The 106,968-nt window shown below is 42.9% G+C and overlaps 2 protein-coding genes across 2 annotated transcripts; both read left to right on the plus strand.

Annotated features, from left to right (window-relative positions):
- Nucleotides 1–35,272: 35,272 nt before the first annotated feature.
- Nucleotides 35,273–48,739, plus strand: LOC115205724 (solute carrier family 25 member 48). Its single transcript, XM_029771993.1, has 7 exons — nucleotides 35,273–36,266; nucleotides 40,093–40,136; nucleotides 40,850–40,921; nucleotides 41,631–41,883; nucleotides 43,059–43,343; nucleotides 47,140–47,273; nucleotides 47,987–48,739. The coding sequence occupies exons 1-7, from the start codon at nucleotides 36,221–36,223 to the stop codon at nucleotides 48,089–48,091; spliced, it is 939 nt and encodes a 312-aa protein (XP_029627853.1). The 5' UTR covers nucleotides 35,273–36,220; the 3' UTR covers nucleotides 48,092–48,739.
- A 16,315-nt stretch (nucleotides 48,740–65,054) lies between these two features.
- LOC115205727 (complexin-2) lies at nucleotides 65,055–106,656 on the plus strand. Its single transcript, XM_029771997.1, has 4 exons — nucleotides 65,055–65,126; nucleotides 92,933–93,083; nucleotides 103,789–103,976; nucleotides 106,427–106,656. The coding sequence occupies exons 2-4, from the start codon at nucleotides 93,053–93,055 to the stop codon at nucleotides 106,622–106,624; spliced, it is 417 nt and encodes a 138-aa protein (XP_029627857.1). The 5' UTR covers nucleotides 65,055–65,126; nucleotides 92,933–93,052; the 3' UTR covers nucleotides 106,625–106,656.
- Nucleotides 106,657–106,968: the final 312 nt, after the last annotated feature.

The following is a 106,968-nucleotide window of genomic DNA, read 5'->3' on the forward strand; positions in this document are numbered from 1 at the left end:
GTTATTAGGAGGGTGGGGGTATAGACTATGTAATAACATTATAGAGGGTGGGGTTATATATGTAATAACATTATTAGAGGGTGGGGGTATATACTATGTAATACAATTATTAGGAGAAAAGGGGGTATATACTATAATATAACATTGTTAGGAGACTAGGGGTTATATACTATGTAATAACATTATTAGGAGGGGAGGGTAGGGGGTATATACTATGTAATACAATTATTGGAAAAAAGGGGTATATACTATGTAATAACATTATTAGGAGGGGAAGGTGTGGGTATATACTATGTAATAACATTATTAGGAGGGGAGGGTGGGGGTGTGTACTATGTAATAACATTATTAGGAGAGTGGGGGGTATATACTATGTAATAACATTATTAGGAGGGTGGAGGGTATATACTATGTAATAACATTACTTGGAGGGTGGGGGGTATATACTATGTAATAACATTATTAGGAGGATGGTGGTATATACTATGTAATAACATTATTAGGAGGGTTGGGGTATATACTATGTAATAACATTATTAGGAGGGTGGGGGTATATACTATGTAATAACATTATTAGGAGGGTGGAGGGTATATACTATGTAATAACATTATTAGGAGACTAGGGGGTATATACTATGTAATAACATTATTAGGAGGGTGGGGGGAATATACTATGTAATACAATTATTAGGAGAAAAGGGGGTATATACTATAATATAACATTGTTAGGAGACTACGGGGTATATACTATGTAATAACATTATTAGGAGGGTGGGGGTATATACTATGTAATAACATCATTAGGAGACTGGGGTTATATACTATGTAATAACATTATTAGGAGGATGGGGTTATATACTATTTAATAACATCATTAGGAGACTGGGGGTATATACTATGTAATAACATTATTAGGAGGGTGGAGGTACATACTATGTAATAATATTATTAGGAGGGTGGAGGGTATATACTATGTAATAACATTATTAGGAAGTGGGGGTATATACTATGTAATAACATTATTAGGAGACTAGGGGGTATATACTATGTAACAACATTATTAGGAGGGTTGGGGGTATATACTATGTAATAACATTATTAGGAGACTAGGGGGTATATACTATGTAATAACATTATTAGGAGGGTGGGGGGTATATACTATGTAATAACATTATTAGGAGGTTGGGGGTATATACTATGTAATAACATTATTAGGAGGGTGGGGGGTATATACTATGTAATAACATTATTAGGAGGGTGTGGTGTATATACACTATGTAATAACATTATTAGGAGACTAGCGGGTATATACTATGTAATAACAATATTAGTAGGGTAGGGGGTATATACTATGTAATAACATTATTAGGAGACTGGGGGGTATATACTATGTAATAACATTATAAGGAGGGGAGGGTGTGGGTATATACTATGTAATAACATTATTAGGAGGGGAGGGTGTGGGTATATACTATGTAATAACATTATTAGGAGGGTGGGGGGTATATACTATATAATAACATTATTAGGAGGGTGGGGGGTATATACTATGTAATAACATTATAAGGAGGGGAGGGTGTGGGTATATACTATGTAATAACATTATTAGGAGGGGAGGGTGTGGGTATATACTATGTAATAACATTATTAGGAGGGTGGGGGTATATACTATGTAATAATATTATTAGGAGGGTGGGGGGTATATACTATGTAATAACATTATTAGGAGGGTGTGGGTATATACTATGTAATAACATTATTAGGAGGGGAGGCTGTGGGTATATACTATGTAATAACATTATTAGGAGGGTTGGGGGTATATACTATGTAATAACATTATTAGGAGGGTGGGGGGTATATACTATGTAATAACATTATTAGGAGGGTGGGGGTATATACTATGTAATAACATTATTAGGAGGGTGGGGGGTATATACTATGTAATAACATTATTAGGAGGGTGGGGGTATATACTATGTAATAACATTATTAGGAGGGTGGCGGGTATATACTATGTAATAACATTATTAGGAGGGTAGGGGGATATATACTATGTAATAACATTATTAAAAGGGTTGGGGGTATATACTATGTAATAACATTATTAGGAGGGTAGGGTGTATATACTATGTAATAACATTATTAAAAGGGTTGGGGTATATACTATGTAATAACATTATTAGGAGGGGAGGGTTGGGGGTATATACTATGTAATAACATTATTAGGAGGGTTGGGGGTATATACTATGTAATAACATTATTAGGAGGGTTGGGGTATATACTATGTAATAACACTATTAGGAGGGTTGGGGTTATATACTATGTAATAACATTATTAGGAGGGGAGGGTTGGGGGTATATACTATGTAATAACATTATTAGGAGGGTTGGGGGTATATACTATGTAATAGCATTATTAGTAGGGTGGAGGGAATATACTATGTAATAACATCATTAGGAGACTGGGGTTATATACTATGTAATAACATTATTAGGAGGATGGGGTTATATACTATTTAATAACATCATTAGGAGACTGGGGGTATATACTATGTAATAACATTATTAGGAGGGTGGAGGTACATACTATGTAATAATATTATTAGGAGGGTGGAGGGTATATACTATGTAATAACATTATTAGGAAGTGGGGGTATATACTATGTAATAACATTATTAGGAGACTAGGGGGTATATACTATGTAACAACATTATTAGGAGGGTTGGGGTATATACTATGTAATAACATTATTAGGAGACTAGGGGGTATATACTATGTAATAACATTATTAGGAGGGTGGGGGGTATATACTATGTAATAACATTATTAGGAGGTTGGGGGGTATATACTATGTAATAACATATTAGGAGGGTGGGGGGTATATACTATGTAATAACATTATTAGGAGGGTGTGGTGTATATACACTATGTAATAACATTATTAGGAGACTAGGGGGTATATACTATGTAATAACATTATTAGTAGGGTAGGGGGTATATACTATGTAATAACATTATTAGGAGACTGGGGGGTATATACTATGTAATAACAATTATAAGGAGGGGAGGGTGTGGGTATATACTATGTAATAACATTATTAGGAGGGGAGGGTGTGGGTATATACTATGTAATAACATTATTAGGAGGGTGGGGGTATATACTATATAATAACATTATTAGGAGGGTGGGGCGGTATATACTATGGTAATAACATATAAGGAGGGGAGGGTGGGGGTATATACTATGTAATAACATTATTAGGAGGGGAGGGTGTGGGTATATACTATGTAATAACATTATTAGGGGGTGGGGGTATATACTATGTAATAATATTATTAGGAGGGTGGGGGGTATATACTATGTAATAACATCATTAGGAGGGTGTGGGTATATACTATGTAATAACATTATTAGGAGGGGAGGCTGGGGTATATACTATGTAATAACATTATTAGGAGGGTGGGGGGTATATCCTAGTAATAACATATTAGGAGGGGGGGGGATCTACTATGTAATAACATTATTAGGAGGGGGGGGGTATATATCTATGTAATAACATATTAGGAGGGTGGGGTGGTATATACTATGTAATAACATATTAGGAGGGTGGGGGGTATTACTATGTAATAACATTATTAGGAGGGTGGGGGTATATACTATGTAATAACATTATTAGGAGGGTGGCGGGTATATACTATGTAATAACATTATTAGGAGGGTAGGGGGATATATACTATGTAATAACATTATTAAAAGGGTTGGGGGTATATACTATGTAATAACATTATTAGGAGGGTAGGGGGTATATACTATGTAATAACATTATTAAAAGGGTTGGGGTATATACTATGTAATAACATTATTAGGAGGGGAGGGTTGGGGGTATATACTATGTAATAACATTATTAGGAGGGTTGGGGGTATATACTATGTAATAACATTATTAGGAGGGTTGGGGTATATACTATGTAATAACACTATTAGGAGGGTTGGGGTTATATACTATGTAATAACATTATTAGGAGGGGAGGGTTGGGGGTATATACTATGTAATAACATTATTAGGAGGGTTGGGGGTATATACTATGTAATAGCATTATTAGTAGGGTGGAGGGAATATACTATGTAATAACATTATTAGGAGGTTGGGGGTATATACTATGTAATAACATTATTAGGAGGGTGGGGGTATATACTATGTAATAACATTATTAGGAGGGTGGAGGGTATATACTATGTAATAACATTATTAGGAGGGTGGGGATATATACTATGTAATAACATTATTAGGAGGGTTGGGGGTATATACTATGTAATAACATTATTAGGAGGGTGGGGGGTATATACTATGTAATAACATTATTAGGAGGGTGGGGGTATATACTATGTAATAACATCATTAGGAGACTGGGGGGTATATACTATGTAATAACATTATTAGGAGGGTGGGGTTATATACTATTTAATAACATCATTAGGAGACTGGGGGGTATATACTATGTAATAACATTATTAGGAGGGTTGGGGGTATATACTATGTAATAACATTATTAGGAGGGTAGGGGGTATATACTATGTAAAAACATTATTAAAAGGGTTGGGGGTATATACTATGTAATAACATTATTAGGAGGGGAGGGTTGGGGGAATATACTATGTAATAACATTATTAGGAGGGTGGAGGGTATATATTATGCAATAACATTATTAGGAGGGTGGGGGTATATACTATGTAATAACATTATTAGGAGGGTAGGGGGGTATATACTATGTAATAACATTATTAAAGGGTTGGGGGGTATATACTATGTAATAACATTATTAGGAGGGTAGGGGGTATATACTATGTAATAACATTATTAAAAGGGTTGGGGGTATATACTATGTAATAACATTATTAGGAGGGGAGGGTTGGGGGTATATACTATGTAATAACATTATTAGGAGGGGAGGGTTGGGGGTATATACTATGTAATAACATTATTAGGAGGGTTGGGGGTATATACTATGTATTAACATTATCAGGAGGGTTGGGGTATATACTATGTAATAACACTATTAGGAGGGTTGGGGTTATATACTATGTAATAACATTATTAGGACGGGAGGGTTGGGGGTATATACTATTTAATAACATTATTAGGAGGGTTGGGGGTATATACTATGTAATATCATTATTAGTAGGGTGGAGGGTATATACTATGTAATAACATTATTAGGAGGGTGGGGGTATATACTATGTAATAACATTATTAGGAGGGTGGGGGTATATACTATGTAATAACATTATTAGGAGGGTGGGGGGTATATACTATGTAATAACATTATTAGGAGGGTGGGGGTATATACTATGTAATAACATTATTAGGAGGGTTGGGGGTATATACTATGTAATAACATTATTAGGAGGGTGGGGGGTATATATTATGTAATAACATTATTAGGAGGGTTGGGGTATATACTATGTATTAACATTATTAGGAGACTAAGGGGTATATACTATGTAATAACATTATTAGGACGGTGGGGGTATATACTATGTAATAACATTATTAGGAGACTAGGGGGTATATACTATGTAATAACATTATTAGGAGGGTGGGGGTATATACTTTGTAATAACATTATTAGGAGGGTAGGGGGTATATACTTTGTAAAACATTATTAGGAGGGTGTGAAGTATATACTTTGTAATAACATTATTAGGAGACTAGGGGGTATATACTATGTAATAACATTATAAGGAGACAAGGGGGTATATACTATGTAAAAACATTATTAGGAGGGGAGGGTTGGGGGTATATACTATGTAATAACATTATTAGGAGGGGAGGGTTGGGGGTATATACTATGTAATAACATTATTAGGAGGGTTGGGGGTATATACTATGTATTAACATTATCAGGAGGGTTGGGGTATATACTATGTAATAACACTATTAGGAGGGTTGGGGTTATATACTATGTAATAACATTATTAGGACGGGAGGGTTGGGGGTATATACTATTTAATAACATTATTAGGAGGGTTGGGGGTATATACTATGTAATAGCATTATTAGTAGGGTGGAGGGTATATACTATGTAATAACATTATTAGGAGGGTGGGGGTATATACTATGTAATAACATTATTAGGAGGGTGGGGGTATATACTATGTAATAACATTATTAGGAGGGTGGGGGGTATATACTATGTAATAACATTATTAGGAGGGTGGGGGTATATACTATGTAATAACATTATTAGGAGGGTTGGGGGTATATACTATGTAATAACATTATTAGGAGGGTGGGGGGTATATATTATGTAATAACATTATTAGGAGGGTGGGGGTATATACTATGTATTAACATTATTAGGAGACTAAGGGGTATATACTATGTAATAACATTATTAGGACGGTGGGGGTATATACTATGTAATAACATTATTAGGAGACTAGGGGGTATATACTATGTAATAACATTATTAGGAGGGTGGGGGTATATACTTTGTAATAACATTATTAGGAGACTAAGGGGTATATACTATGTAATAACATTATTAGGACGGTGGGGGTATATACTATGTAATAACATTATTAGGAGGGTAGGGGGTATATACTTTGTAAAACATTATTAGGAGGGTGTGAAGTATATACTTTGTAATAACATTATTAGGAGACTAGGGGGTATATACTATGTAATAACATTATAAGGAGACAAGGGGGTATATACTATGTAATAACATTATTAGGAGGATGTGGGTATATATTATGTAATAACATTATTAGGAGGGTGGGGGGTATATACTATGTAATAACATTATTAGGAGGTTGGAGGGTATATACTATGAAATATCATTATTAGGAGGGTGGGGGTATATACTATGTAATAACATTATTAGGAGGGTGGGGGTATATACTATGTAATAACATTATTAGGAGGGTGGGGGTATATACTATGTAATAACATTATTAGGAGGGTGGGGGTATATATTATGTAATAACATTATTAGGAGGGTGGGGGGTATATACTATGGAATAACATTATTAGGAGGGTGTGGGGTATATACACTATGTAATAACATTATTAGAATGGTGGGGGTATATACTATGTAATAACATTATTAGGAGGGTGGGGGGTATATACTATGTAATAACATTATTAGGAGGGTGGGGGGTATATACTATGTAATAACATTATTAGGAGGGTGGGGTGTGGGTATATACTATGTAATAACATTATTAGGAGGGTGGGGGTATATGCTATGTAATAACATTATTAGGAGGTTGGGGGTATATACTATGACATATCATTATTAGGAGGGTGGGGGTATATACTATTATTATTAGGAGTGAGTTGAGAATGATAATACATAATAAATAGTGTTGTTTTTATCCATTGTGGATGGAGAGACTGTATGATACACACTATTCAATATCATTATCAAGTATGAGTGAGATGATGTGAAGAAAAGGCCTATTCTGTTTGTTTGTTGGAGAAACAGGAATAGATATTTAACGGTGTGGATGGATGGTTGGTCTGATTAAGGAGTGAAGCGTATTAACTCACAGGCAAAACAGCCCCCTGACATTATTTGTAAGATATGTCACTACCATCACATCACAACGCTCCCTGACCTTTGTGACAAAGTCCTAACAGACTCCTAACAGACTCCTAACAGACTCTTAACAGACTCCTAACAGACTCCTAACAGACTCAGACCAGACTCCTAACAGACTCCTGACAGACTCCTGACAGACTCAGAACAGACTCTTGACAGACTCCTGACAGACTCCTGACAGACTCCTAACAGACTCCTGACAGACTCCTAACAGACTCCTAACAGACCCCTAACAGACCCCTAACAGATCCCTAACAGACTCCTGACAGACTCCTAACAGACTCCTGACAGACTCCTGACAGACTCTTAACAGACTCTTGACAGACTCCTGACAGACTCCTAACAGACTCCTAACAGACCCCTAACAGACTCCGAACAGACTCATAACAGACTCAGAACAGACTCAGAACAGACTCAGAACAGACTCCTGACAGACTCCTGACAGACTCCTAAGAGACTCCTGACAGACTCCTGACAGACTCCTGACAGACTCCTAACAGACGGTGGCTTTTGATAGATAGAAGTCTAATCTGGTCACATGTTGCTCACACTGCCTCCGGTTTATGATATAAAAAATAATCTATTTCCTTTTTATAAATTCCCTCTTTCTGTCTCTCTTGCCTCCTTTTGGTCGTTCAGTGTGTGTTATTTTTTCCAATTTCCCTTCAGTGACATTAGGTAATAATAATAATTTGGTAGGTGCTATATTTGTCCTATTTCACATGTACAAGCCTGTTTTACACACGTGTGAGTTGGAAATTCATATCCAAACTCACACGTGTGAGTTTTTTTGCATACCCAAACTCCCACGGCGACACCCTCGGAGACACCCTCGGAGAGTGGGGTCATGTCCAGGGCCGGCCATTATCAACGGCAACCCTGGAGTAATTTAACTTCTCTAGGGTAAGGGGCAGTATTTTGACGTCCGGATGAAAGGTGTGCCCGTAGTAAACTGCCTGCTACTCAGGCTCAGAAGGTAGGATATGCATATTATTAGTCGATTTGGATAGAAACCACTATGAAGTTTCTAAAACTGTTTGAATTATGTCTGTAAGTATAACAGAACTCATATGGCAGGCAAAAACCTGGAGAAAAATCCAACCAGGAAGTGTGGAAATCTGAGGTTTGTAGTTTTTCAAGTGATTGCCTACACAGTATACAGTGACTTAGGGTTCATTTTGCACTTCCTAAGGATTCCACTAGATGTAAACAGTCTTTAGAACGTTGTTTCATGCTTCTACTGTTACTGGGGAGAGAATAAGAGCTGACTCAACAAGTGGACTGCCTGAGGCCAATGAGTTGTTTACTGTGCCGTCACGCAGGCGCACCGTTCCTTCTTTTTCTTCTGTAATGAATACGCTATTGTCCGGTTGGAATATTATCGAAGATTTATGAAAAAAAGACCCGAAGGTTTGATTGTAAACATCGTTTGACTTGTTTCTACGAACGGTAATGGAACTTTTTGACTTTTCGTCTAGGGTTTTGTGCTCGCGCATTGTGCCTTTGTAATAGTAATCTGAAAGCACGAACAAAACAGAGGTATTTGGACATAAATATGGAGTTTATCGAACAAAACAAACATTTCTTGTGGAAGTGGGAGTCCTGGGAGTGCATTCCGACGAAGATCAGCAAAGGTAAGTGAAGATTTATAATACTATTTCTGAGTTTTGTTGACTCCAGATCTTGGCGGGTAACTGTATAGCTTGCTTTGATGGCTGAGCTCTGTACTCAGAATATTGAACAATGTGCTTTCGCCGTAAAGCTATGTTGAAATCTGACACAGCGGTTGCATTAAGGAGAAGTGTATCTATAACTCTTTCAATAACTGTTGTAAATTTTATTAACGTTTATGATGAGTATTTTTGTAAATTGATGTGCTCATTCACCGAAAGTTTTGGAGGCAAAACATTTTCTGAAGATCACGCGCCAATGTAAAATGTTTTTTTTTATTATAAATATAAACTTTATCGAACAAAACATACATGTATTGTGTAACATTGAGTCCTGGGAGTGTCATCTGATGAAGATCGTCAAAGGTTAGTGATTAATTTTAGCTGTATTTCTGTTTTTTGTGACACCTCTCCTTGCTTGGAAAATGGCTGTGTGGTCTTTCTTGTCTCAGCGCTATCCTAACATAATCTAATGCTATGCCTTTTTGAAATCGGACAATGTGGTTGGATTAACGAGAAGTGTATTTTTAAAATGGGATATAATAGTTGTATGTTTGAGAAATTTGAATTATGAGATTTTTGTTGTACCCCAGAGAGGTTAAGCGCCTTGCTCAAGGGCACACCGACAGATTTTTCACTTCCTTTTCAAGACACATATTACATGTTAACACATGTTACATGTCAATCTCATACACTCCAGGCTGCTAACACATATTACAGATGAATCTCATACAATCCAGCATGTTAACACAAGTTATCACATCAATCTCATACAATACAGCATGCTGAAATGAATGCTGAAATGAATGAGCCCTGTGACCTTTACTCCATTACAAAAGCCCTCTCACATACTGGTAGTGTGTTTACGTACAAGCCGATTCTGATTGTCCTCCTGTCATCCTGTCCTAACCATCTGTTCCTGGTAAACCAAGTGGATTCTTCTCATGTCCTCCTGTCCTCCTGTCCTAACCATCTGTTCCTGGTAAACCAAGTGGATTCTTCTCATGTCCTCCTGTCCTCCTGTCCTAACCATCTGTTCCTGGTAAACCAAGTGGATTCTTCTCATGTCCTCCTGTCCTCCTGTCCTAACCATCTGTTCCTGGTAAACCAAGTGGATTCTTCTCATGTCCTCCTGTCCTCCTGTCCTAACCATCTGTTCCTGGTAAACCAAGTGGATTCTTCTCATGTCCTCCTGTCCTCCTGTCCTAACCATCTGTTCCTGGTAAACCAAGTGGATGTGCCCTTCCCAAATGGAACCATAATCCTTATAAACTCAGTATATACCCTATGGGCCCCTGGTCGAAAGGACTGCACTATATAGGGAATAGAGTGCCATCTGTGGCGAACACAGGCCGCTTTCATTCCTCAAATCTGTTTACAACACCTGCTTTACAGCAGTACAGAGAGGAGAGTGAACCTGTTCTGTTTGAAGGTTGTAAAAGAGGTTCAGAAATTCAGCTGATGGAGAGAAAATCTGAAATATATACTTTTTTACTTTGCCATCTACGAGATAACTAATTGGGCTTCAATATTTGCATCATAAATGTCCTTATGAAAGTGATTGAGGACACCATAATAGGATATATTAATATATAGACAAAATTAAGTCATTAGGAAATGAGACCTTGGAGGACAGGGTAGTGGTAGGAGTGGTACTTGGTATTCAGAGGGATACAGGTAGCTAATGCTGACCTTTAAAATCAGAAACACTGAAAACCTTTAATCATGCACTACTCTGTTCTTTGTTCAGCACAATGACATCGATAGATTTCTCTTTGAAGTATGTGTCACGGATTCCCCCGGTGCTGCTGCTCATTCCGTGCACAAGTTCCGGAGGTCTACGTCACCGGCCTCTAGGCATCACTGAACTGTCTCATTATGCACGCCTGGTTCCCATTCCCCCTGATTAGTAATTGTATATATGTGCCCTCTGTTCCCCATTGTCTTGTGTGTTGGTCTGTGAGTACCTTTCCTTTGTTATCTCGGCTTTCGTGCTGCGTGTATTGTGCAATTGTTTTTACGGGTCTCGTCCCGTGTAGTGTATGTGGGTCTTGTATTTAACCTCGCTCTTTTGTTTGGATTACATCCCTGTGTTTTTGTATTTGTTTTGGGCTTCTTCCTCGTGAAGTGTATTTATTAGAGGTTAAACCTCTTTTGTTTGGGTTACATCCCTGTGTTTTTGTATTTGTTTTGGGCTTCTTCCCCGTGTAGTGTATTTATTAGAGGTTTAAGCTCTTTTGTTTGGATTACATCCCTGTGTTTTTGTATTTGTTTTGGGCTTCTTCCCCGTGAAGTGTATTTATTAGAGGTTTAAGCTCTTTTGTTTGGATTACATCCCTGTGTTTTTGTATTTGTTTTGGGCTTCTTCCCCGTGAAGTGTATTTATTAGAGGTTTAAGCTCTTTTGTTTGGGTTACATCCCTGTGTTTTTGTATTTGTTTTGGGCTTCTTCCCCGTGAAGTGTATTTATTAGAGGCTTAAGCTCTTTTGTTTGGGTTACATCCCTGTGTTTTTGTATTTGTTTTGGGCTTCTTCCCCGTGTAGTGTATTTATTAAAGGTGCCTTTTCATGACATGTTGTATATTTTGGGTGGAGTATTGCACCCCCCCCCATTACGAATTCCTGCGCCTGTCTCCAATCATTTATACAACATGACAGTATGAGTTGAAATCTAATAGTATCTGACAAAACAATATGTACTGTGGAGGTAAACAAACAATAATAAAGGTTAACACTTTGTATGCACTGCTGCACTATGGAGTATTTAATCAAGGTCAATTCTTGTCATGGTCAGTTCTTGTCATGGTCAGTTCTTGTCATGGTCAGTTATTGTTCTTGTCATGGTCAGTTCTTGTCATGGTCAGTTCTTGTCATGGTCAGTTGTGTTTTTTTCCCCCCAAGAAATGTCTACTAAGTGCATCCAATGTGAAATGGCTAGCTAGGGTTGGGGCATGGAGAGGGATGGAAGCAACCCTGTTAAATCAAGGTTGGCTTTGCTTACATCCTGACGTAATAAACATTTCCGTGTCCCTGCGTGCACACAGGATAAATTTGTATAATGAAGGTTTTTAATGTTTTCTCGCCTCGAGTCTTTTCCTAATAAACATTGGTGATGTAATGGTCCAACATTGTTTTAAGGCTCTAGCAAATTGTCTCTGAACAGGTCAAGACTAGGGTGCATCCCAAATAGCTCCCTATTACCTATATAGTGCATTACTTTTGACCAGGGCTATATTGGGATCTGATCAAAAGTAATGCATTATGTATGTAATAGGGTGAGGTTTGGGACGCAGTCTAAGTAATGGATAGGACATGGAGGATGCTGTGGCCAGATGCCAAACTGGGGATTCACTCCTACTTACAGCAACGATAGGACATTATCATGTCAAGTCTAGGAGGGGAGGGACTGTGACTTTGTTCATGAGACAGGGAACAACAAGGTGTTTTTATGGCTGATTTACAGAGAACAGTGATATTGCCAAAAATATTAAGAACTGACTGTAATTAACCAGTATTGACAGAGTACTAATTACCTGATGGAGCCAGACACAGACCAAACACTAGCAGACCTACAGTAGCAATTAGGGTTAAGTGCCCGTGCTCAAGGACACATCAACAGACTGTTCACAAATAGTCAGCTCGAGGATTTGAACAAGCAATCTTTCAATTACTGGCCCAACGCTCTTAACTGCTAGGTTACCCTGCCACCCCCTGAAGATATCCACCCCATTAAACTATGGGCCAACTGTCTTAGCGGGACTGTGCCACCAATCTGCCAGAGGCTTTGCTAGCCTGAGATCCAGACCATCAGGTTCAACAGCAGCTTCGATACCCAACATTAATGGTATTTAACAGGGTTGGGGTCTATTTCAATTCCAGTAAATTCAGGGAGTACACTGACATTGCAAATTCCAATTCTCTTCAATGCTTTTCAATGTTGAATTTTAATTAGGTTTACTTTCTGATTTGAAATGGTATTGATCCCAACCCTGATATGGAGAGAATCTGGTAATGGTCAGGTAGAGGCTTTGAGGCTCATTTCAAATACATCACACTGCATGTGAACATGGACAGCTGCAGGGGGAGACATAACACCATAGATATTAGCTACATTCTCAGGTAAATTAGGTAAATTAGCAGGCAAAATATTTGATCTCTTTTGACAGACCCTTGTACTAGGGAGGGGAACACTATTTTGCAGTCCAGATATTATCAAACAGAATGACCCATATTCCAGGTGGCAGATTCTGATATGAGGCAGCTGTAAAAACAAGCTTAATGTTTGTCTGTTTCAGTATTCACACTAGCTAGCACATGCTGTACTGTGGAACAACACCCTGGGCATGCATTCTAACTATTACGGACATTGGAACACTTCACATCTAATGGAACTCACGAATGGAACCATTGGAACCCCATGTGAACAGCGCAGGCAAAGGTGGCTGTTCGGATAAGATTCCATGTGGGAAATAAATGCATCCTTAATATGAAAACACTTTGCAGTTTGTTTGTATCAAATTATTAATAATCATGTAGCCAAATGAGAGAAATTACATTGATTCAACAGACCATCTAGAATAATCTGCTGCTGTCGTAAGTGTGGTTATAGTGTATAAATGAGTAAAATATTTGTCATGAGACTACAGTATGTTACTAACAGTCAAGTACGTCAAAAGATTAACATGGTGGTGGAGTCATCCTCATCCTGCAGATATATTTAAGATGATTGAGAAGTTCTGACAGCTCAGACACAACCAATGACTGTTCCCTTTCAGGATTCTCAGCAACCGCTTGGCAACACTGCAAAGACCTAACCAGTAATGAATTAGCCCTAAAGACAGCCAGACTGGAACATCACCTCAGAGGAAACAGAACAGTCTAGAAGCTCTAAAGACAGCCAGACTGGAACATCACCTCAGAGGAAACAGAGTACAGTCTAGAAGCCCTATAGACAGCCAGACTGGAACATCCCCTCAGAGGAAACAGAGAACAATCTAGAAGCCCTATAGACAGCCAGACTGGAGAATCACCTCAGAGGAAACAGAGAACAGTCTAGAAGCCCTATAGACAGGCCAGACTGGAACATCCCCTCAGAGGAAACAGAGAACAGTCTAGAAGCCCTATAGACAGCCAGACTGGAACATCACCTCAGAGGAAACAGAACAGTCTAGAAGCCCTAAAGACAACCAGACTGGAACATCACCTCAGAGGAAACAGAGAACAGTCTAGAAGCCCTATAGACAACCAGACTGGAACATCACCTCAGAGGAAACAGAACAGTCTAGAAGCCCTAAAGACAACCAGACTGGAACATCACCTCAGAGGAAACAGAGAACAGTCTAGAAGCCCTATAGACAACCAGACTGGAACATCACCTCAGAGGAAACAGAACAGTCTAGAAGCCCTATATGTAACAGTGTAGGTTCCGTCCCAACCCGGGCTCGAACCAGGGACCCTTGCACACATCAACAACTGACACCCCACGAAGCATCGTTACCCATCGCGCCACAAAAGCCGCGGCCCTTGCAACGCAAGGGGAAACCCTACTTCAAGTCTCAGAGCGAGTGACGTCACTGATTGAAATGCTATTAGCGCGCACCACCGCTAACTAACTAGCCATTTCACATCGGTTACATATAGACAGCCAAACTGGAACATCACCTCAGAGGAAACAGAACAGTCTAGAAGCCCTATAGACAACCAGACTGGAGAATCACCTCAGAGGAAACAGAGAACAGTCTGTTTCATTCTCTGAAGTTCAATACATCATCTGCTAATGTAAGTATTAATCGTGGTCTAGGCCATACTGCTCTGTTCTCCTATTTGGCATTTCGACTTTGATATTTGGTATTTGAACACCGTGGCCTTGTCTATGAAGGCCGGTCTCTGTCTGGAGAGAATAGGGTTTAATTTGAGATGCAGACAGCCTCCCTGGTTGTGTTCTCTGTCTGGAGAGAATAGGGTTTGATTAGAGAAGCAGACAGCCTCCCTGGCTGTGTTCTCTGTTTGGAGAGAAAAGGGTTTGATTAGAGATGCAGACAGCCTCCCTGGCTGTGTTCTCTGTCTGGAGAGAAAAGGGTTTGATTAGAGAAGCAGACAGCCTCCCTGGCTGTGTTCTCTGTCTGAAGAGAATAGGGTTTGATTAGAGATGCAGACAGCCTCCCTGGCTGTGTTCTCTGTCTGAAGAGAATGGGGTTTGATTAGAGATGCAGACAGCCTCCCTGGCTGTGTTCTCTGTCTGGAGAGAATAGGGTTTGATTAGAGATGCAGACAGCCTCCCTGGCTGTGTTCTCTGTCTGAAGAGAATGGGGTTTGATTAGAGATGCAGACAGCCTCCCTGGCTGTGTTCTCTGTCTGGAGAGAATAGGGTTTGATTAGAGATGCAGACAGCCTCCCTGGCTGTGGTCTCTGTCTGGAGAGAATAGGGTTTGATTAGAGATGCAGACAGCCTCCCTGGCTGTGTTCTCTGTCTGAAGAGAATAGGGTTTGATTTGAGATGCAGACAGCCTCGCTGGCTTTGGTCTCTGTCTGGAGAGAATAGGGTTTGATTTGAGATGCAGACAGCCTCGCTGGCTGTGGTCTCTGTCTGGAGAGAATAGGGTTTGATTTGAGATGCAGACAGCCTCCCTGGCTGTGTTCTCTGTCTGAAGAGAATAGGGTTTGATTTGAGATGCAGACAGCCTCCCTGGCTGTGTTCTCTGTCTGGAGAGAGCAACTGAGAGTTAAACACACACACACACACTCCTGCTGCCTGGAGAGAGCAGATGAAATCACAGGGAGGTAGAACACATGAAAGACAGCTAGTAGAACAACGCATCCCACAGTAGTTGAGATTGTTGATTTATTTCTCCTGGGCGGTTTCTCGGGGTGAGAGAAGAGGAGGGAGAAGAGGAAGAGCTGAAGGACAGCCTCTAGAGAGCAAGCACAGGGCCAGGCGGCTTGTTGTCAGGGGAATGTGGAATCTTACCACCATGTAGCAACAGAAAGAGAAAAATAGTTTTATTCAGGGGCCTCATTCTAGAAACTAGTTTATAATATAGAGAAACATTTTAATAAAGCCATATGGAATCGTATTAATACAGAGCAGAATAAATAAACAGTATCATTCCATAAGTCCAGAAACTAGAAAAAAGACACCATATGGAATCACAAGAATTCCACACATGCCTCTTTCAATTCATGACTTCTGTTGGGGAAGTAAGCTCTTGAAAAACGTCCTTTCCTCCTTCTACTTTCTTGTTTTACATCTTTCAGAAGAATCCTTAAGTTTTCGAACCTGCGGCCAGGACGGGCCAGTCAGAGCCAGCACGGCCAGGCCTCCCTTCTCCTCTCCCCCACGCTATGCCACACTCACAACTAGACAAGCAGCCCATTCTGTTTCAGAACTGTCACTCCGCATTAAACTGCCTCACCCTCAACTTGCAGCTGTAGGGTCAAATACAACCTTGCTTTACATAAGCACCTAATTCTTGTTTAGACCTTAGCCAAGCACATCTCCCTCGCCGTGCTCGTAGTGACTCACATGTCTTCTGAAGGCAACGAGTGTGACTCAGTGACAGCTTTAACCTTTCACTGGAGACAAGGAAGAAGAGGAAGAGGAGGAGGGTTTGGCCCTTTGTGACTGTCCTGGTCTCTGTTCAGTACGGTGAAGCTCCATACCTGGTGTCTGTTGTCTGAACAGTATGGTGAAGCTCCATACCTGGTCTGTGTGGTCTGTACAGTATGGTGAAGCTCCATACCTGGTCTGTGTGGTCTGTACAGTATGGTGAAGCTCCATACCTGGTCTCTGTGGTCTGAACAGTATGGTGAAGCTCCATACCTGGTGTCTGTGGTCTGAACAGTATGGTGAAGCTCCATACCTGGTCTGTGTGGTCTGAACAGTGCGGTGAAGCTCCATACCTGGTCTGTGTGGTCTGTACAGTATGGTGAAGCTCCATACCTGGTGTCTGTGGTCTGAACAGTACGGTGAAGCTCCATACCTGGTCTGTGTGGTCTGAACAGTATGGTGAAGCTCCATACCTGGTCTGTGTGGTCTGTACAGTATGGTGAAGCTCCATACCTGTTCTGTGTGGTCTGTACAGTACGGTGAAGCTCCATACCTGGTCTGTGTGGTCTGTACAGTATGGTGAAGCTCCATACCTGGTGTCTGTGTGGTCTGAACAGTATGGTGAAGCTCCATACCTGGTGTCTGTGGTCTGAACAGTATGGTGAAGCTCCATACCTGGTGTCTGTGGTCTGAACAGTATGGTGAAGCTCCATACCTGGTGTCTGTGGTCTGAACAGTATGGTGAAGCTCCATACCTGGTGTCTGTGTGGTCTGTACAGTATGGTGAAGCTCTATACCTGGTGTCTGTGTTCTGTACAGTACGGTGATGCTCCATACCTGGTCTGTGTGGTCTGAACAGTATGGTGAAGCTCCATACCTGGTGTCTGTGGTCTGTACAGTATGGTGAAGCTCCATACCTGGTCTGTGTGGTCTGAACAGTACGGTGAAGCTCCATACCTGGTGTCTGTGGTCTGAACAGTATGGTGAAGCTCCATACCTGGTGTCTGTGGTCTGAACAGTACGGTGATGCTCCATACCTGGTCTATGTGGTCTGAACAGTATGGTGAAGCTCCATACCTGGTGTCTGTGGTCTGTACAGTATGGTGAAGCTCCATACCTGGTCTGTGTGGTCTGAACAGTATGGTGAAGATCCATACCTGGTGTCTGTGGTCTGAACAGTATGGTGAAGCTCCATACCTGGTCTGTGTGGTCTGAACAGTACGGGGTAGCTCCATACCTGGTCTGTGTGGTCTGAATAGTATGGTGAAGCTCCATACCTGGTCTGTGTGGTCTGTACAGTATGGTGAAGCTCCATACCTGGTCTGTGTGGTCTGTACAGTACGGTGAAGCTCCATACCTGGTCTGTGTGGTCTGTACAGTATGGTGAAGCTCCATACCTGGTGTCTGTGTGGTCTGAACAGTATGGTGAAGCTCCATACCTGGTGTCTGTGGTCTGAACAGTATGGTGAAGCTCCATACCTGGTGTCTGTGGTCTGAACAGTATGGTGAAGCTCCATACCTGGTGTCTGTGGTCTGAACAGTATGGTGAAGCTCCATACCTGGTGTCTGTGTGGTCTGTACAGTATGGTGAAGCTCTATACCTGGTGTCTGTGTTCTGTACAGTACGGTGATGCTCCATACCTGGTCTGTGTGGTCTGAACAGTATGGTGAAGCTCCATACCTGGTGTCTGTGGTCTGTACAGTATGGTGAAGCTCCATACCTGGTCTGTGTGGTCTGAACAGTACGGTGAAGCTCCATACCTGGTGTCTGTGGTCTGAACAGTATGGTGAAGCTCCATACCTGGTGTCTGTGGTCTGAACAGTACGGTGATGCTCCATACCTGGTCTATGTGGTCTGAACAGTATGGTGAAGCTCCATACCTGGTGTCTGTGGTCTGTACAGTATGGTGAAGCTCCATACCTGGTCTGTGTGGTCTGAACAGTATGGTGAAGATCCATACCTGGTGTCTGTGGTCTGAACAGTATGGTGAAGCTCCATACCTGGTCTGTGTGGTCTGAACAGTACGGGGAAGCTCCATACCTGGTCTGTGTGGTCTGAATAGTATGGTGAAGCTCCATACCTGGTCTGTGTGGTCTGTATAGTACGGTGAAGCTCCATACCTGGTCTGTGCGGTTTTAACAGTACGGTGAAGCTTCATACCTGGTGTCTGTGTGGTCTGAACAGTATGGTGAAGCTCCATACCTGGTCTGTGTGGTCTGTACAGTACGGTGAAGCTCCATACCTGGTCTGTGTGGTCTGAACAGTATGGTGAAGCTCCATACCTGGTCTGTGTGGTCTGAACAGTATGGTGAAGATCCATACCTGGTGTCTGTGGTCTGTACAGTACGGTGAAAATCCATACCTGGTCTGTGTGGTCTGAACAGTATGGTGAAGCTCCATACCTGGTCTGTGTGGTCTGTACAGTACGGTGAAGCTCCATACCTGGTCTGTGTGGTCTGAACAGTATGGTGAAGCTCCATACCTGGTCTGTGTGGTCTGTACAGTATGGTGAAGCTCCATACCTGGTCTGTGTGGTCTGTACAGTATGGTGAAGCTCCATACCTGGTCTGTGTGGTCTGAACAGTACAGTGAAGCTCCATGCCTGGTCTGTGTGGTCTGTACAGTATGGTGAAGCTCTATACCTGGTCTGTGTGGTCTGAACAGTATGGTGAAGCTCCATACCTGGTGTCTGAACAGTATGGTGAAGCTCCATACCTGGTCTGTGTGGTCTGTACAGTACGGTGAAGCTCCATACCTGGTCTGTGCGGTTTTAACAGTACGGTGAAGCTTCATACCTTTTTCATGTTCAGTTGTTTTGGACATTGTTTTTGAGGAGAAAAAGTACAATCTATTTTTTACAGTAAACAGTATCAATGTCTCCACAATCACTATAGAGGTTGGCTTGTCACAGCCTGAAATGAGTCCTTTGCCATACCTGTGCAGTACGACCAATCAATATGACCGTGTCTGATCGTCTGTTACCATAACAATGTAGGCACATACTTTCGTCATGGTATAGTAGTAGTTGTCTGTTCCATCCAATAATATAATATGCACAGTGGAGTTATTATCCAGCTACCGTAGGCTACTTCCTATATGTGGTGGCATATCGCAGTTTTCTCCCAGTTTTATACACTACACTACAAAAGTATGTGGACACCCCTTCAAATTAGTGGATTCAGCCATTTCAATCAGACCTGTGGCTGACAGGTGTATAACATCGAGCACACAGCTATGCAATCTCCACAGACAAACATTGGCAGTAGACTATAGACTGGCCCATACTGAAGAGCTGCAGTGACTTTCCACGAGGCACCATCATAGGATGCCACCTTTCCAAAAAGTCAGTTCATCAAATTTCTGCCCTTCTAGAGCTGCCCCGGTCAACTGTAAGTGCTGTTATTGTGAAGTTGAAAGTCTAGGAGCAACAACAGCTCAAGCTCACAGAACGGGACCGTTTTGTGAGGTTGCAACACTCACTACCAAGTTCCAAACTGCGTCTGGAAGCAACATCAGCACAAGAACTGTTTGTCGGGAGCTTCATGGAATGGGTTTCCATGGCTGAGCTGCCGCACACAAGCCTAAGATCACCATGCGCAATGCCAAGCGTCGGCTGGACTTGTGTTAAGCTCTCCGCCATTGGATTCTGGAGCAGTGGAAATGTGTTGTCTGGAGTGATGAATCACGCTTCACCATCTGGCAGTCTGACGTATGAATCTGGGTTTGGCGGACGCCAAGTGAACGCTACCTGCCCCAATGCATAGTGCCAACTGTAAAGTTTGGAGGAGGAATAATGGGCTGGGGGGGTTTTTCATGGTTCGGGCTAGGCCCCTTAGTTCCAGTGAAGGGAAATCTTAACGCTACAGCATACAATGACATTCTAGATGATTCTGTGCTTCCAACTTTGTGGCAACAGTTTGGGGAAGGCCCTTTCCTGTTTCAGCATGACAATGCCCCCGTGCACAAAGCGAGGTCCATACAGAAATGGTCTGTTGAGATCGGTGTGGAAGAACTTCACTGGCCTGCACAGAACCCTGACCTCAAACACCTTTGGGATGAATTGGAACGCCGACTGCGAGCCAGGCCTAATCGCCCAACCTCAGTGTCTGACCTCACTAATGCTCTTGTAGCTGAATGAAAGCAAGTCCCTGCAGCAATGTTCCAACATCTATTGGAAAGCCTTCCCAGGAGAGTGGAGGCTGTTATAGCAGTAAAGGGGGGGGGGGACCAACTCCTTATTAATGCCCATGATTTTGGAATGAGATTTTCAACGAGCAGGTGTCCACATATTTTAATGACGCAATTTTACACATTTTTCCATGAGGCTGAGAGAACATTTTGCTGTTTTTGAGATACTTCCCTGCTATTCTACACATTTTGTCATGAGGCTGTGGATAGAAAACTTTTTTTTTAAGCTGGACCATCTGATATAAAAATAAAAGGGGACAGTTTGATGAAAAAGCTTTAAATAAAGGTTAAAATCCAGGTCATGTGACATGGTTAACCAAAACACAGGGCCCTAGTCTAGTTTATTACCATGTGAGCTCTACAACCTCCTCATAGGTGGTATGATACTGTGGGGGGTATTCCCTGGCTCATGATGTGTTAATATACTATCTGGAGTACCTGACCTGCAGGGGGACTCCAACTTGCGACATTGAGAAGTCTTTAACCAAGAACAAAGATTAAATTAATGGCAAGAGGTCCTCTATATCCAGACATTGACCTCTCCTGCCCCCTAGTGGATGGAAGTGACACCTAAAAGATTTCAAGAAGACTTTCCATAGAACAGAGTGAGTTATGAGTCAAGACCTGAAAGAACTTGCAAAAAATACAACAGGAAACATTTAGTATTTCATGATGTTCTGCCTATATGTCTACCACTTAGTATAGCTGTTAGCGATGCTAATGATACCGGAGCGCCAAGTCTAGGCCCAAAATACTTCTTAACAGCTTCTACCCCCAAGCCATAGGAATGCTGAACATCTAATCAAATGGCTACACGGACTATTTGCTTTTTTTTACGCTGCTGCTACTCTCTGTTTATTATCAATGCATAGTTACTTTACCTCTACCTACATGTACATATTACCTCAATTACCTTGAGTAACCTGTACTCCCGCACATTGAATCTGTACCGTTACCCCCTGTATATACTGTAGCCTCGTTATTGTTATTTATTTTTTACTTTCGTTTATTTAGTAAATATTATTTTTAAAACTTAATTGTTGGTTAAGGGCTTGTAAGTAAGCATTTCACGGCAAGGTCTACACCTGTTCTATTCGGCGCAGGTAACAAATTATTTGATTTGATTTGATAGCCTAACCATCTTGGGGTAGATGAAAAAGCAATTCAAAAGTAACTACAAAGTTGCAGAATCATGACTATTTACATCAATCCAGTGGCCATTTATTTTTGAAAACTCCATCACAAGCGCACTACAGAAACACCAAGCCAGCACAACTGTCTGGCTGATGCCAATTGAATTAAGGGTAACTACATAAAAAAACAAATCTACATTTCTCAGATTTTTCGCAGACTTCAGAATGGTCCCCAGACGTGGTTTTTGTTCATGCCTTATAACATCCAATGTTGTAGGTTTTTTAGTTAAACAAAAGTGTGATTGTGAGCGAAACCCCCCCCCCCCCCAAAAAAAAATTAACTGGAGTAAATCAGTTTTGCTGCACTCTTTCTTTTTTTTGCAGTGGTATCGTTTTGGTATCAAGCATCATTTTTAAATTCCGCCCTGTAGAGGATTTTGCAGAAAAGAACACATGCCACTTTGAAATCTGCAATAAATACGTTTTGCACTTTTATTTGAAGTGTGTTTTGTTTGCTGTTACACTAAACCAAATCACTGTGAGAACACTAGGGCGTGTTCATTTAGAAGATGGCTAGTCATTATTAGCTTGGTTCTGTATGGAATGCAGGCACATTATGGAACACAGGCCTGGTCATTATCAATACAAATTAGCCTGGTTCTGTATGGAATGAAGGCACATTATGGAACACAGGCCTGGTCATTATCAATACAAATTAGCCTGGTTCTGTATGGAATGAAGGCACATTATGGAACACAGGCCTGGTCATTATCAATACAAATTAGCCTGGTTCTGTATGGAATGAAGGCACATTATGGAACACAGGCCTGGTCATTATCAATACAAATTAGCCTGGTTCTGTATGGAATGCAGGCACATTATGGAACACAGGCCTGGTCATTATCAATACAAATTAGCCTGGTTCTGTATGGAATGAAGGCACATTATGGAACACAGGCCTGGTCATTATCAATACAAATTAGCCTGGTTCTGTATGGAATGCAGGCACATTATGGAACACAGGCCTGGTCATTATCAATACAAATTAGCCTGGTTCTGTATGGAATGCAGGCACATTATGGAACACAGGCCTGGTCATTATCAATACAAATTAGCCTGGTTCTGTATGGAATGAAGGCACATTATGGAACACAGGCCTGGTCATTATCAATACAAATTAGCCTGGTTCTGTATGGATTGCAGGCACATTATGGAACACAGGCCTGGTCATTATCAATACAAATTAGCCTGGTTCTGTATGGAATGAAGGCACAATATGGAACACAGGCCTGGTCATTATCAATACAAATTAGCCTGGTTCTGTATGGAATGCAGGCACATTATGGAACACAGGCCTGGTCATTATCAATACAAATTAGCCTGGTTCTGTATGGAATGAAGGCACATTATGGAACACAGGCCTGGTCATTATCAATACAAATTAGCCTGGTTCTGTATGGAATGCAGGCACATTATGGAACACAGGCCTGGTCATTATCAATACAAATTAGCCTGGTTCTGTATGGAATGAAGGCACATTATGGAACACAGGCCTGGTCATTATCAATACAAATTAGCCTGGTTCTGTATGGAATGAAGGCACATTATGGAACACAGGCCTGGTCATTATCAATACAAATTAGCCTGGTTCTGTATGGAATGCAGGCACATTATGGAACACAGGCCTGGTCATTATCAATACAAATTAGCCTGGTTCTGTATGGAATGCAGGCACATTATGGAACACAGGCCTGGTCATTATCAATACAAATTAGCCTGGTTCTGTATGGAATGAAGGCACATTATGGAACACAGGCCTGGTCATTATCAATACAAATTAGCCTGGTTCTGTATGGAATGCAGGCACATTATGGAACACAGGCCTGGTCATTATCAATACAAATTAGCCTGGTTCTGTATGGAATGAAGGCACATTATGGAACACAGGCCTGGTCATTATCAATACAAATTAGCCTGGTTCTGTATGGAATGCAGGCACATTATGGAACACAGGCCTGGTCATTATCAATACAAATTAGCCTGGTTCTGTATGGAATGCAGGCACATTATGGAACACAGGCCTGGTCATTATCAATACAAATAATAAGAAATTGGTGCGACCAAATCGTGCTGAAAAAGTGGAAAACTTTAGTGTAGAACCCTGCCTGACCCTGCCTGACCCTGCCTGACCCTGCCTGACCCTGCCTGACCCTGTTGATGAAATAGGGAAAGGACCAGCCCTTTCCTGTGCAGTATGGACAGCTCTGTAAGGACAGGCCAGTATGGACAGGTCACTAAGGACAGGTCAGTATGAACAGGTCACTAAGGACAGGCCAGTAAGGACAGGTCACTAAGGACAGGTCAGTATGAACAGGTCACTAAGGACAGGTCAGTATGAACAGGTCACTAAGGATAGGTCAGTATGAACAGGTCACTAAGGACAGGTCAGTATGAACAGGTCACTAAGGACAGGCCAGTAAGGACAGGTCAGTTAGCTCTATCTACAGTATAACACCTAGAACAGGAACACAAGTTACTGCATTGGGTACGCTGTGGATTCAAATGGCACCCTATTCCCTACGGGGTGGCAGGTAGCCTAGTGGTTAGAGCGTTGGGCCAGTAACCAAGAGGTTGCCAGATTGAATCCCTGAGCTGACAAGGTAAAACATCTGTTGTTCTGCCCCTGAACAAGGCAGTTAACACACTGTTCCTAGGCTGTCATTGTAAATAAAATTGTGTTCTTAACTGACTTGCCCAGTTAAATAAAGGTTACTTATAAAATATATAAACATAGTCTGCTACTTTCAACCAGGGTCCACAGAAGTAATGCATTACATAGGGTATGGGTGCCATGTGGGATGCATCCACATTGTGGATCTGATCTTCAGTGTGAATGTGCACAATAAGCATCTTTGACTAAGGAATAACCCCCCAGTATCATACTACCTACCAAGAGGTTGTAGAGCTCACATGGTAATAAACTAGTCTAGGAGGAGCATTGTGGAATAACTAGGGCCTTGTGTTTTGGTTTAATCATGTCACATGTCCTGGATTTTAACCTTTATTTAAAGCTTTTTTTTTATTGGTCCAGCACCATCCTCAGATTATTGCTTTTATTTTTCGGTCTAATTCTCATTTCTGGAAAAGGTTTCAAATGTAAATAAAGGTTAAAATCCAGGTCATGTGAAATGATTAACCAAAACACAGGGCCCTAGTTATAGCACAATTCTCCTCTGGGAAATTCTTCCTGTTAATTGTTTAAGTTTACAAACTAGCTAGGTTGCAATCACAAATCTTTTTAGCCAATAGGTCATGCTAATTCCTAATGTATGGCTTTTGCTTCTTACATTATGATAATGTATAAGAAACAATACCAATACATAAGGAAATATCATACTGTAGCCTATTGGCTAAACTGATTTTCTTTCTAAGAATGAAATATTTATTTATTCCTCATAGCATAGGCTATTTGACCTCTGGTCTAATCTATCCGGCTCAAGGAGTTCTATTGGAATCACATGGTCCGTGACATAAATCCATAGCTAGCGGGTAAAGGCTGGCCGTAATTTAAGCTGTGACATTGAGAAATCTTTAACCAAGAACAAAGGGTTGAGTTAATGCCAAGAGGTCTGGCTATCGACAAACATTGACCTCTACTGCACCCTAGTGGAAGGAAGTGAACCATAAAAGATTTCTCCAATACTTTCCATAGAACAGAATGAGTTATGAGCAAAGACCTAACAAATTACAAAAAATACAACAGGAAAAGATATAGTCTTTCATGATGTTTATGATATTTATGCTGCTGAGAGAACTAGTGATGAGAGAGCAACGTTTTGTTTGTCTTTGATTCTTTTCTGAGATTTGCTTACAGATGTAGGATCTTAATTTGAGCCAGTTTGCTACAGTATGAAAATAATCCTGCAGCAACAGGAAATGTGAATTATTATGTGGATTATAATTTATGAATCTTTTTTATAGGGATTGATACATTTTTCATTTGAACAAATCTAGTCTGTGGAAATTGGAAACTTTAGAAGCCTTTTTAACCTTGAATACACCACAAGTTTGCATTTCCTGCAGTCCAGGAAAATTCTCAACAACAAAAGTGTGATCAAATTAAGATCCTACATCTGTATGTTTATTTAATGTAAAACAACACTGCTTTCAACGCTCCTTTGTCTCCAATTGCCTTATTTCATACAGAAAAGGCAGTCAGACCAACCCTGTTCATAGAAAAGTCCAAATGTTTCAAGGCTGATCACATTTCACTGTGCCTATCTGGTATACGTGACAATAAAACATTTATTATGTGTCTTTAAACTGCCTTTTAGTCAGTCAGCTAGTTTAGGCTACAGAAGGGGTCATGTGTCCTTAAGCTGCCTTTTAGACAGTCAGCTAGTTTAGGCTACAGAAGGGGTCATGTGTACTTACATTAAACTGCCTTTTATTGACAGTCAGATAGTTTAGGCTACAGAATAAGTATTATGGATTTAAAAGCACATTCATTTATTCAATCATTGTAAGATATTTTGGTAAAATAACCATACACTATCCCTAAGAAAAGCTAGTGATAGATTTCCTATTCACTATTTTTAAGTATTTAGATAGACCGGCATTAGAAACATGCCCAAAATACACATGATGCCTGGGCACAACTTGTGCGTCAGCTATGCTATCTTATACCCACAATGTGCTTTTAGCTGAGGTCTGTAAACATCTGTAAAAAGTGACCTCAGCCCACTGAGCACAAACTGGTTAAATCAACATTGTTTCAACATAATTTGTCAATGTATTGTGAAAGTCATCAACTGTTGTTTTGAGGGTCAAATTTAAACCACATCCTGATAAGCAATTTTCTACATAGACAAACCTTGTATAAAATATATTGAATTTATACCTTAAAACAACATCAGATCTTCAACATTATATTGACTATCAGTCTGGGCAGCACCTCCTTCGGTCTCCCATCCAGGGTTTTAACCAAGCCCAGCTTTGATATGTTCCTCTGACTATTAGCCAGTGTGCTATAGTGAAAATGACTGAGAAATCTCCACTTATTGAAATTCACTGTTGCTGTCAAAGTCATTCCAAAGTAGTAGGTTCAACAGAGCAAATGAACAAGTGTGACCATACTTAATCACTATATCATCAATGATAATATGTATGTATTTATATAGCATTAGGGAAGTTATCAAGAGCTAGTGTTTCAGTTCAACCCAGGATTCAATTAAAAAACAGACAATACATATAGTATTATAATGTATAGTATACCTATGCTTTCAAGCTTTGGTTGATTTCAAATGGAATCTACAAGTTATATTTAATATGGTAATGTTGGATTCATGCCGTTATCTCAACTAAAAATGCATAAAATGCATTTTATGTTTGATTTGATTTCATCCTATTCTTTAAATTACATTTTTGGTTGACATGGACACATGAATTCAACATATCAATTATTAATATGTAGACAAACTGGAATTAAAGCCAGACTGTCAGTGGCACAGATGGTCCTATCCAAGCAGAAGATGCATCTCCTTCAAAAGTTGAAATTTGGTTGCATTGACAACCAAACACAATTCAGTATCAGTTTTGCAATGGGGTAAATGGCCTATCAACCCTCTATAGGTTATTTACAGTACTGAGTCTGGCTTTAATTCCAGTTTGTTAACAAATGATATGTTGGATTCACGTCTCCTCATTCAAACATGAAAGTTAAAGAACAGGATTAAGCCAGTGTCTCAGATGGAACTATCCAAGCAGTAGATATGCAAGCAGATTAACCAAACACAATTCAATATTACTTTTCTAAGACAGCCTTACTTCAGGCTATATATACTATCTTACAAACTAATGTAACAGTTTTCATATAACGTTAAAATGAGTGACGCAACCATGGAAACATTGAGGTTACTGTAACAACAAACGTCCTCTTATGTAATCATAGAAAGCATTCATGTTGAGTTCAGGGTCTCAGGTCTATGTAAATCATCACAATTGCTATAATAATTGTTGCTATAATAACTTTCACAGAATGTCATTTTTTTTCACCTTTTAGTCATTTAGCTGACACTCTTACCCAGAGCAACTTGGCTCAACGTCAACATATTTTTTTTAACCTATTCGGCTCGTGATTCAATCCAGCGACTTTTTGGTTTCTGGTCCAGCGATCTTAACTGTTAGGCTACCTGCTCCCTCAAATGGCATTGATCACTTGTACTTTAATGTAATCTCAACTAACTGCAACCCAGGTCATTTGGTTCTGCTATTAGATGAAGCACAGTGTTAACACATTAAGTGGTTCAAATCAAATGTTATTTGTCACATACACATGGTTAGCAGATGTTAATGCGAGTGTAGTGAAATGCTTGTGCTTCTAGTTCCAACACTGCAGTAATATCTAACAAGTAATCTAACAATTCCACAACAACTACCTAATACACACAAATGTAAAGGGATGGAATAAGAATATGTACATAGAAATATATGGATGAGCGATGGCATTGCCATAGGCAAGATGCAATAGATGGTATAAAGTACAGTATATACATATGAGATAAATAATGTAAGACATGTAAACATTATTAAAGTGCCATTTTTTAAAGTGACTAGTGATCCATTTATTAAAGTGGCCAATGATTTCAATTCTGTATGTAGGCTGTAGCCTCTCTGTGTTAGTGATGGCTGTTTAACAGTCTGATGGCCTTGAGATAGAAGCTGTTTTTCAGTCTCTCGGTCCCAGCTTTGATGCACCTGTACTGACCTCGCCTTCTGGATGGTAGTGGGGTGAACAGGCAGTGGCTCGGGTGGTTGTTGTCCTTGATGATCTTTTTGGCCTTCCTGTGACATCGGGTGCTGTAGGTTGTCTTGGAGGGCAGGTAGTTTGCCACCGGTGATGCGTTGTGCAGACCGCACCACCCTCTGGAGAGCCTTGCGGTTGAGGGTGGTGCAGTTGCCATACCAGGTGATCATACAGCCCAACAGGATGCTCTCAATTGTGCATCTGTAAAAGTTTGTGAGGGTTTTAGGTGACAAGCCAAATTTCTTCAGCCTCCTGAGGTTGAAGAGGCGCTGTTGCACCTTATTCACCACACTGTCTGTGTGGGTGGACCACTTCAGTTTAATCAATATCTACCAAATATTACCCAATTATCCACGTTGAAATTATGTTGTGTTCCCAGTGGAACCCGTCTCATCCCTTGAACTCCTGAAATTCAAGTTCAAGTTATTAACACATGCACAAGTACAGTGAAATGATTAACTTGCTAGCCCCTACCCAACCGTGCAGTATTCAATATCCCAATAGTATAACTAATATATACACTACTGTTCAAAAGTTTGGGGTCACTTAGAAATGTCCTTGTTTTTGAAAGAAAAGCGCATTTTTTGTCCATTTAAAATAACAGTGTAGACATTGTTAATGTTGTAAATGACTATTGTAGCTGGAAACGGCTGATTTTTAATGGAATATCTACGGAGGTGTACAGAGGCCCATTATCAGCAACCATCACTCCTGTAATTCAAATGAAACGTTGCGTTAGCTAATCCAAGTTTATCATTTTAAAAGGCTAATTGATTATTAGAAAACCTTTTGCAATTATGTTAGCACGACTGAAAACTGTTGTGCTGATTTAAAGAAGCAATAAAACTGGCCTTATTTAAACAAGTTGAGTATCTGGAGCATCAGCATTTGTGGGTTCAATTACAGGCTCAAAATGGCCAGAAACAAAGAACTTTCTTCTGAAACTCGTCAGTCTATTCTTGTTCTGAGAAATGAAGGCTATTCCATGCGAGAAATTGCCAAGAAACTGAAGATCTCGTACAACGCTGTGTATTACTCCTTTCACAGAACAGAGCAAACTGGCCCTAACCAGAACAAAAAGAGGAGTGGGAGGCCCCGGTGCACAACTGAGCAAGAGGGGACGTACATTAGAGTGTCTAGTTTGAGAAACAGACGCCTCACAAGTCATCAACTGGCAGCTTCATTAAATAGTACCCGCAAAACACCAGTCTCAACATCAACAGTGAAGAGGCGACTCCGGGATGCTGACCTTCTAAACAGAGTTGCAAAGAAAAAGCCATATCTCAGACTGGCCAATAAAAAGAAAAGATGAAGATGGGCAAAAGAACACAGACACTGGACAGAGGAAGATTGGAAAAAAGTGTTATGGACAGACGAATCTAAGTTTGAGGTATTCGGATCACAAAGAAGAACATTTGTGAGACGCAGAAAAAATTAAAACATGCTGGAGGAGTGCTTGACACCATCTGTCAAGCATAGTGGAGGCAATGTGATGGTCTGGGGTGCTTTGGTGCTGGTAAAGTGGGAGATTTGTACAGGGTAAAAGGGATCATGAAGAAGGAAGGCTATCACTCCATTTTGCAACACCATGCCATACCCTGTGGACGGCGCTTAATTGGAGCCAATTTCCTCCTACAGCAGGACAATGACCCAAGGCACAGCTCCAAACTATGCAAAAACTATTTAGGGAAGAAGCAGTCAGCTGGTATTCTGTCTATAATGAAGTGGCCAGCACAGTCACAGGATCTGAACCATATTGAGCTGTTGTGGGAGCAGCTTGACCGTATGGTACGTAAGAAGTGCCCATCAAGCCAACCCAACTTGTGGGAGGTGCTTCGGGAAGCATGGGGTGAAATCTCTTCAGATTGCCTCAACAAATTGACAACTAGAATGCCAAAGGTCTGCAAGGCTGTAATTGCTGCAAATGGACCATTCTTTGACGAAAGCAAAGTTTGAAGGACACAATTATTATTTCATTCAAAATCATTATTTATAACCTTGTCAGTCTTGACTGTATTTCCTATTCATTTTGCAACTCATTTTTTGTATGTTTTCATGGAAAACAAGGACATATCTACGTGACTGTCACAACGTCCACAGGTGGCGCCTCTCCCCGTTCGGGCGGCGCTCGGCGGTCGTCGTCGCCGGCCTACTAGCTGCCACCGATTTCTTTTTCTGTTTCGTTTGGTAATGTCTGGTTAGGGTAGCACCTGTCTTGTGTTTAGTAATTAGTGGGGTATTTAGTATGTCTGTTTTGTGTGTGGGGTTGTTTCGTGTCTGTTGTTGTAGGATAATTTTTTCTTGTCCTTAAGAATACGTTACGCGTTTTGCATTAGGGTTGCTGGGCTGCGTCCCGCTACATTCCTAGACTGTGTTTGTCTTTGGAGTTATTTTTTACCCTGCCTTGTCGGTTCGGTTCTTTGGAATTGCATTCTTCATTAAACGTGTTTCACGTACCTAAGTCTCCTGCGCCTGACTTCACCCCACCTGCAGAACTACTTTTGACAGTGACCCCAAACTTTTGAACGGTAGTGTATTAATTAATAATAACGAAAACAAGAAATAAGACAGGAAGCTATATACAGGGTCAAATTAACGTTAGATTAATATTAACATTACACTACATTCTCGAGAGTTAAAAATAAAATGAATACCTGCGGCTGAACCTGTTGACAGGTACAGAGCCTTCAGAAAGTATTCACACCCCTTGACTTTTTCTACATTTTGTTGTTATAGCCTGAATTTAAAATTGATTACATTGAGATGTGTCGCTGGCCTACACACAACACCCCATAATGTCAAAGTGGAATTATGTTTTTAGAAATGTTTACAAATGAATAAAAAATGAATCTGAAATGTATTGTGTCAAGTATTCAACCCCTTTGTTATGGCAAGCCTAAATAAATTCAGGAGTAAAGACGTGCTTAACAAGTCATAATAAGTTGCATGGACTCACTCTGTGTGCAATAATAGTGATTAACTTGATTTTTGAATGACTATCTTGCCTCTGTACCCCAAACACAGTTATCTGTAAAGTCCCTCAGTAGAGCAGTGAATTTCAAACACAGATTCAGCCACAAAGACCAGGGTGGTTTTCCAATGCCTCACAAAGGGCACCTATTGGTAGATGGGTAAAAAAAAAAAAAAAGTTGAATATCCCTTTGAGCATGGTGAAATAATTAATTACAATATGGATGGTGTATCAATACACCCAGTCACTACAAAGATACAGGCATCCTTCCTAACTTAGTTGCCGGAGAGGAAGAAAACCACTCAGTGTCACGTCCTGACAAGTATAAGGGGTTATTGGTTATTGTAATTTGGTCAGGACATGGCAGGGGCTATTTGTTTTGTGGTTCGGGGTTTAATGGGATATGTATTTATGTAAGAGGGGTGTTTGATTTATGTGTTCTGGGGTTTTTGGGTAATGTTCTTTTTTGTATTTCTATGGTTTTCTATGTTGTGTATTTCTTTGTTGGCCTGGTATGGCTCTCAATCAGGAACAGCTGTAAATCGTTGTTTCTGATTGGGAGTCATACTTAGGTAGCCTGTTTTCACCTGTCCCTTTGTGGGAAGTTGTTGTTGTACTGCTGTGTGTTAACCTGCAACACTGTTGATCGTTTTCTTGTTTTGTTTGTTACGTGTTCAAATAAAGTTAAGATCAGCACTCAACCCGCTGCGCCTTGGTCCATTACGTATGATGATTGTTACACTCAGGAATTTCACCATAAGGCCAATGGTGATTTTAAAACAGTTACATCGTCTAATAGCTGTGATAGGAGAAACCAGAGGATGGGTCAACAACACTGTAGTTACTCCACAATACTAGCCTAAATGACAGAGTGGGAAAAGGAAGCCTGTACAAAATTAAAAAACATGCATCCTGTTTGCAATAAGGCACTAAAATAATATGGCAAAAAAAATGGGCCAATGCAATTCACTTTTGTCCTGAATACAAAGTTTTATGTTTGGGGCAAATCCAACAACACATTACTGAGTACCACTCTTCTTATTTTCAAGCATAGTGGTGGCTGCATCATGTTATGGGTATGCTTGTAATCGACAAGGACTAGGGAGTTTTTTTTTTAATAAAATAAATGTAATAGAGCTGAGCACAGGCAAAATCCTAGATTAAAATCTGGTTCAGTCTGCTTTCCACCAGACACTGGGAGATCAACAACCTAAAACACAAGGCCAAATGCACTCACCGGCAAGTTCATTAGGTACACCACCACGTTCATAAAAATTGATCGCTCCTACAGACAGTGAGTCATGTGGCAGTGGCTTGTTATATAAAGCAGGGGAACAGGCTGCTTTATCGAGGCATTCAGTTACTGCTGAACGTTAGAATGGGCAAAACGAGTGACCTAAGCGACTTTGAGCGTGGTATGATCATCGGTGCCAGGCGCGCCAGATCTAGTATCTCAGAAAAGGCTGCCCTCCTGGGCTTTTCAAGCACGACAGTGTCTAGGGTTTACCGAGAATGGTGCGACAAACAGAAAACATTCAGTCAGAAGCAGTCCTGTGGGCAAAAATAGCTTGTTGATGAGAGATTTCGAATGATAATGGCAAGAAACCTGCAAGCTAACAGGCGGCCCAAAAACAGACAAATAACAATAGTGGATGCAGAATGGCATTTCGGAAAGCACAACTCGTCGATACTTGTCACGGTTGGGCTATTGCAGCAAATGACAAAACCTGATTTCACTCCTATCAGCTAAAAACAAGCAGTACAACTGAATGCATTCAAATCAGAGAGGTGTGGGGGGCTGCCATAATCGACATCCACTTCTTCGGCACCTGGGGAACAGTGGGTTAACTGCCTTACTCAGGACAGAATTACAGATTTTTACCTTGTCAGCTCGGGATTTTCTCTAGCACCCTTTCGGTTACTGGCCCAACGCTCTAACCACTAGGCTACCTGCTGCCCCAAGAAGAAGCAGCTCCAGTGGGCACGTGATCACCAACACTGGACAACTGAGGAGTGGAAAAACATTGCCTGGAACATGACAGCGAGTTCAGTTGACTTGAACGGCCTGTGCAGTCCCCAGACCTCAACCCATTAGAGCATCTTTGAGATGAGATGAAACAGGCTGTTCACAGCATGAATGTACCGACATCTGCAGAAGCTACGTGATGCCATCGCGTCAGCATGGAACAACATCCTTTTGGAACGTTTCTGACACCTTGTAGAATGCCCCAAATAATTCAGGCTGTTCTGGAGGCAAAGGGGGGTCCGACCTGGTACTAGATGGGTGTAACTAATAAACTGACCGGTGAATGTATACACTGAAGTTGCTTACCAAGATGACATTGAATGTTCCTGAGTTGCCAGGTTACAGTTCTGTCTTAAATTGGCTCAGAAATCTATTGCCAGACTTGAAAATGGCTGCCTAGCAATGATCAACAACCAACTTGACAGAGCTTAAAGACTTTTTTAAAGTATTGTATTGTACAACCTAGGTGTGCAAAGACTTGATTTAGGGGTGTGAATATTCATGTAAATTTGATATTTTTGTATTTTATTTTCAATACATTTGCAAAAATGTCTAAAACATGTTTTCACGTTGTCATTATGGGGTATTGAGTGTAGATAGGTGAAAATAATAGATATTTAATAAATGTTTAATTCAGGTTGTAACACATTTTTGGGAACAAGTTAAGGGGTATGAATACTTTCACTAAATGCACATGCTAATAAAAGTGTAGGTTTTTATCCTCTGCAGGATCGGTGGGTGCCCCGCGGGACAGTTGAGCTAACGTAGGCTAATGCGATTAGCATGAGGTTGTAAGTAACAAGAACATTTCCCAGGACATAGATATATCTGATATTGGCAGAAAGCTTAAATCCTTTATAATCTAACTGCACTGTCCAATTTACAATAGCTATTAAAGTGAAAGAATACCATGCTATTGTTTGAGAAGAGTGCACAGTTATGAACTTGAAAAGTTAGAAATAAACCAATTAGGCACATTTGAGCAGTCTTGATATAACATATTGAACATAAATGCAATGGTTCATTGGATCAGTCTAAAACGTTGCACATACACTGCTGCCATCTGGTGGCCAAAATCTAAATTGTGTTTGGGCTGGAATAATACATTATGGCCTTTCTCTTGCGTTTCGAAGATGATGGTACAAAAAAATATACGAAAAATGCATAGTTTTTTCTTTGTATTATCTTTTACCAGATCTAATGTGTTATATTCTCCTACATTCCTTTCACATTTCCACAAACTTCAAAGTGTTTCCTTTCAAATGGTATCAAGAATATGCACATCCTTGCTCCAGGTCCTGAGCTACAGGCAGTTAGATTTGGGTATGTCATTTTAGGCGAATATTTAAAAAAAGGGGCGGATCCTTAAGAGAATAGTAATTGGGGTTTTCTGAATGAGTCTTGAGGTCCAGAGGTGCAAGCAAACAGAAAATATGTCTGTCCCACTTCTGGCACCATATTTTGCTTGTAATTTTCCATCCTGCAGTGCAATGGTTTCTTATCTTTGAGTGCTATATGTGTGGTTTTCTAGGCAATATGTCTGGGTGTGTCTTCAACCCTGTTCTGTTATCTCCTCTTTCACAATATATATGGTTAGTTTGCTATATAGCCTATTAAATAGGAAAATAACTTATTATCAACTAAAAACAAGAAAAAAGCTATGTTGCACAACGTTTATGGAGTTTATTTGTGTTGCCCAAATAAGTTGATAAATGTTTTGTGATATGATATAGCCTTCAATCTCCTCCCACGTGGCTAATTATGTACGTGACCAATGAAGATAATATTTTGTTTACATCCACATTCCTCTTGGTTTACAGTATTTATGACGTTATTTTATTCCCAACTGCACAAACAATTTAGGACGGCTTGAAGGTCATCAGAGCAAAGTAACTGGGCAAGTTTGTTTTGTATGGCCTGGGTCCAGTTTTAGTCGATTCCACTTGTCACTTGTCTACATACCGGGGCACCGGACAATGCAAAACGAGCATGCCCATTGTTTTGAGACGGCGAGTGCTACACAGAAATCCTAGATGCTGATTGGTTTAGAGACGCCCAATCCTTCCCAACGGTTTTATGTTTACTGACCCTCCTACACCTATCTAGAGGTTTACATAGATGCTAGGAAAGTACATTTGTTTTACTTTGTTTCTTAAATAGCCTACCCCGCGTGTCTGTATCGACTTTCAATTCCAGGCAATTAAGATTTCTGCTCACAAGTGACTTGACTGGTGACAGTTACAAAAGAAAAGGTATTAAGAGCATCCTAAAATGAGTTGTTTTCATCTAGATGACTTCCTTGCAGGGTGGATTGGAGGTGAGTGTCCGTTATTTTTTTAACTAGTCAATTAACTGTAGAATTAGAGATGAGTTTGGGATAGAGCACATGTTGGACAATTGTATGTCGATTTTGTTGTTTGTTTATTATCATGTGTGTTAAACAAACTTTTGTTTTTTATTTTTAATACATTTGCTATCTTTGTTATTTAGGCCTACGTTTAATCTATGTTCCATTATACATTTTAAAAATGAATAATTGGAACAAAGTTTAAACAATGGGAAGCATACACAGAGTTTCCTAATCTAATTGCCCACATAGCGCTTGACATTTGATCATTTTGATCAAACACTTAACGGGAGTTAATAATTAAATAAACAGTTCCAACACATTTTACTATTTAGTTTGAGAAAAAGTATTCCTTATCTGTATTCTACTTCTGCAAGGCGCGCTACCCGAAACGGCCAGTAGGGGCATAGTAGTTGCACATTACATAATGCTATCTGTGGAATGCTGTAACTTGTTCTCACTCTTCATCGCCTGTTATTCGCCTATAGGCAGACTACTGTAGTTATGAACATTATCGGCCTACTTTAGTTTTTTTTTGCAAATGTTGAGTCAATGATCCCGAAGCAGAGGTAGAGCTGTGGTAGTGTTCTAAAATGCTGTTGAGACTGTCTGGCGGGACATGATTCTCCCAGTTCTCTCTGTATTTCCCTGAAATCTGTGGTACTATAGTTGTATTGTCCGAGGAGGGTTGGATGTTCTAGGCCGTGTGCCATTGAAACAACATTATGTTGTTATTATCGCTCACCCTCTATCTCACTCGCTTTCAATTTGCTTTATTGGCATGACATAACAATGGGCATCTTGCCAAAGCGTACTTTGGCGATTAAGTGATACATTTACGATATTAACATAATAATAATAATATTCAATACTGTCAACGGGACAATCAGTAACAACATAATTCAAGGGTCAAAATAACCATACAATGGACAATAACAATGGCATAAAGAACATGTGCAGGTTGGTTGGTCTGTCAGACACTGTCCCTCGTTTTATGGCAGGCAGCAATGTAGTGCGCTGCCAACCTACATCTCTCTGCGTCCTCTCGCGACAGGACGGGTAGCCTATTGTCATCAGAGCGGTCTTTGAAACCGTGAATAAAGGTTTAACATTTGGGGAAATGACACTCATTGTTTTATATTTTTGACATTTTGTCAGGAAATGCAGCTCTGTCACAGGATCAGCCGTGGTGCATGGCTGTGCTCGCTGAGCCTGTACTTTGTCAAGGTTTTTCTAAGGTTTTGATCAGTATCCTTGGTCAAATAGTTTGCCACGGTGTACTGTCGATATAGGGCCAGATAGCACTGCATTTTGCTTTGCGCTTGTATTTCCCAATAGGTAATATTGTTTTGACTGTTGTATTTTATTCTGATTGATTGGATGTTCTGGTCCTGAGGCTTCAGTGTGTTAGTAGAACAGATTTGTAAACTCAGGACCAGCTGGATGAGGGGACTCTTTTCTTTGCTCAGTTCTTGGCATTGCAGGGCTTGGTAATGATATGAGAGGGGGTCACTGTATTTGAGATGTTTCCAAAACTTAATTGCTCTATTTTGAGTTTTTCTTATTATCAAATCAAATTGTATTGGTCACATACACATGGTTAGCAGATGTTATTGCGAGTGTAGCGAAATTCTTGTGCTTCTAGTTCTGACAGTGCAGTAATATCTAACATGTAATCTAACAATTCCACAACAAATACCTAATACACACAAATCTAAGTAAAGGACTGAAGTAAGAATATATAAATATATGGATGAGCAACAAACATTAGTGGATATTGGCTTAATTCTGTGCTGCATGTATTATTTATAGTTGTCCTCTGGACATGTAGGAGACTCTTATAGAACTCTGCATGCAGGGTTTCAATGGGGTGTTTGTCCCATTGGGTGAAATCTTGTTCTGCAAGTGGACCCCACACCTCTCTGCCATGAAGTGCAATTGGTTCAATGACACATTTAAATTAGATTTAGGCAATTTGAATAAGTATTTTGATTTTAATTTGCTTTTTAATTCCGTAGAATTCCCTGCATGCTTTCTTTCAATTCAATTTCAATTTAAGGGCTTTATTGGCATGGGAAACATATGTTAACTTTGCCAAAGCAAGTGAAGTAGATAATAAAACAATGCAAATTAATAATAAACATTACACTCACAGAAGTTCCAAAAGAATAAAGACATTTCAAATGTCATATTATGTGCAAATAGTTAAAGTAAAAAAGGGAAAATAAATCAACATAAATATGGGTTGTATTTACAATGGTGTTTGTTCTTCACTGGTTGCCCTTTTCTTGTGGCAACAGGTCACACATCTTGCTGCTGTGATGGGACTCTGTGGTATTTCACCCAATAGATATGGGAGTTTATCAAAATTGGGTTCATTTTCAAATTCTTTGTGGATCTGTGTAATCTGAGGGAAATATGTGTCTCTAATATGGTCATACATTTGGCAGGAGGTTAGGAAGTGCAGCTTAGTTTCCACCTCATTTTGTGGGCAGTGTGCACATAGCCTGTCTTCTCTTGAGAGCCAGGTCTGCTTACGGCGGCCTTTCTCAATAGCAAGGCTATGCTCACGGAGTCTGTATGTAGTCGAAGCGTTCCTTAATTTTGGGTCAGTCACAGTGGTCAAGTATTCTGCCACTGTGTACTCTGGTAAGGGCCAAATAGCATTCTAGTTTGCTCAGTTTTTTTGTTAATTCTTTCAAATGTGTCAAGTAATTATCTTTTTGTTTTCTCATGATTTGATTGCGTCTAATTGTGTTGCTGTCCTGGGGTGTTTGTGTTTGTGAACAGAGCTCCAGGACCAGCTTGCTTAGGGGACTTTTCCAGGTTAATCTTTCTCTGGGTGATGGCTTTGTTATGGAACATTTGGGAATTGCTTCCTTTTAGGTGGTTGTAGAATTTAACAACTTTTTTCTGGATTTTGATCATTAGCGGGTATCGGCCTAATTCTGCTCTGCATGCATTATTTGGTGTTTTTGCCAATTTTAACCACACACTTGTTGTTTGTGTACATGGATTTTATAATGTTGTATGTTTTTCCCCCAACACCACTTTTCATCAATTTGTATAGCAGACCCTCATGCCAAATTGATTTAAGCTTTTTTGAAATCAACAAAGAAGGAGAAGACTTTGCCTTTGTTTTGGTTTGTTTGTTTGTTAATTAGGGTGTGCAGGGTGAATACGTGGTCTGTCGTATTGTAATTTAGTAAAAAGCCAATTTCACATTTGCTTAGTACAATGTTTTCACTGAGGAAATGTACGAGTCTGCTGTTTTTGGTTGGATAGGTTTCTCAATTTCTTTCTTAGGTTTTTGCATTCTTCATCAAACCATTTGTCAATGTTGTTCATTTTCTTCGGTTCTCTCTCTCTGTGTGTGTTTCTCTCTTTCACTCTCTCTCTCTCTTTCACCCTCAATCTCTCTCCCCCCTCTCTCTTTCACTCTCTCTCCCCCCTCTATCTTTCTCTCTCTCTCCCTCTTTCTCTCTCTCTCCCCCTCTCTCTTTCTCTCTCTCTCCCCCTCTCTCTTTCTCTCTCTCCCCCCTCTCTCTCTTTCACGCTCCCCCCCCTCTCTCTTTCTCTCTCTCTCCCCCTCTCTCTTTCTCTCCCCCTCTCTCTCTTTCACTCTCTCTCTCCCCCCTCTCTCTTTCTTTCTCTCTCCCCCTCTCTCTTTCTTTCTCTCTCTCTCCCCCTCTCTCTCTTTCACTCTCTCTCCCCCCTCTCTCTTTCACTCTCTCTCCCACCCCTATCTATCCCTTCTCACTCCTCTAAATGTGGTTTCCATCTGTTTTTCCAATAGGAGCTTCCAGTGTTATTGTGGGTCATCCGCTGGACACAGTCAAGGTACATGAGGACACAGTTCAACACATAAAGGACTGGTTTCCCAGACACTGATCAAGCCTAGTCCTGAACTGAAAGGATATTCTCTGTTTATCTTGAGTTTAAGTCCAGGTTTAGGTTTAATCTGTGTACAGGAAACTGTCTGAGGTTTAAACAGTGAAGGCTGCTGAGGTGAAGAAGGCCCATAATAATGGCTGGAACAGCACAAATGGAATGGCATCAAACACATGGAAATCATGGAAACCATGTGTTTGATACCATTCCACTCCAGCCATTACCATGAGCCCATCTTCCCCAATTAAGGTGCCACCACCAACCTGGGTCTGAAAGGCCCACAAAAATGCCATAAATTGTCTCTTTCATTTAAACAATGGAGGTGAACCAGGCAGATCAATGCTTGCAGTTTCGTTGCTGTCAGTAAAAAAAAAAGAAAAGGCCCAATGGGGGTAACCTCCGAGCTCAACTTGCCTAGCTGTTCAGTTCACTTGCTCTAGGCAATAGATCAACCCTTAATGTCAAACCTTGGGTTTTTATCAAACATGCAATATTACTGTATCTGTACATACACAGTTACCATTTAGAGGGCTATAGGCCTGCAGTAATGCAGTAACATTAAAACCAGTTAGCACACATCACCTAGCCTACATGTTGTAGATTGTGTAGTAGGAATGTTGAGGTTCTTATCATTTACCATTTTCTATGATTCTACCCAACAGACTCGTTTACAAGCTGGGAAAGGATACAAGAACACCCTTCACTGTGTCCTCCAAATCTACAGAAAGGAAACTGTTAGTGATTAACTAGTTGTTGCTTTTATTTCTTATTCATATTTTTTAAACTACATTGTTGGTTAAGGGGCTTGTAAGTAAGCATTTCACTGTAAGGTCTACACCTGTTTGTATTCGGCACATGTGACTAATACAATTTGATTTGATATGTCACTGCTCTTGTAGTCTAACGGTAATATAGGCCGTTTAGCAGACACTTTTATTCAACGCAATTTACAGTCATGCGTACATGGACATGTTGTGGGGAACCCAATGGGAATGGATCCCACAGTAATACATGAAGTAATATTTGGCATAATAAACCATTTGTCGCCATGGTATTGGTATGGTTTCCTTTAGAACTGTAGAGGGCTTGGACATAAGTGTCAGCCGCGACAACTACTGTAAAAGTTCATTCTAATATCCTATATTCAACTCACACTCTCATCTGTAGATTATACTGTAGGCCTTGCTGTGACAGTTCTGGAATGAAAAATGTGACTTTTGAAGCAACTGTGCTTTTGTTTTATAAAATATTATTGAGCCTTGCTGTGAATACTCCCTCTGTATCCTCTCTCTGGCTGGGAGGGAGAAAAACCTGGAAAGAAGTGGAGGGCGCTCTGGGAGAAGGAGAATGCTTAAAGCTGCCAAAGGTCACGTGGTATACTGGGACCCAGGCCTTCTGCAAAACAAATTGTTCCATAAAACCTCTCATTTTTCTTCCACCTAGGTTGCTGGCTTCTTCAAGGGTCTCTCCTTCCCGCTGGCCAGCATCACTGTGTATAACTCAGTGGTGTTTGGGTTTTTCAACAACACACAGAGGGTTATAAGCAAGTTCCGCCATGGTGACGAGAGGCAGTCGTGTGGTATGCTGGACATGACCCTGGCCAGCATGTTGACAGGGCTAATGTCAGTGGGACTCGGAGCTCCGGTCGACCTGGTTAAGATCAGATTGCAGATGCAGACTCTGCCCTGTCTAGCAGGTATTTCCTTTACTATAACTATCTTTCAGACCATTCTAAAAGGTATTTCCTTTAGTACAACTATCCTTCAGACCATTCTGAAAGGTATTTCCTTTAGTACAACTATCCTTCAGACCATTCTAAAAGGTATTTCCTTTAGTACAACTATCCTTTAGACCATTCTAAAAGGTATTTCCTTTAGTACAACTATCCTTCAGACCATTCTAAAAGGTATTTCCTTTAGTACAACTATCCTTCAGACCATTCTAAAAGGTATTTCCTTTAGTACAACTATCATTCAGACCATTCTAAAAGGTATTTCCTTTAGTACAACTATCCTTCAGACCATTCTAAAAGGTATTTCCTTTAGTACAACTATCCTTCAGACCATTCTAAAAGGTATTTCCTTTAGTACAACTATCCTTCAGACCATTCTAAAAGGTATTTCCTTTAGTACAACTATCCTTCAGACCATTCTAAAAGGTATTTCCTTTAGTACAACTATCCTTCAGACCATTCTGAAAGGTATTTCCTTTAGTACAACTATCCTTCAGACCATTCTAAAAGGTATTTCCTTTAGTACAACTATCCTTTAGACCATTCTAAAAGGTATTTCCTTTAGTACAACTATCCTTCAGACCATTCTAGCAGGTACAGTGCCTATAGTTCCCATGGGTTTAGACAGCTCATTTTAGTGGGACTTTACTCAGAGGTCTAGATTAGAACAGAACAGAATAAATTGACAATTCAACGAACCAGGGACAACGATTCATTTGCCTATTCAGATTCAGCGCCCCATTAGTTTTCCAACAGCCATTCATATTTCACAACAGCAACTCAGACGAGCTAGCTTGAGATGATAAATCCCGTGGATTGTAACCAGCTCACTTAAAGGTTGATAAACTAAGGCGTTGTAATCACCTGTCAGTGATGAGTCACCAGTCACCGTTTTGAAGACGGAAACTGCTTTTTTATATGGCGATGTACCACACGTCCTTGTGTGTTGCCCCATGGATCTTTATGGTGCCTACAGTATAGGGCATAATACATGGGTTAAATGTTGACCATCGCCTGTTGTTCTGGTATATAGCTAAAGCCTCCTTCCCCTTAATCCAAACGATCTTCTTTCTGCATGAGTGGTCAATAAAGTAAAGTAGAATCTAATCATTATTGTTTTGTATCCTTGTGTATTTTAGAGAACCTGACCCTTGCCGGGACGACTGGGAAAGGTAATATCGCTGTGCGCTCAGTGACTCTCCAGGGCCAGCCGACCTACAGAGGGCCCATCCACTGCATCAGTTCCATACTGCAGACTGAGGGGATCCAGGGACTCTACAGAGGAGCCGGGGCCATGGTCCTGAGAGACGTCCCTGGGTACACGCTGTACTTCATCCCTTACGCGTTGTTCTGTAGCTGGCTATCCCCTGAAGGGAGGTCATCACCTCATCCCTGTTCTGTATGGGTGTCTGGAGGACTGGCAGGTAACTGGAAGGTGTTTACGGATGGATGGTAATGTTACTGTTGCTAGTTGTGCTTGGTGGAAGCAAATTTGAAAGTAGCCTTTAGGTCAGATGAAGGAGCATTCTGTTGAAACCGTGGCCTCGTTTTGGTTTCCACTAGGCCAGAGAATGTACTGGTGGAGGGTTATTAGGCCCATACATAAATCATACCCACAATCCTGACATTGCTAGCAGGGCCGTAACCAGGGTTTGAGTTTTAGTCTACCGCCTTCCGGACCTCACTGTCTCATCGTTGTCGGTGATCAGGCCTACCACTGTTGTGTCGTCAGCAAACTTAATGATGGTGTTGGAGTCATGCTTGGCCATGCAGTCATGGGTGAACAGGGAGTACAGGAGGGTAGATTATACCACTGTTGTGTCGTCAGCAAACTTAATGATGGTGTTGGAGTCATGCTTGGCCATGCAGTCATGGGTGAACAGGGAGTACAGGAGGGGACTAAGCACGCACCCCTGAGGGGCCCCCGTGTTGAGGATCAGCGTGGCAGATGTGTTGTTGCCTACCCTTATCACCTGGGGCCGGCCCGTCAGGAAGTCCAGGATCCAGTTGCATAGGGAGGTGTTTAGACTCAGGGTCCTTAGCTTAGTGATGAGCTTTGTGGGCACTATGGTGTTGAACGCTGAGCTGTAGTCAATGAATAGCATTCTCACATAGGTGTTCCTTTTATCCGGGTGGGAAAAGGAAGTGTTGAGTGCGATTTGAGATTGCGTCATCTGTGGATCTATTGGCGCGATATGCGAATTGGAGTGGGTCTAGGGCAGGGCGGCCCAACCCTCTTCCTGGAGATCTACTGTCCTGTAGGTTTTCAATCCAACCCTAATTTAGCATATCTGATTCAGCTAGTTAAGGTCTTGTTGCGCAGCTAATTAGTAGAATCAGGTGTGTTAAATTACGTTTGGACTGAAACCCCACAGGACGGTAGATCTCCAGGAAGAGGGTTGGGCAGCTCTGGTCTAGGGTTTCTGGGATGAACACCTAGCCTATTAGCTATACAGTTTTAATGTTATACCTCTGAAATATGATAAATAATTCACACTGTCACGTAGCATCAGCGACTGTTCAGTCAGTTGTAATGATGAATTGCATAAAATGATCAACTCTTTACATCAATACTGTATCTCTCTTGTCAAAATACATAGCATTCACATTTTGTATTCCTAGGCATTACTAATCAAGCTCTGCACCGTATTATCAGTGATGTAGTGGTTAAAAAAAGTTGGGTAATGGGTGAACTATGACCTTCCATCGAGCGAGATGATAAGACGAACAACCACAGATAGAAAGGAAATTGTAGGACATTTTTAGAACTGTTTGCGTGTTGATAGAATTTTAATACTGAATTCAAAAGTACAATGCTTGTCTTTCATAATTTGGTCAGATATACTTGGATGTGTAGTGTCAGCATTTGTTGCTGGCATGTCATGCCTAAGTTTTCTCATCTTGCCAATGAAAAAATCATTAAAGTAGTTGGCAATATCAGTGGGTTTTGTGATGAATGAGCCATCTGATTCAATGAATGATGGAGATGAGTTTGCCTTTTTTTCCAAAAATGTAATTGAAGGTGCTCAAAAGCTTTTTACTATCATTCTTTATGTCAGTTATCTTTGTTTCATAGTGTAGTTATTTATTTGTATTCAGTTTAGTCACATGATTTCTACATTTGCAGTACGTTTGCCAATCGGTTGTACAGCCAGACTTATTTGCCATTCCTTTTGCCTCACCCCTCTCAACCATTCAATTTTTCAATTCCTCAATAGGGATTTCAGTTTTTTGTCATTTTCTTAATGGATGCGTGCTTATTAGTAACTGGGATAAGCAATTTCATGAATGTGTCAAGTGCAGCGTCTGTTTGCTCCTCATTACACACCATAGACCAACAAATATTCTTTACATCAACAACATAGGAATCACTACGAAACTTCTTCTATGACCTCTTATACACTATATTAGGCTCAGCCTTTGGATCTTTGGTTTTCCTCGATATGGCTACTATATATTGTGATCACTACATCTGATGGATCTGGATACTGCTTTCAAGCACATTTCTGCAGCATTAGCAAAGATGTGAACAATACATGTTGATGATTTTATTCCTATGCTGTTTGTAACTACCCTGGTAGGTTGAAGCATTTTCCTGAGTGGGCAGCTTGATAAGTCAGTCAGTATTTAAATCACCCAGAAAATATACCTCACTGTTGATATCACATACATGATCAAGCATTTCACACATGTTATCCAGATACTGACTGTTAGCACTTGGTGGTCTATAGCAGCTTCCCACCAGAATGGGCTTAAGAAGTGACAACAATTAATTATGACTACTTCCTTCCATTTGAATGTTCGAGAAAGGTGTTGTTGATTTAATTAGACCATATGGTTCAAGTCTAATTAATGAAAAAAGCATCAAATCAACAATGGCATTAATTTCAATTAACTCTGCATCTCTTCCTACTGTTGACTTGTTTCATAACTGCCATCAGTTTGGCCCCAAAACATCGACAACAACACATAGTGACATAGTAAAATAAATACAAGAGTGTGAAAAAATATGGCAACGATATTTCATGCTGAAACTCTCATATTAAACAAACATTGTATTAAAAAAAAAAAAAATAGTATATCTACAATGACGGCCTACACCGACCAAACCCGGACGACTCTGGGCCAATTGTGCACCGCCCTACAGGGATCTCAATCACGGCCAGTTGTGATACAGCCTGGATTCGAACCAAGGTGTCTATAGTGACGTCTCTAGCACTGAGATGCAGTGCCTTAGATCGCTGCGCCACTCGGGAGCCTTCACTAAGTAGATGGTTTATATTTAGACGTTTTACAGCTTTGTCGTTCTGTTTTCTATTTTAAATCATCTTATTTAATTATATTGTGATACGGCCACACAGAGGGCAAGACATAATTACAGACATCTGTGATAAGTACTCAAATGGCCACTAGATGTCTTGTGATATATTTCAAGGATTTTATGTATTCTAAAACAATTCTGCTAGTTTACCCTCTCTTTGCAACTGTAGTTCTCAATAAGTGAGGGTCTGATGTTTTTGGTAAAATAAAAATGTTTGTATGGAAAGCAACAACGAGAGGACATTTGGGATTTTTAATAGATTAGAACAGAAGGAAAAAGCTTCCATTCCCACTGAAAGGTGACTTCCTAGCAGTGTGTCTCAGCACAGTTTTCAAAAAACCTACCAGTTCAGTGTGTTTGAAGAAACATCTTGAAGTTTTACAAAATGTAATTGGCTGTTTTTTAAGAATGTAACTGTAATCCATACATTTTTTAAAAGTAATCTGGGTTGATGTAATCTGATTACGTAATCCCTGTTACATGTAATCTGTCAGTACCCAAAACTGGTTGTACCGCTATGATAGCTATACTCTAACTGAACTGTAGTGACGAGTGCTATAGTCTTCTCCACCACCAAATGATTTATTATTATTATTATTTGTATTACATATAAAGCTTTGCCGACTGGAACATGCCCTGATTGTAGCCAAAGCCTGTTACAAGGACTTTCTAAAACATTATAGATCAACTCTGTTGCTACATGCTAATGTACATCACTGTAGCCAAAGCCTGTTACAAGGACTTTCAAAAACATTATAGTTCAACTCTGTTGCTACATGCTAAAGTACATCACTGTAGCCAAAGCCTGTTTTACAAGGACCTTCTAAAACATTATAGATCAACTCTGTTGCTACATGCTAAAGTACATCTCCTGACCTCTGACATGTTTCTGTCTACAGGTTCTATCTCGTGGGTCACGGCTACTCCAGCTGACGTGGTGAAGAGCAGACTACAGGCTGACGCTCTCCACACAAGGAAATACAGAGGGATTGTACACTGCATCGTTCAGAGCTACAAGACCGAGGGGATACATGTAAGCAAACAGACACACAGTACACACTGGGCCTGTTTCCCGTACTCCCATTAAGTCTGTAGCCCTGGACAAAGCAGCACTTTCAGTGAAGATCATTGAACATGCTTCTTTGTCCATGTGTAGGTCTAATCTTTGTACAGGAAACCAGCCCACTGTGTAGTAATTTAACATGGATCCATCACTACATTTCATTTGTAAAGTAATACGGTAGCCTGTGGTTTTGGTGTAGATTTGTGGCAACATAGATCATTGCTGACACTTCTAGTAGCTGCAAGTATTAGTCCCTTCAGCTTTTAAAGGTTCTACTCAGGTGAACCCAACTCAACATGTCCTGTAAAAGTCACAAGGGCGAGACAAGATCTGTTCCAAAGAAAAGTTATTAACTAACTACCAAGGTCGTTCCTAGGTTAAGAGGGAGTTCAAACAGGTTTTGGTCAATTTGTGATGTAACAAAATAGTAAAAAGCCAATAGTGATATGTCATAAACCCCCCCAAGTGACCAGACAGACACTGATCACAGACATTTGATCAATACCTGACAATCATTTAACAAGAGAGGCACTTGGCCTGAATAAGCTTGAATAGGTGTTAACCATGTGGTTTCAGCTAGATATTTGTTTGGTTGACTGTTATGAACATAGGATGTTAAGTTTTAATTGAATTCCTTTTTTTTTATTATACATTATGTCATTATTTTCTATTGCTCTCTTCAGGTCTTTTTCCGCGGAGCCTCCGTGAACGCTCTCCGAGGCTTCCCAATGAGTGCCACCATGTTTCTGGGTTATGAACTCTCTCTGCAGTTCTTCAGGGGCCTCTAGTGTTTACACAAGGAATATGATACAGTACAGTATGTCCACTGAATGACACATTATCTTGACAGCTATCCTCTTGTCCTAGGACACCCCAAATGTTTTCCCCAGGAAGATCATTTGAATCCTTGCAGAATGAAAGTAGGGAGCGACTTGACTTGAGAATTGTTCTAGTTGAGAATTATCTGCGCTATTGCCATAATACAATATATTTATGAAGTGTAAATACTCGTTTCTTATATTAAGAAAAAATATCTTAATTAAAGTGCCTTACATTAATTGACAAATGTATACATTTAAATATGTTGTGCTATAATATACAGTAACAGTATGCTTAATATTTTAATATATAGCTGTATTGCATAAATGATCTAGTTATTAGTACCCAACAGTTAACTAGTTCTAACCTCCATAATGATACGCACATGAATCATTATATTTTGTTGGTGCCAGGCTTTTAATTCAATTGTTTAATCTTTGTGATTTGTAAATAAGTATGAGAGAAATTAAATGTCATTCCACAAGGAGGCATAGTTTTGTACATCATTTTTTCTTAAAAGTTATTTTAATGTGGGTTTTTGGTGGGAATTCTTGTTAGAGACTGTTTCTGTACACTTTTACTTGGAAAACCTAATAAACATATTTTTTTAATTTAAATGGTATTCTTTCTTTAAATCCTCTCCAAAAGTCAGTGCTTTCTAAATGACTGCAGTAACCTTACAGATACCAGGCTACTGATGTGTAACAGTAATCGGGTAAACAGAGTAAAAAAAAACATCAGGGACCCACAATGTTGGCCACTTGTTACTGAGCACATGTAGGGGGGCAATGAAGAATCCTTCTGAAGAACCTTATCTCAGGGCTGTGGGTGGCTGATAAAGTCAGGTGGCAGGGTGCTTCTGTACAGCTGTCTTTACACTATACAGTATCCTGATGCAGTGTTTCCCAAACTCTGTACTGGGCCCCCATGCCCCAACCCCCCCCACACACACACACACACACACACATGTTTTGAATGAACTGTTGACTACAAACAACCTCCCCTAGAAGGCACTGTTCTCTAAAAAACTTTACCAGATGATATCCTAGAGCAGGGGTTTTCAACCTCTGGGACCCCAAGCCATTCCATATATTTGAACTATTCTAGAGCTAGTATACCTGATTCAACTGAATACCAAGCCCTTGATTAGGTTAAATAGAGTTAGTATACCTGATTCAACTGAATACCAAGCCCTTGATTAGGTTAAATAGAGTTAGTATACCTGATTCAACTGAATACCAAGCCCTTGATTAGGTTAAATAGAGTTAGTATACCTGATTCAACTGAATACCAAGCCCTTGATTAGGTTAAATAGAGTTAGTATACCTGATTCAACTGAATACCAAGCCCTTGATTAGGTTAGATAGAGTTAGTATACCTGATTCAACTGAATACCAAGCCCTTGATTAGGTTAAATAGAGTTAGTATACCGGATTCAACTGAATACCAAGCCCTTGATTAGGTTAAATAGAGTTAGTATACCTGGTTCAACTGAATACCAAGCCCTTGATTAGGTTAGATAGAGTTAGTATACCTGATTCAACTGAATACCAAGCCCTTGATTAGGTTAAATAGAGTTAGTATACCGGATTCAACTGAATACCAAGCCCTTGATTAGGTTAAATAGAGTTAGTATACCGGATTCAACTGAATACCAAGCCCTTGATTAGGTTAGATAGAGTTAGTATACCTGATTCAACTGAATACCAAGCCCTTGGTTAGGTTAAATAGAGCTAGTATACCTGATTCAACTGAATACCAAGCCCTTGGTTAGGTTAAATAGAGCTAGCACAGGGCTACAACTAAATTGTGAAATGTCTGGTGGTCCCTGAAGAGAGGTTTGAAAACCAATGTCCTAGAGGACAATAATTATATGAAATATTGCTCTCTGTATACACTACCTGACCAAAAGTATGTGGACACCTGCTCGTCGAACATCTCATTCCAAAGTCATGGGCATTAATATGGAGTTGGTCCCCCCTTTACTGCTATAACAGCCTCCACTGTTCTGGGAAGGCTTTCCACTAGATGTTGGTTCATTGCTGCGGGGACTTGCTTCCATTCAGCCACAAGAGCATTAGTGAGGTCAGGCACTAATGTTGGGCGATTAGGCCTGGCTCACAGTCGGCGATCCAATTCATCCCAAAGGTGTTCGATGGGGTTGAGGTCAGGGCTTTGTGAAGGCTAGTCAAGTTCCTCCACACCGATCTCGACAAGCCATTTCTGTATGGACCTTGCTTTGTGTACGGGGCATTGTCATGCTGAAACAGGAAATGGCCTTCCCCAAACTGTTGCCACAAAGTTGGAAGCACAGAATCGTCTAGAATGCCATTGTCTGCTGTAGTGTTAAGATTTCCCTTCACTGGAACTAAGGGGTCAAGCCCAAACCATTATTCTTCCTCCACCAAACTTTACAGTTGGCACTATGAATTCAGGCAGGTAGTGTTCTCCTGGCATCCGCCAAACCCAGATTTGTCCGTTGTACTGCCAGATGGTGAAGCTTGATTCATCACTCCAGAGAACGCATTTCCACTGCTCCAGAGTCCAATGTCGGCGAGCTTTACACCACTCCAGCCGATGCTTGTTATAGTGCATGGTGATCTTAGGCTTGTGTGCGGTTGCTCTGCCATGGAAACTTATTTCATGAAGCTCCTGACCAACAGTTATTGTGCCGACGTTGCTTCCAGAGGCAGTTTGGAACTCTGTAGTGAGTGTTGCAACTGAAGACAGAGAATTTTTACGTGCTACACGCTTGGCGGTCCTGTTCTGTGAGCTTTTGTGGCCTACCACTTCACTACTTAGCGGTTGTTGCTCCTAGATGTTTCCACTTCACAGTAACAGCACTTACAGTTGACCGGGGCAGCTCTAGCTGGGCAGAAATTTGACGAACTGACTTGTTGGAAAGGTGGCATCCTATGACGGTGCCACATTGAAAGTCACTAAGCTTTTCAGTACGGCCATTCTCCTGCCAATGTTTGTCTATGGAGATTGCATGGCTGTGTGCTCAATTTTATACACCTGTCAGCAACGGATGTAGCTAAAATAACCGAATCAACTAATTTGAAGGGGTGCCCACATACTGTTGTGTATATAACGTGTATTTTTTCAGACTTCCTCAACATTTTTTTCTGTTTTTCACACATTATTTAAATCCAATGTTCCTCCCTCAGACCTCCTCCAATGAGCTTTGACAAGAATTGTGGAAACGGGGATGGAGGAAGCAATAATCTGACCGCTAGTAACATTTGCAGAGAGCCCCTGCGTGGTGTTGTTGGCTCTAGCCCAGTGCAGCTGAATGAATGGCCTAGTACCATGCTACCCTCTGCTAACTTAACCCAGCACCATCACTAGTCTCTACTCTGCCATGCTCTCTCTCTCTCTCTCTCTCTCTCTCTCTCTCTCTCTCTCTCTCTCTCTCTCTCTCTCTCTCTCTCTCTCTCTCTAGCCCAGTGACTGACTAATGTATGGATGGATAGTCTTAGGACACAGTAAGGATAGGATGAGGGAAGTGACATAACTTAAGATATCTGCCTTTTAAAGAGCACAGTGATCACATAAAAACTGTGATCCATCTAAAGTTTTGGGAACATGTTGTTTTGAAAAGGACAGAAAGTCCCTCACACTGAACATGCTCCCAATGTAACACCTTTATTGATGACGTTAAGATCCAACGCGGATCTTCATCAGGTCCCCTGGTTGGATGGAAATGTTGTCAGCAATAGTGGTTATTGGGAGCTAATGAGTGAGCCTTTCTGTCCTTTTCAATGTTACTTTATTAGCCCAGCACCTATGTCTTTAAGGATGTGCGTACTGTGTGTCCTTTCCTAAGGTTACATTGTCCTTTCCTAAGGTTATATTGTCCTTTCCTAAGGTTATATTGTCCTTTCCTAAGGTTATTTTGTCCTTTCCTAAGGTTACGTTGTCCTTTCCTAAGGTTATATTGTCCTTTCCTAAGGTTATATTGTCCTTTCCTAAGGTTACGTTGTCCTTTCCTAAGGTTATATTGTCCTTTCCTAAGGTTACGTTGTCCTTTCCTAAGATTACATTGTCCTTTCCTAAGGTTATATTGTCCTTTCCTAAGGTTACGTTGTCCTTTCCTAAGGTTACGTTGTCCTTTCCTAAGGTTATATTGTCCTTTCCTAAGGTTATATTGTCCTTTCCTAAGATTACATTGTCAATTCCTAAGGTTACGTTGTCCTTTCCTAAGGTTATATTGTCCTTTCCTAAGGTTATGTTGTCCTTTCCTAAGGTTATGTTGTCCTTTCCTAAGGTTATATTGTCCTTTCCTAAGGTTACGTTGTCCTTTCCTAAGGTTACATTGTCCTTTCCTAAGGTTACATTGTCCTTTCCTAAGGTTACGTTGTCCTTTCCTAAGGTTACGTTGTCCTTTTCTAAGGTTACATTGTCCTTTCCTAAGGTTACATTGTCCTTTCCTAAGGTTACGTTGTCCTTTCCTAAGGTTATATTGTCCTTTCCTAAGATTACATTGTCCTTTCCTAAGGTTACGTTGTCCTTTCCTAAGATTACATTGTCCTTTCCTAAGGTTATATTGTCCTTTCCTAAGATTACATTGTCCTTTCCTAAGGTTACGTTGTCCTTTCCTAAGATTACATTGTCCTTTCCTAAGGTTATATTGTCCTTTCCTAAGATTACATTGTCCTTTCCTAAGGTTATATTGTCCTTTCCAGCACAGTTCCAGCAATTATGATGGATGTGTAACCAGGTTGTACAGATGGGCTCAACTCAGTTTGGCTAAGGAGTGGAAAGCAGGGGCGCAACTTTCACTGGGGACGGGTGAAAGTTGAGTCCCCCCCGTTCCCCGTCCCCCGTTCCCCGTCCCCCCCACACACACGGTTTTATCATTGGAATGTGATACAAAACGAGGCAACGGTGTGCTTTAGGTCCATGCGGACGCCTCCAAGCTGTTTGGTTTGTTTATCCGACTGGGAAAAAAATTATACAAAAAAACACTGTTCCACCCATGGTTTGGGAAACACCCTGTTTGATCTAATGATTTCTATTGTGCAAGGCTACCATGTTGTATTTGTGTTGCTTTAGAAAATACACAATGAATTGCCTAGATATACATTGTGATGATAACGTTTCCCTGACAGCCAGGTGTAGGCCCTATCTAGGATCAGTTTAATATCTGAAAGAACGTTTCCCTGACAATCAGGTGTAGGCCCTATCTAGGATCAGTTTAATATCTGAAAGAACGTTTCCCTGACAACCAGGTGTAGGCCCTATCTAGGATCAGTTTAATATCTGAAAGAACGTTTCCCTGACAGCCAGGTGTAGGCCCTATCTAGGATCAGTTTAATATCTGAAAGAACGTTTCCCTGACAACCAGGTGTAGGCCCTATCTAGGATCAGTTTAATATCTGAAAGAACGTTTCCCTGACAACCAGGTGTAGGCCCTATCTAGGATCAGTTTAATATCTGAAAGAACGTTTCCCTGACAACCAGGTGTAGGCCCTATCTAGGATCAGTTTAATATCTGAAAGAACGTTTCCCTGACAACCAGGTGTAGGCCCTATCTAGGATCAGTTTAATATCTGAAAGAACGTTTCCCTGACAACCAGGTGTAGGCCCTATCTAGGATCAGTTTAATATCTGAAAGAACGTTTCCCTGACAACCAGGTGTAGGCCCTATCTAGGATCAGTTTAATATCTGAAAGAACGTTTCCCTGACAACCAGGTGTAGGCCCTATCTAGGATCAGTTTAATATCTGAAAGAACGTTTCCCTGACAACCAGGTGTAGGTTCCTATCTAGGATCAGTTTAATATCTGAAAGAACGTTTCCCTGACAACCAGGTGTAGGCCCTATCTAGGATCAGTTTAATATCTGAAAGAACGTTTCCCTGACAACCAGGTGTAGGCCCTATCTAGGATCAGTTTAATATCTGAAAGAACGTTTCCCTGACAACCAGGTGTAGGCCCTATCTAGGATCAGTTTAATATCTGAAAGAACGTTTCCCTGACAACCAGGTGTAGGACCTATCTAGGATCAGTTTAATATCTGAAAGAACGTTTCCCTGACAGCCAGGTGTAGGCCCTATCTAGGATCAGTTTAATATCTGAAAGAACGTTTCCCTGACAACCAGGTGTAGACGCTGAAAGAAGAAACATCTGATAAAACATCAGAGTAATATAAGATCACAGTGGTTTCAGTTTCTACAACGGCTGTAGTTATGGTTACAGTATCTGTTTATTATGGTAACGTTGTGAACTGGACAAAGACACAAAGAGGACAGTCATAAAACAAAATGATAGGCAATGAAATGGGAATAAAAGGTGAAAGATTAATTTTGTCATCTGTGTGTCAACAGAATCCATGATGACTGGTCTAGACAGAGAGATGGTGCCTGCCAGGGCCGCCATCCGTCCTCCATTGTGTGTATGTGTGTGTGTGTGTGTGTGTGTGTGTGTGTGTGTGTGTGTGTGTGTGTGTGTGTGTGTGTGTGTGTGTGTGTGTGTGTGTGTGTCACCATCCCTCCTCCACTGTCATTAAAATTTGCTGCAGTCCTGCAGGTACTGACCCATCAACCCACTGTATTAAGGCTACCAGAGAAGACCAAGATTTTAGTCTGTTTCTGAAATGGAACCCTATTTCCTACATTGAGCACTACTTTAGACCAAAAGCACTATATATGGAATAGGGTGCTATTTCCAACTCATCCTTAGATTCAACAGCTTGCCTGAATACATCAAATATTTAAACATCTATATTAGTTTCCATCTCTGGAGGAAATACAGCTGTAGATGGATGGATCTACTAACTACTGTGGCCTGACATAACCTTGTATCTCTGCTGCTCCAGTACAGTACACCCACGGTCCTAACTACTGTGACCTGATATAAACCTGTATCTCTGCTTCTCCGCTCCAGTACAGTACACCCACGGTCCTAACTACTGTGACCTGATATAACCCTGTATCTCTGCTGCTCCAGTACAGTACACCCACGGTCCTAACTACTGTGACCTGATATAAACCTGTATCTCTGCTGCTCCAGTACAGTACACCCACGGTCCTAACTACTGTGACCTGATATAAACCTGTATCTCTGCTGCTCCAGTACAGTACACCCACGGTCCTAACTACTGTGACCTGATATAAACCTGTATCTCTGCTGCTCCAGTACAGTACACCCATGGACCTAACTACTGTGACCTGATATAACCCTGTATCTCTGCTGCTCCAGTACAGTACACCCATTGTCCTCTATTCTCCACTACACCCACACAAGCCTCAGTGTGCAAATGTAACTAGCACAAAGCAGGAGATGTAACAAACACACAGCTAGCACAAAGCAGGAGATGTAACAAACACACAGCTAGCACAAAGCAGGAGATGTAACAAACACACAGCTAGCACAAAGCAGGAGATGTAACAAACACACAGCTAGCACAAAGCAGGAGATGTAACAAACACACAGCTAGCACAAAGCAGGAGATGTAACAAACACACAGCTAGCACAAAGGCAGGAGAGAACTGACATGCTCTTCAGCAAGTTTATTAGTTGTTGTCGACCTGTTGTGTATTTTTTGGAACACATCATGAATTCTGCAACATTGTTACCTCTCTGCAGTACCCGAGCTGACAGAGTGGAAAATCTATCGCTATGCCCTTGAGCAAGGCACTTAACCCTAATTTGCTCCAGGGGTGCCGTACTACTATAGCTGACCCTGTAAAACAATACATTTCACTGCACCTATCCGGTTTTTGTAACAATAAAACATCAATTTTATTTGTAATTTATTACAAGAAGATATTTTTGTGATGGGTCCCACCTGATTGTAAACTGTAGTATAATAATAAAATAAAAAACTTAATTTGAACCGTACTATATAATGTATCAATAAAGTTATGTCTCAACCATTAGCCTCTCACCAAGGAATTCAGTCAACACCGCATTATGAAAGTGTCACGCCCTGACCTTAGAGAGACGTTTTATTTCTCTATGTGGTTAGGTCAGGGTGTGATGTGGGGTGGGCATTCTATGTTGTCTATTTCTTTGTTTTGGCCGAGTGTGGTTCCCAATCAGAGGCAGCTGTCTATCATTGTCTCTGATTGGGAATCATACTTAGGCAGCCTTTTTCCACCTGTGTTTTGTGGTTAGTTGTTTTTTGTTTTGTATCTGTACCTGACAGAACTGTGCGCTTTCGTTTCATTTTTGTTTTAGTGTTTTTGGTGAAAATGAACACTTTCCACGCTGCGCTTTGGTCTCATTCCGACGACAGCCGTTACAGAAAGTCTATTCTGAGACATGGTTCCCTTTTCCCACCCGTTGTAGCACGCGTAAGACTTCATGGCTGTTTTTATTAGGAGGAGAGAGGGAGGTTCAGTCAGGGCCAGCCAGATGGTGTATTGTATTGAGTAAGGCAGTAAATCTATCACGGGACCAGGGGCTCCAACAGCTAAACAGAGAATAAGACACTGTTTAATTACACCCCGTGGAAGACTTTCAACAAATATGGTTTAAAACTTTTTAAGTGTTTTGATGAAGACACATATGGGATGGAGTAGATATATGATAATTGTCTCTGCTGGCTCTGGTGGGGACTGCTGCTATTGCATAGTGTTGATGTTCATGATAAAATACAATTGTTGATGGGCGGTATTTGTTTTGCATTTCAATAACAGCCCAAACTCACAACCGTGTTGTCACGGCTGTCTGAAGGATCGGGCCAAAACGCAGCGTGTTCGTAGTTCCACATCTTTATTTACCGTGAAACTGAATGCTATACACTAAACACTAGACAACAATCGTAACGCAGAGCAGGCAACAAACACTACTCAAAAATTAACAACCCACACATGGAAAACAGGCTACCTAAGTATGGCTTCCAATCAGAGACAACGATAGACAGCTGCCTCTGATTGGAAACCATACCTGGCCAACGCATAGAAAAGGAAAACATAGAAATAGAAATCTAGAAACCCCACAATGAAACAGAAACCCAAAACACACCCAAAACACCCCCCTGTCACGCCCTGACCACTCTACTATGGAAAATGACCTCTTACAAGGGTCAGGACGTGACACGTGTTTGTATCCCCAACATGAATGAGTTAACAAAAACTGTTGGGCCAGTGGACCCAAAACATATTGTAGTTTCAACTGTCAAAACAACGACTGTTGGACCAGTGGACCCCAAACATACTGTAGTTTCAACTGTCAAAACAACAACTGTTGGACCAGTGGACCCCAAACATACTGTAGTTTCAACTGTCAAAACAACAAACAACAAACAAATCCACACTCTGTACACTGACGTGTCCAAATCACATATTTAGCCTTTTTGGTGCAGGATATTTTTGCTATTTAAAGGCACTCTGATGGACAAATGTAATCACATCAAGATGCTGTTGTGACATGTAACAGAGGGTCTGGGCTGCTTGTAATGTTCTCCTCCACATTAGATCTGCTGCAGTCCACTGTACTGTCCCCTCTCCCCTCCCGCAGTGACAGTGTGTACATCCCAAATGGCACCCTATTCCCAAAATAGTGCACTACTTTTGACTAGAGCATTATGGGAAAATGGTCCCATTTGGGATGAGTCCAGTGTCTTCAGTGGGAAGGAATTAACTTTTCTTCAGGCTCTAGAAATGTCCGCAATTATTTTTACTTCTTCAGTTTCTCTCTCTCTTTCTCGCTCGTTCTCTCTCTCTCCTCACTAAAATCCATTAATATTTTGATGTAAATTTGCTCTGTGTGTAATTAATTAAAATATTACTACATTTGAATATTCTGTCCTGCTGGAATACATCTCAACAAGATATTAACAGATATTTGGATTGCACTGGATAACTTGGCAAAGATGAGAAAATGTGCTCAAATTACCCTTGTATTGCTGTAGCAATTTCTCATCAGATATCAGGTTATAGTTAGAATTACACATTAACTACACTGTATTATTTATTACAATATGTTAATATCATATTGATTAAGATTGATATAGGTTCTTCAACTCATTACAGGAAAAAGTAACCAAGTGGGAGGTAGTGGTAACCCCAGAGGGCTTTTGAGAAGTCATTCATTATGAGTTCAATAGTAAAGAGCTGAAATCCACTTTTGGTCAACATTATGTCTTCATACTTATATGAAATGATGTCCATAAATTGTAAAAGTATACCCCTTTAATGGGATTCATTAATTGAAGTACATTTCTAGATTTAAAGTGAGCAGATATTTACATATTAATCCCTGAATGTGATGTGTTAGCAGTGAAATGACTGGGATGACGTGTGTCCATAATAAATAAGTGTGTAAACAGGGGAATAGGAGAGATTTAGAGACCATCCAAAGGGAAGGACCATTCCTTGACACTTCGTCTCTGAGCTCTGAATACGGTTGATGGTTGGTTCACTGGTTACGACAACACCATTTAACCCCCTCTACACTAGGTTCATCATTTACATTAGCTACGTTCATGATTTCAACTAGCCTCTAAAGAGGCATGATGTCATGAGGTTTCTATCTCTCCACTGACCCTTTACTCTGTTGGCTCCATTTCATACTGAGATACAACACATCATGTGAAATAGGAGACCCCCCCCAGACTGAGATACAACACATCATGTGAAATAGGAGACCCCCCCCCTCCCCAGACTGAGATACAACACATCATGTGAAATAGGAGACCCCCCCCTCCCCAGACTGAGATACAACACATCATGTGAAATAGGAGACCCCCCCCCTCCCCAGACTGAGATACAACACATCATGTGAAATAGGAGACCCCCCCCAGACTGAGATACAACACATCATGTGAAATAGGAGACCCCCCCCCTCCCCAGACTGAGATACAACACATCATGTGAAATAGGAGACCCCCCCCTCCCCAGACTGAGATACAACACATCATGTGAAATAGGAGACCCCCCCCAGACTGAGATACAACACATCATGTGAAATAGGAGACCCCCCCCCTCCCCAGACTGAGATACAACACATCATGTGAAATAGGAGACCCCCCCCTCCCCAGACTGAGATACAACACATCATGTGAAATAGGAGACCCCCCCCCCCAGACTGAGATACAACACATCATGTGAAATAGGAGACCCCCCCCCAGACTGAGATACAACACATCATGTGAAATAGGAGACCCCCCCCCCCCAGACTGAGATACAACACATCATGTGAAATTGGAGACCCCCCCCCAGACTGAGATACAATACATCATGTGAAATAGGAGACCCCCCCCCCCAGACTGAGATACAACACATCATGTGAAATAGGAGACCCCCCAGACTGAGATACAACACATCATGTGAAATAGGAGACCCCCCCCAGACTGAGATACAACACATCATGTGAAATAGGAGACCCCCCCCTCCCCAGACTGAGATACAACACATCATGTGAAATAGGAGACCCCCCAGACTGAGATACAACACATCATGTGAAATAGGAGACCCCCCCGAGACTGAGATACAACACATCATGTGAAATAGGAGACCCCCCCAGACTGAGATACAATACATCATGTGAAATAGGAGACCCCCCCCAGACTGAGATACAATACATCATGTGAAATAGGAGACCCCCCCCAGACGGAGATACAACACATCATGTGAAATAGGAGACCCCCCCAGACTGAGATACAACACATCATGTGAAATAGGAGACCCCCCCCCAGACTGAGATACAACACATCATGTGAAATAGGAGACCCCCCCCCCAGACTGAGATACAACACATCATGTGAAATAGGAGACCCCCCCAGACTGAGATTCAACATATCATTTGAAATAGGAGATTCCCCCATACTGAGATACAATACATCATGTGAAATAGGAGACCCCCCCAGACTGAGATACAACACATCATGTGAAATAGGAGACCCCCCCAGACTGAGATACAACACATCATGTGAAATAGGAGACCCCCCCCAGACTGAGATACAACACATCATGTGAAATAGGAGACCCCCCCCCCAGACTGAGATACAACACATCATGTGAAATAGGAGACCCCCCCCCAGACTGAGATACAACACATCATGTGAAATAGGAGACCCCCCCCCCAGACTGAGATACAACACATCATGTGAAATAGGAGACCCCCCCCCCCAGACTGAGATACAACATATCATGTGAAATAGGAGACCCCCCCAGACTGAGATACAACACATCATGTGAAATAGGAGACCCCCCCCTCCCCAGACTGAGATACAACACATCATGTGAAATAGGAGACCCCCCCCTCCCCAGACTGAGATACAACACATCATGTGAAATAGGAGACCCCCCCCCCCAGACTGAGATACAACACATCATGTGAAATAGGAGACCCCCCCCAGACTGAGATACAACACATCATGTGAAATAGGAGACCCCCCCCTCCCCAGACTGAGATACAACACATCATGTGAAATAGGAGACCCCCCCAGACTGAGATACAACACATCATGTGAAATAGGAGACTCCCCCAGACTGAGATACAACACATCATGTGAAATAGGAGACCCCCCCCCAGACTGAGATACAACACATCATGTGAAATAGGAGACCGCCCCCAGACTGAGATACAACACATCATGTGAAATAGGAGACCCCCCCTCCCCAGACTGAGATACAACACATCATGTGAAATAGGAGACCCCCCCCCCCAGACTGAGATACAACACATCATGTGAAATAGGAGACCCCCCCCCCCCAGACTGAGATACAACACATCATGTGAAATAGGAGACCTCATGGCTATGTGTGTTTGACGTGTTTAATCTCCCCCACTAATGTTCTCTCTTGTTGTATGTGAGTGTTGTATTACGTCAGCAGAACACCTGCTATGGGCTTGATGTATGAGTTCTGCAATAACAGACCGACAATGGATTCCTTGGTTCCACATGCCCTGCAGCCTCACACGCCCTGCAGCCTCACACGCCCTGCAGCCTCACACGCCCTGCAGCCTCACACGCCCTGCAGCTTCACACGCCCTGCAGCCTCACAACAGAGGCTTGGTTACACACTGTCACACCCTGATTTGTTTCACCTGTCTTCGTGATTGTCTCCACCCCCCTCCAGGTGTCACTCATCTTCCCCATCATCCCCTGTGTATTTATACCTGTGTTCTCTGTCTCTCTGTTGCCAGTTCGTCTTGTTTGTTCAAGCCTACCAGCGGTTTTTCTATCAGCTCCTGCTTTTCCCCATCTCTCTTTTCTCGTCCTCCTGGTTTTGACCCCTGCCTGTCCTGAGCCCGCCCAACTGACCACACTGCCTGCCTACCATCCTGTACCTTTGCCCCGTCTCTGGATTATCGACCTCTGCCTGACCCTGACCCTGTACCTGACCACTCTGCCTGTCCTGACCCTGTACCTGACCACTCTACCTGTCCTGACCCTGACCCTGTACCTGACCACTCTGCCTGTCCTGACCCTGTACCTGACCACTCTACCTGTCCTGACCCTGACCCTGTACCTGACCACTCTGCCTGTCCTGACCCTGACCCTGTAACTGACCACTCTGCCTGTCCTGACCCTGACCCTGGACCTGACCACTCTACCTGTCCTGACCCTGACCCTGTACCTGACCACTCTACCTGTCCTGACCCTGACCCTGTACCTGACCACTCTGCCTGTCCTGACCCTGACCCTGTACCTGTACCTGACCACTCTGCCTGTCCTGACCCTGACCCTGTACCTGACCACTCTACCTGTCCTGACCCTGACCCTGTACTTGACCACTCTGCCTGTCCTGACCCTGACCCTGTAACTGACCACTCTACCTGTCCTGACCCTGACCCTGTACCTGACCACTCTGCCTGTCCTGACCCTGACCCTGTAACTGACCACTCTACCTGTCCTGACCCTGACCCTGTAACTGACCACTCTACCTGTCCTGACCCTGACCCTGTACCTGACCACTCTGCCTGTCCTGACCCTGACCCTGTACATGACCACTCTACCTGTCCTGACCCTGACCCTGTACCTGACCACTCTACCTGTCCTGAGCCTGACCCTGTACCTGACCACTCTGCCTGTCCTGACCCTGACCCTGTACCTGACCACTCTACCTGTCCTGACCCTGTACCTGACCACTCTGCCTGTCCTGACCCTGACCCTGACCCTGTACTTGACCACTCTGCCTGTCCTGACCCTGACCCTGACCCTGACCACTCTACCTGTCCTGACCCTGACCCTGTACCTGACCATTCTGCCTGTCCTGACCCTGACCCTGTACCTGACCACTCTGCCTGTCCTGACCCTGACCCTGTACCTGACCACTCTACCTGTCCTGACCCTGACCCTGTACCTGACCACTCTGCCTGTCCTGACCCTGACCCTGTACCTGACCACTCTGCCTGTCCTGACCCTGACCCTGTACCTGACCCCTCTGCCTGTCCTGACCCTGACCCTGTACCTGACCACTCTGCCTGACCCTGACCCTGTACCTGACCACTCTGCCTGCCCCTGACCCTGACCCTGTACCTGACCACTCTACCTGTCCTGACCCTGACCCTGTACCTGACCACTCTGCCTGCCCCTGACCCTGACCCTGTACCTGACCACTCTGCCTGCCCCTGACCCTGACCACTCTGCCTGACCACTCTGCCTGCCCCTGACCCTGACCCTGTACCTGACCACTCTGCCTGCCCCTGACCCTGACCCTGTACCTGACCACTCTGCCTGCCCCTGACCCTGACCCTGTACCTGACCACTCTGCCTGCCCCTGACCCTGTACCTGACCACTCTGCCTGCCCCTGACCCTGACCCTGAGCCTGCCATCCTGTACCTGTGCCTCTGTTGCTGTAATAAACACTGTTACTTCAACACGGTCTGCATCTGGGTCTTACCTTGATTCCTGATACACAGCTCCTGCTGTCAGAGGCTTGGTTACACAGGCCCTGCTGTCAGAGGCTTGGTTACACAGGTCCTGCTGTCAGAGGCTTGGGTACACAGGTCCTGCAGCCTGGCACAACATCAGTGCTCCTACCTTGGCATCAATCTGATCAGTTCTCCTACCCTTGGCATCAATCTGATCAGTGCTCCTACCCTTGGCATCAATCTGATCAGTGCCCCTACCCTTGGAATCAATCCGATCAGTGCTCCTACCCTTGGCATCAATCTGATCAGTGCCCCTACCCTTGGAATCAATTTGATCAGTGCTCCTACCCTTGGCATCAATCTGATCAGTGCTCCTACAGTACCCTTGGCATCAATCTGATCAGTGCTCCTATCATTGGCATCAATCTGATCAGTGGTCCTACAGTACTATTGGCATCAATCTGATCAGTGCTACTACCCTTGGCATCAATCTGATCAGTGCTCCTACAGTACCCTTGGCATCAATCTGATCAGTGATCCTACCATTGGCATCAATTTGATCAGTGCTCCTACAGTACTATTGGCATCAATCTGATCAGTGCTCCTACCCTTGGCATCTACAATATCAATTTAATGCATGTATCTATGTGTCACCGAAATCAATAATTAATTATATTGAATATCTCTTAATACCTCTTTGTTGGCAAATGTTTTCTGTAGGCCTATAAGTTCTCTACTGAAGTCTGCCTGTTCTGTAGAACCTATAGGTTCTCTACTGAAGTCTGCCTGTTCTGTAGAACCTATAGGTTCTCTACTGAAGTCTGCCTGTTCTGTAGAACCTATAGGTTCTCTACTGAAGTCTGCCTGTTCTGTAGGCCTATAGGTTCTCTACTGAAGTCTGCCTGTTCTGTAGAACCTATAGGTTCTCTACTGAAGTCTGCCTGTTCTGTAGAACCTATAGGTTTTCTACTGAAGTCTGCCTGTTCTGTAGAACCTATAGGTTCTCTACTGAAGTCTGCCTGTTCTGTAGAACCTATAGGTTCTCTACTGAAGTCTGCCTGTTCTGTAGGCCTATAAGTTCTCTACTGAAGTCTGCCTGTTCTGTAGGCCTATAAGTTCTCTACTGAAGTCTGCCTGTTCTGTAGAACCTATAGGTTCTCTACTGAAGTCTGCCTGTTCTGTAGAACCTATAGGTTCTCTACTGAAGTCTGCCTGTTCTGTAGAACCTATAGGTTCTCTACTGAAGTCTGCCTGTTCTGTAGGCCTATAAGTTCTCTACTGAAGTCTGCCTGTTCTGTAGAACCTATAGGTTCTCCACTGAAGTCTGCCTGTTCTGTAGAACCTATAGGTTCTCTACTGAAGTCTGGCTGTTCTGTAGAACCTATAGGTTCTCTACTGAAGTCTGCCTGTTCTGTAGAACCCATAGGTTCTCTACTGAAGTCTGCCTGTTCTGTAGAACCTATAGGTTCTCTACTGAAGTCTGCCTGTTCTGTAGAACCCATAGGTTCTCTACTGAAGTCTGCTTGTTCTGTAGAACCTATAGGTTCTCTACTGAAGTCTGCCTGTTCTGTAGAACCTATAGGTTCTCTACTGAAGTCTGCCTGTACTGTAGAACCCATAGGTTCTCTACTGAAGTCTGCCTGTTCTGTAGAACCTATAGGTTCTCTACTGAAGTCTGCCTGTTCTGTAGAACCCATAGGTTCTCTACTGAAGTCTGCCTGTTCTGTAGAACCCATAGGTTCTCTACTGAAGTCTGCCTGTTCTGTAGAACCTATAGGTTCTCTACTGAATTCTGCCTGTTCTGTAGGCCTATAGGTTCTGTAGGCCTAATAGCATAATGGGTTCTAAATAACGATATAACAACACATTGTAGACAATCTTTATCAATGAAAAGTATTTTACAATAAGTAATATACATAACCAGAAATAACCATTCGGTGTCCTTGAAATCTACTAAATCCGGACTATTTGCAGTTGACTTGGACTATTGTAGGAGGAAACAAAAATGCGAACTGTGTATGTTGTGATATTTTCAGTATCTTTCTTTGGAGAAGCTTGAAGTGGTAGTATGAATAGTGAAGGGGGCGGTAGGGAGAGGAAAATAGACGAGAGAGGGGGTAGACTGAGGGCGGACGATACTACTGGAGCATTAAACGGTGGAGGATAGAGACAGACTGGTTGGTTTGGGGACCGAGAGAGCCGCCGCCTGACTTTCTCCAGTCGCTCTAAGGTTTGTAAAAACAACCGATCAATTAATTCTGATGAACAACAATTTACCACAGCTGGAACACGTTTTGACTTTCCACTTGACTGGTGCTGAAACCAGCTAGGGTTACTGGTAGTGCGAACTGAAGTCGAAAATGGAGAAAGGGTTGGGTACGCGATGGTTTCAAGGCGTGTTGAGCTGTTAGTTTCAGCACCATGTTGTTGGAAGAAGACAAGAGTGCTCATGGTTGTTGCCTATTTTGACACCATAATCTCGCCGTAGGTGAGGGGGAATTTGTGTCCTCCTCAAAGCTATTGAGCGCGGCTGAGAAAGGAGAGATGCGTGTGTGTAACGCTGATGTTTTTCCCGGAATGGGCAGTTGTTGTGCATGCATTAGAAAGTCTATTGAGATGCTCTATTCGATGAGCGATTGGTTGGAACAAAATATTGACATGTCTTTAGTGTTGTTCAAGTTGTACACGCATGTTATATGTTGTATGCGTAGACCAACGTGTTTTTGTTGGCGGTGTAGGTTACCAGTCTGTTGAAATGGAACACATTCAGGTTATGGACACATTAAATATTTGATGTGATGCTAAATTGATTAGCCAATATATGCATGCTATATGCACTCACACTGTGTGTGTGTGTGTGTGTGAGAGAGAGCGAGAGAGAGAGAGAGAGATAGTATACAGACTACAGAAACATCCAGTACACTGGTCCACCAATTAGACCATGTTAATCCTTGTTGTTGAGAAACTAAAGGATGAGTTCAACATTTACAGTCAGTGCCAGCGTTTCACCATTAGCCTACCAATGGTAATACTTTTGACAGTTGCTTTTAGCTGAAGCAACATCCTCCTAGCCTAGCAGAGCTTGGAGGCAGCCGACCCTACAGTTCATTCATGCAACCCTCATTCATGTTAAGTGCGAGAACCTTTTGGATAAAGATGTCATAATATGCAGTGAGGTCATATAGATTGCTTTGTTTACATCCGATGCTAAAATGTTCAAGTAATACACCTACAGTACATGTTGTAATAATTGTATAGCTGTAATACTAGCCTACAGCCTGCAGCAGCTGCTGAGGAGGAAATGCCACACAGGCTTGCCTGTCACCTAGTTGGAAAGATATTAATTGTCTTGTCAATAGTGGGTTGACGATGACAGATGTGGAGATGGAGTGTTTGATGATTCCTGTGTGCGTTCTATTCTGTTAGCAGTGTAGCAGAGGAGATAGAGGGAGAGAGTGAGAGAGGGAGAGAGGGGAAGAGAGAGAGGGGGGAGAAGGAGAGAGAGAGGGGGAGAGAGAAAGAGAGAGAAAAGAGAGGGGAGAGGGGGAGAGAGAGGGGGATAGAGGGAGAGAGAGGGGGAGAGAGAGTGTGAGGGAGAGAGAGAGAGAAAAGAGAGGGGAGGGGGGAGAGAGAGATAGAAAGAGGGAGGGGAGAGAGAGAGAAAAGAGAGGGGGATAGAGGGAGAGAGAGGGGGGAGCGAGAGAGAGAAAGAGGGAATGGGAGAGAGAGAGAGAGAGAGAGAGAAGAGGCCTAGCTGCAGGCAGGGACTGAGCTGCTGAACCACAGAGGACTCAAACTGATTAATTATTAATATAATCTCCCACAGAAATAAATCTCAATCAAGATGTTGTGAGATGTTTATAATGCAATAATGAAAACAATAAAAACTACTGTTACAATTACCTGGACAAATTGTCCCTGTAGGAGCCTGTGATGAGGATGTTGCCATGCAGGTTCAAAGGATTTGCCTCGATCTGTATTTCCGTAGCCAGTAGACATAGTGTTTGCCAAATGGCACCTTATTCCCTATATAGTGCACTACTTTTTTACCAGTGTTCCAAATGGCACCAGATTCCCTATATAGTGCACTACTTTTTAACGGTGTTCCAAATGGCACCCTATTCCCTATATAGTGCACTACTTTTTACCGGTGTTCCAAATGGCACCCTATTCCCTATATAGTGCACTACTTTTGACCAGAGGAGCTGATTGTAATTGAATAGAGCTTCTAGAGCTGAAATGAAACCAGGTAAGTGATAATGATTCTTATCTATAGCTGAAATGGTATGCTGTTCGTCCCAAAGAACTTCATGGATAGAGCTTCCAATCTATCAAATCAAATCCAAATTTATTTGTCACGTGCGCTGAATACAACAGGTGTAGACCTTACAGTGAAATGCTTACTTACAGGCTCTAACCAATAGTGCAAAAAAGGTATTAGGTGAACAATAGGTAGGTAAAGAAATAAAACAACAGTAAAAAGACAGGCTATATACAGTAGCGAGGCTATAAAAGTAGCGAGGCTAGATACAGTAGTGAGGCTATAAAAGTAGCGAGGCTACATACAGACACCGGTTAGTCAGGCTGGTTGAGGTAGTATGTACATGTAGATATGGTTAAAGTGACTATGCATATATGATGAACAGAGAGTAGCAGTAGCGTAAAAGAGGGGTTGGCAGGTGGTGGGTGGGACACAATGCAGATAGTCCAGTTAGCCAATGTGCGGGAGCACTGGTTGGTCGGCCCAATTGATGTAGTATGTACATGAATGTATAATTAAAGTGACTATGCATATATGATAAACAGAGAGTAGCAGCAGCATAAAAAGAGGGGTTGGGGGGGCACACAATGCAAATAGTCCGGGTAGCCATTTGGTTGCCTGTTCAGGGGTCTTATGGTTTGGGGGTAAAAACTGTTGAGATGCCTTTTTGTCATAGACTTGGCACTCCGGTACCGCTTGCCATGCGGTAGTAGAGAGAACAGTCTATGACTGGGTTGGCTGGGGTATTTGACCATTTTTAGGGCCTTCCTCTGACACCGCCTGGTGTAGAGGTCCTGGATGGCAGGCAGCTTAGCCCCAGTGATGTACTGGCCGTACGCACTACCCTCTGTATCGCCTTGCGGTCAGAGGCCAAGCAATTGCTGTACCAGGCAGTGATGCAACCAGTCAGGATGCTCTCGATGTTGCAGCTGTAGAACCTTTTGAGGATCTCAGGACCCATGCCAAATCTTTTTCATTTCCTGAGGGGGAATAGGCTTTGTCGTGCCCTCTTCACGACTGTCTTGGTGTGTTTGGACCATTCTAGTTTGTTGTTGATGTGGTCACCAAGGAAATTGAAGCTCTCAACCTGCCCCACTACAGCCCCGTCGATGAGAATGGGGGCGTGCTCGGTCCTCCTTTTCCTGTAGTCCACAATAACCTCCTTAGTCTTGATTACGTTGAGGGATAGGTTGTTATCCTGGCACCATCCGGCCAGGTCTCTGACTTCCTCCCTATAGGCTGTCTCGTTGTTGTCGGTGATCAGGCTGACTGTTAGTTGAAATGGTAGTTGAAATAGTTGAAATGGTATGCTGATGGTCCCTAAGAACTTCATGGATAGAGCTTCTAATCAATCTGAAATGGTATGCTGATGGTCCATAAGAACTTCATGGATAGAGCTTCAAATCAATCTGAAATGATATGCTGATGGTCCATAAGAACTTCATGGATAGAGCTTCAAATCAATGTGAAATGATATGCTGATGGTCCATAAGAACTTCATGGATAGAGCTTCTAATCAATCTGAAATGATATGCTGATGGTCCATAAGAACTTCATGGATAGAGCTTCAAATCAATCTGAAATGATATGCTGATGGTCCATAAGAACTTCATGGATAGAGCTTCTAATCAATCTGAAATGATATGCTGATGGTCCATAAGAACTTAATGGATAGAGCTTCTAATCAATCTGAAATTATATGCTGATGGTCCCTAAGAACTTCATGCCGGCTCAAAGGATGTTAACTGTGGGCTTACCTTTCCTTGCCAGACTTGTCTTGCTGTAAAGTGCCTAGACATTTGAAAATAAAAATGCATGCACGGAGGTGTACACACACACACACACCCACACACACACACACACACACACACACACACACACAGCACAGTAACACACACAGTAGTGACCAGGTGAGATATACAGTTATGATGATGGGTGGTTCAACGATTGTATCCACAAGTAGTTAGCAGCACCTCGCTACGCCCGCAGTAACATCTACTAAACACGTGTACATGACCAATGACATCTATTAAACACGTGTACGTGACCAATGACATCTACTAAACACGTGTACGTGACCAATGACATCTACTAAACACGTGTACGTGACTAATGACATCTACTAAACACGTGTACATGACCAATGACATCTACTAAACACGTGTACATGACCAATGACATCTACTAAACACGTGTACGTGACCAATGACATCTACTAAACACGTGTACATGACCAATGACATCTACTAAACACGTGTACATGACCAATGACATCTACTAAACACGTGTACGTGACCAATGACGTCTACTAAACGTGTACGTGACCAATGACGTCTACTAAACGTGTACGTGACCAATGACGTCTACTAAACGTGTACGTGACCAATGACGTCTACTAAACGTGTACGTGACCAATGACATCTACTAAACATGTGTACGTGACCAATGACGTCTACTAAACGTGTGTACGTGACCAATGACGTCTACTAAACACGTGTACGTGACCAATGACGTCTACTAAACATGTGTACGTGACCAATGACGTCTACTAAACATGTGTACGTGACCAATGACGTCTACTAAACACGTGTACGTGACCAATGACATCTTCTACACACGTGTACGTGACCAATGACATCTACTAAACGTGTACGTGACCAATGACATCTACTAAACACGTGTACATGACCAATGACATCTACTAAACACGTGTACGTGACCAATGACATCTACTAAACGTGTACGTGACCAATGACGTCTACTAAACATGTGTACGTAACCAATGACGTCTACTAAACACGTGTACGTGACCATTGACGTCTACTAAACGTGTACGTGACCAATGACGTCTACTAAAATTGTACGTGACCAATGACATCTACTAAACGTGTACGTGACCAATGACGTCTACTAAACATGTGTACGTAACCAATGACGTCTACTAAACACGTGTACGTGACCATTGACGTCTACTAAACGTGTACGTGACCAATGACATCTTCTACAGACGTGTAAGTGACCAATGACGTCTACTAAACGTGTACGTGACCAATGACGCCTACTAAACATGTGTACGTGACCAATGACATCTACTAAACACGTGTACGTGACCGATGATGTCTACTAAACGTGTACGTGACCAATGACGTCTACTAAACATGTGTACGTAACCAATGACATCTTCTACACACGTGTACATGACCAATGACATCTTCTACACACGTGTACATGACCAATGACGTCTACTAAACATGTGTACGTGACCAATGACGTCTACTAAACATGTGTACGTGACCAATGACGTCTACTAAACACGTGTACGTGACCGATGACGTCTACTAAGCATGTGTACGTGACCAATGACATCTTCTACACACGTGTATACGATCAATAAATATTTGATTTGACCTCACTAATATTTGCCCTTTTAGTGTTTACAGTAGCCTCACAGTACAGAACAACACTGCTGTTGTTGTTACACTGGGTTTTGCAGATGAGGACTTTGAATCGTTTTGACGGAGGCTAATTAGACCCCACAGTGTAGAGGAGGAGGAGGGGGGGGGGTTCCCCAGGGCCTACTCTGCTTCTCTGCTTTGGTACCTCTCAGCAGGGGGGACAATAAGACAAGACCCCGCGGGGTGGGGGGGGGGGGGGCTGTAACATTCACATTCTTCACAACCCTGCAGATAGAATTGTAATGAATAGAACAGCTGACATGATGATTCCCCAATTGTTTAAACCTTTATTTAAACTAGGCAAGTCATAACAAATAAGAACATATTCTTATTTACAATGACGGCCTACCCCGGCCAAACCCCTAACCCGGACAACGTTGGGCCAATTGTGCGCCGCCCTATGGGACTCCCAATCACGACCGGTTGTGATACAGGCTGGAATCAAACCAGGGTCTGTAGTGACGCCTCTAGCACTGAGATGCAGTGCCTTTAGACCGCTGTTCCACTCGGGAGCCCCTAAATCTGTCTGTTCTACGAACTTCATTTCTATCTGATTATTCTGTCATGTTGCTCACTCCCCAACAGACCCCAGAAACCTGGTTCTGAGGTCACTGATAGGCCATTAACAGACCCCAGGAACCTGGTTCTGTGGTCACTGATAGGCCACTAACAGACCCCAGGAACCTGGTTCTGAGGTCACTGATAGGCCATTAACAGACCCCAGGAACCTGGTTCTGTGGTCACTGATAGGCCACTAACAGACCCCAGGAACCTGGTTCTGAGGTCACTGATAGGCCACTAACAGACCCCAGGAACCTGGTTCTGAGGTCACTGATAGGCCACTAACACACCCCAGGAACCTGGTTCTGTGGTCACTGATAGGCCACTAACACACCCCAGGAACCTGGTTCTGAGGTCACTGATAGGCCACTAACAGACCCCAGGAACCTGGTTCTGAGGTCACTGATGGGCCACTAACAGACCCCAGGAACCTGGTTCTGTGGTCACTGATAGGCCACTAACAGGCCCCAGGAACCTGGTTCTAAGGTCACTGATGGGCCACTAACAGACCCCAGGAACCTGGTTCTGTGGTCACTGATAGGCCACTAACAGACCCCAGGAACCTGGTTCTGTGGTCACTGATAGGCCACTAACAGGCCCCAGGAACCTGGTTCTGAGGTCACTGATGGGCCACTAACAGACCCCAGGAACCTGGTTCTGTGGTCACTGATAGGCCACTAACAGACCTGGTTCTGTGGTCACTGATAGGCCACTTACCGGCCAACAGTACTTGGCTTTCTCTCTTCTATTTCACTAGAGGAGGAGAGATCCCCTCGTGGGCTCATTGAACCACTCCTGACAAACAAATTAGCACCACAGTACAGTACCAGACAGATGACTGAGGGATGTTTTTGAGAATCGCTCTAAACATAATTTCTGCTCTTATGCAGAGTAACGCTCTCCTCTAGTCCACAACCATTGTAGAAGCACTGATGTAAAGCAGCTGTTCAACATTTAAAAGTTCAAACTCTTAAGAAGGTAATGGAAAAACACTGCCCAGTCAGCGCGTGTCTTACTAGTGAACCTTTTGTTAAAGGGTGCTGGGATTAATGTAAACCCCTGACTGAATCCTGTGTTTGTATCACAATGTGTGTTGCCGATAAGCACTTCCCTGACTGCCAATAGGTCTCGCTACGATGGGTCTCGCTACGATGGGTCTCGCTAGGATGGGTCTCGCTACGATGGGCCTTGCTAGGATGGGTCTCGCTAGGATGGGCCTCGCTAGGATAGGTCTCACTAGGATGGGTCTCGCTAGGATGAGCCTCACTCTGATGGGTCTCACTACGATGGGCCTCACTACGATGGGTCTCGCTACATTGGGCCTCACTCTGATGGGTCTCACTAGGATGGGTCTCGCTATGATGGGCCTCACTCTGATGGGTCTCACTACGATGGGCCTCACTCTGATGGTTCTCGCTACATTGGGCCTCACTCTGCTGGGTCTCTCTAGGATGGGCCTCACTAGGATGGGCCTCACTCTGATGGGTTTCGCTAGGATGGGACTCACTCTGATGGGTTTCGCTAGGATGGGCCTCACTCTGATGAGGCTCACTAGGATGGGCCTCGCTACGATAGGCCTCATTCTGATGGGTCTCGCTAGGATGGGCCTCGCTATGATGGGCCTCGCTATGATGGGCCTCACTCTGATGGTCTCGCTAGGATGGGCCTCGCTAGGATGGGTCTCGCTAGGATGGGCCTCACTCTGATGGGTCTCGCTAGGATGGGCCTCACTCTGATGGGCCTCGCAAGGATGGGCCTCGCTAGGATAGGTCTCACTAGGATGGTCTCGCTAGGATGGGCCTCACTCTGATGGGTCTCACTACGATGGGCCTCACTCTGATGGGTCTCGCTAGGATGGGCCTCACTAGGATGGGCCTCACTCTGATGGGTTTCGCTAGGATGGGCCTCACTCTGATGGGTTTCGCTAAGATGGGCCTCACTCTGATGAGTCTCGCTAGGATGGGCCTTGCTACGATAGGCCTCACTCTGATGTGTCTCGCTAGGATGGGTCTCACTACGATGGGCCTCACTCTGATGGGACTCACTAGGATGGGCCTCACTAGGATGGGCCTCACTCTGATGGGTTTCGCTAGGATGGGCCTCACTCTGATGGGTTTCGCTAGGATGGGTCTCACTCTGATGAGGCTCACTAGGATGGGCCTCGCTACGATAGGCCTCATTCTGATGGGTCTCGCTAGGATGGGCCTCGCTATGATGGGCCTCATTCTGATGGGCCTCGCTAAGATGGGCCTCGCTATGATGGGCCTCGCTATGATGGGCCTCACTCTGATGGCCTCGCTAGGATGGGACTCGCTAGGATGGGTCTCGCTAGGATGGGCCTCACTCTGATGGGACTTGCTACAATGGGCCTCACTCTGATGGGCCTCGCAAGGATGGGCCTCGCTAGGATAGGTCTCACTAGGATGGGTCCCGCTAGGATGGGCCTCACTCTGATGGGTCTCACTACGATGGGCCTCACTCTGATGGGTCTCGCTAGGATGGGCCTCACTCTGATGGGTTTCGCTAGGATGGGCCTCACTCTGATGGGTTTCACTAGGATGGGCCTCACTCTGATGAGTCTCGCTAGGATGGGCCTTGCTACGATAGGGCTCACTCTGATGTGTCTCGCTAGGATGGGTCTCACTACGATGGGTCTCACTCTGATGGGACTCACTAGGATGGGCCTCACTAGGATGGGCCTCACTCTGATGGGTTTCGCTAGGATGGGCCTCACTCTGATGGGTTTCGCTAGGATGGGCCTCACTCTGATGAGTCTCGCTAGGATGGGCCTTGCTATGATAGGCCTCACTCTGATGTGTCTCGCTAGGATGGGCCTCGCTAGGATGGGCCTCGCTATGATGGGTCTCCCTAGGATGGGACTCACTATGATGGGCCTCCCTAGGATGGGCCTCGCTACGATGGGCCTTGCGGGAGATCTTACGACTGCTGAGTCATATCCTCATCTGGCTGTTTGGACAACCAGGGAGGGAGTTCTCTGACGGGGTGACCAGCTGGTGCCGATTCGCTCCCTCATCTTCCCTTTGGCCCCTTTGGCCCCTTCCATGTTAGCAGATCTGAAGGGTCTGATTATACACTGTATAGGTTCTGACAGGGTGACTGGTAATAGAGATGTACATCTCCTGTTCCTCCTGCTCCACTGTTCTGGCCCTGCAGCCAGGGCCCCCACACTCTCACTGCCTCTAGTTGATGTAAGAAGTGGTTGTCCTGGTAACAACCCCTTAGACCTGTTGCTATGAAGCTAAACAGAGTGCCGTAGGAGGGAAGACAGCTAGGAAGACAGTTTGGAGCTCTGCACTGAATACAGTTCCTGGCACAGGTGCTGTATCCATTGTTTCTCCCTAAATGTTGTCATTAGAGTCATCGCCCTTTAAAGGAGCGTTGCTGAAGACAAGGTATGGTACAATAAAATTACATCAGCTTCTGTTTGCAAAATGTGGCAAAGAAACAAGCTCTGAAACACTTAACCACCAACCTCCTTTTGTCATTGTAGTGTTTGTGTTTGTCTCCCATCCAAGGGAGACTGCTGCGACACTCGGGAGCCCAACGTAAAAATAACTCCAGATGACAGGTTGTTCAGGACAGAGACAATTCACTTTCTGTCAGTTAGATGTTAATAGTTTGTTTATTTGACAGGGACATTGACAATGTATTACAGATTGTAGCTACAGCTAATTATCATCTGTATAAACCTACCAAAACCAACAAACTATGAATTCATTCATATGGTTTCTCACAAACCTCACACCATGCACACGTCTGATGGAGTTTGCGTTGTGCTTTGCCTTTGTCACTGAAACATCTGTGGCCTGGTTCAATGCACGACTGACAGGATATTTCTGATCCAGCAATAATTCAACCATCATTCTGCTATGAATTTTGTTTGAAGCCAATATAGTCTAATTTGCTGTTTTGTATGCTCTTGTCTAAACATTTATGCACATCCGATTCATCAGGAAATCAATAGACTGGAAATAGGTCAGACAATTAATTTCACATACTGCACTTTTATGCAGAAAATAACTAAATATGTATTTTTATCTTATTTATGGGAAAGGCCTTCATATCCTTCAACATGGAGGTCATATTGTCACACCATACACCCTATTGTGGTTAGGACCAGGCAGGAGCGGGCGGGACCGGGTAGGACAGGACAGGGTAGGGAAGGACAGGGCAGGACACGACATGGCAGGACAGAGCAGGACAGGACAGGGTAGGCCAGGGTATGGTGGGCAGGGTGGGGCGGGACACGACAGGGCAGGACAGAGCAGGACAGGACAGAGCAGGACAGGGTTGGACAGGATATAACAGGGTAGGGCTGGGTAGGACAGGGTAGGGTAGGACAGGGCAGGACCAGGCAGGACAGGACATGGCAGGGCAGGACACGACAGGGTAGGACAGAGCAGGACAGGACAGAGCAGGACAGGGTTGGACAGGATAGAACAGGGTATGGCTGGGTAGGACAGGGCAGGACCAGGCAGGACAGGACACGGCAGAGCAGGACACGACAGGGTAGGACAGGGTACGGCAGGGTAAGACAGGGTAGGGAAGGGTATGGCAGGGCAGAACATGACAGGGTAGGACAGGGTAGGGCAGGACAGGGTATGGCAGGGTAGGACAGGGTGGGACAGGGTATGGTAGGATGGGGTAGGGGGGAGCAGGACAGGGTAGAGCAGGGTAGGACATGGTAGGGTAGGATAGGACACGGTAGGGTGGATAGGGTAGGATTGGGTAGGATATGACAAGGTAGAATAGGATAGGGTAGGATAGGATAGGACAGGAAAGGGTAGGACAGAGATATCGCCACATCCGATAGGGAGGGCAGAGCCCTGAGTTTGAATCAATTGTAGATGATGTCAGATCCACTTTGTAAACCAGGGAGGGCTATTTTGAGTGTAACTTAATTACCCCCTTCCATTTCCATTTCCCCTTCCACACACACACACACACACACACACACACACACACACACACACACACACACACACACACACACACACACACAGTAAGGCAAGGCAAGGTCCCCAGACCTCTTAACCCAGATGTTGCCAGAGACACAGATTCACTGATGCCAGTGATTCACTAATGCCACTAATTCACTGATGCCACTTATGACAAAAAAATGACAATAATAATAATTATATATTTCATTTGCGACTTTTAAGATACCCAAGAACACTTACAGAGTAAAAATTAAATAGCAAACATGAACATGACAATACCAAAAACAAAGTGAATTACAACCAAGGTGAATTACAACCAAGATGAATTACAACCAAGGTGAATTACAACCAAGGTGAACGACAACCAAGGTCAACGACAACCAATGTGAATTACAACCAAGGTGAACGACAACCAAGGTGAATTACAACAAAGGTGAATTACAACCAAGATGAATTACAACCAAGGTGAACGACAACCAAGGTGAATTACAACCAAGGTGAATTACAACCAAGGTGAATTACAACCAAGGTGAATTACAACCAAGGTGAACGACAACCAAGGTGAATTACAACCAAGGTGAATTACAACCAAGGTGAATTACAACCAAGGTGAATTACAACCAAGGTGAACGACAACCGAGGTGAATTACAACCAAGATGAATTACAGCCAAGGTGAATTACAAACTAATGGTAGAGTGAACTGTATAATGTGTAGAGGTGCTGACTAACGGTAGAGTGAACTGTATAATGTGTAGAGGTGCTGACTAACGGTAGAGTGAACTGTATAATGTGTGTAGAGGTGATGACTAACGGTAGAGTGAACTGTATAATGTGTAGAGGTGATGACTAATGGTAGAGTGAACTGTATAATGTGTGTAGAGGTGATGACTAACGGTAGAGTGAACTGTATAGTGTGTAGAGGTGATGACTAACGGTAGAGTGAACTGTATAATGTGTAGAGGTGCTGACTAACGGTAGAGTGAACTGTATAATGTGTGTAGAGGTGATGACTAACGGTAGAGTGAACTGTATAATGTGAGTAGAGGTGATGACTAACGGTAGAGTGAACTGTATAATGTGTGTAGAGGTGATGACTAATGGTAGAGTGAACTGTATAATGCGTAGAGGTGCTGACTAACGGTAGAGTGAACTGTATAGTGTGTAGAGGTGATGACTAACGGTAGAGTGAACTGTATAATGTGTAGAGGTGATGACTAATGGTAGAGTGAACTGTATAATGTGTAGAGGTGATGACTAACGGTAGAGTGAACTGTATAATGTGTAGAGGTGCTGACTAATGGTAGAGTGAACTGTATAATGTGTAGAGGTGATGACTAACGGTAGAGTGAACTGTATAATGTGTGTAGAGGTGATGACTAACGGTAGAGTGAACTGTATAATGTGTAGGGTTGATGACTAACGGTAGAGTGAACTGTATAATGTGTAGAGGTGATGACTAATGGTAGAGTGAACTGTATAATGTGTGTAGAGGTGATGACTAACGGTAGAGTGAACTGTATAGTGTGTAGAGGTGATGACTAACGGTAAAGTGAACTGTATAATGTGTAGAGGTGCTGACTAACGGTAGAGTGAACTGTATAATGTGTGTAGAGGTGATGACTAACGGTAGAGTGAACTGTATAATGTGTGTAGAGGTGATGACTAACGGTAGAGTGAACTGTATAATGTGAGTAGAGGTGATGACTAACGGTAGAGTGAACTGTATAATGTGTAGAGGTGATGACTAATGGTAGAGTGAACTGTATAATGTGTGTAGAGGTGATGACTAACGGTAGAGTGAACTGTATAGTGTGTAGAGGTGATGACTAACGGTAGAGTGAACTGTATAATGTGTAGAGGTGCTGACTAACGGTAGAGTGAACTGTATAATGTGTGTAGAGGTGATGACTAACGGTAGAGTGAACTGTATAATGTGTAGAGGTGCTGACTAATGGTAGCGTGAACTGTATAATGTGTAGAGGTGATGACTAATGGTAGAGTGAACTGTATAATGTGTAGAGGTGATGACTAACGGTAGTGTGAACTGTATAATGTGTAGAGGTGATGACTAATGGTAGAGTGAACTGTATAATGTGTAGAGGTGATGACTAACGGTAGAGTGAACTGTATAATGTGTAGAGGTGATGACTAACGGTAGAGTGAACTGTATAATGTGTGTAGAGGTGATGACTAACGGTAGAGTGAACTGTATAATGTGTAGAGGTGCTGACTAACGGTAGAGTGAACTGTATAATGTGTAGAGGTGATGAATAACGGTAGAGTGAACTGTATAATGTGTAGAGGTGATGACTAACGGTAGAGTGAACTGTATAATGTGTAGAGGTGATGACTAATGGTAGAGTGAACTGTATAATGTGTAGAGGTGATGACTAACGGTAGAGTGAACTGTATAATGTGTAGAGGTGATGACTAACGGTAGAGTGAACTGTATAATGTGTGTAGAGGTGATGACTAATGGTATAGCCAACTGTATAATGTGTAGAGGTGCTGACTAACGGTAGAGTGAACTGTATAATGTGTAGAGGTGATGACTAACGGTAGAGTGAACTGTATAATGTGTAGAGGTGATGACTAACGGTAGAGTGAACTGTATAATGTGTGTAGAGGTGATGACTAACGATAGAGTGAACTGTATAATGTGTGTACAGGTGCTGACTAAGATTCTATACAGTGTCTTATACACTGTGTACAAAACATTAGAAAAACTTGTTCTTTCCATGACATAGACTGACAGAGTGAATCCAGGGGATCCCTTATTGATGTCACCTGTTAAATCCACTTCAATCAGTGTAGATGAAGGCGAGGAGACAGGTTAAAGAAGGATTTTTCAGCATTGAGACGATTGGGAAATAAATGATGTATGTGTGCCATACAGAGGGTGACTGGGCAAGACAAAATATTTTTGTTCCTTTGAACGGGGTATTGTAATAGGTGCCAGGTGCACCGGTTTGAGTGTGTCAAGAAATGGGTTTTTCAAGCTCAACAGTTTCACGTGTCCATCAAGAATGGTCCACCACCCAAAAGACATCCAGCCATCTTGAAATATATATGGGAAGCATTGGAGTCAACATGGGCCAGCATCCCTGTGGAACGCTTTCAACACCTTGTAGAGTCCATGCCCCGACAAATTGAGGCTGTTCTGAGGTCAAAAGCGTGTGCAATTCAATATTAGGAAGGTGTTCTTAATGTTTTGTACACTCAGTGTATTTTCTCTTGACATTAATGGACGATATAAACGGAGAAAAAACAAGCAGGAATGAAATGTCAGTGAGCATTACTACCGTCTCCATTAACGTGTATTGTATCACGTGCCATTGGCATCCAGGGTGGCACCAAAGACGGTACATTATGAAGATGGGCAGAAACAGCTTCTCCAATAGAAATCCCCGATTGTGCTTGAAGACAACGTCATGGCGACGCTAGCTAGCTAAGCTCATACACAGAAACACTTCATTAGTCATAATGGTTCGTGTCACTCCGAACTGCGCATGTGCAGGCTGTCAAATCAAAGGCACTCCTTTCGATATGATGTTTTTGATAAAGAAAATTGAAATGTGTCAGTTTATCACTTTCACAAGGTTGCAGTAATGACAGTTTCAGCTACTTGAGACATTGGCTCGAATCTAGGTTTTTCCTTTAGATTTAGAGAAAATGTACAACTAAGGACACATTTTTCACTTATCTCATTGGCTTGCCAAACCCCAAACCCCGTTCTGGTATGCCCAGTGTGCTACGCAAGCGTTCCTGGAAGTCTTGTGATGTTGGGCCTCAGGGTTTAGAAACTCTGCGGTGGAACAGGTCAGCAATCTTTTCCAAGGGCTCTTTGTGTGAAATTTATTTGATTTCATTTTTTTCAAAAGTAGAAGTGAAGCATGTTTTTCTCCATAATGTCGTTGTTGGTGACCAGATGGTACTTCACAGGAAACAGTAATATATATGTCTTATATGTTATCTGGTGCCCTCATCCATTAATTACACAACTCTGTGCAATCTGCTTTTAGTAAATGTCATCTTTCATCCGTCGTCTCAAAGCTCCTTGAGCAGGAAGAGAGGATCTTTCAGTTCGTCCCGTCCCCTCCCTGCAGCTAGCCATGATGTTTGTCCCGAATGGCACCCTCTTCCCTATATACTGCACTACTTTTGACCCCTACCCTATAGGCTCTAGTCAAAAGTAGTGCACTACATAGGGAATAGTGTACCATTTCAGATTCAGGCGATGTCTTTCAGTCCTTACTTCAGCTAGACATGTACTTTAGACTATTGATGGAGATGGACAGTGTTGTTGTTGTTGAGGATGTTATTTATCTGGGTGCGTCTCAAATGGCACTCTATGGGCCCTGGTCAAAACTAGTGCAATATAAAGGGAATAGGGTGCCATTTGGGATGCATTCTCTATGTTCTGGTTGAGAGACACTGTATAGTTTACTGGTCTGAACGGATTCAGTAGAGTAAAACATATCTCTATGTTCTGGTTGAGAGACACTGTATAGTTTACTGGTCTGAACGGATTCAGTAGAGTAAAACATATCTCTATGTTCTGGTTGAGAGACACTGTATAGTTTACTGGTCTGAACAGATTCAGTACAGTAGGACAGCGTGGATACATTTTCTCTTGACTGCTCACAGTCTCCGTAAACCTATAGAGCAGAGATCAAATCAAATCAAATGTATTCATAAAGCCCTTTTTTACATCAGCAGATGTCACAAAGTACTATACAGAATGTCACGTCCTGACCATAGTAAGATGTTATTTTCTATGGTAGAGTTGGTCAGGGCATGACAGGGGGGTGTTTTGTGTTTTTCTATGTTTTCTATATCTATGTTTAGTTCTAGTTTTCTATTTCTATGTTGTTGTTTTTTGGGATGATCTCCAATTAGAGGCAGCTGGTCCTCGTTGTCTCTAATTGGAGATCGTATTTAAGTAGGGTTTTTTTTTTCCACCTGTGTTTGTGGGTAGTTGTATTCTGTTTAGTCTATGTACCTGACAGAACTGTGCGTGTTCGTTTTCTGTTTGTTGTTTTGTCTTTAGTGTTTTTGAGTTATAATAAATTTCATCATGAGCACTCAACACGCTGCGCTTTGGTCCCCTCTCTACGACAGCCGTTACACAGAAACCCAGCCTAAAACCCCAAACAGTAAGCAATGCAGATATAGAAGCACGGTGGCTAGGAATAACTCCCTAGAAAAGCAGGAACACTTTGCCAAAGCACAGCCCCCACACCACTAGAGGGATATCAGACTACCAACTTATTACCCTGAGACAAGGATGAGTATAGCCCATGAAAGATCTTCTCAACCAATCAGCAGTAGTGTAATGTACTTAAGTAAAAATACTTGAAAGTACTACTCAAGTAGTTTTTTTGCTGTATCTGTACTTTACTTTACTATTTAGATTTGTTTACTACTTTTCCATTTGCTTCACTACATTCCTAATGAAAATTATGTACTTTATACTCCATACATTTTCCCTGATACCCAAAAGTATTTGTTACATTTTTAATGGTTAGCAGGACAGAAACATTGTCTAATTCACACACTTATCAAGAGAACATCCCTGGTCATCTCTACTGCCTCTGATCTGGTTGACTGCCTGGTTTGCTTAATATAAGGAATTTGAAAATATTTATTCTTTACCTTTAACTTTTGATGCTTAAGTATATTGTAGCAATTACATTTACTTTTGATACTTAAGTATATTTAAAATCAAACACTTTTAAACTTTTACTCAAATAGTATTTTACTGGGTGACTTTTACTTGAGTCATTTTCTATTAAGGTATCTTTACTTTTACTCAAGTTTGACAATTGGGTACTTTTTCAACCACTGACTGCACAACCCCGAGGGGGCGCAAAACCGGACAGGAAGATCACATCAGTGACTCAACCCAGTCAATTGATGCACCCCTCTTAGGGACGGCATGGAAAAGCACTAGTAAGCCAGTGACTCAGCCCCCGTAATAGGGTCACTCCAGTGCCTTGCCTTTCAACTTCGAACACCTGGGCCAGACTACACTCAATCATAGTACCTACTGAAGAGATGAGTCTTCAGTAGGACTTAAAGGTTGAGACCGAGTCTGCGTCTCTCACATGGATAGGATATAGGAGAAAGCCCTGCCTCCAGCTTTTTGCTTAGAAATTCTAGGGACAATAAGGAGGCCTGTGTCTTGTGACCGTAGCATACGTGTAGGTATGTACGGCAGGACCAAATCGGAGAGATAGGTAGGAGCAAGTCCATGCTTTGTAGGTTAACAGTAAAACCTTGAAGTCAGCCCTTGCCTTAACAGGAAGCCAGTGTAGGGAGGCTAGCACTGGAGTAATATGATCAAATTGTTTGGTTCTCGTCAAGATTCTAGCAGCCGTGTTTAGCACTAACTGAAGTTAATTTAGTGTTTTATCCGGGTAGCCATAGAGTAGAGCATTGCAGTAGTCTAATCTAGAAGTGACAAAAGCATGGATTAGCTTTTCTGCATCATTTTTTGACAAAACGTTTCTGTTACGAATGTTACCAAGATGGAAAAAAGCTGCCCTTGAAATATTCTTGATATGTTCTTCAAAAGAGAGATCAGGGTCCAGAGTAATGCTGAGGTGCTTCACAGTTTTATTTGAGACGGCTGTACAATCATCAAGATTAATTGTCAGATCAAAAAGCAGATCTCTTTGTTTCTTGGGACCTAGAACTAGCATCTCTGTTCTGACCAAGTTCAAATGTAAAAAATGTGCCGCCATCCACTTCCTTATGTCTGAAACGCGCTTCCAAGGAAGGCAATTTTGGGGCTTCACCATGTTTCATCGAAATGTACAGCTGTGTGTCATCCACATAGCAGTGAAAGTTCACATTGTGTTTCCGAATGACATCACAAAGAGGTAGAATATATAGTGAAAATAAAGTGGTCCTAAAACGGAACCTTGAGGAACACCGAAACGTGCCATTGATTTGTCAGAGGACAAACCATCCACCGAGACAAACTTTTGATATGTTTCTGACAGAAAAGTTCTAAACCAAGCAATATCTTGTCCGTGTAGACCAATTAGGGTTTCCAATCTCTCCAAAAGAATATGGTGATTGAGGGTGTCAAAAGTGGCACTAAAGTCTAGGAGCACACGGACAGATGCATAGCCTTGGTCTGACGCCATTAAAAGGTAATTTCCCATCTTCACAATTGCAGTCTCAGTACTATGATGGGGTTTTAAAACCAGACTGAAGCGTTTCGTATCCAACTTTGTCTTCAGCAGCTTTTTCGAAACAAATTGAGAGGAATGGGAGATTCGATATAGGACGATAGTTTTGGAAATTTTCCGGGTCAAAGTTTGGCTTTTAGTGAGTTTGGTACACATCTGGAGGATAGGGAGCAGTTTATTATGTTCAACATAGGAGGGCCAAGCACAGGAAGTAGCTCCTTCAGTGGTTTAGTTGGAATTGGGTCTAGTAGGCATCTGGAAGGTTTAGAGGTCATGGCTATTTTCATGAATGTGTCGAGAGATGCAGGATTAAAAAACTTGAGTGTCTCCATTGATCCTATGTCCTGGCAGTTCTGTGCAGACTAGGCACAACTAAGTTTTTGAGAAATACGCAGAGGAGTCCGTTATTTGCTTTCTAATGATCATGATCTTTCCGTTGAAGAAGTTCATGAATTCATCACTGCTGAAGTAAAGACCATCCTCACTTGGGGAATGCTGCTTTTTAGTTAGCTTTGCAACAGTATAAAGGTTTTGGGGTGGGATTGTTTTTATTCTCCTCAATTAAGTTGGAAAAGTAGGCTGATCAGGCAGCAGTGAGGGCTTCTCGATATTACATGGTATTACTGTCTTTCTAAGCTAGTCAGAAGACGGAAATGGTGGAACGCCATTTCCGTTCCAATTTTGCTTCAGGACTTGGGTATTTTCTGTATACCATATCTGTATATCATATATATATGAGCAAATTTCTTGTGACAAAGGTTTTTGGTTTTTAGAGGTGCGCCTGATTCTAGGGTATTACGCAAGTTTAAATTTAGATCCTCGGTTAGGTGGTTAACTGATTTTTGTACTCCGATGTCCTTGGGTAGTTGGAGGGAGTCTGAACGGGCATCTGGGAATCTTTGGGATGTCGGAGAATTTAAAGTGTGGCTTTTGATAATCCTTGGTTGGGGTCTGAGCAGATTATTTGTTGCGATTGCAAACGTAATTAGATAGTGGTCCGATAGTTCAGGATCATTAGGAAAAACATTTAGATCCACAATATTTATTCCACGGGACAAAACTATATCCAGGTTATGACTGTGGCAATGCGTAGGTCTGGAGACATTTTGGACAAAACCCAATGAGTCGATGATGGCACCGAAAGCCTTTTGGAGTGGGTCTGTTGGACTTTTCCATGTGAATATTGAAGTCACCAAAAAGTAGAATATTATCTGCCATGACTACGAGGTCCGATAGGAATTCAGGGAACTCAGTGAGGAACGCTGTATACGGCCCAGGAGGCCTGTAAACAGTAGCTATAAAAAGTGACTGAGTAGGCTGCCTAGATTTCATGACTAGAAGCTCAAAAGACGAAAACACAGTCTTTTTTTTCTTCGTCAATTGAAATTTGCTATCATAAATGTTAGCAACACCTCTGCCTTTGTGGGATGCTGTGGGGCTAAGGTCACTAGTGTAACCAGGAGGAGAGGCCTCATTTAACACAGTAAATTCATCAGGCTTGAGCCATGTTTCAGTTAGGCCAATCACATTAAGGTTATGATCAGTGATTAGTTCATTGACCTTGGAAGCAATAGATCTAACATTAAGTAGCCCTATTTTGAGATGTGAGATATTATCACAATCTCTTTCAATAATGACAGGAATGGAGGAGGTCTTGATTCCAGTGAGATTGCTAAATCGAACACAGCCATGTTTAGTTTTGCCCGACCTAAATCGAGGCACAGACATGGTCTCAATGGGGATAGCTGAGCTGACTACACTGACTGTGCTAGTGGCAGACTCCACTAATCTGGCAGGCTGGCTAACAGCCTGCTGCCTGGCCTGCAACCTATCTCATTGTGGAGCTAGAGGAGTTAGAGCCCTGTCTATGTTCATAGATAAGATGAGAGCACCCATCCAGCTAGGATGGAGTCCGTCACTCCTCAGCAGGCCAATCTTGATCCTGTTTGTGGGGGAGTCCCAGAAAGAGGGCCAATTATCTACAAATTCTATCTTTTGGGAGGGGCAGAAAACAGTTTTCAACCAGTGATTGAGTTGTGAGACTGCTGTAGAGCTCATCACTCCCCCTAACTGGAAGGGGGCCAGAGACAATTACTCGATGCCAACACATCTTTCTAGCTAAGTTACATGCTGAAGTTACATTGAGCTTGGTGACCTCTGACTGTTTCATCCTAACATTGTTGGTGCCGACGTGGATAACAATATCCCTGTTCCATCTACACTCACGAACTTGGGCAACTTAGAATGGGGGTGGGGACCACAAAAAAACAGAACTCATCATGAGGGGCCGCAGTGGCTTGTGGGTCTGCGTACCATCATCCATACCCCCCTGGTATACATGGGAGAGCAGAGACGCCAACCTTTCTTAACACTATTTCTGTCATTATTTATGTTATGAAAGGGAGCAATATTGACACAGGGAGCAATTTAGTAAAAATACAATTACCCGAAATGACATTTACTTACACTTACAAACACTGCATTGATTCCGTGTCTTAAATGTCTTGTTGAAGCCAATTACATTTCATGTTTGGAAAATGGAAATTCTATCTGAATTGAAAGAGCCCAATGCACAATTTTATTTGAATTAAATTGAATATTTGGTGTTTGCAGAATTTAATTACTATCAGCTCCTTCTATGGTTAATAGAACCACATGTAAACAGATGCCCTATTCATATCGTAATAACCCCAGAATTACATAGAACGCAGAATTATAGGATCTCTATGGTAAAAATATGCTTAATTAATTTAGAAGGCACTTTACTTGAAATAATGTATTAAATCAAATATTTTATTAACATGCTATACATTTTCTACGTTCTTAGTAGCCCCAAATGAGACATGTTTCTGTAATATCCGTAATATCCCAGGCTGATTATTTCCAAAGAAAAATGTAATGGAACCATGTAACCTTCTCCTTCCAGTTAGAGGCTGAGGACATAATTTATCACCATAGACCCATATGAATAAATAATGGGAAAAGTGGCAGCAGAAGGGATGGGGATGTGAGAGCAGAGCTGGACTCCATACTAGCTCTAATTAGGGGTTCACAGCAAAGCTATTGTTCTTCTTAGGCCTAGATTCAATCAGATCACCCGCATAGCTGATGTTTTGGAGGTGTCGGAGGTTTAACTGCGTTGGAGCTGTCAAATCGGTGAGCAGCTGCTCTTGTGACAAGAACCATAAAATGTGATCATATTACTCCAGTGCTAGCCTCTCAACACTGGCTTCCTGTTATGGCTTGGGCTGATTTCAAGGTTTTACTGCTAGCCTACAAAGCATTACATGGACTTGCTCCTACTTATCTCTCCGATTTGGTCCTGTCGTACATACCTACATGTACGCTACGTTCACAAGACTCAGGCCTCCTTATTGTTCCTAGAATTTCTAAGCAAACAGCTGGATGCAGGGCTTTCTCCTATAGAGCTCAGTTTTTATGGAATGGTCTGCCTATCCATGTGAGAGACGTAGACTCGGTCTCAACCTTTAAGTCTTTATTGAAGACTCATCTCTTCAGTTGGTCCTATGATTGAGTGTAGTCTCGCCCAGGGATGGGAAGGTGAACGGAAAGGCACTGGAGCGACAAACCACCCTTGCTGTCTCTGCCTGGCCGGTTCCCCTCTCTCCACTGGGATTCTCTGCCTCTAACCCTATTACGGGGGCTGAGTCACTGGCTTACTGGTGCTCTTCCATGCCGTCCCTAGGAGGGGTGCGTCACCTGAGTGGGTTGAGTCTCTGATGTGATCTTCCTGTCCAGGTTGGCGCCCCCCTCGGGTTCGTGCCATGGGGGGGGGGGGGGGGGGGGGGGGGGGGGGGGCTATACTTGGCCTTGTCTCAGGGTAGTAAATTGGTGGTTGAAGATATCCCTCTAGTGGTGTGGGGGCAGTGCTTTGGCAAAGTGGGTGGGGTTATATCCTGCCTGGTTGGCACAATGTCTCCCGACCCCTCCTGTCTCAGCCTCCAGTAATTATGCTGCAATAGTTTATGTGTCGGGGGGCTAGGGTCAGTCTGTTACGTATATCTGGAGTATTTCGCTTGTCTTATCCGGTGTCCTGTGTGAATTTAAGTATGCTCCCTCTAATTCTCTCTCTCTCTTTCTCTTTCTCTCTCTCTCGGAGGACCTGAGCCCTAGGACCATGCCTCAGGGCTACCTGGCCTGATGACTCCTTGCTGTCCCCAGTCCACCTGGTCATGCTGCTGCTCCAGTTTCAACTGTTCTGCCTGCGGCTATGGAACCCTGACCTGTTTACCGGACGTGCTACCTTGTCCCGGACCTGCTGTTTTCGACTCTCACTCTACCGCACCTGCTGTCTCTAACTCTGAATGATTGGCTATGAAAAGCCAACTGACATTTGCTCCTGAGGTGCTGACCTGTTGCACCCTCTACAACCACTGTGATTATTATTATTTGACCCTGTTGGTCATCTATGAACGTTTGAACATCTTGGCCATGTACTGTTATAATCTCCACCCGGCACAGCCAGAAGAGGACTCGCCACCCCTCAGAGCCTGGTCCCTCTCTAGGTTTCGTCCTAGGTTCCTGCCTTTCTAGGGAGTTTTTCCTAGCCACCATGCTTCTATATCTGCATTGCTTACTGTTTGGGGTTTTAGGCTGTGTTTCTGTATAGCACTTTGTGACATCGGCTGACGTAAAAAAGTGCTTCATAAATACATTTGATTGAATTTGATTGATTGTGAACATTGTCGCGAAGCCACACCCATCCCACTAGCATACAGAAACTATTTGACAAACTGACTTGTTGGAAAGGTGGCACCCTATGATGGTGCCACGTTGAAAGTCACTGAGCTCTTCAGTACAGGCCATTCTCCTGGCAATGATTGTCTATGGAGATTGCATGGCTGTTTGCTCAATTTTATACACCTGTCAACAATGAGTGTTGCTGAAATAGCCAAATCCATTCATTTGAAGGGGTGTCCACATACTTTTGTATATATAGTGTATATACTGTATATATATATTTGGCGACCCCACTGCAGTTCCTCTGCGACCCTCGACTTTGAATACCACCAATAGACTTGAAACTTTGTATGTAGGTGTCTTTCCTCACGCTGAACAGATTTGCCTCAATAACCCATACGGTCCATTAGGATAGATTTTCCTCCATCTTGGATATTTAAAAAAAACGTATTTTCATGAACCATATGACCAAATGATACCAAACTTAAGGGATTGGTTTAAGAGATGACTGAGTTATTGATAAATCAACAAATCAAATTTTACATGTCCATTTAAATCCTTTGTAAATCCACTTCACAAGGGCCTATCAACGTGAAACATTTCAGAGTCATCAGGTTTGGCATTGATATATATATATTTTTTTAATTAAAAAAGGAAACTATTAATATGGTCTGGATTGACTTCCTGGGGTTGTACAGTCAACAACCATCTACACTTGCTTAGAGTTCTACTCTATATCAACAAGCATGCAGAACATGAAAACCCCTCTATTCTAATGTAGTTGGCTGTTGGCACTACGTTAATTATTTAAAAAATTCTGTTTACTGCTCCTTAAGGAGATACCTTGTCCAGATGAATAGTAGCAGGGGCTAATGCAGTGAAAGCACTCAGCTCAGTGCTGATGCCCGATAGAATATGGTTACGTCCCAAAGGCATCCTATTCCCTACATAGTGCACTACTTTTGACCAGAGCCCTAACAGTAGTGCACTGTATAGGGAATGAGGTTCCATTTGGGACACTCTTCTCTTAACCCCCTGGGTCTCAAGCACCCTTTACCCCCTGGGTCTCAAGAACCCTTAACCCCCTGGGTCTCAAGAACCCTTAACCCTCTGGGTCTCAAGCACCCTTTACCCCCTGGGTCTCAAGAACCCTTAACCCCCTGGGTCTCAAGCACCCTTAACCCCCCTGGGTCTCAAGAACCCTTAACCCCCTGGGTCTCAAGCACCCTTAACCCCCTGGGTCTCAAGCACCCTTAACCCCCCTGGGTTTCAAGAACCCTTAACCCCCTGGGTCTCAAGAACCCTTAACCCCATGGGTTTCAAGCACCCTTTACCCCCTGGGTCTCAAGAACCCTTAACCCCCTGGGTCTCAAGAACCCTTAACCCCCTGGGTCTCAAGAACCCTTTACCCCCTGGGTCTCAAGCACCCTTTACCCCCTGGGTCTCAAGCACCCTTTACCCCCTGGGTCTCAAGCACCCTTTACCCCCTGGGTCTCAAGCACCCTTAACCCCCTGGGTCTCAAGCACCCTTTACCCCCTGGGTCTCAAGAACCCTTAACCCCCTGGGTCTCAAGAACCCTTAACCCTCTGGGTCTCAAGAACCCTTTACCCCCTGGGTCTCAAGAACCCTTAACCCCCTGGGTCTCAAGCACCCTTAACCCCCTTGGGTCTCAAGAACCCTTAACCCCCTGGGTCTCAAGCACCCTTAACCCCCTGGGTCTCAAGCACCCTTAACCCCCCTGGGTTTCAAGAACCCTTAACCCCCTGGGTCTCAAGAACCCTTAACCCCATGGTTTTCAAGCACCCTTTACCCCCTGGGTCTCAAGAACCCTTAACCCCCTGGGTCTCAAGAACCCTTAACCCCCTGGGTCTCAAGAACCCTTTACCCCCTGGGTCTCAAGCACCCTTTACCCCCTGGGTCTCAAGCACCCTTTACCCCCTGGGTCTCAAGCACCCTTTACCCCCTGGGTCTCAAGCACCCTTAACCCCCTGGGTCTCAAGCACCCTCTACCCCCTGGGTCTCAAACACAGGAGAGCACCTTGGTATTGATCCTGGGTGTTCTGGGGAATGGGATTGTCTTTCAAAGGGGGACCAGAGGGACATCTAGGAGGTGAAATCAGCACCGATGGTTTACTGTATCAGGAAATATACTCTGTTCTAATAGAGCTCAGTGATGAGATACTGTATCAGGAAATATACTCTGTTCTAATAGAGCTCAGTGATGAGATACTGTATCAGGAAATATACTCTGTTCTAATAGAGCTCAGTGATGAGATACTGTATCAGGAAATATACTCTGTTCTAATAGAGCTCAGTGATGAGATACTCTATCAGGAAATATACTCTGTTCTAAAAGAGCTCAGTGATGAGATACTGACATAGATGTAGACTCCACAACATAGAGATTGATACTTTATGCTCTACAACCACACACACACACACACACACACACACACACACACACACACACACACACACACACACACACACACACACACACACACACACACACACACACACACACACACACACACACACACACACACACCCTACTACCTCAACCATACTGTACCTAGCCACTGTCCATATCCTTTGTTAACATCTTCCAGTAAACTGTTTTGTCTTTCATTGTTACTCTCTCTCCTCACTCTCCTTTCTCTCTCCTCCTCTCTCCTTTCCTCTCCTCTCTCCTCTCCCTCTCCTCTCTCTCCTCCCTCTCCTCTCTCTCCTTTCCTCTCCTCTCTTTCCTCTCTCCTCTCTCTCTCTCTCCTCTCTCTCCTTTCTCTCTCCTCTCTCTCATCTCTCCTCTCTCTTTTCTCTCTCTTTTTTCTCTCCTCTCTCTCTTTTCTCTCTCTTCTCTCTCTCTTCTCTCTCCTTCTCTCTCCTCTCTCTCCTTTCTCTCTCCTCTCTCTCCTCTCATCTCTCCTCTCTCTCCTCTCTCTCCTTTCTCTCTCCTTTCTCTCTTCTCTCTCCTTTCTCTATCCTTTCTCTCTCCTCTCTCCTTTCTCGCTTCTTTCTCTCCTCTCTCTCCTTTCTCTCTCCTTTCTCTCTCCTCGCTCTCCTTTCTCTCTCTCCTCTCTCCTCCTCTCCTCTCTCTCCTCTCTCCTCCCTCTCCTCTCTCTCCTCTCTCTCCTTTCTCTCTCCTCCCTCTCCTCTCTCCTCTCCTCTCTTTCCTCTCCTCTCTTTCCTCTCTCTTCTTTCTCTCTCCTCTCTCCTTTCTCTCTCCTCTCTCTCTCTCCTCTATCCTTTCTCTCTCCTCTCTCTCCTCTCATGTCTCCTCTCTCTCCTTTCTCTCTCATCTCTCTCCTTTCTCTCATCTCTCTCTCATCTCTCCCTCCTTTCTCTCTCCTCTCTACTTTCTCTCTCTTCTCTCTCCTGTCTCTCTCCTTTCTCTCTCCTTTCTCTCTCCTCGCTCTCCTTTCTCTCTCTCCTCTCTCCTCCCTCTCCTCTCTCTCCTCTCTCCTCCCTCTCCTCTCTCTCCTCTCTCTCCTTTCTCTCTCCTCCCTCTCCTCTCTCCTCTCCTCTCTTTCCTCTCCTCTCTTTCCTCTCTCTTCTTTCTCTCTCCTCTCTCCTTTCTCTCTCCTCTCTCTCTCTCCTCTATCCTTTCTCTCTCCTCTCTCTCCTCTCATGTCTCCTCTCTCTCCTTTCTCTCTCATCTCTCTCCTTTCTCTCATCTCTCTCTCATCTCTCCCTCCTTTCTCTCTCCTCTCTACTTTCTCTCTCTTCTCTCTCCTGTCTCTCTCCTCTCTCTCTCCTCTCTCTCCTCTCTCTCCTTTCTCCCTCCTCTCTCTCCATTCTCTCTCCTCCCTCTCCTCTTTCTCTCCTCTCTCTCTCCTCTCTCTCCTTTCTCTTCTTTCTCTCTCCTCTCTCTTCTCTCTCCTTTCTCTCTCCTCTCTCTCTCCTCTCTACTTTCTCTCTCCTCTCTCTCCTCTCATATCTCCTCTCTCTCCTCTCTCTCTTGTCTCTCTCTCCTTTCTCTATCCTCTCTCTCCTCTCTCCTCTCTCTCCTTTCTCTCTCCTCTCTCTCTTTTCTTTCTCCTTTCTCTCTCCTTTCTCTCTCCTTTCTCTCCTCTCTCCTCTCATCTCTCCTCTCTCTCCTCTCTCACCTATCTCCTCTCTCGCCTCTCTCCCTCCTCTCTCCTTTCTCTCTCCTTTCTCTCTCCTCTCTCTCCTCTCTGTCCTTTTTCCCTCCTCTCTCTCCTTTCTCTCTCCTCCCTCTCCTCTTTCTCTCCTCTCTCTCTCCTCTCTCTCCTTTCTCTTCTTTCTCTCTCCTCTCTCTCCTCTCTCTCCTCTCTCTCCTTTCTCTCTCCTCTCTCTCTTTTCTCTCTCCTTTCTCTCTCCTCTCATCTCTCCTCTCTCGCCTCTCTCTCCTCTCTCACCTCTCTCTCCTCTCATCTCTCTCCTTTCTCTCTCCTCTCTCTCTTTTCTCTCTCCTCGCTCTCTTTTCTCTCTCCTCGCTCTCTTTTCTCTCTCCTCTCTCTTTTCTCCTTTCTCTCTCCTCTCTCTCCTCTCTCTCCTTTCTCTCTCCTCTCTCTCCTTTCTCTCTCCTCTCTCTCTCTCTCTCTCTCTCCTCTCTCTCTCCTTTCTCTCTCCTCTCTCTCCTTTCTCTCTCCTCTCTCTCTTTTCTCTCTCCTTTCCCTCTCATCTCTCTCCTCTCTTTTTCTCTCTCCTCTCTCTCCTTTCTCTTTTCTCTCTCCTCTCTCTCCTTTCTCTCCTTTCTCATTCCTCTCTCCTCTCTCCTTTCCTCTCCTCTCTATCTCCTCTCATCACTCCTCCCTCTCCTCTCTCCTTTCTCTCTCCTCGCTCTCCTCTCTCTCTCCTTTCTCTCTCCTCTCTCTCTCCTTTCTCTCTCCTCTCTCTCTCCTCTCCTCTCTCTTCTCTCTCCTCTCTCCACAGCTTGGATCAAGAAGTAAACACTCACACAGACTGAGGAAGGCAACAGAGATCTGGTAAAGAAGGGGTGGCTACATGCACAGTTGTGTTTGCCTGTAGAAGACCAGAGTATCAGAAGGAACCATGAATTTTGTGATGAAGCAAGCCTTAGGTGGTAAGTACTGTATACGCTGCTATATGAACGTGTCAATATTATGGATTGAACATCTGTTTACCATGCGATCTGATGTTTGTCCTCAGGGGAGCACGTACCTCTTGACAACTTGATCATTGCATCAAAGTACAAATGTATTGCTGTAGAAAATGCAAACTGAATTTGGATTTGGAAGAACTGCTAAACTATAAACAAGTCAAACAAGCTGCCTGGTAAACTTATTGTAGACAATATACTGTAATGTAAAGCTATGATCACTATCGAGGAATTAAACGCTCACAATTTATGACCGGTTTCTGGTTTTAGGTCTCAGATGGAAGCAGTAGTCAACTCAACCTATAGACTCAGATACTCCATCGTTTATATCTATAGTCAACTCAACCTATAGACTCAGATACTCCATCGTTTGTATCTATAGTCAACTCAACCTATAGACTCAGATACTCCATCGTTTATATCTATAGTAAACTCAACCTATAGACTCAGATACTCCATCGTTTATATCTATAGTCAACTCAACCTATAGACTCAGATACTCCATCGTTTATATCTATAGTCAACTCAACCTATAGACTCAGATACTCCATCGTTTATATCTATAGTCAACTCAACCTATAGACTCAGATACTCCATCGTTTATATCTACAGTCAACTCAACCTATAGACTCAGATACTCCATCGTTTATATCTACAGTCAACTCAACCTATAGACTCAGATACTCCATCGTTTGTATCTATAGTCAACTCAACCTATAGACTCAGATACTCCATCGTTTATACCTACAGTCAACTCAACCTATAGACTCAGATACTCCATCGTTTATATCTAAAGTCAACTCAACCTATAGACTCAGATACTACATCGTTTATATCTATAGTCAACTCAACCTATAGACTCAGATACTCCATCGTTTATATCTACAGTCAACTCAACCTATAGACTCAGATACTCCATCGTTTATATCTATAGTCAACTCAACCTATAGACTCAGATACTCCATCGTTTATATCTATAGTCAACTCAACCTATAGACTCAGATACTCCATCGTTTATATCTATAGTCAACTCAACCTATAGACTCAGATACTCCATCGTTTATATCTATAGTCAACTCAACCTATAGACTCAGATACTCCATCGTTTATATCTAAAGTCAACTCAACCTATAGACTCAGATACTCCATCGTTTATATCTATAGTCAACTCAACCTATAGACTCAGATACTCCATCGTTTATATCTATAGTCAACTCAACCTATAGACTCAGATACTCCATCGTTTATATCTATAGTCAACTCAACCTATAGACTCAGATACTCCATTGTTTATATCTACAGTCAACTCAACCTATAGACTCAGATACTCCATCGTTTATATCTATAGTCAACTCAACCTATAGACTCAGATACAGCTCCATCATTTATAGCTATAGTCAGCTCAACCTATAGATACAGCTCCATCATTTATATCTATATGGTATGTAGATTAACTTGTCACTGTGGATGAACTCTGTCTAAAGGTCAATGCATTGTTAAATCAACATCCTGATTTGGATTAATTTGGTGGAATGACTATGGGTAGTAAAATTAAAAGGATACCTCGCCTGCCAATGCTAATCCCCCTCTCCTCTGACAGGCTTGGAGCAAATTGCCTTTCTGGAAGAGGCTGTGGCCATGCGGTGACCTTTCATTTGGTTGGTCTGGCCTGGGTGCAGAATGTAATTTCATTGGGCTGGGAATGAGGGATTGATGGGGGCCTGAGGCTGCAGCTGGGGACTGGGGGGATGGGGGACTGGTGGGCCGGGGGACTGGGTGGCTGGCGTTGTGCTGGGGGCTGGGGGAATGGGGGGCCAGGGGACTGGGGGGCTTTCTTCAGATAAGACTTGAAAATATTCAAAATGGAGAGTTAGGTACTATAAGGTTCTATCTACATTTTTGTCAAAATGTAGTTATTGACATAACCATTTTCTGTTCAATGTTCTCTACCTACAGTATATAGTACTCTAAATACCTTAATTCATGTTGTTAAGTTCAAAAGAATGCAATATAAAAATTGCTGACACCATTCAAACCAATGGGCTCCCGAGTGGCGCAGCGATCTAAGACACTGCGTCTCAGTGCTAAAGGCGTCACTACAGACACCCTGGTTCGAATCCAGGCTGTATCACAACCGGCCGTGATTGGGAGTCCCATAGGGCGGTGCGTCAACTGGCCCAGCGTCATCCGGGTTTGGCCAGTGTAGGCCGTCATTGTAAATAAAAATGTGTTCTTAACTGACTTGCCTAGTTAAATAAAGGTTATATATTTTTTTTTAAATAGAGTTTGGAAATTTAAAGCCAATTATCTCAGAATCATTTTGCAAATAGAACCTTATAGTCCCCAAGATCTCAAAATGTCAAAATATTCTGCGTATTAACATAAAGTCCTATTTTTCCACTTCTCTATCACATTTAGCTTAGACTGATATCATTGGCTATACGCTGGATGTGATGTGTTACGTGCTTCCAGCATCTCACACAGATCTCCGTCTGGATCCTAGCCTCTGGCCTGGGATTGCTTTGCATCACTGCATAGTTAATTAGATATCGGTTCATCAGGCTCTCTGACTGATCACAATAGATTAGCAGGGAGTGCTATTTACGTGCCTGTTTCAATCAGTCTCCAGATACACAGACAGACAGACAGACAGACAGACAGACAGACAGACAGACAGACAGACAGACAGACAGACAGACAGACAGACAGACAGACAGACAGACAGACAGACAGACAGACAGACGGCCGAGCAGTAACTACAGCAGGTCAAAACATGGAGAGAAGACTAAAGCCCTGTTTATACCTGGTTCTAACATGCATCCTTTGTCCTGAACTCGTCCACATTCTGATTGTGGCCACATTTTCAGACAGGTGTAGATGATTAAAAGATGTATTATGATCTGATTGTGATCAGATCTTCCTGACCACCTCTGGAGGTGAAAACCTTTAAATCATCATTATCTTGCCTTCTAAAATCATTGGTGACACCATTGACTTATGGTATCAATATGTGTCTTCAAATAAATAAATTATTCAGACCCTTTGCTATGAGACTCGAAATCGAGCTCAGGTGCATCCTGTTTCTATTGATCATCCTTGAGATGTTTCTACTACTTGATTGGAGTCCACCTGTGGTAAATTCAATCGATTGGACATGATTTGGAAAGGCACACACCTGTCTATATAAGGTCCCACAGTTGACAGTGCATGTCAGAGCAAAAACCAAGCCATGAGGTTGAAGGAATTGTCCGTAGAGCTTAGAGACAGGATTGTGTCGAGGCACAGATCTGGGGAAGGGTACCAAAAAATGTCTGCAGCATTGAAGGTCCCCAATAACTCAGTGCCCTCCATCATTCTTAAATGGAAGAAGTTATGAACCACCAAGACTATTCCTAGAGCTGGCCTCCCGGCCAAACTGAGCAATTGGGGAAGAAGGGCCTTGGTCCAGGAGGTGACCAAGAACCTGATGGTCACTCTGACAGAGCTCCAGAGTTCCTCTGTGGTTGTCCTTCTGGAAGGTTCTCCCATCTCTGCAGCACTCCAACAATCAGGCCTTTATGGTAGAGTGGCCAGACAGAAGCCACTCCTCAGCTAAAGGTACATGACAGCCCGCTTGGAGTTTGCCAAAAGGCACCTAAAGACTCTCAGACAATGAGAAACCAGATTCTCTGGTCTGATGAAACCGAGATTGAACTCTTTGGCCTGAATGCCAAGTGTCACGTCTGGATGAAACCTGGCACCATTGCTACGGTGAAGCATGGTGGTGGCAGCATCATGCTGTGGGGATGTTTTTCAGCGGCAGGGACTGGGAGACTAGCCAGGATCGAGGGAAAAGATGAATGGAGCAAAGTACAGAGAGATCCTTGATGAAAACCTGCTCTAGGGCGCTCAGGACCTCAGGACCGCTCAGACTGGGGCGAAGGTTCACCTTCCAACAGGACAACGACCCTAAGCACACAACCAAGACATCACAGGAGTGGCTTCGGGACAAGTCCATGAATGTCCTTGAGTGGCCCAGCCAGCTTGAACCCGATCTAACATCTCTGGAGAGACTTGAAAATAGCTGTGGTGCTGAAAGGTGCTTCAACAAAGTACTTAGTAAAGGGTCTGAATACCTATACTTTTGTACATTTGCGAACATTTTAAAAAACCTGTTTTTGCTTTGTCATTATGGGGCATTGTTTGTAGATTGATGAGCATTTTTTTTATTTAATACATTTTAGAATAAGGCTGTAACGTAACAAACTGTGGAAAAAGTCAAGAGGTCTGAAAACTTTGAGGGCACTGTAGGTGTCCCAGATGGAACCCTATTCCCTATATAGTGCACTTCTTCAGACAAGGGCCCCATGGAGCTCTGGTCAAAAGTAGTACACTCTATAGGGAATATGGTGCCTTTTGAGATGCACAATAGTTCATAGTCATAACCAGCTAACTCAGATGCTATATCTTCACCACTCATGTTATTTGTTATGCTATGATGCTAACAGTCCAGATACCTACTGTAATAGTATTATAATACCTGTAATAGTATTATAACACCTGTAAGGGTATTATAATACCTGTAATAGTATTAGAATACATGTAATGGTATTATAATACCTATAATAGTATTATAATACCTGTAATAGTATTATAATACCTATAATAGTATTATAATACCTGTAACGCCGCAGCCCGTCTGGTGGTCAACCTTCCCAAGTTCTCTCACATCACCCCGCTCCTCCGCTCTCTCCACTGGCTTCCAGTTGAAGCTCGCATCCGCTACAAGACCATGGTGCTTGCCTACGGAGTCGTGAGGGGAACGGCACCTCCGTACCTTCAGGCTCTGATCAGTCCCTACACCCAAACGAGGGCACTGCGCTCATCCACCTCTGGCCTGCTGGCCCCCCTACCTCTGAGGAAGCACAGTTCCCGCTCAGCCCAGTCAAAACTGTTCGCTGCTCTGGCACCCCTATGGTGGAACAAGCTCCCTCACGACGCCAGGACAGCGGAGTCAATCACCACCTTCCGGAGACACCTGAAACCCCACCTCTTTAAGGAATACCTAGGATAGGATAAAGTAATCCTTCTAACCCCCCCCCCCCCCTCCCCCCTAAAAGATTTAGATGCACTATTGTAAAGTGGTTGTTCCACTGGATATCAGAAGGTGAATGCACCAATTTGAAAGTCGCTCTGCTAAATTACTTAAATGTAATGTAAATGTAATAGTATTAGAACTCAGGCATTTTACTTCTCCTGGATCATAGAAAAACACCAGATAGCTAGTGTACAAAGCCGCTCTGTACATGCATGATCAACTGTAATCTACAGCAGAAATGGGACCCTATTTCCTACATAGTGCACTTCTTTTGACCAGGGCTCATAAGTCTCTGGTCAAAAGAAGTGCACTATTGTAGCGGGTGCTCCTAGCTACAATACATCTTCATGAGCTCTTCTTGATACTGGTGATCATTTTTAAAAGTTCATCCCGAAGTGTCCAACATTTAAGTTTACTTTTGACATACGAGAGCATGATTTACCAATGAGGGTCATCCATTATTCAAATGAGTTCCATTCTTCAACCCCCCCCCCCCCATCCCTAACAAATTATTCAGCAGCGTCAGTGTTCCCGACTTGCAGACTGTGGAAGCCGATGGGCCATGTTCCCTGTTCTCTCTCTCTCTGTGTCTCTCTGTCTCTCTCTCTCCTCTCCTCTCTATCTCTCCTCTATGTTCTCACTAGACTAGACAAAACACGTTGTGTGCCATGCAGTCTAAGGGTTACTTATGGTGATTCATAAGAGGTGACATCCAGTCTGGGACAAACCATCCTCTGAATATATCAAACAAAAGCTTTGTGAGATTATACAACTGAGGTATAATAAAGGAATTACCATCAGGAGCAAAGAGTGTATGAAGGGAGGCCACTCTAGCTCCAAAAATGCATTATTTGTGTGCAAGGAAAATTGGTGACCCAACTACTAATGGAATGTTGCAGGACAAGCTGGACACATGGGACGGGGAAGATATGTGTTAAGGACAATGACAGTGATATCCAGTGGAGAGAGACTGTCTCTCTTAGCAGTCTAATTAATTATAACATGTTTACATTAGGACTCCCGAGTGGTGCAGCAGTTTAAGGCACTGCATCTCAGCCTAGTTAAATAAAGGTTCAAATAAAAGTACATTTGACATACCCACGTAGCACCACAGCTACACCTTTATCTAAAGGCCCATTACAGCCGTTTTAATCTCAATATCAAATAATTTCTTGGTAACAATGAAGAACCTTACTGTGATTGTTTTCAATTAAAATGGTCAAAAATAAACAAAAATAGATTCTTAGCAGAAAGCAATTTCTCAAGGAATCATTTTGATAGGACTTTCTGGGAGTGGTCTGAGTGAGGATGGGAAAACTGAAAACTAGCTGTTATTGGTAGAGAAGTTTGGAACTCCCTTTCTGATTGGTCTATTAACTAATTTACCGACTGGTGATGTCACCAGGCAGGCCAAAACTTCATCCCACCAAAAAAGGCAGACATTTCTGGCGTTTTTTTCAAGCAGCTCTTACACTAAAAGGGCATTATCATAATTTTCACAATATCATTCCAACCTTATAGTGTGGAAATATATATAAAACACAGGAAAATCACATTTTTGACTGCACTGAGCCTTTAAGAAGGATGGAACAACATCTTTGTTTATACTGTATACAATACACATTGCATTCATTGCCACAGTTTATGGGAATCTCACTATGACCACCCTCTCTTTTTACTTTAAAGACATAAATGGACCTTAACTGAATTAGCATAGGCCTAATTGATTAATATCTCATTCTTGACACTTGAAAGTACCATTTTGAGTGCTAAGAAGGGAATTCACCACTCTTCATTAAATCAAAGACATGAATAATAATTCCATTCGGATGCAACGTTCAGAACATTGCAAACCTCAACCTATAGAGCCGGCTGAGGCGCGGGAGCCTGACGGGCCAGCTGAGGCGCGGGAGCCTGACGGGCCAGCTGAGGCGCGGGAGCCTGATGAGCCGGCTAAGGCATGGAAGCCTGATGAGCCGGCTGAGGCATGGAAGCCTGATGAGCCGGCTGAGGCATGGAAGCCTGATGAGCCGGCTGAGGCATGGAAGCCTGATGAGCCGGCTGAGGCATGGAAGCCTGATGAGCCGGCTGAGGCATGTAAGCCTGATGAGCCGGCTAAGGCATGGAAGCCTGATGAGCCGGCTGAGGCATGGAAGCCTGATGAGCCGGCTGAGGCATGGAAGCCTGATGAGCCGGCTGAGGCATGTAAGCCTGATGAGCCGGCTAAGGCATGGAAGCCTGACAAGCCAACTGAGGCATCCCCGGTTGCTACACTAACAAAAAACAAAAAACACTCCCTGATGCTTCCCTTGGGTGAGGCGTTATTCTGTACCGTGTACGCTGGGAGTCAGGAAGCAAGTTCAGGGAGTGAATCATTTAAGAAATAAATGAACATGGAACAAAACAAGAAACAGGAAAAGCGTACAGACATGAAACAGAAGCAGAACCAATAACACCTGAGGAAAGAACCACGGAGAGTGACAGATATAGGGCAGGTCATCAGGAAGGTGATGGAGTCCAGGTGAGTGTCATGAGGCACAGGTGCACGTAACGATAGTGACAGGTGTGTGTAATAATGAGAAAACTGGTGACAACGAGCGCCAGAGAGGGGGAGAGGGAGTAGACGTGACAGTTGTTTACATTTGTTATCATGGGGTAGTAGTGCCATAATCGGTGGGCGGGTAGAGGTTTGAAAGCAGTGGAGTGCTAACAGTGCGCAGAGTGACCTTTAACCCTGCTCCCCAGGGGCTCCAGAGTGACCTTTAACCCTGCTCCCCAGGGGCTCCAGAGTGACCTTTAACCCTGCTCCCCAGGGGCTCCAGAGTGACCTTTAACCCTGCTCCCAGGGGCTCCAGAGGGACCTTTAACCCTGCTCCCCAGGGGCTCCAGAGTGACCTTTAACCCTGCTCCCAGGGGCTCCAGAGTGACCTTTAACCCTGCTCCCAGGGGCTCCAGAGTGATCTTTAATCCTGCTCCCAGGTGCTCCAGAATGATTTTTAATCCTGCTCCCAGGGGCTCCAGAGTGACCTTTAACCCTGCTCTCCAGGGGCTCCAGAGTGACCTTTAACCCTGCTCCCCAGGGGCTCCAGAGTGATCTTTAACCCTGCTCCCCAGGGGCTCCAGAGTGACCTTTAACCCTGCTCTCCAGGGGCTCCAGAGTGACCTTTAACCCTGCTCTCCAGGTGCTCCAGAGTGATCTTTAATCCTGCTCCCAGGGGCTCCAGAGTGACCTTTAACCCTGCTCCCAGGGGCTCCAGAGTGATCTTTAACCCTGCTCCCAGGGGCTCCAGAGTGATCTTTAACCCTGCTCCCCAGGGGCTCCAGAGTGATCTTTAACCCTGCTCCCAGGGGCTCCAGAGTGATCTTTAACCCTGCTCTCCAGGTGCTCCAGAATGATCTTTAATCCTGCTCTCCAGGGTCTCCAGAGTGACCTTTAACCCTGATCTCCAGGAGCTCCGGGGGGATCTATTGGCTCCTAGTGGCCAGTAACTTCCTGTGTCAGAGCAGTAACTTGGCCTTCGGCCAGCCTCTTCCTTTTTCAGAGCAGTAACTTGGCCTGCGGCCAGCTCCATCCTGTGTCAGAGCAGTAACTTGGTCTGCGGCCAGCTTCATCCTGTGTCAGAGCAGTAACTTGGCCTGCGGCCAGCCTCTTCCTGTGTCAGAGCAGTAACTTGGCCTGCGGCCAGCTTCATCCTGTGTCAGAGCAGTAACTTGGCCTGCGGCCAGCTTCATCCTGTGTCAGAGCAGTAACTTGGCCTGCGGCCAGCCTCTTCCTGTGTCAGAGCAGTAACTTGGCCTGTGGCCAGCTTCATCCTGTGTCAGAGCAGTAACTTGGCCTGCGGCCAGCTTCATCCTGTGTCCGAGCAGTAACTTGGCCTGCGGCCAGCTTCATCCTGTGTCCGAGCAGTAACTTGGCCTGCGGCCAGCCTCTTCCTGTGTCAGAGCAGTAACTTGGCCTGCGGCCAGCCTCTTCCTGTTTCAGAGCAGTAGATCAATTTCAGGATAAAGTTTTAACTCTGCTGTTATATACATAATTCATAGTCACTCAGGTGATGCTGTGTTTATTATTGATCTGACTCTGGTAACAACAACATCGATACGCTGGGAGAAATCGTTGTGTTATAGTCACTAGGGAGCTGCCACGTGCTACGAGTCAGGACATTTCAGTCATTACTGATCACAAGATGACACAGACCTTTTAAACTGGACTGGCTGGTGCACACACTAGTTTTACAACTGAAGTCTATACACCATTATTTTATCCCTAGCAACTTTATATTATTGAATTTGGGAATGTCTCTATATTTCATCCTTACTCTACTGTACTCTACTGGACCTTTACAGACCAAGAGTTGGACTGCTGATACAGTATGTCAGTTAGACCAGTGAGACAGGTTGCTGATACAGTATGTCAGTTAGACCAGTGAGACAGGTTGCTGATACAGTATGTCAGTTAGACCAGTGAGACAGGTTGCTGATACAGTATGTCAGTTAGACAGGTTGCTGATACAGTATATCAGTTAGACCAGTGAGACAGGCTGCTGATACAGTATATCAGTTAGACCAGTGAGACAGGTTGCTGATACAGTATATCAGTTAGACCAGTGAGACAGGCTGCTGATACAGTATATCAGTTAGACCAGTGAGACAGGTTGCTGATACAGTATGTCAGTTAGACCAGTGAGACAGGTTGCTGATACAGTATGTCAGTTAGACAGGGTGCTGATACAGTATATCAGTTAGACCAGTGAGACAGGTTGCTGATACAGTATGTCAGTTAGACCAGTGAGACAGGTTGCTGATACAGTATGTCAGTTAGACAGGGTGCTGATACAGTATATCAGTTAGACCAGTGAGACAGGTTGCTGATACAGTATGTCAGTTAGACAGGGTGTTGATACAGTATATCAGTTAGACCAGTGAGACAGGTTGCTGATACAGTATGTCAGTTAGACCAGTGAGACAGGCTGCTGATACAGTATATCAGTTAGACCAGTGAGACAGGTTGCTGATACAGTATATCAGTTAGACCAGTGAGACAGGTTGCTGATACAGTAAATCAGTTAGACCAGTGAGACAGGTTGCTGATACAGTATATCAGTTAGACCAGTGAGACAGGTTGCTGATACAGTAAATCAGTTAGACCAGTGAGACAGGTTGCTGATACAGTATATCAGTTAGACCAGTGAGACAGGTTGGGCTGCTGATACAGTATGTCAGTTAGACCAGTGAGACAGGTTGGGCTGCTGATACAGTATATCAGTTAGACCAGTGAGACAGGTTGCTGATACAGTATATCAGTTAGACCAGTGAGACAGGTTGGGCTGCTGATACAGTATATCAGTTAGACCAGTGAGACAGGTTGCTGATACAGTATGTCAGTTAGACCAGTGAGACAGGTTGCTGATACAGTAAATCAGTTAGACCAGTGTGACAGGTTGCTGATACAGTATGTCAGTTAGACCAGTGAGACAGGTGGCAGGTTGTGGCTGTAGGATTTGGGTTGGTAGTAGATGGACAAATAGAAGTGCATTGTATTGTGGTTTAACTGATGGACTTCAGGCTCTCTGTGTGTGTGACTGCTTCCTCCAGGGGCCACTAAAGACATGGGGAAAATGTTAGGAGGAGAGGAGGAGAAGGATCCAGAGGTCGTGAAGAAGAAGAAGGAGGAAGAGGAGGAGAGACAGGAGGCTCTGCGACAACAGGAGGAGGAGAGGAAGGATAAGCACAGGAAAATGGAGGCAGAAAGAGAAGTAGTACGACAGTCCATCAGGGACAAGGTGAGCAATTCAGCAGTCCACAACCTACTCTGAAACGATTTTACATTCAATGTACTCCCCCCCCCCTAAAAAAACAAATATTTGCCCATTTGTTATTTTCAAAATTCTTCAAGCTCTGTCAAATTGGTTGTTGCTAGACAACCATTTTCAGGTCTTGCCATAGATTTTCAAGTAGATTTAAGTCCAAGCTGTAGCTCCGACACTCTTCTTGGTAAGCAACTCCAGTGTGTATTAGACCTTGTGTTTTAAGTTATTGTCCTGCTGAAAGGCGAATTAATTTCCCAGTGTCTGGTGGAAAGCAGACTGAACTAGGTTTTCCTCTAGGATTTTGCCTGTGCTTAGCTCCATTCCGTTTATTTTTTATCCTGAAGAAGTCCCCCTTCCTTGTCGATTACAAGCATACCCATAACATGATGCAGCCACCACCTTGCTTGAAAATATGGAGAGTGGTACTCAGTAATGTTTTGTATTGCCCCAAACATAAAACGTTGTATTCAGGACGAAAAGTGAATTACTCTTACACATTTTTTTGCAGTAGTGCCTTGTTGCAAACAGGATGCATGTTTTGGAATATTTGTATTCTGTACAGGCTTTCTTCTTTTCACTCTGTCAATTTAGTATTGGGGAATAACTACAATGTTGTTGATCCATCCTCAGTATTCTCCTATCACAACCATTAAACTCTGTAACTGTTTTAAATTGGCCTCATGGTTAAATCCCTGAGCGGTTTCATTGCTCTCCAGCAACTGAGTTAGGAAGGACGCCTGTATCTTTGTAGTGACTTTAAGTGTAATTAATAACTTCACCATTCTCAAAGGGATATTCAATGGCTGCTTTGTAAAATGTTTACTGTGGTGGTTCATTTCTTTATTATCAAATGAGGAGAGACAAACTTATCACACAAGTCAGAGTTATACTTAAACTAAATCTTTAATAATGAGAGCTTTGCAATAGCAATGACTTGTCAACGATTCACCATTTCTAATGATCCGTTGAGAGCGGCGAGACAAAAGTACAAAGGTATTTTATAGCCAAGATACACCCCTTTCAACCTACATGACGAACAACAGATACATAGAATGGGTCACAAGGTGAGACTTTTTAAATGAGGAAGGAGTATCCCGTAGCCAGATAGCATTCGCTATAAATTATCGTTCAGTTTGGTCCCTAAAACGAGGTTCCGATCTCGTTCCTGGTACTCCTAGCACAAAAACACCAACTGGACCAATGGCATAAATCAATTGTCAACTCCAGACACTACCACACACATCCCCCAAGGCCAAAGGAGGAAGTGACTGGCGCACGGACATTGTGGAACCCAGTAATTGGTTCCCCATTAATCACGCCATCCCTTCACATGGTTTAAGAATAGGTAAAGACACATTCACATATGAAGACAATGTTCCCTCCTCTCCTCTTCCCTTTCTGATATTCTGCATAGCACCAGGGACATGTGAAAGACAAGTCAGACCTCTCCCCTCTCTGGGCCCCAGGTAACTGAGCCCCAGCTGAGGGAAGAAGTGCAACTGCCAACACCAGAGTCCAAAGGGATACATTCTAATAACAAGTATATCACATAAGCATATTATGCAGATAAGACATCTTAATTATCTATGTTACCCAACTAATTCTGATTCATCCGCCACATTACCCATCTACCAATAGGTGCCCCTCTTTGCGAGGCATTGGAAAACCTCCCTGGTCTTTGTGGTTGAATCTGTGTTTGAAATTCACTGGTCGACTGAGGGACCGTACAGATAACTGTGTGTGTGGGGTACAGAGGTGAGGTAGTAATTCAGAAATGATGTTAAACACTAATATTGCATAGAGTGAGTCCATGCAACTTATTGTGATTTTTTTAAGCATATTTTTACTCCTGGACTTATTTAGGCTGCCATAGCAAAGGGGTTAAATACTTATTGACTCAAGACATTTCAGTTTATCATTTTAAAATAATTTGTTAAAGAAAATCTAAAAACATAATTTCACTTTGACATTATGGCTATTGTGTGTAGGTCAGTGAGAGAAAAACATCTACATTTGATCCATTTTAAATTCAGGCTGTATCAAATCAAATCATATTTTATTTGTCACATGCCGCAAATTTACAACAGGTGTAGATCTTACAGTGAAATGCTTACTTACAAGCCATTAAACAACAATGCTTTAAGAAGTAAAATAATTGCTAACAAAAAAATAGAAAATAAAAATAACTAATAATTAAACAGCAGCAGTAAAATAACAATATTTAACAATATTTAATAACAACCTGTAACACAACAAAATGTGGGAAAAAGTCAAGGGGTGTGAATACTTTCTGAAGGCATTGTAAGTGCAAGAATCAAACCTTGTGGAAAACCATTTGATCTCAAGAGGGGAGTGTGGGGGTGTTACTCCTTTGAAAGTGACATCCTCATATATTGTTATCTCTGCGCCCTTTATCCATGCAGTATGGCTTGAAGAAGAAGGAGGAGAAGGAGGCGGAGGAGAAGGCAGCCATGGAGCAGGCCTGTGAGGGGTCTCTGACGCGCGCCAAGAAGGCCATCCCAGCCGGGTGCGGAGACGAGGACGACGAGGATGAGGAGAGCATTCTGGACACCGTCCTCAAGTTCCTCCCTGGACCTCTAAAGGACATGTTCAAGAAGTAATGAACACATCGATATCAACAACAACACATGGTTCGGTCCAGCCAGGGGGAGGGGGAGGAGAGATCTGGGGAGGGGGAGGGGGGTAGAAGGGGTTCTTGCCAAACGGCCATTCACTGCCTTTACAGAAGTATTTGTTGTTTTCTTACTCTGACTAGACACAATGTGGTTATATATCTACCAACAGCTTTTCGTCGGTCTCTCAACCACCGACTAAGTTTATGTTTTCTTTTTTTCTCCACTTATCTAACATTCCAACATTGGTATATAGATCCACCGCACCAGGTAGATGCATTTGGATTGGTTGGCCATTGGTATTAACTGGGGTATGGAGTTTCTGTCCAGCC

This window comes from Salmo trutta, chromosome 13, assembly GCF_901001165.1.
Source record: "Salmo trutta chromosome 13, fSalTru1.1, whole genome shotgun sequence".
NCBI classification, from domain to species: Eukaryota; Metazoa; Chordata; class Actinopteri; order Salmoniformes; family Salmonidae; genus Salmo; species Salmo trutta.

Bases quoted from the DNA above. Each gene is read 5' to 3' on its own strand.
- LOC115205724 (XM_029771993.1), top strand. From the start codon at position 36,221: ATGAGTTGTTTTCATCTAGATGACTTCCTTGCAGGGTGGATTGGAG. The intron at 43,344-47,139 runs GTAACTGGAAGG...TTCTGTCTACAG, and splicing joins GGTGTCTGGAGGACTGGCAG to GTTCTATCTCGTGGGTCACG. The intron at 47,274-47,986 runs GTAAGCAAACAG...TGCTCTCTTCAG, and splicing joins ACAAGACCGAGGGGATACAT to GTCTTTTTCCGCGGAGCCTC.
- LOC115205727 (XM_029771997.1), top strand. From the start codon at position 93,053: ATGAATTTTGTGATGAAGCAAGCCTTAGGTG. The intron at 93,084-103,788 runs GTAAGTACTGTA...TGCTTCCTCCAG, and splicing joins GATGAAGCAAGCCTTAGGTG to GGGCCACTAAAGACATGGGG. The intron at 103,977-106,426 runs GTGAGCAATTCA...TTATCCATGCAG, and splicing joins GACAGTCCATCAGGGACAAG to TATGGCTTGAAGAAGAAGGA.